Raw genomic sequence first — 144179 nt, 5'->3', positions numbered from 1 at the left:
TATTGTATAATAATAAAAGTAGAAAATGAAATTTCAAACTTACCAAAACTTCACAAAAATGGTATAAAATGCAGTAAATTGGCAAAAAAAATCAAAAACGGTTTTACGACGCTCTAATGAACGAAGTATCGAGCTGGAAAAAACAGAAATTAGTTTTATATTTATAAAAGTAGAAAATGAAGTTTCAAACTTACCAAAACTTCACAAAAATGGTATAAAATGCAGTAAATTGGCAAAAAAATCAAAAACTGTTTACGACGCTCTAATGAACGATGTATCGAGCTGAAAAAAAACAGAAATTAGTTTTATATTTATAAAAGTAGAAAATGAAATTTCAAACTTACCAAAACTTCACAAAAATGGTATAAAATCCCTGTAAATTGGTAACGAAATGAACAATGATTTACGACGCTTTAATGAACGATGTATCGAGCTGGAAAAAAACAGAAATTAGTTTTATATTTATAAAAATGTGGTAAAAGTCTAGTTGAGGGGTCGACAGCTAATACGCTACCAAAAACATCGAGAGAGGTGTCAAACGACGCGTCTTGACATTAGTATTAATAATCCGAAGGAGGAAAATAAAAATTTTAACTCGTTCAAAAGATATTAACGAAAAACCGAAAAAAGACCCGCGGGTACCTCCGGGTAATAGTCTAGTTGAGGGGTCGACTGCTGATACGCGTCCAAAAATATCGAGGGAGGTGTCAAACGACGCGTCTTGACTTCAGTATTAATTACCCGAAGGCGGATAATAAAAATTGCAACTCGTTCAAAAGATATTAACGAAAAACCGAAAAAATACCCGCGGGTACCTCCGGGTAATAGTCTAGTTGAGGGGTCGACTGCTAATACGCTACCAAAAATATCGAGTGAGGTGTCAAAAGACGCATCTTGACATCAATATTAATAATCCGAAGGCGGAAAATAAAAATTTTAACTCGTTCAAAAGATATTAACGAAAAACCGAAAAAAGACCCGCGGGTACCTCCGGGTAATAGTCTAGTTGAGGGGTCGACTGCTAATACGCTACCAAAAATTTCGAGTGAGGTGTCAAAAGACGCGTATTAATCTCAAGAACAATATCCCCAAGGCGGAAAAGAAAAATTTTATCTCTGTCCGGAGATATTTGCAGTTGAAATTGGCGATTTCCATGTGGTTGTTGTTGTGTTTGTACCCACAAAAAAAATTGTGCATCACCGTGGCGGTAGCCACGGTTATACCACACACCCGGCCTTGGTATGGCGTAGCCCAGGGTTATTTTTTATAAGCGCGGCCATAGGCCGCCAACGCAGAAAGGTGTTCTGCGCAAAAATAAAATGGATGCCACCCCCGGTTTCGGAGGTACCGGTCTCCGGTTTTTCGTTAATATCTTTTGAACGAGTTAAAATTTGGTAATAGTCTAGTTGGGGCGTCGACTGCTAATACGCTACCAAAAATATCGAGAGAGGTGTCAAACGACGCTTCTTGAAATCAGTATTAATAATCCGAAGGCGGAGAATAAAAATTTTAACTCGTTCAAAAGATATTAACGAAAAACCGGAAAAAGACCCGTGGGTACCTCCGAAACCGGGGGTGGGATCCATGGTATTTTTGCGCAGAACACCTTTCTGCGTTGGCGGCCTTCGGCCGCGCTTTTAAAAAATAACCCTGGGCTACGCAATGCCAAGTCCGGGTGTGTGGTATAACCGTGATGCACAATTTTTTTGGTGGGTACGAACACAACAACAACCACATGAAAATCGCCAACTTCAACTGCAAATATCTCCGGACATAGGTAAAATTTTTCTTTTCCGCCATCGGATTATTGTTCTCGAGATTAATACGCGTCTTTTGACACCTCTCTCTATATTTTTGGTAGCGTATTAGCAGTCGACCCCTCAACTAGACAATTACCAAAAATATTCTTAGAACTTACCATACAGACGTTGCGGTGATTTAATTCAAATTAATAATACAAAGCTGTTAAAAGGCAACTTGACACTCCAATTTGAATACAAGCTGTCAACGAATGATGACCAAAGCATAGACGAAAAAACTCACCACTAAATAGTTTTACCGTCGTAACGATAAACAGCTGATTACGTTAGGGATACGGATACAGCGATACGACATACGGCACCAATGACTCCGGCTTTAAGGTAAGCCCATTACGCTGCACGACATGTAGCAGTAGCGGCGCTTTACAGTACGACATATTTTGGTAATTCACATTAAAGGCTTGATTTCCTAGGAAAGCGGTACCGCATTCTTGTAAAGTCAGGTTAACGTAATTATTCTTTGTCAAATTATATCCGTCATTATTTTTGACTGTCCAATATTGTTTATGTTTATAAAATTCAACATATCTTAATGCACTTCACCGTGTTATATTTATGGAAAATTCGCGCCGGTGATCGCGGAAACCACTTCAAGAATTTTTATGAAATCTGGTCAAGTCCGTTTTACTTGGTCCAAAATAGGCTACTCTATAATTTGTATCTCAATCCCAGAATCAACTAGAGGCCGACCTATACGAAATAATCAATTTATTTGCACAGTCTATTCTTGGATTGGGTATTCCTATACATAGCTGATTTGACATTGTAGAGCCACTCATGCTTTCGCACAAAATCAATAAGTGCCTCGTCCTCTTCGTTTCTCCTTGTTTCCGTTTCCATTTTCTAATCTGTTAATTAAAGATTAATAAGTATTCACGTACTTAAATATATTCCCTGCATTCCAATGAAGAGTATCTCGATAAAAATTTAATATGCAAATGCAATAATAATCACATTGTTGTTGCATTTGTATGTTAAATTTCTATCGGGATCTGTATCACTGTTCATTAGAACGCGAGGATTACTTTAGGAAGCCTTACCTTTTATGGCAATAGTTCCAAAGTCCAGTAAATAAAAAAAAAAATTTATGTTTATTTTTCCAAAAGAAATTTTTATTTTTGAAAAGCAAAATGACTTGAGTTATCAATCACATTCAAAAATCATTAAACGGAACTTATCTGACAGTTGTCAAATCAACTTAAGCCTGCCAAGCATCATTGTAGATTAGACAAGTGTGATAACTTCTGCATAGACGTCAAAATTACAAATAGAACCGATCAACTGATTTTTAATTTACTATCACGGTCTCATTCTGCATCTCTTTCTATCACCCGCTGAAGATATGCGCCGCCATATTGAACTTGCTGTTAAAATCACTAAAAGGTAGCCATCTTGATCACCCTGTCAGGGAGTTTACGGATAGGATATCATACTTGTTTTATCCACAATGCCAAGCATGACAGTTCTCAAATCAACTAAGTCTGCCAAGTATGCTACGAGTACCCATATATATTTGGTAATAAAATACCAAGTGAAGTATTTCTATCCTTATGTGACAGTTGAGTAAGAGGCGCTGAGCTCTAGGTAATGATGAAATACCATCATAGGTATAAAACCCATTTTTCAGAATAAATAAAACAAACGTGTAATTTATGTAACTTATATAATTTAACGTGGTTTTATAGTCGTTGACAATAATTTATTGAAATTGAATTTTTTTTTTTTGAGAATGTTAAAAATAGATGTTTTCGGCATTACTTTTCGATCTTGCGTTGCCTTTTCAATATTTTTCGTGATCCTTTAGTAGTTTTACGTAAAATAACTAAAACCGGAATGACGATGGCGAGTGTAGACATGAGGTAAAATTCCGTGGTATATTTGTGGAACTTGTTTTTAAAGCGCATAGTGTAAGCGGGGTGTAATAAATGGAACTAAAAGTAGAATCCAGTGGCAAAGTTGGCAGTTTTTCATCGCAAATATTTTGGTGGAACATAAGTTTATTGTGCTATAAAACAAAGAAAATAATAAAAATAAAACTATTTTGGTTGAATTTTTTGATAAAAAAAAAGAGAAAACATGTTAATAAAATGATTAAAAGTGGTGAAGTGAGTGATCAGTGCGCAGTGAGTGTTTAAGTGGGGTTTAAAGATAGGGCATTTTGGGGGGGGGGGGGGGGGGGGGGGTTTCGCAAATATCTCGAGAAGTATCAGAGATAGAGGTTTTCCGCCACCGGATTCGAGATCCTGGGGCCGAAACGCGTCTCTGGGTACCACTCTCGAATTTTTACGTCGCGTATTAGCAGTCGACCCCTCATCTAGACTATTACCTGCGTTGCTAATATTTCGCATACTTCTTTATATGCTTTTGAGATTAGTGATTGTGGGCTGCACAGGCTATGTAATACGCCGTATGCTTCACTACAAATGAGTTTTAATAAGATAGCTTTTTTTGTGTTGTCTTCTTCACAGTTTATTTCAGTGAAGTATATGTCCAATATTTCTTTCCACAGTGTCCAATTATCCGAGCTTGGACAAAACTCTGAGATTGCTTGAGACTGGATTACACTCACTGGGGCTGTAGCCATTATTATTAATATTTATTTTTACAATTTTTATTTCAGCTGGAACAGTATCTACTGCCGTGTATATACACTGAAAAACGCCAAAAATTAACTTTTTATATATATGTATATATATTTTTTTAACTCGTCGCCATTATGATATATTACATCAAAAGTAAAACGCGTGCTTTCAGTTCAAGTGCTTTATTCCAATTCGTGTCTTTTTTCTTGTTTTTCTTACACACTAATTTACTAATGACAGCAGGTAGAAATCATAACTGTATGGCTGTATGGCTAATATTGACTGCTAGATATTATACAGTAGATATGTATGGGGTTCTACAGTCAATATTACTAATGAGCACATATGTTGATCAGTGTGACTAATGGACATATGTGTCGGTCAATGTGACGGGTTGATAAATGTAAACAGACTCATGCTGCGGTCAAGTGATTATTTGGGTCAGTAAAATATGACTACTTGTGCTGTCGGATCCCTATACAAAGGTATAATGTACTGGGCGTGGACCCACCACATAAAAGAACATTAAAATAATAAGAAAAGAAAAGCTACATGGCTTAGAGAGGGCGTGTAATATCCTATTAGAGAATCATATAAGCATATCTCACGCATATATTTGGACAGCCGTCGATAGATATAAGAGGGCGGTACTCGAAGCAGAAAATGTTGCACCTATTACACTTATTGGGTTACTCGGTCACAGGAACATTGACGGCAATGAAAAAGTGGATGGACTAGCAAAGACCGATGTTTGGTTAGACATTTCTGAGGCAGAAACGGTGCATGAAGTAAACTTGGCCCTTCAATGCGAGGTGTAGGAGCTGAGGAAAGTCACCAATTTCCTCTGCGAGAGTTCAGTTCTAGGAAAAAGTAATGGCCGAACTTTGGGCACTTTAGGCTACCTGATTAAAGGGCGGAATCAAAATCCCCCATAAAGAACATCAGCAGGTATATGGACCTAACCAAACAGTTTGAGTAAAATAGTATCAAAGTATATTAAGCATGGTTGCTTAAACCACCACAGATGCCCCGGCTACTGCCACTTTTGAATAAGAAGGAATGTGCTGGCATTTTGATTAGGTCGTGATTAGTTCGTGATTTATTGAGGCAACAGTACGGTGTTTAGTGCTTCCGCTACATACAAAGCTAGGAGTATCTATCGATTTGATTCAGCTGAACAGATACAGGTAGAAAACATTCGTTGATAACTTCCTCATAGCCAAGAAGGTTGATGAGCCATATGGGGACGTCTATCTTTACGAAACAAGGACATACATTTCCGCGAGAGCATATCGCAATGTTGATCTCAATGTTGTGTTTCTTATTTTGAAGATAACGTTGGCTGAAGTGGGGAGGGCAGCTAAGATTATCTTCATAAATTCTAGGAAGCTATCTCAGGGGACAAATACGGTTTGCCGATCACTTTAGAAAGCCCGAAGGAAGATAATGCATTTGTAGCCAGTAAACGCAAAACCTAAGATGAAACCTGCAAAATATATTTAAAACATTAGTGATCTCTTTATATTAATACTGCAACATCTTACCATCATTTAATGCAGAAAATATGCGAGTTTTAATAATTTTGTTCAAATAATCAAAATTATTAAATGAGAATTATCACACGTTTAAATCATATAAAAGTCAACACAAAACGGAACTTGAGAAAAAAGTGATGCCGTTGTATATTTTTTCAGAAAAAAGCGATTTGTATAGTTTTACATACATTTTTTCCTCTGCATAAAAAAGTAGTTTTATAAAGCGACAACATTCTTATTTCTAAGGGCGTTCAAGATGGCGGCGTTAGAGCGAGAAACTGCTTATATCCGCCACCTTCTATAATTCCATCATGCTAAAGGTAATGAATTTGTTTGTTTATGTGTTTTTTGATTTTATTTGTTTACGTTTGCTTCACATGTGTATTTATTATGCTGACTTTATTTTTTCATTTCAACATATTGTGTTGGCATTTGTTTTTTTTTTTTTTTGTGCTCGACGAGTGAAGTGGAATGCTTATAACGAGACTGTTGTTTTTATTATTTTTTTTGTTAAATTATTTTGGTTATTACCAGATGTTTTATATTGGTTTAAGCCTATTCTTATGGATTATTATTTCCTTACCTTAACTTGTCCTATCGCTGTTTCCTTTTCTATATGGTATTAATGAAAAGTTGTTATTTTTATCAATACTTTTTACTTTATAGGAATTTCAATTAAAAAAAATTTCTAATGCTGTTTTCGTATTCTACCAGGAACTAAAGTAAAAATATTTTTCCTATTAATATTTGATTTTAGCGACCTTTATACGTTTAAATGTAATGTTTTTATTTTGCCGGCTCTAGGTCAAAAGTAATAAAACGATTTGATTTTTTATTTTCCCAATATATTTCGATCATCTTCGGAGATTTTCATTAGGGGGCTACAACCATAATAAACGATTCAGCTTAGTTTGTAATAACTAACAACAATAACTAAATAAACCATTCTATGTATATAATCACATTCATATTTATATACATACATACATTTATATTTTTATTTTGCTAATCTGCGTCCGTTCGGTTCGCCATGTAGCTTTGAACTAATTTTCCACGATTCTAGCAGGTGTCTGTAAATATGTGAGCAGCCGTCGGTGTCTATTTTATACTTAAGTCTCTTGTTTATTGGTGTGTTTGTTATGTGGAGCATTTCTAAAGTGTAGCGTTTTTTGTAATTTTGCTCTGTTTGAAGTATGCTCACTGCTTCGAAATCTAGTTGATGGCCGCTCTCTGCACAGTGGGCCGCAAGTGCAGTTTTTTGCGTGTTACTAGCTGCTCTGCATTTTATATCAGATCGGTGGCCTGATATCCTCTTTTTCAATTTATTTTTAGTTGTACCTACATACACTTTGTTACATTCATCGTTTTCATTTCCAGCGCATGTAATTTTGTACACAATGTTGTTTTTGTCTAATAATGCTACTTTACTTTTCATGTTGTTGTAGAAAATATTCGTCGTATAGGCTAGTTTATAACAAACACACCAATAAACAAGAGACTTAACTATAAAATAGACACCGGCGGCTGCTCACATATCTACAGACACCTGCTAGAATCGTGCAAAATTAGTTCAAAGCTACATGGCGAACCGAACGGACGCAGATTAGCAAAATAAAAATATAAATGTATGTATGTATATAAATGTGAATGTGACTATATACATAGAATGGTTTATTTAGTTATTGTTGTTAGTTATTACAAACTAAGCTGAATTGTTTATTATTGCTGTAGCCCCCTGATGAAGATCTCCGAAGGTGATCGAAATATATTGGGAAAATAAAAAATCAAATCGTTTTATTACTTTTGGCCTAGACCCGCAAAATAAAAACTTTATATTTTTCCTATTGGTATTTCCTATTCTACCGGGTTTAAATGTAAACTAGTTATATAAAATTATTTTCCTATCGATTTTTGTCTAAGGGCCCACATGTCTATTATCTAACTTAGCTAGGTATAAAGGATCCTATTATCTAAAATTATGACCTCTCTAAAAGGGCGAGGTTTTCCTAACTGAAACCGACCAAACTTATATTTATTTCTTTAATGTGATATTTATAACAAACGATTTAAATTTCCTTACTCTAGCTATTTTTATTAAACAACGCTTTTTATTGTTATATCTTTCCATTTCGAAACTTAGATCATATAAAAGAAGTAATCTGTAACTAATTATACAGAAATTTAGGAGCTGTAACTAATGGAAGAGCAAGGTATTTTATAGTAGTGGGAGTAGTTCAACTAATGGGTAAAAAGAAAGGCACAGTGGATGCAAATTTTTATTTTTAAACATACTTTTTATACTTTCGTGTTTTCCAGCAATATATTTTTTCTCTTATCTGTGTCATGCGAATTCTACGGCGGCCACCAAGACAGAATCGTCATGGTTTTTATGAAGAATTACTTTAATGTTTACCGGGATTTGTCACGTTCACAACCTCTAGGGTTAGTGCAATAATTTGATCTTTGATATGTGCATTTCTTTGGCCGATTGCGGGGGAACAATAACCGACTCAATTAAATAATTTGTTTTCGAAAAAATGATTTAAATCCTTTTTAGGATTTTGATAATTTTAATTACTTTAACCTTTCAGATCTTTAGCATGATCTGGCAGGATCTTCCTTCAGTATGATCGTTTTTAGCAGCTTTGCTTATTTAGCGAATTGTCTGCTAACTTACCGATCAAACTGGCAAGATCGCCATGTAATAAATGATAAATAAGTCCGGAACAATGTGCTTTCAGAGTTCAAATAGAATTTCATGGTTATTCATGAAAACGCTTTCTTTTATACAAAGTATTTCTTAATTACTAATACATATTTGCGCTAATACTTACAACTAGATGTACATGAATTCATAATAAACAAATGCTAGTCACCGTATTCTAGTAACCCATTTATGTATATATTTATGAGGTTCTACAGTCAATATGACTAATGGGCACATATGTCTTTCAGTGTGACTAATCGACATATCTGTCGGTCAATGTGACGGGTTGACAAATGTAAACAAACTTATGCTGAGTACAAGTGATTATTTGGCTCAGTAAAATATGACTACTTGTGTGGTCTATAAAAGTGTATATATTTTGTATCGTTCAATGCATTCGAAGTGAGGTGCATTCCAAGTAACACTACACTACTGACGCATGACTTGCGAGGGCGGTGAGTGCGTGATTGCTACGCTAGTCGGAAATTAAACAAAGCAGAACCCAACTACCCGCCCACTGAGAAGGAGTGCCTCGCTATCGTCTGGGGAATTCGCAAAATGAGGCCTTATTTGGAAGGCTATCGATTCAACGTAAAAACCGAGCCGAATTTAAAATTTTTTTTTTTAGATTAGATTAGATTGATATTTATTATTAATATGTTTACATATTTTTTGATTTCACAATAAATTTAAAATATCACAAATTCATTTTCATTTCACAGACGTGTATGATATATATATATTAAGTAATAAAAAGTATATATATTATGTAATAAAAAAGTATTTTAGCCTCGAATAACATCAATGCATAGCCGTTTAAAATTCAAAATATTGTAACGTATTTAGTGCAATTCCTCTTATTTGCAACCTTCTGCCAACGTTCGAATCACTAAAATGGCCTTTATTAGACTGCTTTCAAAAATAACATTTCTATTGCACGCCAGATAGCGTCTTAAATCAAACTGATTGTCGTGCCTCTTCTGTTGCTGCCTTTTATACTCTGTGATTTCTCGTTTGCATACATCTAGGCTCTTCCAGAATTTACTTAGTTACTGCTATATAATTATAACTACAGATGCACGTGTATAGCTTCTCATATGCGCGTGTGTATTTGGGTGACACTTCCACAATTATAATTGCCTACTTTTGGGAGCATCTCAGATAATATATATACATGTGTTTGTGCGTCTTTTGTCCGCTGCGTGTACGTACATATGTGTAGACATAATGATTGATTCGTCTCTGTAGATACAAGTGACTGCCTGCTTTATTGTTGTTGTGGCTCCATTTACTTAGCATCAGACTAGTGATGTGAGTATTACTTACTTACTTACTTAATTGGCGCTTAACCGTCTAAACGGTTATGGCCGTCCAACAAGGTCCGCCAGTCGCTCCTTCGCTCCGCCAACCGGCGCCAATTGTTCACACCAAGGGACTTTAAATCGTTTTCCTCCTGGTCCTTCCAACGGAGTGGGGGCCGCCCTCTACCTCTGCTTCCATAGGCGGGTTCCGATAGAAACACTTTCTTGGCCGGAGCGTCATCTTTCATTCGCATAACATGGCCTAGCCAGCGCGACCGCTGCGTTTTAATTCGCTGGACTATGTTGATGTCTGCGTATGGCTCGTACAGCTCATCATTAAATCTTCTTCGGTACTCGCCATCGCCAACGCGTAGAGGTCCATAAATCTTTCGAAGAACTTTTCTCTCGAACACTCCCAAAGCCGCTTTATCTGCTGTTGTCATGGTACATGCTTCTGCCCTATATAGCAGGACGGGTACGATAATTGACTTGTAGAGTATGATTTTCGTTCGCCGAGAGAGGAATTTACTTTTCAATTGCCTACCTAGTCCAAAGTAGCATTTATGGGCAAGATTGATTCTTCGCTGGATTTCAGTGCTGATGCTGATGAGATGCCCCCGTATCTACAGTCAGTACACGCTCTTTACCATCCACATTCCCTCTGATGGTAAGACTGCTTGATTTCCTTCCAATTTGCGACACAGATATCACAGGACATTCTGGGCAAGTTTTCGTTTTTTACATCCGACACGCTCTTGCTCATTTCCTCCAGCTTTGCGTTTACGGCCACCCACATTGTTCGAACTATTAGGACCAAGATCGCAATGACGTGCAATGTGACCGGGCTTCCCGTACATGAAACATTTAATAACTCCGGCATTCTTCTGTTGAGATCCCTTCAGTGCTTCCAAAATTGCGTCTACCCACTCTGGCCTTTCTACTTCCACACGGCGTGCTTTGAAAACTGGCTTACACAGAAGCGACGCTGTTTCCTGAATCAGAGCATTTGATACCGTTTCTGCGAATGTTGGCTTTGGGTTTGCGTATGTAGCTCGCTTTGTTTCGACGTCCCGTATGCCATTTACAAAGCTCTGGATTTTTACCCTTTCAGTGTATTCCACGGGTGCGTCCGCATTCGCTAAATGTGCTAGCCTTTCAATATCTGACGCAAACTCTTGCAATGTTTCACCAGGCCTCTGGAAGCGGTTCAGCAACTCCATTTGGTATATCTGTCTCCTATGCTCAGTTCCGTATCGTCTCTCTAGAGCGCCCATCAATGCTTCATAACAGTTCCGTTCGCCCTCTGGAATGGTTTGTAAAATCTCAGCTGCAGGCCCTTTCAACACCATGAACAATGCAGCAACTTTATCTTCAGCATTCCAGTTGTTCACTGTTGCGGTCTTCTCAAATTGTAGCTTAAAGACCTGGAAAGGAACAGAACCGTCAAAGGATGGTGTTTTTACCTTTGGATTACTCGCTGAAACTGCTGGACGATTTAGTTGTAACTGCTCAATACGTCCTCTCAAAGCATCCACCTCGGCCTCGATTTTATCCTGTCAACCACTGAAGCCTTCATGAAACTGGGTTAGCTTTTCTTCCATATGCGCTTCCAGTTTAGATGATATACGGACTTCCTGCTCTTCTAGTTGTGTGGAGATCTGAGATGATATCTCTGCTGAAATTTTCGCCGACATTTCGGATATTCGTGCCTCTTGTGCTTCAATCTTCGCTGTTATACGGTTCTCCTGCAATTCCAGCTGAGTTTCCATCTTGGATGTAATCTGTGTCGACATTTCTGAAATACGCTTTTCTTGTGCTTCAATCTTCGATGTTATGCGTGTCTCCTGCGATTCCAATTGTGATGACATGTTGGTAGATATTTGTGATGACATTTCGGAAATTTGTGCCGATATTGCAGCCAATATCATGTTCAGGTCTGTGTTCGCCACTGTCTGTGGTGTTTCATTTTTCTCCTCCAATTTTGTTGTCTCATCGCCATCAAGATGAAAGGCATACTCTTCCACGTCAATTCCTTCTAATTCCATTGCCTCTCGTAGTCGTGCCTGAAGTTCGATTTTAATGCCGGTTGTATTCAATCCACGGCTCTCCAACTCCTTCTTCAGTTGCGGGATCTTCAATTCACTTAACTTTACCATGTCCAAGTTGTATTCTAAGTCTTCGGAATTTATTCAACAATTCCTCTTCTGACACCAATTGTAACGATTTTACTTGCAAATCCTCTTATTTGCAATCCTCTGCTAAGTTGGAATCACTGAACTGTTGAATAAATAACTCCAATTTGTAATAATGCAAAATGGCCTTTATTAAAGTACTTCACAATAACACTCAAACTGTGCAACGAATAGCTGGCTTAACCTTCGCCGCAGCAGTATATACATATGTAAATATTTGAATTTTCAAAATGCTGTAAATTTTACATTTTGTGTCGGATTATAAAGCCGCTTGGACTCAGTGGCCAACTTTTCGTCTTTTATCCAAAATTAAGACAAACAATATTTTTTTTTTATTTTTTTGCTTTTTATGGGTATTTTGTCGTTTTGTGTACATATCGCAGCGGTATATACATATGTAAATATGGGTCATTTTATGTAGGTTTTGAAGTAAGGTTATCTTCTTTCGCACAGAACTGAGTCAAAAAATATTTTCTAAGTTAAAAAAAGGCGTAGTTTTTTATTTGCAAATATTTTGTTGACAATTGTTACATTTTATTAGTGTTTTATTGTGTATCATGCAAACAGGCTTCTTGCACTGATGGCATAGTTTTCTTGTCGGTCTCTTCCTTTTAGATTCTTTGTGATAGCATATGGAGCATATTCCTTTAACTTTTGAATGCCCACGATCGTCCTTATCTTAAAAAGCTTCATCGAATTCAAGATCCTTTGCTGATAGGGCCTGAATACTTTTCCCAGTCACGCATTCTATAGCGCTACGCGTTGGAAAAAAACTAAAACTCTTGGCTTCATTGCCCGTTTCAGTATCAGAGGCATACATAACTTTTCTCCCAATTCTTGCAAAAACATGCGACGGCGACCTATAAAATAAACGGGGGTTTTATAGCCAAATAATATTTGTATAAAAAGCACAGACCTCTCTTTGATGTTATAGACGAGGGATTAATTTCCGTATATATGATATATGCAGCAAGAGCAGACACATCCAGCATATTATAAAAAAGTGCAAGCGGCCACCGGTTTGTTTTGCGTTTGCAGGTATATTGTCCCAGCATCTTGTCTGTTGTATCCACACCTCCTTTGGTCTTGTTATAAAAGAATATTATGTTCGGTTTTTTTTTTATATCTGATATTGTACTGTCGCTAGGCAATATTGACAGTAAAACTACCGCTTTGTTCTTCTTCGGAACATATGAGCAAATTGTTTTATTTTGTCCGAACCCAAATAATGTTGACAACTCTTCTCTTTGAGATGAGGCTTCGAACTCCAGAGGCAGACAGGCCTTGTTTTTCTTCATTGTGCCAACCAAAGATATTTTCCAGTGTATCTGCTAGGGCAATGGATGTGAAAAAGGTGTCACATGTAACATTTCGACCAGAATTTGTATAGTATGAAACTAGATCTTTGACAACTCTCTCCCCTTGATTTACCTCCCGCACGTTGTTAGACTTTCCAGTATATATCTGCGCTGTTAGAGGATAATATGTTTAGGACTCACATATCCACCATAATTTTATACCATATTTCGCTGGTTTTGACCGCATATACTGTGTAAACTTAGTGCGACCTCTGAAAGGAAAAAGTTGCTCATCAATTGTGACATTCTCCCGTGGTTGGTAGCTGTCTCGCAAATTGGTGTTCAGCATAGTGAAGATCTCAGAAATTGGGGCTGCTTTATCTGAACGCTTTCTATTTTCCCTCGTATTTTCTTGGTCAAAACGTATAAAATGTAAAATTTCCTGAAACCTTTTCAAAGACATTGTTGCTCTATATAGAGGGTTTGCATTTATTTTCCAGAGAATGTTGGTGTCCTCCATGTTTGAGTTATGACTTCCCATTACTAACAAAATACCAAAAAAAGCACACAACTCTTCTTCGTCTAGATCGTTCCAGACATATTTTCTAAAATTTTGTAAATATTGTCATAAATTATTTGTTCTACAACTTGAAAAAAATGCATACTTACTGAGTGCATTGACTAGTTGATGCTCTTTCACTCTCCAGCTTCTGATACACAGTCCTGCCTTTTCTGTTAGTATTACGACAGATAATAGATTGCATAGTCGGATGCATTAGCCGAAAGTAAGTATCCACTTCGCTTAAATTTTTCGTACCTGGGCTTGGACCAACGAAGCGAGCTTCACGAAAAACATTTTGTTTTCTCATTCGCTGCAACCCAGGGGGCGCTTTACTCCATTTTGTGCCATCTTCGCCAACGTAAAATGCTTCATTTTGCTCCTCGTTTTGCTGTTCATTGGCTTCATTATCTGCGTCATCAGCTTCTTCCTCCGAGCTCAGTTCGACATCCGAATCGCCGCCATGCCTAACTTCAACTGGATATACCTCTAACTCAACGTCAGAATCAAATTCGTCTTTCATACCGCCCTCTGGAAATGTGGCATTGTCTCCAGGTTCATCCAAGCTAAAGTCGGTTGCATCGTTCTCGTTATCAGAGTCCAAGGTTTGAAGGAGCGCTTCAAAGTATTTTTCTTCCATATCATGTGACAGGCTAGAAGTAAGTTACACAACTAATTAAAATATTTATGTAGAAAATCTAGGGGAAAATACTTACCGAGCCACTGCAGGGGATCTCAAAATGGTAAAACCTTTCACTATATTTTCCATATTATTTTAATAGCCACTAATCTTATTTTTGTTGTTTTAATATACGACGTGTTTCGCTTAAAAATCAAAAAAGACTAAAACTACAAAATACATATTTCAATATTTATATGATTTAATTCTCACTCTAATAAAACCGCATCAGCGAGTGACACAGAATTTGGTTCACCGATTCCACGAAAAAATTCAAGTTGATAATTTCTGAGAAAAATATTTCAATGCCTACTTGATTATTAAATTTGAAATTTTGAAACAAGTTCTCAACTTTCCAAGTGTAAAACTTACGCAAGCTGCAAAAACTTAAAGGATTTACATATGTAAATACCGCTGCGTTCTGTAGTTAAAGCTTGCTGCTGCGGTGAAGGTTAATAACCAAACAGATTGATAGCTCAAATGAAACTCTACTATTCAAAATAATACTGCTCTTGCGCTAGATAGCGTCTTAGTCGAAACTGCTTGACAACTCAAATCAAACTGAATTCCAGCGCCTCTACAATTGTCGCCTTTTATACTCTTTGATTTCAACCTTCGCATCTTCTAGGCGCTTCCAGAATCTAATAGCCCAGCAGCTCTCAAACTTCTCAGCTGTAACTACAATTGCACAATAGTTTTTCTCATTGCATACTTATAGGAGTATCTCAGATATATACATGTGTTTGTGCATTGACTCTCCGCTGCTCGTATACGTACATGGTACATATGTGTAGACGCAATTATTGTTTCGTTTATGTAGATACATAATGATTGATCTATTGATGTGAATTCGCGTCACTGCTTAGCATCGGCTTAGAGATAGGAGAACCCCTTAGTTTTGCTAATATTCGTAACAATAGGATAGGTTATATCTCAGTTTATAGTCGCAATATTATTTTATTGCAATTTTTTTTATTTGTTTATACGTAATAATAAAACATATACGCACCGGCACTCACATGTTCAGGTGGTGCGGATATATTTCCATGAAATTGGTTGGTGTTTAATTAAACAACGTACTTATCCATAAAAATATTATAGCAAATGATTTCAAGTATAGCACATCACCAGGCCCGCCGAGAAAGTGGGAAGGGGAAGGGGATTAGCTCCGGGCCCGGGGTTTCTGAGGGGCCCCCGATTTAGAGGTACTAGGACATTTTTTTAATTCAGGAGAGTCTTTAGTTGTTCCATGTGCAATTTTTAAGCCGAATTTCCAAAGCAACGAAAATCTGCATTTCGTTTTAATATTATAGTGAAGTGTGAAAAATAAAAATCTATATATATGAAAAGAAAGGCTAAAATGTGTGTTAGTTGGTCGCCGGTGTTTGAAGAGATGCCCCGGTCAATTTTGTTCAAACTTTCACAGAAGTTGCGTAAACCTCACGCGGTGGTTACTACATAGATTTGGTTGCCATCGACATACAGGGTCTCGAGATATAGGCCGAAACGTGCACCCGAGTACCCCTAGAATGTAATTATAGAATATGGATAGCAAATGAAAGCTGTTGATGAGTGCTTTAGTAGAGGGTAATTTTCATACCCCTGGGAAACTAGGGTATCGAGATATAGGCCAAAACGTGGGCCAGAGAATGCCTAGACAGTGTTTATACAATATGGATATCAAATGAAAGCTGTTGATGAGTGCTTTAGTTCAGAGTAATATATTATCCAGAGACGGACTGGTGTAGCATTCACTCATTAAGTTATTCACTCATTTGTACAAACATATATTTCGACCCGTTTTGGAATGTCTTAAAATACATTGACTATTACATACATATTAATACATTTGTACATACATATATTTTGGCTCGCTTTCGTACGGCCTGAGATTCAATTGACACATTCATTCAATTGTACAAACATATATTTTTTACACCGTGCACCGTGGTAACCTGAACCTTGGTATGCCACTGTAAACAATTATTAACATGTTTCATTTGCGCTTGCGTTGCAGATTCCACAGCTAATTTTATTTATGCTTAGAATGCAGTTCCCAGAGAACTGAATTGAATGTATATGTGTGTTATACTTAGTTTGTAAGTATTGGACTTCTCATACGGTAATACCATGCTATTAGTGTTCTTCGACCGTTTCAGCAAATGGGTAGAATTAATTCCTATGAGGCGAGCCAAGGCGGAGGGCCTCCGTCGCGCTTTCAGAGAACGAATCATCGCAAAATTCGGCGTACCCAAACTACTCTTCTCTGATAATAGCGTGCAATTCACCAGCACCATGTGGAAACGTTACCTCCAAAAGATCAGGGTACGACAGCAATTCACTGCTACACGCTCTAATCGGACGCTCTAGCGCAACTCACCAAATCGAGATAGATTCGAGGGCACGTCCTCCTGCCCGAAATCGAGCTTGCCATCAACACCAGCATTACAGCCTCAACAGAAAACAGTCCGGTCTTTCTTTACAGGAACGCGAGCCACGATTACTGCGAGAGCTCTACGACGAAATAAACGTCGGAACTGGTACGAATCCCACTGTGGCAGAGGAGTCCAACAGGATGCAGAAGGCATTTAAAATATGATGGTCCGTACCAAATCCTGAAGTACATGCCACCAGTTATCGCCCAGCTACGAAAAATCAACGGAGGAAAAGAGAAGAAAAACATCTACAAAAAAAAAACATCCAACACAAAATGAATTTTTTAAATATTCAATGAGTACTTAGCAGCCAGTACCACTTGTCATTCTATCACTGACTATCGAAGTGACAACACCAGTTATCCGTAAACCAAGGCTTAAAGAAAACCAAACCAATCAATTATGGAACAGAAACGCAAATGGTTTGACAGCGTGAATCGTATACGTGAACGTATGGGGGAAGAAAAGGTGAAACGGCCCAGCACCATGATGCTGGGACTGGTAGGCGAGACCACTTGGAACGGCAACTAAGCTCGCGAAGACGCCGCGCACGTAGCTAGGCGCCATGTGGAGTTAAAAAGCACCAACCAAACCGTACATAGGACCGCCGCGCGCGCCATAGCTTCAAGGCGTGCATCCACACCATGTGCTACCACAGGGGGCGACCGCGAACTTCGTTTGCGCATCCGCCAGGCGTGCAACCCTACCATACACTACTGTCAGTGGCGCCACCACCAGTAAGCACTACCCCATGCAGCGTACGCGAAAACAAAACCAATCAATAATGGAACAGCAACGTAAATGGTTTGACAGCGTGAAATGTGTACGCGAACGTATGGGGGAAGAAGAGGCGAATCGGCCAGCACCATGATGCTGGGACTGGTAGGCGAGACCACTTGGAACGCCAACACAGCTCGCGGAGACCCCTCGCACGTAGCTAGACGCCATGTGAAGTTGAACCACACCAACCAAACAGTACGTAGGATGCCGCGCGCGCGAGTTATGTGGAATGCCCCCTATAACGAAGAAAAAGGGAAAACAAGTATATTTTAAAATATACTTGTTCACCCAAAATAAGAACTTAGTTGTCTTAAGTAATGCTTGCTCAGCATTTCACATCAGGCCCCCCACACAATAAATAAAGTAAATAAGATACTGTTCAGGATATGCACAGTGTGGATACACCCTAAATTCATAGAGCTCACTCATTATATGTTTACCTAAATAACCATCATCCATTATATTTTTGTTATTGAGGGGCGCTCACCGGCTAATCATACATATGTACTCATATACAAGCATACGTTTATATTTACGTACATGGCATACCTATTTTTGTTTTTATAATAGTGCAGTTAAGTATATGACTGCATAAAATCATGCCATTCTAACTTGAATACATAAATATGTCCATTGCAGGGACAGTTATCCGCTATTTTCGTCTTAATAAAATCATTGTCTTTTGAGCAGTACACTAGATCAGAGTGTTTTTATTTCTATCCGTAACATTTTGGTGCCTCCTGTGAGGACTTAATGTAATTTTAGTTGGCAATGGCGGAATTAAGATTGCGCACGTCGGCAATTAATGCTATTAAGCGGATTCATGATCGAGTAAGTACATTTCAGCCGGGTTCGCATGACGAATTCCAACTGGAGCAAGAGCTAAGACCGCTTTCAACACATTTTGATCGATTTACGGCAAACCATGACCAGTTGGTGAGTGCGGCTGAAAACGACGAGCTACAGGCACATGATGAGTTATGGGAAGAGGTTGAAACCACATTCAACACCACCTGCACTATGCTGAACCGGGCACTTATGAGCATCAAATCGCATGCCATATCAGCACCGAAGTGGACCCGGGAAGGTGAAGTTAAGTTGGAGCGACTGGCCGTACCTACTTTCGACGGAACCTTTCAAAATTGGTTGGCGTTCAAGGACGCCTTTGAGGTACTTGTGCACAATACGGAGTATCCAGAAGCCTACAAACTAGGCAAGCTACGACAGGCAGTGAGTGCAAGTGCAGTACCCCTCGTTGGAAGCGTATACTCGGGGGGATATGCAGAGTTGTGGAAAGCGCTCATCGAGCGGTTTGATAATAAAAAATTGCTAGCCCAGACACATGTGTCACGATTTCTTAACATCAAGCCTGCAGTGGAGGATGCCTCAAAGGCATTATTAACAATTGTCGACTCGGTACACGAGTCACTTCGAGCTCTACGTGTAATGGGACTGCCAGTTTCCCAATGGGATGCAGTGGTTGTCCCGATAATAGTTTCGAAACTACCAACGATCACCCAGCGTGAGTGGAACATGGACGGCTCACCCACTGAAATTCCTAAGTTAGATGAGCTACTGGCTTTCTTGAGCCAGCGTGCTCACAGTCTCAGTACGGCACTAGTTCCATTGACCAACGGGGCAGAAGCAGTGCCTCGTAACCCAAATCGAAGTAGTGGTCAACGTGCTGTCAAAGCTAACGTCGCGACGTCAGGAGATACCAAGTGCGCATCATGTCAGGGATTGCATCGTATAACAAAGTGTCCACGATTTCTTGCGATGAACCGAGCAGAACGAACCGAAGCGTTGAAATCTGCCCGACTTTGCTTCAACTGTTTGAAGCCTGGCCATGCGGTGAAACAATGTCCTGCGGGTAACTGTCGTCACTGTGGCTACAAACACAATACACTGCTATGTCATGAAGCGCTATCAACTAACAGCGCAGCTTCGTCTACACCAACAGTGACGGCCCCACTTCCTCAACTGGAAGCTACATCTAGAGGTACCAAACCCCCGAATCTTTGACTAGCATCGTCTGCGGTCACCCACTTTGCCAATGCTAGCCCTACCGTTCTGTTAGCCACTGCCTGCGTTTATGCATATGGTGACCCAACAAATCAACAATTAGCCCGAGTTCTTTGTGATACGGGGTCACAGGTCAGTTTCATAACCAATAAATTAGCTAATTCTTTATCTCTTCGCAGAAGCAAATTAGACGTTCCCGTCCAGGGAATTGGTGCTCACTCTCTTACTCGTACGCGTGGCAGTGTGTCACTTACCTTGAAGTCAGTGCATTCCAGTTTCGAGATTCAGATCGTCGCACTTGTCATACAGTCAATCACTACGGCTATCCCATCAGTGCCTATTGACATGACGCAGTGGCCACATCTCTGTAACCTGGAACTGGCTGATGCTCGTTTTGGAATACCCAGTAACGTCGACATTCTGATCGGTGCTGATACCTGGGGTCAAGTCGTCGAAAGCGATCTAAAATTCGGTGATATCAATGAGCCACACGGCCAACGTACACGCTTTGGATGGGTTGTTTTTGGCCCAGCAACGGGAATGCACTCTGCAAATTTACCAACACTTGCATTCAGCGCACAACTTCGCGAAGAGGATGTGCGGTTAGAGGAACTCGTACGAAGTTTTTTCAAACAAGAGGATGTACCTTCGCAAAATTATAATGAAGATGATGAGTGTGCACGAATATTTTTGGCAACGCACTCGCGCACATCTGAGGGCCGATACGTCGTGTCTATACCGATCCGCTCAGATGCGCCAGCATTGGGAGACTCATATACAAATGCATTACGTCAATTCCGTCATCTAGAGCGGCGATTGGCAGGAAATAGCGAACTCAGAGAAAGGTACACGGCATTCATGCGCGAATATGCCGAGCTTGGGCACATGGAGCGTGTTCAACAGCGAAGTGATGAAAAATGCAACTACTATATTCCTCATCATGCAGTAGTGGGGAAATTCCGTGTCGTATTCAATGCATCGGCACGAACCACAACTGGTGTCTCATTTAACGATATTCAGATCGTGGGAGCTACAATTCAGGATCCACTACTCAACATCATATTCCGCTTCCGCCGATTTCAGATCGCGTTGTCGGCGGATATTGAAAGGATGTACCGGCAGGTGTTGATAACACCCGAACAGAGAGACTTCCAGCGCATTATTTGGAGGGAATCGCCAGCAGAAGACCATACCATATATCGGTTGACAACGGTGACATATGGCATGGCGAGCAGTCCCTACAATGCGGTTCGCGCATTACACCAATGCGCATACGATAATTTCAAGGTAGTTCCCGATAGTCACCAGGCAAATGCAGCACGCGATGCGATCTTGTCGTCATTCTATGTGGACGACTTCCTCACAAGCTGTGACAATGAAGATAAGGCAATTACTCTCGCTACTAATGTGGGCTCGATTCTGTCGGAGGGGCAATTTCGCTTACGAAAGTGGAATTCAAACAGTGGTGAGGTCCTAACACGTTTGACTGGTACTAACTATTTTCTTTCAGAACTAGCCATTGAGTCGCCAACAGCAACGGTGCTTGGGCTTCGGTGGGACCCAATAACTGATGAGCTTTTCTTCAAGGGGGACTTCAGCCACAGTAGCGGCAGCCTGACAAAACGGCGAGTACTGAGTGAGGTCGCAAAGCTATTTGATCCTACTGGCATATTAGCGCCAATTGTGATTGCTGGAAAGATATTCATACAGAAGCTGTGGGCTGCAGGTTTGTCTTGGGACACTCCACTTCCAGAATCGCTTCATAACACATGGGATGCGTTCTACCGTGATCTGTATAGTATAAATCAAATACGCATGCCCCGGTGGCTGGGAATGGCAGAGGGCGCGTCCACCACACTTCTGGGATTCTGTGACGCCAGTCCGCTTGCATACGCGGCAGTTATTTACACCAAAACCACATACGAAGATGGGCGGTCAACAGTATCACTTGTAACGGCGCGTACCAAGGTAGCGCCACTCAAAGGAGCAACGATCCCTCGGTTAGAGCTTTGTGCAGCACATTTATTAGCTGTGACACTTGAAAATGTTCGCGTCGCCTTGCGATTAACAGACACTTCATACTACTTGTGGTCTGACTCCCGGATAGTGCTGTGCTGGTTACGCAAACAACCGACCACGCTTAAGCCATACATTTCGAATCGCGTACGCCAAATACAAGAACTTACATCACCTGATCGTTGGTATTATGTGAGGTCAGCGCAAAATCCCGCTGATTGTGCAAGCAGAGGGATTCAAGCAGCTGAACTAATTAGTCACCCCCTCTGGTGGCATGGCCCAAGTTGGCTTCTTGAGAAACAACTGCCCAATTCATCTGAAGTCCGACTAAGCGACGAGGAACTTGGCATAGCACAAAGTGAAATTAGAGTTTCATCAATGGTTACAACAACAATATTGGTACCTGAACTTAACACACGGCTACTGGACGGAAGATCAATACCGCTAACTGAACGTTTCGGCTCCCTTTTAAAACTCCTACGAACCGTAGCAATATTACTCCGCTGGGTACCCGCACGCCGTCACCTGCGAGCTGCCATCGTTAGCCCCACAGAAATGGATGACGCTTTATTACTATTGATTCGAAAGGAACAAGAAGCACACTTCGCGACGGATATTGCGCAACTCCGAAAGGGATTTGGGGTATCCACTTCTAGCAAACTAAAATCATTAAATCCTTACATAGATGATGTTGGAATCTTGCGACTCGGAGGACGGATTATTCCAGTCCTGTCGCTATGGTATATATATACTATAGTTTTTAACGAAGACGTTCTTTGGCGTGCAGTAGTCAGTGCGCACCGGTATTGGGACTGAGGCGTTCGTGCCCAGTATTGTTGCGTGTCCACTAGATCCATTTGACCAGAGACCTGTTTCCCTTATGCGTAGAGCGGCGATGATCGCTATTTCCTTTGCCACCAGGTCAAGAGGTGGAAGGTATAGCATTGTGTTGAGTGCTTCAGATAGAGTGGAGCCGAGAGCCCCGGTGATGCAGAGCTCCGAACTCCGTTGCACCTTTTGAAGCGTTTTAAGATAGGTAGTTTTAGGTAGTGCAGGCCACCAGACCAAGGCACCATAAAGAAGAATCGGGCGCACAATGCCTGTATAAATCCAGTATGTCACCTCGGGGGAGAATCCACAGGAGGTGCCAATTGCCCTCTTGCAGGTGAACAGCGCTGCTGCTGCCTTCTTGCATCACTCCATAATAGCTTCCTATCTATCCAGAATTACTCCCAAATACTTGATCGCTAAACGCTAAAAACGTTCCCCCAATTCTTGGTGGTGTTAGATTTGGTACTTTGTATCTCCTCGTGAAGAGGACAAGCTCCGGGTTGACTTCCAAACCTGTGGCTGTGGCCCAGTGCGAAATTTTGGATAGTGCCCCTTCAATTAGGTTACAAAGAGTTTGCGGAAATTTCCCCACATGGTGACGCAGATGTCATCTGCATACGCGATCAATTGGTGACCTTCTGATTCCATGAGGCGTAGTATTTGGTTGACGGTAACCACCCAAAGTAGCGGAGAGAGAACGCCTTCCTGCGGAGTGCCTCTTTGGCTATATAAGATAACAATTCCAGGGGCCGTTTTCACCATCTTCGGTGAACGCTAACAAACACTTTGTTTGAAGGACATCGTTCAGTGATTCGTCAAATAAGGGCTCCTTTAAAATAACGGACGTTAAAAGTTCCCCTGTCACATGAAGATAGATAGAAAATTTATTGGGGATTGAACTGCGACCGTTGATCTATTGTGCCCTCATCAGATTGCGTCGCGTTCCAGGAGGATATGTTCCACCGTCTCTCCTGATCGATCACGAAATCGACATGAATACAAAATTATGTTTTTTATTTAGTTGAACGGCGACAGAAATTCTTACATTTTTCAAGAAATCCAGGAAACTTCAAGAAGAATACTAAGTTTTTAATTATTTGTGTTTTGCTTTGACGTTGGCGGTGCGTTGCTTATAGATTGAAGCAATTAAAGCGCGTGTGTTCAAAGTCAGATGTAGACGCAACGCAAATGCCAAAACGACTCAAAAGTCACCCTAAGCTTAGTTGCTTCACGTGTTATTTATCATTATTAATTGAAAATGTTGGATCTCGTAAGAAGCTAAACTTAGGCAAGATACACACGAGACATAGCTTCGTAGACGCGTACAAAATATGAAATGCGGCTACGCCTCAAGATTTCTTATGCTGTACCTAATACGCGTCTATGAAGATACGCCTCCTGTGCATCTTCTTTCAGATTATTTTCAAAGAAAAAATGCTTTGTTTTTTAAACTTGCGCTGTCGCTTCCATACTACTATTTCATTATTTAAAAAAAAATTAGTTCTGAAAAATGCAACCTTGTCACATGCGTTCTCAAACACGGTTGCCACACCATGTTTTCATTTAGGACCAAAATGCATCGAAAAAAAGACCAGATCTCGAGAAAAAGGACCAAATTTTAGGTTTTTTATTGGTATACAAACAATTGGGATGTTTCAATGGTTTAATATATAAAATTTTAATAAAGTAGAAACTTGGTTTTAATTCAAACTGCACAAACAAAAATAGAGTGCACCTTTAGGTATTATATATTCACACCAACCAAACGTTGTGAACCTAGTTTTGCTTGATTGCAATGGAAAAAAGTGCATAGTGCAGTTAGGTTTTATTAAAGAACGGTTAAAAAATTTGCGTTGTGGAAAACTGTGTAAATCGTAAATAAAACTAAGCAATGGTGTTAATGCTATTTTTATAGATGTTTACATTTTCCCTAACAGTTTAAACTTCATACCAGAGCCTAGATTCAGTAAGTGTGAGCTGGAACTCAGACTAAAAATCAAGCGTCTTAAAAGTTTCAACTGTGTAATAATTGAATACCGATCGAAATATCTAACCACTAAAACAAGTCTTTTTTCTGATAAACCCATTGTTTCATCAAAAATTAATGACAATGTGTTTGCCCGAACATTCAACACTTCCCTTTTTAATGCCTTGCCTAAATTATCTACCGGGTGAAATGTCATTGTTCTACTACATTTTATAGATAGAGCAATTTTCGTGGTAAGAATTCCATTGAAGTGTAAATTGGTTAGGTATTTCAATTATTTTATACGATGTTTAATGATTAAGTTGAAACACGACTTCTCTAGACTTTAGATTTACCGGAAGTGCAGGCCACCATATTTATTATCAAGGTTCCCTCTATTTTCATATCGATAGTTTCACAATATTTACAATAGGGTTGCTTAACTTGTAATAACTTAAGCTACATGTACATAATGGGTTTACAGAAGTAAATTGAAAATTATGTGTGGGTAATAGATTTGCCGAAAATTTTGTTAGCAGTATTTTGAATTTTTGTTTCAGTGAAAAAGAAATAAAAGTACCAAACCCGTGCCGAACAAGAACCAAAATTGAGAAAAAGGGACCAGCGGACCATATGGGGTTGAAAAGGGTAATTTTTTGTCCAAATGGACTGAGGTGGGAACCGTGTTCTCAAATGCAAGCTTCCACATCAAATACATACACATATAAGTACATCGAAATTACGAAATACATTGTCACGTTGTAAGCCAAAGTATTTTTATACTCAGTTGAGCAGAGCTCACAGAGTATATTAAGCTTGATTGGATAACGGTTGGTTGTACATATATAAAGGAATCGCGATAGATATAGACTTCCATATATCAAAATAATCTGGATCGAAAAAAAATTTGATTGAGCCATGTCCGTCCGTCCGTCCGTTAACACGATAACTTGAGTAAATTTTGAGGTATCTTGATGAAATTTGGTATGTAGGTTCCTGAGCACTCATCTCAGATCGCTATTTAAAATGAACGATATCGGACTATAACCACGCCCAGTTTTTCGATATCGAAAATTTCGAAAAACCGAAAAAGTGCGATAATTCATTACAGAAGACAGCTAAAGCGACGAAACTTGGTAGATGAGTTGAACTTATGACGCAGAATAGAAAATTAGTAAAATTTTGGACAATGGGCGTGGCACCGCCCACTTTTAAAAGAAGGTAATTTAAAATTTTGCAAGCTGTAATTTGGCAGTCGTTGAAGATATCATGATGAAATTTGGCAGGAACGTTACTCCTATTACTATATGTACGCTTAATAAAAATTAGCAAAATCGGAGAAGGACCACGCCCACTTTTAAAAAAAAAATTTTTTTAAGTAAAATTTTAACAAAAAATTTAATATCTTTACAGTATATAAGTAAATTATGTCAACATTCAACTCCAGTAATGATATGGTGATATGGCTCCGCCCTTTTTCATTTAATTTGTCTAGGATACTTTTAACGCCATAAGTCGGACAAAAATTAACCAATCCTTTTGAAATTTGGTAGGGGCATAGATTTTATGACGTTAACTGTTTTCTGTGAAAATGGGCGAAACCGGTTGATGCCACGCCCATTTTTTATACACAGTCGTCCGTCTGTCCTTGCGCATGGCCGTTAACACGATAACTTGAGCAAAAATCGACATATCTTTAATGAACTTAGTTCACGTGCTTACTTGGACTCACTTTATCTTGGTATGAAAAATTAACGAAATCCGACTATGACCACGCCCACTTTTTCGATATCGAAAATTACGAAAAATTAAAAAAATGCCATAATTCTATACCAAATACGAAAAAAGGGATGAAACATGGTAAGGTAATTGGATTGTTTTATTGACGCGAAATATAACTTTAGAAAAAAATTTATAAAATGGTTGTGACACCTACCATATTAAGTAGAAGAAAATGAAAAAGTTCTGCAGGGCGAAATAAAAAACCCTTAAAATCTTGGCAGGTATTACATATATAAATAAATTAGCGGTATCCAACAGATGATGTTCTGGGTCACCCTGGTCCACATTTTGGTCGATATCTGGAAAACGCCTTCACACCACTCCCTTTTAAAACTCTCATTAATACCTTTAATTTGATACCCATATCGTACAAACTCATTCTAGAGTCACCCCTGGTCAACCTTTATGGCGATATCTCGAAAAGGCGTCCACCTATAGAACTAAGCCCCACGCTATTTTAAAATACTCATTAACACCTTTCATTTGATACCCATATCGTACAAACAAAGTCTAGAGTCACCCCTGGTCCACCTTTATTGCGATACCTCGAAAAGGCGTCCACCTATAGAACTAAGGCCCACTCCCTTTTAAAATACTCATTAACTCCTTTCGTTTGATACCCATATTGCACAAACGAATTCTAGAGTCAACCCTGGCCCACCTTTATGGCGATATCTCGAAACGGCGTCCACCTATGGAACTAATGATTACTCCCTTTTAAAATACTCATTAACACCTTTCTTTTGATACCCATATTGTACAAACAAATTCTAGGGTCGCCCCTGCTCCACCTTTATGGCGATATCTCGAAACGGCGTCCACCTATGGAACTAAGGATTACTCCCTTTTAAAATACTCATTAACACCTTTCTTTTGATACCCATATTGTACAAACAAATTCTAGGGTCGCCCCTGGTCCACCTTTATGGTGATATCTCGAAAATGCGACCACCTATACAACAACCACCATTCCCTTTTAAAACCCTCATTAATACCTTTAATTTGATACCCATATCGTACAAACACATTCTAGAGTCACCCCTGGTCCACCTTTATGGCGATATTTCGAAACGGCATCCACCTATAGAACTAAGGCCCACTCCCTTTTAAAAAACTCATTAACACCATTCGTTTGATGCCCATATTGTACAAACAAATTCTAGGGTCACCCCTGGTCCACCTATAGAACTATGGCCCACTCCCTCATAAAATACTCTTTAATGCCTTTCATTTGATACACATGTCATACAAACACATTCCAGGGTTTCCCTCGGTTCATTTTCCTACATGGTTATTTTCCCTTATGTTGTCACCATAGCTCTCAACTGAGTATGTAATGTTCGGTTACACCCGAACTTAACCTTCCTTACTTGTTTACTAAGAGAGTTGATGAGGAAGTTGGTACTCTTAAAGCAAAATCGGTTGAAGCAGAGATGTGCGTAAACAATTTGGAAGCGTTGGTTGGTGTTTGCAAGAGTGAAATGAGTAACCTGCAAAATCAACTAAAGAGTTTGCAAACTGCGAAAGCGATGCTGGAATTTGCCTTTGATGCGGTAATCTTTGGTATGCCGCATATACAGGGAGAAAACTTGAAAAGTCTATACAACGAAATCTGCCTGTCGATTGACTTCTTTTCGCCGCAAATAAGAGATTTTTTCAGATTTGCGCGCTCATCAACAAATGCAGACAGTGCAATAATAATAAAATTTTATAGTCCGATGGATCGAAAGCGTACGCTGCGAGCATTTAGTGAACATCGGAAGCGAACAAAATCTATTATCTCTCTTGCTCCGCTTGGTATTGATGGCCAATTTAGAATATATGAGAGCGTATCACAAGAAAATAGAAAGCTGCTTCAAGAAGGTATCAAGCTGAGACGCGCAGGCAAATTTGTCTCTGTATTTACACTTCGTGGTGAGGTGTTTGGAAGAGTTACCAAAGAGTCCGTAGCAGTGAAAATATCAAGGAATGATGATTTAAAACAGGGCTATTCATTTCATAGCCCAATTGTGCCCTCTCAATTCACACGCATATGATTCGCTCTGTCGTCGTTAATTGAGTTAAGCCCCCATTACTGATACTTAGCATAGACTTGACTTGACTTGACTTGGCGTAAACTTGGCAACTTAGCCACGATTATACTCCACTTGGCGCATAAAATCTGGCATCATAATCAGCGTTGAAATTTATTTTTAAATAAATGTCAATTTGTATGACAAAATGTCAAAATGAAATGGAAACAAACAAATGGCATCTCAAAATGTAAACGTCACTTAGAACTTACATAGAAAATCAAAATTCAACAGACTTCTAAGTCAAGTTAAGTTTTGAGTAATCAGTAACATGCAATGTTAATTTAACAGAACTGTAAGTGACAGTTCGTAAGCCAAGTCAAGTCTATGCTAAGTATCAGTAATGGAGACTTAAGTCGTCGCTTGGCACTTGGCGTAGCAACATCAGTGGTGGATATCGGCTGATAGGTATCAAAATATGTATGAAAAATTTTGCGCCATACATATGCTTGTTGTTAGCTCGTTGCTTGCTAGTACGCGACTAAATGAAAAATCAATTCACCCGCACGATCATCGCGACGATTGCGCTCTCACTAATACAGGTGCACTTTCAGTTTTGAATAGCCCTGATTTAAAACTTTACTGCTGACTATCAGCCGTATGCACATGCAGTTTATTTTACTTAGTTTTAACTTTTGTATGTTTACATTATATTTGTTTATGCATATATATACCCCTTATTTTCCTACCTGTAAAAATGTTCCGTTTAAGTTTCTTTAATCTTAATTTTTGTTTTTTCCTTCCGCCTGTTTTCTCTTTCGTGACTTTGTTTGTTTGTATGGTTGCTTTTTTTTACATTACTCGTTATGACCCATAGCAGCAAGTTGTGTGGTGCGGGCGACAGCAGTCTTGCCATGATAAACATATTATTTCAGCAAAGCAATGGTTTTAATATAGTGCATTTTAATGCCAGAAGCTTAAATGCAGATAAAGTAGATTTTATAAGATATGTGTTTGAAAACTCATGTGTTGATGTCAGCTGCGTGTCGGAGACGTGGCTTCTTGAGGATCTTGATGATAGGCACTTTAATATTAATAACTACAAATTGTTTCGAAATGATAGGGTGGGTAGGAAATGAGGTGGCGTAGCAGTTTATTGTAGGAGTCACATTAACGTGAAACTCATTTGCAAGTCGGTGGATTCGAGCATTGAATATTTGTTTGTTGAGGTGCACGATTTGTCTACGAAAGTCCTTGTATCTTGCGTTTATAGTCCCCACAAAACCAACAGCCCTGATATGTTATTTGCTACGTTGTCTCGGTACCTTGTAGACTATGACAGCTTAATAGTTTGTGGAGACTTCAATGTTAATCTGCTTGTTCGTGACTCATATAGTAATAATATGTTAAATTATGTATCTGGTGCTGGTCTAAGTGTTGTCAATAACAATGTGCCAACCAGGTTTGGTGTTAATTGTTGTCCTAGTTTTCTGTATTATTTTATTTTTTTCTGACCACTCAATAGTTTTAAAATTTGACCAGGTGCCATTTTTATCAGACCATGACCTTATATTGTGTTCCTTAGATATACAATTCAACCGCTGTGATACTGGTAGTACCTCTAGTTTTAGGGATTGCCGCTTACTTCACTATAATGCTTTGTGTTCTGATTTGTACTGCGTTAATTGGAGTGATTGTTGGTTAACTTACATACATGTGCCTATTCGCTCAAGTAGACCTAGAAATGTTTCGTGTCCGTGGTTTAATGGCCAAGTTCAAGCGGCAATAAAAGCACGAAGTACGGCATACCAATCGTGGAGGAGGGGTAAAAGTAATGTTGCATGGCTTGCCTATAAAGTTGCCAGAAATATTGCTACTAAGATAATAAGCAACGAAAAAAGTAGATTTTTTACCTCAAGGCTAAACCCTTCGCTACCTCCAAAAACTCTTTGGCGTAATCTAAAAAGCTTGCGAGTATATGGAAGGCGGCCACCGTGGTGTGATGGTAGCGTGCTCCGCCTACCACACCGTATGCCCTGTGTTCACACCCCGGGCAAAGCAACATCAAAATTTTAGAAATAAGGTTTTTAAATTAAAAGAAAATTTTTCTAAGCAGGGTCGCCCCTCGGCAGTGTTTGACAAGCGCTCCGGGTGTATTTCTGCCATGAAAAGCTCTCAGTGAAAACTCATCTGCCTTGCAGATGCCGTTCGGAGTCGGCATAAAACATGTAGGTCCCGTCCGGCCAATTTGTAGGGAAAATCAAGAGGAACACGACGCAAATTGGAAGAGAAGCTCGGCCTTAGATCTCTTCGGAGGTTATTGCGCCTTACATTTATTTTTTTTTATTTATATGGAAGGGACAAACATGTATGCGAACTAAATGCTGACACCCTTAATGATATGGAAGGGACAAACATGTATGCGAACTAAATGCTGACACCCTTAATGATGCGTTTGTGATTAATCCTGCGGGCGCTCTAAGTTCTACTGCACTTTTTCCAAATGCTTATGGGCGCTACTATGGAGACAATTTTGTGTTCAGGGCGGTATCGGAATGCGACGTGGTAAGGTGCTTACTTAAAGTTAAATCCAATGCCATCGGGGTTGGTGGTATACCAATAAAATTTGTAAAAATTATTCTGCCATTTATACTGAGTACCTTCACACACATCATCAACCATTGCATCACAACTTCTCGGTTTCCTGAATCGTGAAAATGTGCTACGGTAAGATCCGTCCTGAAGAAACGGCTTGCAAACGCGGTCTGTGATTATCGACCCAATAGCATGTTTCCCGCGCTGTCTAAAGTTTTTGAAAGGCTGCTAGCAGAAAAAATAATTTTGCACATTTCTAGAAATAACCTCTTATCACCGCACCAATCGGGCTTTAGAGCCAAGCATAGTTCTTGATGACATACGCATACCTTTTGATTAAAACCAACTAACTCTGCTTTGTCTATTAGATTTTTCTAAAGCTTTTGATTCTGTTGACCATGCGTTACTTTCTTATAAACTTAAAACATATTTTGGATTTGCTAACAGTGCTTTGATGGCAATGGAGAGTTACTTAACAGGAAGATCACAACTTGTTAATACTGGTTGCGAATTATCGGGGATCAAACACCTACCCCGAGGTGTTCCGCAGGGTTCCATTCTTGTGCCTTTGTTATTCAGTATTTTCGTAAACGATATTTTTTCGGTTTGTCAGCACATGAAAATGCACGCATATGACATACAATTATATTTGTCTAGTAATTTCACGGACGTAGCCAACCTCTGTCTTAAAGTAAATAATGATTTATTGTCAGGTCAGAGCTGGGTCAATAGTAATGGTCTCTGCCTTAATGCAACTAAATCGTTCATCTTGCTCATTTCGAAGAATAGGTCCGTTGATGTCCTTGCCACACCAATATGCATTGGTAACACGGCTTTACAAATTGTTTTTAGAATTAAAAATTTGGGTATCGTTATCAACTCTAATCTAACTTGTGAAGACCATATCAATACAGTCGTGGGTAAAGTGTATACCACTTTGCGCAATCTTAGGCAATCTGCACCTTTCACACCTCCGCATATTAGAAGAAAACTGGCCCTACAGCTTCTTTTGCCAATAATAAACTATTGAGAGCTCGTTTATAACAAGTTGGACTCATGTGTTGCACACAAAGTTGAGGTCGCCTTTAATCATGTAACTCGTTACGTTTTCGGGTTACGAAAGTTCGATCATATTTCGGCTTGGAGGTCCAAACTAATAGGATGTAACATACTTGACTACCAAAAAGCTAGAAGTGTGATTTTTTTGTACTGCTTGATTGTCACAAAATCACCAGCATATCTTTTCGAGAAACTGACATTCACTAGGTCTCCCAGGACGAGTAATCTAGTTGTGCCTAACTTTAACTTCGTTGCCTCGACAAGGCTGTTTTTCGTCAACACCGTACGTATTTGGAACTCTATCCCAGCTGCAATTAGGAATAATGTAAACCAAAGCAACTACAAATATATTATTTTCAGTTATTTTTCTAGTCAACAAACTTAAACTGGGCATTTATTTTTTTTTATTTTATCTTAATCTAATTTAAACAAAATTTAAAATTTAAAAAATTAAAAATTTAAAGTATTTTAATTCATATATTTATTTATTTTTTCCATATCGGTAACATGTACTTAAATATTCTGACTTACTTTACGTTACATAGAGTTTTTGTAATATGATTCCTTTTAGTCGTTATGAATTATGTTTGTTGGACTACAAAAGACAATTTGTCTTACTGTACTAATGTATATTCTCTGAATAAATGAAATGAAAGTGAAATGAAATAAAACCTTTTTGGCCACCACAATACCACAGATTAAGTGTAAAATTTCACAAAAATAATAAATTTTTTCGAAAAATCACACCGAATAACTGCAGTCCTTGTTAACGAATTTAGAAACAATGAGAATGGCAAACACGAACGAATATAAAATATAATATCAAAACGTATATGCACATGGTTGTATTTTAATGCACGAAAATGCTTTAAAAAGGCATGAAATTCTTAAATTAAAGTTGAAAAAAAAATGTTAACAACTTTAATATAAATAAAAAGCTTCTTTTAATAACAACAAATACTTCTTATATATTCTATTTATACATCAATTGGTAAGGTTTATCTCACTTTAAAATTTAAGCTAAATAATCTAAATTTTTTTTTTTTTGAAATTGAGTCGAGAACTGTGCGTGTGAATGTGCGAATTTCACCGATCAGCTGTTAGTTGCGCTACTTGGTAAAATTTACAATGCAGTTGTTGCCCGGAACTTAAGTCGACCTGTCCATCTCGGTCGAGTAAAAATACTTCAATTTGGAGAACGTATAATAAATTTGTGTAACTAATTAAATAAATATATTTAATAAAGAATTGTTTTTGCAAGGATCGTTAAATCCTGTAGTTATGAAGTAAACCGATAACAAATGAATAAAGAATTGTTTTTGCAAGGATCGTCAAATCCTGCATTCATGAATAAAGAATTGATTTAATGTTGTAAAAATCCAATTGAAAGTCTTCTATCTTAAGTGCGGTTACCGAACGTAAGTAGTACCCTGCCCAACGTCTAACATAAAGAGGTAACTGGCGCTGTCGCGGCGAACCGAGAAAAAAAATCCAAGAATAAAAACATAAATAAAATAAAAGAGCGGCATAAACGAAGTCGAATAGTGGAGACTTGCAATCCGGCACTGCGGTATAAGGAAGTGGATTAAGAATCACAGGGACCGAAGGGAAGAAGGATACGGAAACCCATCACAGCTGTACCAACACCAGAGAACAAGATAAAGCAGGGTGAGAAAAAAAAATAACTTTTTTTTATGAATAAGTAGTGCGATTAAGTGATTGATAATTGTGAAACAAGGAAATATAAATTGAAAAAAAAGAAAGAGGAAAAGGATATTGCAATCCTTAATATTTTATAGAAAAAGGAAAAGGGGGGAAGGAAGAATATTGTAACCCCTAAAGTTTTGAGAAAAAAAAAGGATATATAGATATATTAATAATAATAAAGCGAAAAGTGTTTGTAAAGGAAAAGGAATATTTGTAAAGGAAAAGGAAAGTATTTTTTTTTAAAGGCAATCATTGGGAAAATATTTTTTGTTGTTGTTTGTGTGTGTTGGTTTGTTGAGGAAAAACAATAAAAAAAAATAAAATGGCTCAAAATGTAAAGGCTTGCCTTGTGGCTATCACAAGACTGTTGCAGGAAAATGCTGCACAGCGTAAAACGACAGTTAGACAGAAGTTAGAAAAGGACCAAGTATTTACAACGCTTTGAGGGTAATACAAAGAAATTGCCATAATTTATCCAAACGGTGGATAGAATTTTAGCAGACTATACAACGCAGCAGGAGGAAGCATTTAGGGTCGTTTACGATCTGAAGATAGGAGGATCGGCCAAAAATTTTTTATCTCTAAGTCCACCAGCTAAGTGGGACGAGTGTAAGGTTAAACTGAGGCAACATTTTCGGTCAACAAAAGACCAGATGTCGATTACAAATGACATAACAAATTTAAGAGTAGTCTCAATTGCCGAATTGAGTCGAAAAACAAAAGATATTTGTTACGATCTTCATTGACTGAGTGTGCAACAGGCACTTTCAAGGACGAAAGAGCTGCAGTGCTTGTGGCAAGGTACAACGACCACGGCGTGTGCACCAGCGTTTAGGCCCGGAGCTTCAGCTTCGTGGATTCGATAACGCGGTAACTGCACAGCACTGCTCTCCCCAGTCAATGGTCAAACACGATAATTATTTTTGCACACTGGGGATATTTACACAGAAGAAAAAAAGAAAACAAACATACGCAATTGCATGCCACACTTCACTAATACGACACCCTCAACTTGCCCTTATGCCTGGCAGCTCGTTGTTGCAACATTTGGTGGCTGCCTCTGTACCCACCCTACCTTTGGCCTCATTGATGTTGTTGAGGCCCCAATACATTACCATCAACTCCGGTGCCTCAAACCAAATCAAACAAATTAGTTACCCATAATGAATTATTATTATTTAAAACAAAATCAATCCATTATACATTTCGTTTCTTAGTTTAGTTAACCTAAACTTAATTAATGGGATTTACTTTGATTTTTAAACGAAAAAAATCACTAAAAACAAAACAGCTCAATGTGAAATTATGTAGTGGAACTTTAGTTAGTCTCCCTAGAACATTATTTGCATATGGCAATTCAAAAATCAAATAGTTATACACATGTATGTAAATATGTTTTTACGTTACTATATAAGCATGTATAAAATTTAAAAATTATGTATCAAAAAAAATTCAAGTAATAAGGAAAACTACCCTTGATATATATATCAGCTCATGTACGTATGTGCTTACATGTGTATGCACCTTAATATTAATGAATAATCAAAAAAAAAATATTTTTGATAAACGTTCGCTTAGTTTAGTTGGCCGACACTTAATTTGTGACACTTATTTTGATTCATAGTCCAAGAAAATCATTATAAAAAAAAAGGTATAAAAAATCCTAAATTTATATCTTAGAACTCAACAAAAATAATTTTGATATACGTATGTATGTAAATGTGTATATGTGCCTTTATGTACGCATATATAAAAAAAAGTATTATCAAAAAAAAAAAATTAAGTTGAAAGGACGACTAAATCCAATAAATGTACATATATGTATGGCACACATATGTAGTGCATACATATTAGAAGTTTACGCCGATCACTTTATCGGCGGCTGCGGCGTACGCTCTATTATATACCGGCGGCGGCGGCGTGAGCGGCGCGCCGACGTACGCCGGTGTTCCTACTTTTCTTGATTTTTCTATTTAAAAAAAAATACTTAGGAAAGGTTTTGTTTGTATGTATTTAAGGAAATTAACGTTTTGGCCATTTCGGAAAGATCCTAGGTTTTAGCCCCAAAATCTCGCAGATCGTTCAAAAATTTTCAGGAGTAGCTCTTTGCGGAGGGATTGTCCCTAGTTCACTTACTCCAGAGAGGCTTCGAAACTAACCCCGGTTGTTGTTGTTTTTGTAGCAATGCTTCGCCCCAAGGAAACTTGCCGTTTCAACAGGGGTGGACCATAAGGAAAGGGGTGTTAGAGGCGTTGGTTCCACATTACAATTAAAGAGATGGTTGGTGTCATGTGGGGACACAATGCAAGCGGGGCATACATTTTGTATATCGGGGTTGATTCTGTTTAGGTAAGAGTTTAACCTGTTACAGTGTCCAGAACGAAGTTGAGCAAGAGTGACACGCGTTTCCCTAGGGAGTATGCGTTCCTCTTCCGCGAGTTTTGGATACTTTTCTTTAAGTACTGGATGCACAGAGCAATTCCCGGCATAAAGGTCCGACGCCTATTTATGGAGTTCACCAAGGACCTGCTTGTGTTTTTTCGCTTCATACGGCTGGGTTCTCAGGTGCCGTATTTCCTCAAAATGCTTACGGAGATGACTCCTTAAGCCCCTAGGTGGTGCTGGTTCATCAATCAGATGTCTGTTGGGATGCTCAGGTTTCTGGGTATTTAACAGGAACTGTTTGGTCAGCATCTCATTTCTCTCCCTGATGGGGAGTATTCTCGCCTCATTATGCAGATGGTGTTCTGGGGACATAAGAAGACAGCCCGTGGCAATTCTGAGAGCAGTATTTTGGCAGGCCTGTAGCTTCTTCCAGTGGGTAATTTTTAGGCTTGGCGACCATATGGGTGACGCGTAGCACGTAATCGGCTGGCTAAATGCTTTGTATGTAGTCATGAGCGTTTCTTTATCTTTTCCCCAGGTACTGCCAGGGAGGGATTTGAGGATTTTGTTACGGCTCTGAACTCTCGGAACAATTGCGGCTGCGTGCTCACCAAAATGTAGATCCTGATCAAACGTCACACCCAAGATTTTGGGGTGTAGGACAGTCGGTAGCGTAGTGCCATCGACGTGGATGTTCAAAATGGTCGACATTTGGGACGTCGATGTTGTAAATAAAGTCGCGGAAGATTTAGTCGGTGATAATGCCAGGTTTCGCGAGGCGAAAAAACTGGAGGGGTCAGGGAGGTAGCCGTTTATTTTATTATATAGCTCATCGATCTTTGGGCCTGGGCCTGTGGCCATTATTGTGCAGTCATCGGCGTAGGAAACGATTGTGACTCCTTCCGGTGGTGAAGTTAGCTTAGATATGTAGAAATAAAACAAAAGTGGGGATAGGACACCACCCTGTGGCACCCCTTGTTTAATTCTCCTTGGTTTTGATGTTTCGTTTCTAAATTGCACCGATGCCTGCCGACCACGCAGATAATTTGCGGTCCACCTTTCAAGACATTGTGGAAGGGTAGACCCTTCCAGGTCTTGCAGTAACGAGCCATGGTTGACCGTATCAAAAGCTTTTGATAGGTCTAGCGCTGCGAGTACTGTTCTATGATAGGGTATTGATTTAAACCGCAATTTATCTGGGTGCTAATGGCATTTAGCGCGGTGGTAGTGCTATGGAGTTTTCTGAAGCCATGCTGATGAGAGCCTAGCTGCAAATTTGCTTGGAAATAAGAGACAAAATGGCTTCAAGCGTCTTTGCTACTGGCGATAGGAGAGATATCGGACGATACGACTCACCTATGTTAGCTGGTTTCCCAGGCTTTAGCAGCGCGACCACCTTGGCCATTTTCCATTTCTCGGGTATGACAAAGGTTGAAAGAGACAGGTTTAAGACATGCGCTAAATATTTGAAACCCTCTTTCCCTAGGCTTTTAAGCATCGGCATGGCTATGCCATCGGGGCCCACTGCTTTGGATGGTTTAGCGCGACTAATGGCGTCCCAACCTCTTTAGCGGTGATGGTGATTGGTGACGCGCTGAATTTGTGTTTATGTGCGTGTCTATTGGCTCTCCGTCTATCTTTGTCGACCGTAAGATGCATTATATATTGTCGGCAGAAGGCGCTCGTGCATTTTTTCGCATCCGACAGCACTTTGTCGCCAAAGGCGATGAAAACTTTGTCTTTGTGCTTAGTCGGATTCGATAGGGACTTTACGGTGGCCCAAAGTTTACCCACACCGGTAGAGAGGTTACAACCTCTTAGGTGCTCCTCCCATTTCGCCCGCTTGTGTTCGTCCACAAGTAATCTGATTCGTTGGTTTATATCCCTTATTTGGGAGTCGCCTGGATCAAGCTGTCAGGTCACGTTATCTCGCTAAGTTTGCGGCCTCCGCCGGGAAGTGGGCCGGATTCCGGGAATTCTCCCGGCGGGAATGAAACGTGCCGAGGCGGATTCAATGACCTTACGGAAGGCACGCTCCCCTTGGCGGGCATCAGTCGGGATAGGGAGGGCAGCAAAGCGGTTGTCTTTAAAAGATTTATATTCTTCCCACTTTCCTTTTTTGAAGTTTATGAAAGTGCGTTTTTCGGTGACGATGAAGTCAGCGGAACGCTGGAGCGAAATAAGTATGGGCAGATGGTCGGATGCCAATGTGACCATCGGCTCCCAGTTGACGCAGTTTACGAGTTCTGCGCTCACGAATGAGATATCCGGCGAACTGTGACAGCTTCCTACCATACGTGTGGGGCGTCTCCGTTTATTGTGCAGAACGTCGTTTCTTCTATTTGATCCGCCAACATCTCACCCCTCCTGTCCGCCCGCAAGTTTGAATGCCATAGATCGTGATGGGCATTGAAATCGCCTAAGATAATGCGATTGTTGCCAGTGAGTAAGGCTCTGATACTAGGGCGGTATTTTGCAGCCGTTTGTGTTCACAACATTAATTTCGATAGTCTTCGTTAAATATTATTTAAGAATGAAAGTCGACCGATTTTAAGTTGAAAGATGTTAACTGCTGTTTTCCGGCCGTATGATATAAAAGCTCATTATGGATGACTAGTTCGACTGTTCACTACGTTAGGGTAGTAGCACACACGGTCATTAGTTCGACTGTCTTGGGAAAGCTTTTGTTTCACCCCTTTCAGTGTTCTTGCGAAGAACAAAGCCTCACCTGGTAAATATATGTATGTGTCTACGTATTCACATTTGTAAAAGGAGCCGTAGCGTGTAGGTCATATTTAAACTTGGTTGATAGGCCATAATCAATGTGATTCACTCCAAGGGACTAGTTTTGGATAGGGATTTTGCCTCACTGATTTAGCTTATTCTTTCAGCCAATCGCAATATAAAATTCTTTCAAAAATCGGCACTTTTTTTGGGTAATTTGGTTTTTTTAACAACCTGAGAACAATTTGAACACATGTTCGCCTTACGTCATTTTATTTGAATTTATTATTCATTATTAATTTTTTGAAAAAAAAAAATATGCAAACTGAGCATATAAGTTTATTATATAAGTTTTCTTTTGGTGTTTTGTTTTAATAACTTGGTGAATTGGGTGATGCAAAGGCGGTGTTAAGCTAACATCGAAAGTGCCTGTTTTTTTTTTAAATAACTTTTGAGCAGTTAGAAAGAGTTAAATTTCGCAATTAGTTTCTTATAACTGGCAGTGATGCGCATCCCTTGACACGATTTTCGACCATATCCGACAAATTTTCGACATGAACAATAAATGGCCTAAACAGTCTTAAACGAGTAGAAAATATATAACGCGCCGGACGCCGCCGCCGCACCCGATATTTTTGACATTCGGCGCCGGCGTGCGAAAAACGACACAAATCGGCGGCGGCGGCGGTGTATATCCCTAATACATATGTATGTAAATGCACATCATTGTATAAATGTGTAATAAAGAAAAAAAATTGTTAACAAAATAATATGTAGGAAATAGGTGAATATATTTAGGTACAAATATATTTGAGTAACTAAATTCATTTTACAGGTATATAGCATTTCTACCTAGCTTCTAAGGCCTTCTTGCTTGGGGAAAGGGGTTATCATTCCTTAAACAAGAATTAAAATATTTTCTAAACCAACTAACACAATTAATGGTTTTTAATTTGCAAAAGAAAATCACTTAAAACATTACCAAACCGCAAATGTTGGCAACCATGTTTAAAAATGTAAAAAATATTTTTAAATCACTCTCAATAAAGGAGAATGCATATGTATAAATGTTCGCGTCGAAAATCATACAAATTCCCATAAATGGTTGCATCGAACAATATTTCTTTAGCTGGTATCATAAAGCTCTCTCAAACGCATCACACAGCTCTTTATAACATGTTCACTTCACTCACATGTATGCATGTGTGTGATCGTGCACAGGTTCAAGAGAATGCTGTGCAACAATAACAACAAAAATATGATATTTTGCGGTTTGGCTAGTTGAATTTTTGGTAAGGTGCTACATATTACCAACTATTCAAATTTGGCTAAATCAAACTACAGTGGGTATTCAAAATAAGGGGCCTAAAGTTCATTAGGGGTTTTCTTTTAACCTAACAAAATTTTTTTCAGTGCACGATATTACAACAACCACGTGAAAATTGCCGACTTCAACTGTATATATCTACGGACAGAGGACACATTTTTATTTTCCGCCTTCGGATTATTATTTTCGAAGTCAATACGCGTCTTTTGACACCTCCCTCTATATTTTTGGACGCATATTAGCAGTCGACCCCTGTTCTGGACTTTTACAAGAAATTTTGTTTGTCGTAAAAAATTTCAAGTTTTATATTATGAGAAAGAACAGGTTAACGTTACAAAGAGTGTAGCGTTAACAACTGCAACGAGGCTATGCCTAGGGAAGCTTGGGCGTAGCCCAAGCGGCCATAGTGGTATGAGCTTCAAGGCGCATGGTACCAAAATTGCAGCTGTAGTGCAAAGCCGCAACAAAATCCTCAAATCGATTGCCGGCAGTACTTGGAAAAAGAAAAGGAAACATACAAAATTCAACCGCAACTCGTAGCCAGTTTGACTAAGTACACACACTCCAAAAGCAAGCATGCCTGCCACAACACTACCCTCGGAATTTCCATGGAATTTTCCATCTTAAACATATTTATATACTATATATTGATATTGTCACGGATATTACCACCCCTAAGTTATCCCATCACTAAGGCGATGCTAAGGCCATGCCAAGCAGTATTTACGTTAATAATCAAATCAAGTATACACATATATAAGGCAGCCCAGAGAGATGTCACACACAGATGCATTTACTTATACGGCTATGTGCGCGCGAGAGACTGTTAACTACAAACATTCACATCAATAATTCAATCTTTATGTATCTACATAAACGAATAAATAATTGCGTCTACACATATGTACGTATACGAGCAGCGGAGCGGCAATGCACAAACACATGCATATATCTTATCTCAGTGGTCACAAGAGAGGGCAATAATTTGTGCACGTAGTTGTGGCTGGCGATTTTGTAGCCGAAACAACTAGTAACTTCTGGAAATCGAAGAGCCTAGAAGTATGCAGCGTAAACTATAAAAGCAGTGCAGGCGAGTAAGAAGTAATTCAGTTTGATTTGAGTTGATCAGCAATTACGACTAAGAAGATATCTAGCGAGCAATACCAGTATTATTTTGATTAGTGGAGTTTCATTTAAGCTATCAGTTTGGTTATTAAGCTATTCGTTGCACAGTTTGAGTGTTATTGTGAAGCATTTTAATAAAGGCCATTTTTCCATTATTCAATATTGGAGTTATTTATTCAACAGTTTAGCGATACGAACCTAGCAAAAGGGGCAAATAAGAGGATTTGCAGCAAATTCGTTACAATTGGTGTCAGAAGAGGAATTGTTGAATAAATTCCGGAGGACAACAAGGACATGGCAAAGTTAAGTGAATTGAAGATCCCGCAACTGAAGAAGGAGTTGGAGAGCCGTGGATTGAATACAAGCGGCGTTAAACTCGAACTTCAGGCACGGCTACGCGAAGCAATGGAAGCAGAAGGAATTGATGTGGAAGAGCATGTCTTTCATCTTGATGGCGAGGAGACAACAAAAATTGAAGAGAAGAACGAAACACCGCAGACGGTTACCAGTACAGATTTGAACATGATTTTAGCTGCAATATCTGCTCAAACATCGACAGTGTCATCTCAACTGGCAGAACAGAAGACATATATGGCATCACAACTAGAATCGCAGGAGAACCGTATAACATCCAAGATGGAAGAACAGAAGACATATATGGCATCACAACTAGAATCGCAGGAGACACTTTTAACATCCAAGATGGAAGCACAAGAGGCACGTATAACAGAAATATCATCACAAATATCCACAAATATGTCATCACAGCTGGAAGAACAAAAGACATATATGGCAACCCAACTGAAAGAACAAGAGGCACGTATAACAGTACAACTAGAAGCACAAGAGGCGCGTATATCATCAAAACTCGAAGCGCGCATGGACGAAAAAATAATGCAGTTTGAAGAAAAATTCGAGGCAGAGGTGGATGCGTTGAGAGGTCGTATACAGGAATTGCAACTTAATCGGCCGGCTGCTTCAGCGAGTAATACAAAGGTAAAAACTCCATCTTTTGACGGTTCTGTTCCTTTTCAGGTCTTTAAGCTACAGTTTGAGAAGACCGCAGCAGTGAACCAATGGAATGCTGAAGATAAAGTTGCTGCACTGTTCGTGGCATTGAAGGGGCCAGCAGCCGAAATCCTACAGACGATTCCCGAAGGAGAGCGGAACAACTATGAAGCATTGATGACCGCTGTCGAGAGACGTTACGGAAGCGAGCATAGGAAACAGATATTCCAAATTGAGTTGCAAAACCGTCACCAAAGAGCGAATGAGACTTTGCAGGAGTTTGCCTCGGATGTTGAAAGGTTGGCTCATCTCGCAAATGCGGACGCACCCGTGGAATACACCGAGAGGGTAAAAATCCAGAGTTTTATAAATGGCATACGGGACGTGGAAACGAAGCGAGCTACATACGCAAACCCAAAGCTCACATTTGCTGAAACGGTATCACATGCATTGACTCAGGAAACTGCCTCCCTATTAAGTAAACCAGCATATAAGGCTCATCGTGTAGAAGTAGAAAGGCCAGAATGGGTAGACACAATTTTGGAAGCACTGAAGGGATCACAACAGAAAAATGCCGGAGTTATTAAGTGTTTCAAGTGCGGCAACCCAGGTCATATTGCACGACATTGCAGCACCGGTCCGAATAGCTCCAACAATGTGGGTGGCCGTAAACGCAGAGCTGAAGGAGATGAGCAAATCTCCAAGTCCACTCAATCGTTAAACTAAAGCGAGTCAGCCGCAAGGGGCGACAGCTGGCTCCCTCAATTGAATGCCCCATAATCTCTATCTCACAAATTGGAAGAAGGTCAAACAATCTTACTGTCGGAGGACATGTGGATGGAAAGGAACGTTTACTGACTGTAGATACGGGTGCATCTCATTCCATCATTCGAGCGGATTTAGTCAACAAGAAGATAACACCATTGCATGGAGCAAGATTGCGTACAGCCACTGGAGAAGACAGCACGGTTCTAGGAGAAGTATCATGTGAAGTCGCAATTGGGAACGTCACGGTAGTACACAATTTTATAGTGGCAGAGATTGTTGATGAAATCATAATTGGAGTGGACTTCTTAATCGACCAGGGCATCAAGATCGACATGCAAAGCAAGACGATGCGATATAAGAACATGGATGTACCACTTAATTTCGGCTACGAGAGAGGCTACAGCAGTAAACGAGTGCTGGTGGAAGAGAGTCAGCGAATACCACCAAAATCCGAAGCAGTCATCTGGGCAAAGGTTGATGGAGATTGTGGGACAAACAAATTGTGGGTTGTCGAAGCAGCAAACAGATCAACACTGAACATACTTGTAGGAAAAACCCTGGCTATGACAAAACAAGATGGACGTGTTCCGGTAAGAGTACTCAATGAGTTCAATTCACCACTCAAACTGACTAAAGGAGCTATTTTGGGAAAATGCCAAGAGGCTGAAGTAATTATTAACTGTGAACAGCTCCAGGAACACGTTTCAGCCAGTAATACTAATCTTTCAAATGACATCACGGCATGGACGCAGGGGCTAGAGGAAGCATATCAGAGTAAGGCAAAACAACTGCTCCTAAAGTACGCGAACATATTTGACCAGGATGGTTCTAAACCAGGCCGCACCAACGTTGTGAAACATCAAATTGACACTGGAGATGCGAGGCCGATCCGTCAAGCTCCACGTAGTGTTCCACTGGCGAAGCGGCAAGTTGTGAGTCAAATTATACAAGAAATGAGCGACAGCGGCGTCATCGAACCATCAGCTAGTCCCTGGAGCTCACCGGTAGTACTTGTAAAGAAGAAGGATGGAAAAATGAGGTTTTGCGTGGACTACCGGAAGTTGAATGACGTTACGAAAAAGGATAGCTACCCATTGCCAAGAATTGACGACACTCTGGACTCGCTCTCTGGTACGAAATGGTTTTCCACACTGGACTTGAAAAGCGGCTACTGGCAAGTGGAGGTAAAGGAGGAAGACAAAGAGAAAACAGCCTTCAGCGTCGGAGATGGTCTTTGGCAATTTACAGTAATGCCCTTTGGACTATGTAATGCACCAGCTACTTTTGAGAGACTCATGGACCCGGTACTGAAAGGACTACATTGGAAAACATGCTTGGTGTACCTGGACGACATCATCGTATTGGGCAAGAACTTTGATGAACATCTTAAGAACTTGGAGGAAGTTTTCCAGAGAATAGCTGGCGCTGGTCTGAAGTTAAGTCCCAAAAAGTGTGCGCTGTTTAAAAAGGAAGTCAATTATTTGGGTCACAAGGTAACGACAGAGGGCATCTGCACTGCGAACGAAAAAATAGAGGCTGTAAAGGATTGGCCAAGACCACAGAACCTACATGAATTGAGAAGTTTTCTTGGGCTGTGCACATATTACCGCCGATTTGTACCAAATTTTTCCAGCGTAGCCCATAGCCTCCATGAGCTTACAAGAAAAAACAAAGCTTTTGAATGGAAGAAGGAGCAAGAAGTGGCTTTCCAAACATTGAAGGAGCGTTTGTGCACTGCCCCAATGTTAGCATATCCGATTCCAGGAGCAACATTTATTCTAGATACAGATGCGAGTGGATATGCTATAGGAGGCGTTTTATCACAACTGGCCGATGGACAGGAGAAGGTAGTTGCATATTACAGCCGTTCGATTGGAAAACCAGAGAGGAACTACTGCGTTACGCGGAGAGAGCTGTTGGCATTGGTAGAGTGCGTCAAACATTTTCACAAATACCTCTACGGCAAGCGATTCCGTGTCAGGACAGATCACGCAGCGTTGAAATGGCTTCTGCAGTTCCGTAATCCGGAAGGACAATTGGCACGGTGGATCGAGCGACTACAAAGCTACGACTTTTCCATTGAGCATCGAAAAGGTAGTACCCATGGAAATGCTGATGCAATGTCACGAAGACCATGTAGTTTGGAATGCAAGCACTGTTCAAAAGCCGAGGCTAAAGAAGACATTATAGATGTCCGGCTAATGAATATAACATGTACAGATGAATGGGACAAGGAACAGCTAAGAAAGTGCCAGCTAGAAGATGCAGATCTGTCACGTGTTATGCAAGGGCTCGAACGAAATGAAAGACCAAACAGAGAAGAGATGTCAGCAGAGAGTCCCATTGCGAAGTCATATTGGGCACAGTGGAACAGTCTAGAATTGATATCCGGTTGCCTTCATCGAGTATGGGAGAGTGAGGATGGTAAATACAAGAATAAACTGATAGTTGTTCCCAGAAAGAGGATTCCTGACGTGCTCAGCGAGCTGCATAATGGTCCAAGCGGAGGTCATCTTGGAATCACGAAGACGCTCGAGAAGATTAAACAGAGATTCTATTGGGTTGGTTGCCGTCAGTCGGTCACTGAGTGGATTGCGAACTGCGAGGTTTGCAGCAGAGCGAAAGGGCCCAGAACACGAAGTCATGGCCAGATGAAGCAATATAACTCAGGTGCGCCATTTGAAAGGATCGCCATGGATGTCGCAGGTCCATTTCCTACTAGTAACCGCGGAAACAAATACGTACTGGTGGTTATGGATTATTTCAGTAAATGGCCAGAGGTATACCCAATCCCAAACCAAGAAGCAGAAACAGTAGCAGAAGTGGTTAAAAACGAATGGGTTGCAAGGTATGGTGTACCAATGGAGTTACATTCTGACCAAGGCAGGAATTTCGAATCAGCTGTGTTCCAGGAAATGTGTAAGTCATTGGGCATTCGAAAAACACGGACAACTGCATTGCATCCTCAATCCGATGGTATGGTAGAACGATTCAATAGAACATTGGAGGAGCACTTAAGGAAAGTAGTAGACAAGTACCATAAAGAATGGGATACCCGCATACCATTATTCTTGATGGCTTATCGATCAGCAGTGCATGAGACAACGGGCCAAACCCCTGCAAAAGTAATTTTTGGCAATGACCTTAGACTGCCAGCTGATTTGAAGTTTGGGATAGATGCCAATGCGGAGAGAAATGTCAGGAAATCCACTAGTGATTTGGAAGAAGAGCTAAGAGAAATACATGATCTGATAAGGCAACGAACAAAGATTATGAGTGACAAGATGAAAGCCAGATACGATAAAGCAATTAATTCCGAAGGTTTTCAGGAAGGAGATTTGGTGCTGTTATACAACCCACAACGTAAAAAAGGTTTGTCCCCGAAATTGCAGTGTAATTGGGAAGGCCCATACAAAGTTGTAAAACGGATCAACGATGTAGTGTACCGCATACAAACCATCGGTAAACCACGAACCAAAATGAAAGTGGTCCATTTAGAAAGGCTGGCAACGTTTAGATCGAGAGATTTGTCTGATCGGGACGATCAGACTTAGGTGGAGGGCAGTGTCACGGATATTACCACCCCTAAGTTATCCCATCACTAAGGCGATGCTAAGGCCATGCCAAGCAGTATTTACGTTAATAATCAAATCAAGTATACACATATATAAGGCAGCCCAGAGAGATGTCACACACAGATGCATTTACTTATACGGCTATGTGCGCGCGAGAGACTGTTAACTACAAACATTCACATCAATAATTCAATCTTTATGTATCTACATAAACGAATAAATAATTGCGTCTACACATATGTACGTATACGAGCAGCGGAGCGGCAATGCACAAACACATGCATATATCTTATCTCAGTGGTCACAAGAGAGGGCAATAATTTGTGCACGTAGTTGTGGCTGGCGATTTTGTAGCCGAAACAACTAGTAACTTCTGGAAATCGAAGAGCCTAGAAGTATGCAGCGTAAACTATAAAAGCAGTGCAGGCGAGTAAGAAGTAATTCAGTTTGATTTGAGTTGATCAGCAATTACGACTAAGAAGATATCTAGCGAGCAATACCAGTATTATTTTGATTAGTGGAGTTTCATTTAAGCTATCAGTTTGGTTATTAAGCTATTCGTTGCACAGTTTGAGTGTTATTGTGAAGCATTTTAATAAAGGCCATTTTTCCATTATTCAATATTGGAGTTATTTATTCAACAGTTTAGCGATACGAACCTAGCAAAAGGGGCAAATAAGAGGATTTGCAGCAAATTCGTTACAATATACTATACAGCTCAATATAAAAGAGCATATCGGAAAATAAACAAGCAACTGATTTTAAAATAACATTCAAATAATATTGTAATGTTTTCTTTTTTTTACCATTGTCAGCAGTGTTTACAATGATTGTCAGGTGTTTCGCTGCAATATTGCCAGCTCGTTGAAACGATATTATTCCGAAAAAATTGCACTACAAAGTTTTCCGAAATAACAAAAGTAATAAGTGGCTATACTGGCTACGTATTTGGTTTGACAGTCTCAGTGAATACGTAGTGACTACGTAAGAGAACGAACGCGAATACGTAAGAAGTTATACGTCGTTATTATGTATAACGCAAAGCGACGCGAGGAGTCACTTTCACCCAAGTGAAACCAAATTCGTATCATATAAGACCATTCATTCACTTCAGTGACTCCCGGTGACTATCGGTGACTGCAGGTGATTATCTTACGTTTTTTCGTATTATATAGCGACGCAAAGTGTCACGAACACTCATTTTTGCTGTCAAAATATTCACTTGCTTCTGGGTCGCATTTGCTTCATTCACCTCGCTTTTTTATTATCGTTTTTTTTATCATTTTTGAGTAAAAATTGAAGAATCTTGACATTTCGTGAAAAAAAAAGATTGAAATTTTCCATAGATAGCCGATAAAGGCTATATTTAGAACTTCATTCAATGTGGATGAATATTTCATAAAATTTTACAGAATACAAAAAAAAAAAGCGAAACCTATAAAAATTATAGCCAGGGACCCAAACTGTTATTCCTTTTGTAAAAAAAGTACTTCAGAAAAAATTATTGGTGGTTCAATGTGGTCATATTAAATCGGTCCCGAGATGGTCGAACTTGTACCTTAATGGTGCTTGTTACCGGAATATACCGGATATATATCCGGTAAAGGACCATCAACATCGATAACGCTCCCCGAAACCTTCGGGGAGTTTCGTTATCGCTACAACAACAACAGAAATTGGTTATGGTTTTTCGATAACAAGTTTCTAGTGTTAGTAGGAAAAATTGTAGTGTCCCTACAGGTTTCAAATCCAGCTATTTACGAGAATGGATTGGTAAAAAAATCGTTTCATGTGGACGAACCGTATCTTAGTTATGGGGTCACTCTTTTATTCTGTTCTTAAAAAATATAAGTCCGTATTTAACTTTTATTTTCGGCCTTATAAAATAAATGTCCGCATTTTATTTTTTTTGTGTGGATTTTTTTTTTTAATTTTCTTATAAATCAGTGATTCTGCTGATTCCCGAACAACGTAGTAAATTAAGCCTCAAAGGTGTATCGCAAATTATCTGTCTCATCAGAATTAAACAAAGGGTACCACAGGGTGGTGTCCTACACTCACTTCTGTTTAACTTCTACATATCGAAGCTCCTTTCGACACCAGATAGAGTTACCATTCTATCCTACGCCAATGACGGCATGATAATGGCTACAGGTCCCGGGCCACCCGTCGATGGGCTAGGTAATAAAATAAATAACCATCTTATTTACAACATGAACGAGCCAAATGTCGACCATATTGAACATCCACGTCGATAGCATCACGCTACCGACTGTCTTACACCCAAAAATCTTAGGTGAGACGTTCTCTTGCCGGCAGCACTTGGGGTAAAGACACACTCATTGCCACTTACAAAGCAATTGACCGGTCGAGTGCATGCTACGCGTCCCCGATGCGGGCTGTATTCTTATGTCCCCAGAACACCATCTACATAATGAGGCGAGAGTACTCCCCATTAGGAAGAGAAATGAAATGCTAACCAAACAGTTGCTGTTGAATACACAGAAACCTGGGCATCCCAACAGACATCTGATTGATGAGTCTATACCGCCCAGGGGCTTAAAGGATAATCTCCGTAAGCATTATGAGGAAATACGGCTCCTGAGGACACACCCGTATGAAGCAAAAACGCACAAACAGGTCTTCAGTGATATCCACAAACAGGCATCGGACCACTATGCCAGGAATTGCCCGGCAAATCCAGTACTCAAAGAAAAATTCCCAGAACTATCAGAGGAGGAACTCACTCTTCCTAGGGAAATACGCGTCTCTCTAGCTAAACTTCGATCTGGGTACTGTAACAGGTTAAACTCTAAGTATCCAGAATCAACCCCGACATACAACTTGAAAGAACATTGAGGGAATTTTATAATAATATAATAATAGCAAAACTCTAGAATGGAGGTTTACTGCTAATACGCGTCCAAAAATATCGTGAGAGGTGTCAAACGAAAATAAAAATATTAGCTCGTTCAAAAGTTATTACGAAAAATCGAAACATAGCCCCGGGCCCCTCCGGAACCGGGGGTGGCATCCGTAGTATTTTTGCGCAGAACACCTTTCTGCGTTGGTGGTCTTCGGACGCGCTTATAAAAAATTACTCTAGCCGGTCCACCAATGGGGTGGGATCAAAATTAAATGCGTGCAAAATCCCGTTGTACACAAAAATTTTTTCAGTACACAACATTATTACAACTACATAAACATTTTACAACATACGCGTCTTTTGACACCTCTCTATATGTTTTTGGACGCGTATTAGCAGTCGACCCCTGTTCTGGACGTTTACCAGAAATTTTGTTTGTCGTAAAAAATGCCAGCTTTTATATTATGAGAAAGAACAGGTTAACGTTATAAACAGTTTAGCGTTAACAACTGCAACGAGGCTGTGTCTAGGGAAGCTTGAGCGCAGCCCATACGGCCATAGTGGTATGAGCTTCAAGGCGCATGGTACCAAAATTGCAGCTGTAGTGCAAGGCCGCAATAAAATCAACAAATCGGTTGCCGGCAGTTCTTGGGAAGAAGATAAAGAAACACATAATTCCACCGCTTATTTGCTACTCGTATCCAGTTTAAGTACACACACTCGAAACGCCTCGAATTTTCATATTTAAAACTATATATAAACTATAGTTATGAAAACAGCTAAATATAAAAGAGCATATTGAAAAATAAACAAGCAATTGTTTTTAATAACATTTAGTCAAACAATCAATATTGCAATTTACACTGTTTCCTTTATTTCACAATTGTCAGGTGTTTCCCTGCATTATTGCCAGCTCGTTGAAGCGATGTTATTCCGAAAAAATTGCACTGCAAAGTTTTCCGAAATAACAAAAGTAATAAGTAGCTATACTGGATACGTATTGGGTTTGACATTCTCAGTGAATACTTAGTGACTACGTAAGACGACAAACGCGAATACGTAAGAAGTTATAAAATACGAATTCTGGGTGAATGTGAATGTGAGTGAATGCGACGCAAACATTCACGGTGACATACATAATGAGGGCCATAATATACGAATTCTGGGTGAATGTGAATGTGAGTGAATGCGGCGCAAACATTCACGATGACATACATAATAAGGGCCTAAATCCTTAATTTTATTCATTTGATTTTAAATTTAATAATCCGAAATTTTCAAATTGGGGTTGCCGTAAATATTAACATTTCGATAATCATGAACAAAGGGTGCAAAAAGTTCAATGCTTATTGGCCATCAATGGTAATAGTTCACGCCTTTCAACAGTGCGCTTACAATTTAAGTATATACGTACCTAGTATATAAAGAATAAATTTTATGATAAAAAAAATTAAATGAAGTTCATATAATTTTATATATTTTCCTTTCTACGATTTTGCATATACATACATTTATACATATTTTAAAGGGTGTTATCTCAAAAATTTATCATAAGTCCATTAAATTGAAAAAAAAATGTTTGAACTGTTTATAGCAATGAGCACGAAAATAGCATCGCAAATTAATAGCAAATGTTTTTATGTTATTATCTCCCTTCACTTATTTTCGTTGAAAGTTCGAAAGTGTTCAAAAAAAAAAAAGCTCCATTAAAAGTTCAGAAAAAAAACTTTCGAAACCACTGCCGAAAAATCTAATGTTGAAAAATAATGTTTACGAAAATCTCGCATTTTACTTAGAAAAGTCATGAAGTTTGAGTTTTGCTAAATTAGATTATCGATGTATTAAAAAATTCGCACTGATCTTTTACAGCCAAACTTTAAGAACATTGAAAGTTTTAACAAATCGCTAGAGTTCGAAACTTTCCTGTTCGAAAGATGTTTATGGCAATCTCGCAGTTTTGCTTGGAAATGTCATGAAGTTTTTGAGTTTTGCAAAATTAGCTTATCCATAGCCGTATTTTTTTTTTATACGTAAACGCCTATTTGCTTAAACTTTATATGGACTGCTAAGCGTCAAACTTTAAATACACCTCTGAAATTGCTGCGCATAAAATGTGTACTACTAAATTTCAATACGCATTATACTCAGATGTAACTGAAATATGTGTTTTCGTTTCACCCTCTACACTAATTCTATGTATTCTATGTGTGTCTACAATTCATCGCAACTGCGAACTCACCGCTTAGGCTGTAGTTATTGTTGTGTTGTTGCTGCTATTGGCGTTGCAAGGCCGGACTAGTTGTTGCGGCTGCTGTTGTGATAGCTGGTGATGTTGCAGCAGGCCTATGTTCGGCGACCCTGCTGTTGTTGTTGTAGCTGGTGCTGTTGCAGCAGGCCTATGTTCGGCGGTCCTGCTGTTGTTGTTACTAAGGCTGGTGGTAGTGGTAAGCCTGGTGGTGTTGCAGCAGGCCTATGTTCGGCGGCCCTGCTGTTGTTGTTACTATGGCTGCTGGTGGTGTTGCGCTCGTGGTTGCGCGGACGAAGTGGTGGACTTGGCGCTCGTTGTTGGCGCTATTGGTGAGGGTAGCACGCGGTATTGCACTGATGATGGTGGGTGCGGTAGCGCGCGGTTTTGGCGCGCGATGTTGGCGCTGTTGGTTTTATTAGCGCTGGTGGTTGTGGCACGCGGTTGTGGCGTGCGACGTTGTTGTCGTAACCGCATGTTTTTGTGGTTTCGCGCGATTAATGGTGTTAGCGCGCGGTGTTGGCGCTATTGGTGTTGGTGGCGCGCGGTCTTGGCACCCGGTATTACACTGTCGACGATGGTGGCAACGCGTGGTGTTGTTACGCTGTTGTGGCGCTGATGATGGTATTACCGCGTGGAGTTGGCGCTGTGGATGGTGGTGGCCCGCGGTCTTGGCGCCCGGTGTTGCACTGTCGACAATGGTGGCAACGCGTGGTGTTGTTGCGCTGTTGTGGCTCTGATGATAGTATCAGCGCGTGGAGTTGGCGCTGTGGATGGCGGTAGCCCGCGGTGGTTATTGTGGCCGCCTGCGATCGCCTGCGTCTTGTGGCCAATCGTCGGGGCGTTGGTGGTGGTGTGGGGTACAATATTGGTGGTGTTGCCTGCTGTAATGGTCTCAGGCCAATTTAAGTATGTATGTGCATGTGATGAATGGGCGATTTTCGAAGTTATACGGTGGATAATCTCACTCGCATGTATGTATGTGTTCATATCTTATACAGTATTACATGGTTAATTTATGCTTAATAATTTGTTAATATTGCTGCACATGTTAAGCATAAATCAAAGGTTTTGAGGAGTTCAATAAATTTTCCACGTGAAACAAAACATTTCGCCATCGCCTGCTTCTTCTTGCGCCCCTTTTTTTACACAGCACCATGAAAAACTGTTGATCTTTCTTCTTCTAATTAACTCCCAACCAACACAATTCTATTTATTGCTGTTTTACACTTTTCTTTAACACTTTGCAATTATTTTAAGTTGTGTGTCATGTAATTGCGCAAGGTTTATCAAGCACTTCTTGTGCTGCACAATTTCTCCACAAATGCCAATTCCTCCCCCACTTTCCACACTTCAATTTTCTTCCTTTTTATTTATAGCTCGCAAGTAGGTCCGGCCGCCGCGCGGTCTCAATTGCTTCTCTCGATGTGTACATGAGGGAAAGTAATTGAGTAATGGTTTGTTCCCTCGATAACCCAAAGGAGCGCAATATTCAAAATGTTTTTGCATTGCTTTTCCGTATTTACGCGTAAACTTTTGTTGAAAACGGCGACGTCAATTATTCAGAATGGTTTTCACTACTTTAGATAAAATTTTTTCCCAATTGTTGCATTTAAATAATTAGTTTTTAATAGGACCACCAAGGCTTATTCGCGCACTCCATAAAACGAGGCACCCACCACCGATGAGCTTAATCGCACTTTTCTTCCTTTCTTTTCCGGGGGCAATAATTCTTTTGCGGCCGGCCACACTCCACGCACTTTCCTTTTACTTTTCACCAGTTTTTATACACCTGGCACTTAGCTTGTATTTTAACCACCTTCATCAATAACTTCTGCAATAGATTTTTAAAATGTGATTCGTTCTATACGTCAGTTACTAGCGCTCACTTTCGATTATCAAGATCACTCGCGACTACCACCGGTCAACACGCTTGCCATTTTTGATCTTCTGCCTAAAATGGCCACACACGCCATAGCATTCTAGAAAAACAATTCATTCCATTTTGCGACTGCGCAGTGGAACGGCGCCGTTAAATCGCATGATTTAACTCCCAGCAAAAATGTACCCGTAAATTGGTTACTAACAAATGACTAAAATCTGTGTCGATGGAACACGTAAATCGTTAAGTACCCTTCAAAAAACGCGAGTACTCCATAAATAATGTAAGGAATACTCCTTTGGGAGTATAGGAGTGTTCCAAAGCTAATCTGTATTCATACAAAAAATGTGCTCCAATTAACATTGCGATGTCCTAGCAGAGGAGTAGGTCATCCCACTCTCGCTTTGTTTGTGAGTATTCCATAGAGTATATACGTGAGAATACCCCTGCAAAAATTGTTGGATTACGTGTTCCATTTTCTTCATGTTGGAGTACTCTAACAATATTCCTTTGCAATGCGTTTGCGGACCACCATCAGCCGATCATTGCTCGTTTTTTAACGACAGTTATCACGACACGATGACGATCGAACGGAGCTGCCAAAGTAAAATATTGCATGCAAATAAGTAAGAATAAAATTTTACTTTGGCAACTCTGATAAAATGCAACAGCGCACTCGTTTTATGTATACATACTAAAGTATGTATAGAGAAATATTAGTTTCTTTATTCACGCAAATGCTAAATAACATAAGAATATTCTTAGTATAAAATATAAAAGTTGTATTGCCCCTCTTCTTTTAATTTCATTTTAAATTAAATTCACTTCGATAATTCTTTCCGACACAATTCCTCTTTAGTACTTTGGCATATGATCCTCTGTGGGTGCTCCATGGAGTACTACAGTGAAAGTACTTTGAAAAGTACTCTCACGTTTGTACTCTATGGAATACTCACAAACAAAGCGAGAGTGGGATCACCTACTCCTCTCTTAGGACATCGCAATGTTAATTGGATCACATTTTTTATATGAATACATATCCCTGCAAAAATCGTGTGACCAAAAGCGCACACAGCCACACCAAAGAGGATAAATACAATAAAAGCCGTCACTCGTTATTTTGTGGCGAGTATCTCGCTGGAAATTGAAAAAATTGATGCCGAATGTTTTCTGAGAGGGATATTTTTAATTGTCTCGCATTTATCCATGCCGTGTAGGTCCCTTGGGCAACTGTGATTTTTGGAAAGAGAATTAAATAAATTAATTAAATACAGTCGAAAAATAAACACAAATACCCCACGAAAATGTATAGAAGACATTTATAAACATCAAAAAAAAAGTAGCGACTACCTCTCAGTATACATCGAGTAAATGCCAAAAAATAACGAGTGACGGCTCTTATTGTATTTATCCTCTTTGGCCACACGAATTTTTGACAGGGGTGACGATTTGGAATGAAAAATTCTCCAAATGAAATAGCATGTTGACAAATTTAGCTTTGCCACAATGTATCGTGCTCTCTCGCACCTACTATATTCATAGGTATTGTGAAATATGTCATTTTTGTGTGGAATAAAGATTTCAGCGAGTCCGCCATTTTCCGCGAATTGGTTCAACTATATACAGGTTGGCTCGTCTGTGAAGCAACAAAATATGTCTGTTCAAATTGTCAAAATCTGTGTATTGGTGTTGGTGCAAATGGTATGGAATGGAAACATAAAACTGAGCAGTTTTTGTATGTGTAAGTAAAATGTTGCCAATGTATTGATTTCATTTTGAGTTTGCCATCTCCTTTTGACAATCCCTTCGACCATGCAATGACATAAGTAACATCAGCTGATGAGATGAGCCAACCTGTACATAATTGAACCATGGTACAAGGACAAGTGTGTTGACTTCTTTCTGACATGCACTCGCTTAAGTGAGCATAACGGGAAAATCTGGGTTGCCATTGTTGTTTCGGTTGAAACGGTCAATTAGGGTTCTGTGCAGAGACGCCCTGCAAAAACGCTCCACGTCATTTGGCTAGTCATTTTACGGTCATTGTGACTTTCTGCAGCGGTTATATTAATAGTCACGTTTGCATGGGCGTGATGAACTTTTGTGACCACATTTTCCGTTTCGTTCCTATTAATGTGATCGTGCATTCCGCTCCCACTTATAGGATGTGAGCATAGCACTATTCCGCTCACACACGGCACAATGTTCGTCAAATGGCGGTCATTTCTTCAGTCATTTCACTCTACATTTTCGAGTCTTTTGACAATAAAGTTTACTGCGGTTTTACCATTTATATAACCGCCATATAACTTGAATTTTACCTGCCGATTTACTTTATCTGGAGCAGCCACATGAATAAAATATCAACCAAAAAATTTAATTTTCAATATTTATTTTTAATTATAGTATAAGCATTTATCTGGTTTTGCATCTTGGAGCCTTATATGTACATGAAATTGCATCTTAAATTAATACATTTAATATAAAAAAGAAGTGTAAGTACTTTAATAATAACATAAAAAATATATTAATTGCTTTGAGCTATATTGCTGCAGCAGCTAACTTTATATTTGGACATTTCAGAAGTGTGTTATATTCATTTAAATTTGAGTTGTTTCCATGGTTTCGAATAAAAAATTTTATTATTTGAATCAATTTAAGTCTACAACTTAAAGCTAAGTAGCAATTTAGATTAGATTTACTCTTTTTTCAGATCAAGAATATTAAAAGGTGTCGTGGAATCCGATTGCTGTCGTAATTGAATTTCAAAGTAATAAAGTAAAGTATGAACTTTAAATGTAGGACTAGTGATTGAGTCAGACTTATTATTGTTCTATATCTAATCATTCAAGCAATAATTCTGCAACCCTTAGCAGGAGTATTGATTGGTTTCAAGTCTAATTCCGACAGCAATCGGATCACGACATACCTTATTCTATATTTACATGAAATTGTAACTTAAATTAATAGAGTTGATATAAATAAAAGTAAGTACATTAATAATAAATAAACTCTCTTAATTGGTTTTTGTTTTCCAATTGAAATATTTTCCTGCGCAAGCACATCGGTAACCTGTGTTGGTAAAAGATATGATTATACCAAAGAGGATAAATACAATAAGAGCCGTCACTCGTTATTTTTTTTGGTATTAACTCGATGTATACTGAGAGGTAGTCGCTACTTTTTTTTTGGGCGAGATTTTTATAAATGTCTTCTATACATTTTCTTGGGGTATTTGTGTTTATTTTTCGACTGTATTTAATTAATTTATTTAATTCTCTTTCCAAAAATCACAGTTGCCCAAGGGACCTACACGGCATGGATAAATGCGAGACAATTAAAAATGTCCCTCTCAGAAAACATTCGGCATCATTTTTTTCAATTTCCAGCGAGATACTCGCCACAAAATAACGAGTGACGGCTCTTATTGTATTTATCCTCTTTGATTATACTGTCTTCGATAGATAGTCGGACGAGCCGCTACTCGGTGAAGTAGAGATGACCGTTGTGTCGGTGGCAGCAGTTACAACAGCAGTTGCTAACTTTGCACCATCCGTACAGTGTGATGAATGCTTCACTGCCTTTTCCAATTGCTTGGCGCCAGCAATTCTTATTTTTGCTGTTTGTAAAGCTATAGCTGTAATGCAAATATATATATGGGTTAAAGTGGTTTTCGTATGTTATTCAACAACTCACCCTATACCATCATCACAGCCTTCTCATCGATTTTGAATATGTGTACTGTTTCAGTATTCAGACCCAGGTCGTTGATGGATATGTATACTATCCGTTAGGCAGACAATTGGGTGCGTTCGATTCATTCATATACTGTGGGTATTTGAGCCGTAGACGCAGATATTTTGATTCTTTTTGAAGTGTAACATTTGTAAACAGTTGGGTTTCTCTGCTGTCACCATCACCACTAGAGAGCTATAGAAGAAACGCTCGACCAATATAATATGTTGCGATTTACGCGCATAGATTTCTTCCACCTTGTCATAGTTATTGATGTAGAAAATGCGAAAGCCATATTTACCATCCAATACGGAAATGGAACTGTAGAGGAAGAAACATTTTATAAAATTTAATAAAATCAAAAAATGATAGTTGTGTTAAAATAGGGTAAAGTATTGTATGTTAAAGTATAGCGAAGTTTGAATAGGTCTCATTCTTCATTCTTAGAAACATGTACGAAGATACCTCGTAAGATATTAAAAATCCTCAACGCTTTTTGTGCAATAACTTAAAAAAAAAACTCATATTCATAAAATTTCTGTTTAACTTCTACATATCAATAGCTACCTTTACCACCAGAAGGAATCACTATTGCTTCTACACCTATGCAATTTTTTCCTACATCGATGAGCTTTGTAACAAAACAAACAGTTATCTCCCCAATCACTACCTCACTAGGGTAGGTACCACGTCGTTGGTGTGAGGGCTTAGCCGATCTCCATAGCGCCCGACTATGAGGCGGAGCTGTTTAGGACTGGCATCTACGCCGTTTTGCCTCATAGGAGGGCGGCGGGATGTCGGTGGCCAAGAACTGCCAACCCCCTAATCCAGGGTGTTATGCGGACCGTGCCTATTGGACAATTTGCAGCCAGGGGATAAATTCGGCTGTATTCGAACGGAGCCTTCCCGATACCGGACCACCTCGGGAAGTATTGATGGCCTTACCACAGTAAGGGGCGCTGCTGTGACTGACGGTTCTTTCACCGTATATAATACTGGACCGCTGAGTCCGCCTTGTCGGGCTGGTAGTCGTACGACCAAGATGAACGACTCTTTACCAAATTGTAATAAGGGGGATGATAAGAGAACTGAGTCGCAAGCCAAGGGCGACGAATACGCACTAAGCGATGCGTCGGACTCGGCGAGCGAGAGAGTAGTGCTGATTCAAAGAACTCCGTGTTGGAAAAGCACACAAATGAGTAGAAGAGTGGAGAAGGTTACGGAGCAGGGGAAGTAAAAGAGCTCTCTCGCAGTACCGTGCAGCACTAAGAATTGTCCAACGCCTGGGAGCAGTGGTCGACCCAACAGAAGTGGAGAGCGAGCGCTTGGAATGGGCCCATGAGACGGTAGAAGTAGGTCGAAGGCAGTTCAAAAGGTTTGCTGCTAGAAACCCTCGGTTCTGCAATCGGTACGAGGAAGAAGCGTCGAATCGTAGAATGAAGAGGCAACGTTCGGCGGAAAGCGACAAGCCTGTTTTCAAGAGGCAGAAAGGTCCCAGTCCCAGAGCCGCGAGGCAGGGCAGTCGCATAGAAATAGCGAGGTAGCAACTACCTCGAAGGCTGCGAGTCAGAGGGAAGTTCCAACTACGGAAGTAGGAGATAAGCCAAAGGGAGATAACGCTAAGACTCCGACTTTCTCAGAGGTGCACACCGGCTTTACCCGAGAAGATGAGTGATTCGATGGGTGCATAAGACAGAATCATGTACCGCACTCTTGGAGAACTGCTCGTATAGCTTTCCTACTAAAGGCGGGAAAGATCGGTCACGTGTATCCCAAAGATTATAGACCCAATAGCTTAGCATCATTTCTGCTCAAAACCTTTGAGAGGCTGATAGATGTGTACATAAAGTCCAACGTGGATTAAAAGCTGCTCTCCACAACACAACAGGCGTACACCAAAGGCAAGTCAGTAGACACCGCATTGCATAGGGTGGTAATAAGCATAGAAAAAGCCCTGGAATATAAGGAATATGCTCTAGAAGTCTTCCTAAACATTACCGGGGCTTTCAACAGTGTTTCTAAATGGGCGATTATGGATGGTCTTAATTACGTTAAAGTACATCCAGCCTTACCCAGACGGATCGACTGCATGTTAAACTGCAGTAAGATTACATCGCAATGGGGATTGTACGCGGCCACGAAGTTAGAGGACAGGGGCACTCGGCAGGGAGGGGTGCTATCACCTCTGCTGTGGACGCTGGTCATTAACCAACTGCTCAGGGGATTCTACGACGGACCAGCAAAACTTACGGTTTACGCAGATGACGTTGCATATGGTCTTGTTTACAAAGAGGTACAAAGTCCATAAGTTAGGAGGGGCGAAACCGTGCACAAAATATCTAAGAATTATCCTAGATAGTAAGCTGTCATGGAAGCTCAACGTGGAGGAGATGGTGAGGAAGGCTTCAACGGCACTTTATGCATGTAAAAGAATGCAAGAGAACTGGCATATACGATCAGAAGGCACTCGAAGACGATGCCTCAAAACTAACAACCAAAAGAAATAATTATCATTTCACTGACACAAATTTTATAGTTTTTTTTCGGGAGTTGGACACAATATTTGCATTATATTACTTAACAATTTAAAGGCTTCATTCTGTACCCTGTACCCGAGTCTCTTCCAAACGATTTGTAGCAATGGTATTATATATCATTTTTGTTCGGTCTTTACGTTTCTAACTAACAGGAAGGCAAAAGTAATTGTCAAGTGATAAGTGATAAGTTGCCATCGTTTAACATAGTGCAAATACACTAGCGATTCGTCTCTGATCCGCAACGAAAGTTCGTTTCGTAATAGAGAATGAGCCCTAAGATTAGACATTTTTTTCAATTTGTATTTTGACTTACCAGCAACAACAGAATCATGTTTAATTGTACGCCGCACAATCATTATAGCATCATGTAACGAAGCTCAGTTTCTTCCAAAAATTGTTCGGCACCGCCACGTAAAATCAATGTACATGGTCTAGCATTAACGCAACCTTTAAATAATTATAAACTATGAAAATAAAATCAATGTCAAACCCTCTATCAAACCTTGGAAAACGTTGAAACGTTCACCACCAACTTGACGTTCTTCAAAGTAATCACATTGACCCAAAATACTTGAATTAATATCATTAGCTGCAGTCATAACAGCACCACCACAAGCTTTCATTGTACGTTTCAAATCTTCTTCTGGTACACGAACAGCACAGAACATATCACAATCTGCAAAATAGTGTGTACCAACATCACCAATTGGTAGTTTAGATAACACAACATTGACGCCTTACTTAGCTAGTTCATTGTACAGAATACGCCATTCAGCATCAAAAATTTTCTGATACTCTTGAACATTATCAACACGTACTTTTTAGAATTATCACGCTCAGCCTTGAATTCCAAAACTATATTTAATAATGCGATTTTCATCTTTTGTATGACGTTGGGTCCATCAAAGGAAAGTACAGCGTCCACAACAATTTTAGAAAAAAAATCTTTTTGTTGATGAATAAGTTTGGAGGACATTGCTGTGGCAGCGTGTTTTCCAATAAAGCACGTCGTTGTTCCTTTGATTGGCGCTTCGACATGTACAGCCATGTCATATTTTGGCCATGCATAATTATAATGCTTTACGTATAGCTTAAATGATGATACGTACATGCACGCCTACCTCAACATATGGTTTAACTTGTTTTAAGATTTCACCTGCTTAAAGTACTACTGAAGTGGTGCCATCGCCGAACTGATAAGAGAAACATTTTTATTCTACACATTCTAATATAACAAAAAACTTACCTCAGCATCTTGAGATTTGGCGATGTCGATTAGAGTTTTACGGCTGGATGCACAATATCCAATAGTTTCATAATGGTTGCACCATCATTTGAAATTGTGGCCTTACCACTGGAGTCAACAATATGCTTGTCCATACTGCGTGGACCCAATGTAGTGCGTACAGCGTCCACAATTGATTGCAAGGCATTGATGTTGGATATGAGTTGAGGTTTACCTTGAGAGCTATCGGTACCCACACATTCTTTACACAAAAACTAATATGTACCCAATACAAGTTCAGGACGTTCATATTTATCGACACGCCGTCCAGTGTGGCCCAAATGTTGCAAATATACAGTTACCACTGTTGAAAAAAAATATGGATTAATGAAAACAAGTAAAAGTGAAAGATTTTTTTACCATCTGTTGTTACTTTACACATAAGACATTGGTAACGACGACCAGCATCTACAAATTTCATATGAGATTTGCAACGATTACATCTAATTGGACCCAATTCACCAAAATTATCAATAGGTGGCTCACATTCACCCTCATTCGTTCGTGCCATTGGTTAGACGGTGAGTGTAATGGACAAAGCTGTTGTTTTTAATAAATCAGCTGTTGCAGGTATGCAATACAAAGAGGACCTGCAAAGAAGAAAGATCAATGCAATTGCCAAACAAAACATTAATTTCGAATAGTGATACCTAACGTAACGTGGCGAGGAGTTGCCCTGATCTTCTACAACATATTTTGTGGTCACCAATGGTGGTAATAAACCCTGTTCATTAGTAATAAAAGCACCACCAGCGCTATTGTATTATCGGATTTGGCATCTGATCGGGATCTGAACGGCCTTGGGCTTGATCGTACTGTTGCGGCTGTTGATATTTACCAGTAACAGGTGCAGGTGGTTGCTAAAGAAAATAACACAAAAATAATCTTCACCAAATTTTTAAATATATTAGTTGTATTAGCATACATTATAACCAGGACGACCGGACGTGTCCGGGTATTGGGGGTTAACCCGGCTTGGGTGGTTGACTAGGCATCGGCGCCTGTTCAGGTTGTGTTGAATGACATCATTTGACCCATGTAACCACGTGGTGCACCTAGTTGTTGTAGAGGATAACCTGGCTGTTTAGGTTTTCCATTTGTGCTCGATTTCCAGGCAACGAAGCGTCGATTCCATTTGTTCGAGACGTGCACGAAGTGCAACAACTGTTTTCTGGAAAAATATTAGAATTTGTAATATTGTAACATAAATACATATTAAATTCACTTTCCAAACACTTGCATCCAACATCGCTAAGTTATTTTAATTTGATTTAATTTAATGCTCCAAAATTAGCACAGGCCTGCAGCTCAATTCGCGGAAAATGGCGGAATCGCTGAAAATTTTTTTCCACACAAAAATGACATATTTCACAATACCTATGAATATAGTAGGTGCGAGAGAGCACGACACTTTGTGGCAAAGCTAAATTTGTCAACATGCTATTTCATTTGGAGAATTTTTCATTCCAAATCATCACCCCTGTCAAAAATTCGTGTGGCTGTGTGCGTTTTTGGTCACACGATTTTTGCAGGGCGTAAAAGATTGAAACAGGGTTTACGTAGTCACAAAAGTGTTGCTCCTGTTCCACAACATTTTAATTTTATATCATAGCGAAAATTCTTCAGTTCAGAGTTATTGATTTTCTTTAAAAATTTAATTTAATACATGAGGTTACTCCTAAGAGTAAAAAGCATAGAAATCGTAGAGTTTTTCAAATTATTGTGAAACACTTTTTAAACTCAACAACAAAGTATATCGGAAAAATATTTTCTAGGATTTCTGTATGCAAGTTCATTATGTTTTTGTAACACAAGAACTTGTAAAAAGCAGAGAAAACGTAGAGTTTTTCAAATTATTTTGAAAAACTTTTTAATTTGAATTTCTGTACCCAAGTTCACTATATTTGTGTAACACAAGAATCTGGAGGTCAATTCCTTAACTATGAAAAACTGAAAAATGTACACTTATTGAAAACTCATTTGCACACACAATTTACACTTTGAATTTAGTTGTGTTTTTATGCACACAATTTTGAAACTAAAAACAAATTTTTCATTTGTTAGAAAAAATAAAGAGAAAACGGCCTAATGTCAAAAAACCCTATCGAAATACAAACTGGCTTGTTTGTTTTTAATGAACTACGTTGTATTTTTCTTGTATTTTGTTAGCTTTTTCTAATATAATGTTCACACACTTACACCAGTACTGAAGCCTTATTGGCTCCCACGACAAAAATATAAGAGAAAATATTTCCGCGAAAATATATGCTACTATTTCATCTGTAAATACTACAAAGTTTTATTAAACTATCAAATGCAACTCAGCTTGAAGTACTCTTACGTACAAAAATGCAAGTCTAGACCTGAGATTTGCATCAGGTGAGCGAGGCTGTTTGTAGTTTTGACGTTTATCGCTTAGTTGACACACTTGCATAGGTACACTATGATTAAAATAACTTAGCGATGTTTGATGTAAGTGTTTGGAAAGTGAATTTAATATGTAATTATGTTTGTAGTTGTACAATATTACATATTCAAATATTTTTCCAGAAAACAATTGTTGCACTTCGCGCACGTCTCCAACAAATGAAATCAACAACACAATACGCTTCGTTGCCTGGAAATCGAGCACAAATGGAAAACCTCAACAGCCAGGTTATCCTCTACAACAACCAGGTGCACAACGTGGTTAAATGATGCCAACACAACCTGAACAGGCGCCGATGCCCAGTCAACCACCCAAGCTTGCTAACCCCCAATACCCGGACACGTCCGGACGTCCTGGTTATAATGTATGCTAATACAACTAATATATTTAAAAATTTGCTGATGATTATTTTTGTGTTATTTTCTTTAGCAACCACCTGCACCTGTTACTGGTAAATATCAACAGCCGCAACAGTTTGATCAAGCCCAAGGCCGTTTAGATCCCGATCAGATGCCAAATCCGATAATAAAATAGCGCTGGTGGTGCTTTTATTACTAATGAACAGGGTTTATTACCACCATTGGTGACCACAAAATATGTTGTAGAAGATGAGGGTAACTCCTCGCCACGTTACGTTAGGTATCGCTATTCGAAATTAATGTTTTGTTTGGCAATTACATTGAACTTTCTTCTTTGCAGATCCACTTTATATTGCATACCTGCAACAGCTGATTTATTAAAAACAACAGCTTTGTCCATTAAACTTACCGTCTCACCAATGGCACTCACGGTTGAGGGTGAATATGAGCCACACATTGTAAATTTTGGTGAATTGCGTGCAATTCGATGTAATCGTTGCAAGGCTCATATGCAACTTGTAGATGCTCTTTCACTTTTACTTGTGTTCATTGATCAATATTTTTTCTCAACAGTGCCAACTGCATATTTCCAACATTTGGGCCACACCGGACAGCGTGTCGATAAATATGAACGTCCTGAACTTGTATTGGGTACATGAGTATTTGTGTAAACAATTTTTGGGTACCGATAGCTCTCAAGGTAAACCTCAACTCATATCCAACATCAATGCCTCGCATTCAGTTGTGGACGCTGTACGCACTACATTGGGTTCACGTAGTGTGGACAAGCATATTGTTGAATCCAGTGGAAAGGCCACAATTTCAAATGATGGGGCAACCATTATGGAACTATTGGATATTGTGAATCCAGCCGTAAAACTCTAGTAGACATCGCCAAATCTCAAAATGCTGAGGTAAGTTTTTTGATATATTAGAATGTGTAGAATAAAAATGTTTCTCTTATCAGGTCGGCGATGGCGCCACTTCAGTAGTACTTAAGCAGGTGAAATCTTAAAACAAGTTAAACCATATGTTGAGGAAGGCGTACATGCACGTATCATCATTAAAGCTATACGTAAAGCATTACAATTATGCATGATAAAATATGACATGGCTGTACATGTCGAAGCGTCAATCAAAGGAACAACAAAGTGCTTTATTGCAAAAATGCTCTGCCACAGCAATGTCCTCCAATGTCCAAGAGTATCAGAAAATTTTTGATGCTGAATGGCGTATTCTGTACAATAAACTAGCTAAGTAAGGCGCCAATGTTGTGTTTTCTAAACTACCAATTGGTGATGTTGCTACACAGTATTTTGCAGATCGTGATATGTTCTGTGCTGTTCATGTACCAGAAGAAGATTGGAAACGTAGAATGAAACCTTGTGGTGATACTGTTATGACTCAATGTGATTACTATGGGTCAATGTGATTACTTTGAAGAACGTCAGGTTGGTGGTGAACGTTTCAACATTTTCCAAGGTTTGATAGTGGGTTTGACATTAATTTTATTTTTATAGTTTATAATTATTTAAAGGTTGCGTTAATGCTAGAACATGTACATTGATTTTACGTGGCAGTGTTGAACAATTTTTGGAAGAAACTGAGCTTCGTTAGTTACATGATGCTATAATGCTTGTGCGGCGTACAATTAAACATGATTCTTTTGTTGCTGGTAAGTCAAAATACAAATTGAAAAAAAAAATTCTTATCTTAGAGCCTCATTCTCTATTACGAAACGAACTTTCGTTGCGGATCAGAGACGAATCGCTAGTGTATTTGCACTATGTTAAGCAATGGCAACTTATCACTTGACCATTACTTTTGCCTTCCTGTTAGTTAGAAACGTAAAGACCGAACGATAGAGAATACCATTGATAGAGAATACCATTGCTAGACGAAATCGTTTGGATGCGAATGGTTCGTCTGAGCTCTCGTTCGCAATACAGAATGAAGCCTTTAAATTGTTAAGTAATATAATGAAAAGATTGTGTCCAAACACCCCCCAGTGGGTTAGGGGGTCAGAATTTACCCGCGGTAGGTATGCCTGTCGTAAGAGGCGACTAAAATACCAGATTAAAGATGATGTGTAGCGCAACCCTTCAGGTTGCCAGCGCAATATATAGCTTCTCCAAACCCAATTGCCAACCTCACCTATCCGCGGCGAATCCTGTTTCACTAACAGACGAGGATCTGGCGACCCCAAGCTCCTCGCTGAACTTGGGGCTGGGGAGGGAGGGATGGCCTGAAGGTTTTATGTGGCCACATAAATCGTTCCCGAGATGATCGGGCTAGCACTTTAATGGTGCTGTGTTACCGGAGCGTACCGGATCTGTATCAGGCAAAGGACCATCACATCGATAACACTCCCCAAAGCCTTCGGGGAGCAACCTTATCGCTACAACAACAAGAGCAACATTGTGTCCAAATCCCGAAGAAAAAAACTATAAAATTTGTGTCAGTGAAATGATAATTATTGCTTTTGGTTGTTAGTTTTGAGGCATCGTCTTCGAGGCGATCAATACTTCCCGAGGTGGTTCGGTATCGGGAAGGCTCCGTTCGAATACAGCCGAATTTATCCCCTGGCTGCAAATCGTCCAATAGGCACGGTCCGCATAACACCCTGGATTAGGGGGTTGGCAGTTCTTGGTCACCGACATCCCGCCGCCCTCCTATGAGGCGAAACGGCATAGATGCCAGTCCTAAACAGCTCCGTCTCATAGTCGGGCGCTATGGAGATCGGCTAAGCCCTCACACCAACGACGATTTTCGTTACAATTGCTAGTGCCTGCTCTCCAAAATGTAGATCCTGCTCGAAAGTCACACCCAAAATTTTAGGGTGTAAGACAGTCGGTAGGGTAATGTCGTATGGTCGACATTTGGCGCGGCCATGTTTTAAATAAGGTCACCGATGATTTGGTTGGTGACAATATCAGGTTTCGCGAGGTAACAAAACTGGAGAGATTGGGGAGAAAGCTGTTTATTTTATTACAAAGCTCATCGATGTAGGAAACAATAGCATAGGCGTAGAAGTAATAGTGACTCCTGGGGCCCTATTCAGTAACTGTGAGTTTTAAAATGTACACTTTTTCTTCATATAATTTGTATGAAAAAAAAATGTACATTTCAAAACTCATAGTTACTGAATAGGGCCCCTGGTGGTAAAAGGAGCTATTGATATGAAGAAGTTAAGCAGAAGTTTGAATATGAGTTTTTTTTAAGTTATTTCAAAAAAAACCGTTGAGGATTTTTAATATCTTACCAGGTACCTTCGTACATGTTTCTAAGAATGAAGAATTAAACCTATTCAAACTCAATTTTCACCAGGACAAAGCCGCTGAGACTTCGCTATACTTTAACATACAATACTTTACCCCATTTTAGCACAACTATCATTTTTTATTTTATTAAATTTTATAAAATGTTTCTTTCTCTACAGTTCCATTTCGGTATTGGATGGTAAATATGGTTTTCGCATTTTCTCCATCAATAACTGTGACAAGGCGGAAGAAATCTATGCGCGTAAATTGCAACATATTATCTTGGTCGAGCGTTTCTTCAATAGCTCTCTAGTGGTGATGGTGACAGCAGAGAAACCCAACTGTTTACAAATGTTACACTTCAAAAAGAATCAAAATATCTGCCATTGCGTCTACGGCTCAAATATCCACAGTATATGAATGAATCGAACGCACCTAATTGTGCCTAACGGATAGTATACATATTCATCAAATCGAAAATATTGCACCAAACGAACTGGGTCTGAATACTGAAACAGTAAACATATTCAAAATCGATGAGAAGGCTGTGATGATGGTATAGGGTGAGTTGTTGAATAACATACGAAAACCACTTTAACCCATCTATATATTTGCATTACAGCTAAAGCTTTACAAACAGCAAAAATTGCTGGTGCCAAGCAATTGGAAAAGGCAGTGAAGCATTCAACACACTGTACGAATGGTGCAAAGTTAGAAACTGCTGTTGTAACTGCTGCCACCGACACAACGGTCATCTCTACTTCGCCGAGTAGCGGCTCGTCCGACTATCTATCGAAGACAGTATAATCATATTTTTTGCCAACACACGTTAGCGATGTGCTTGCACAGGAAAATATTTCAATTGGAAAACAAAAACCAATTAAGCGAGTTTATTTATTATTAAAGTACTTACTTTTCTTTATATCAACTGTATTAATTTAAGTTGCAATTTCATGGGCATATATAATAAGGGATGCCGTGATACGATTGATGTCGGAATTAGATTTGAAACCAATCAATACTCCTGCTAAGGGTTGCAGAATTATTGCTTCAATGATTAGATTTAGAACAATAATAAGTCTGACTCAATTACTAGTCGTACATTTTTAAATTCACCAATTACGACAGCAATCGGATTCCGGGACACCTTTGAATATTCTTGATCTGAAAAAAGAGTAAACCTAATCTGAATTTCTACTAAGCTTTAAGTTGTAGATTATTCAAATAATTGGAGTTTTTTCTAAAACTTAAAATTATTTTCTGCTCGCTTAGAAAAGATTTTAATTGGAAAACAAAAACCAATTAAGCGAGTTTATTTATTATTAAAATACTTAATTTTCTTTATATCAACTGTATCAATTTAAGTTGCAATTTCATGTACATATATAATAAGGTATGACGTGATCCTATTGCTGTCGGAATTAGACTTAAAACCAACCAACACTCCTGCTAAGAGTTGCAGAATTATTGCTTGAATGATTAGTTCATATTTTACTTTACTTTATTACTTTCAAATTCAATTACGACAGCAATCGGATTCCACGACACCTTTTAATGTTCTTGATCTAAAGAAAGAGTAAATCTAATCAAAATTTCTACTTAGCTTTAAGTTGTAGACTTAAATTGATTCAAATAATCAAATTTTTTATTCGAAACCGTGGAAAGAACTCAAATTTTACATGAATATAACACACTTCTGAATTGTCCAAATATAAAGTTAGCTGCTGCAGCTCAAAGCAATTAATATATTTTTTATGTTATTGTTAAAGTATTTACTTATTTTTTATATTAAATGTATTAATTTAAGTTGCAATTTCATGTATAGGTATATGAGACTCCAAGATGCAAAACCAAATGAATCCATGATATGTAAAACTTAGAAAGCACAAAAATTTTTTTAATTTGTTATGAATGAAAATTGTTATGAATTTTCAACACGGGTTTTTAGAATGTTGCTAGGCGATGCAATATTGTCGCAATTTAAATATTATTTTAAAATATCTGGTTTTGCATCTAGGCGCCTCATATATAATATTCTTTATTTGGAACAAAATTACTAAACCTAGTGATATGTTTAAAAAAAATATTTATATTATATGTTATGTTTGGTTATTATAATTAAAAATAAATATTGAAAATTAAATTTTTTTGGTTGATATTTTATTCATGCGGCTGCTCCAGGTAACGTTAATCGAGAGGTAAAATTCAAGTTAAATGGCGGTTATATAAATGGTAAAACCGCAGTAAAATTGATTGTCAAATGACTCGAAAATGTAGAGTGAAATGACGGAAAATATGACCGCCATTTGACGAGCATTGTGACGTGTGAGCAGCACAGTAATATGCCCACATCCCATAAGTGGGAGCGGAATGCACAATCACATAAATAGGTACGAAATGGGAAAAAAGTGCAAAAAATCTACTCTCGCTAATGCAAACGTGACTAAAATTTAACAAGGGGCGTGACCGCACAATGACGGTAAAATGACTAGTCCGATGACGTGGAGCGTTTTTGCAGGGATTAGATTTGGTGCAGTCCTATACTCCCAAAGGAGTATTCCTTACATTATTTATAGAGTGCTCGCGTTTTTTGAAGGGACTTTCCAAACTACTTTCACTGTAGTACTCCATGGAGCACCCACAGAGGATCATATGCCAAAGTACTAAAGAGGAATTGTGTCGGAAAGAATTATCGGAGTGAATTTAATTTAAAATGAAAGTAAATGAAGAGGGGCAATATAACTTTTATATTTTTTACTGCGAACATTCTTATGCTATTTAGCATTTGCGTGAATAAAGAAACTAATATTTCTCTATACTATAGTATGTATACATAAAACCAGTGCGCGGTTGCATTTTATCAGAGTTGCCATAGTAAAATTTTATTATCAGTTATTTGTATGCAATATTTTATTTTTGGCAACTCTGTTCAATCGTCATCGTGTCGTGATCACGGTCGTTAAAAACGAGCAATGATCGGCTGATGGTGTTCCGCAAACGTATTGCAAAGGAGTATTGTTAGAGTACTCCAACATGAAGGAAATGGAACACGTAATCCAAAAATTTTTGCAGGGTAGCATTTGTACACGGCGGCGTTAAGTTTTGTGACCAGTCCATTCCGTCGTACCATTTATGTGATTGTCCATACTGCTCACACATATACGGCATTAGGTTACCGAAATGTAAACAAACTATAGTGCTGTGCTGTTCTTACATTCACGTTAACTGTTGTTGTTGTTCTTGTTGTAGCAATGCTCGCCCCACCTAATAGCCGCGACCGATCACAAATTGTCATCAATATCCTCTAACGGGAGTCCAAGGAAACTTGCCGTTTCAACAGGGGTGGACCATAAGGAAAGGGGTGTTAGAGGCGTTGGTTCCACATTAAAATTAAAGAGATGGTTGGTGTCATGTGGGGACACATTGCAAGCAGGGCATACATTTTGTATGTCGGGGTTGATTCTGGATAGGTAAGAGTTTAACCTGTTACAGTATCCAGAACGAAGTTGAGCAAGAGTGACACGCGTTTCCCTGGGGAGTATGCGTTCCTCTTCTGCGAGTTCTGGATATTTTTCTTCAAGTACTGGATTCACCGGGCAATTCCCGACATAAAGGTCCGACGCCTGTCTATGGAGTTCACCAAGGACCTGCTTGTGTTTTTCCGCTTCATACGGCTGGGTTCTCAGGTGCCGTATTTCCTCAAAATGCTCACGGAGATGACTCCTTAGGCCCCTAGGCGGTGCTGGTTCGTCAATCAGATGTCTGTTGGGATGCCCAGGTTTCTGGGTATTCAACAGAAACTGTTTGGTCAGCATCTCATTTCTCTCCCTGATGGGGAGTATTCTCGCCTCATTATGCAGATGGTGTTCTGGGGACATAAGAAGACAGCCCGTGGCGATTCTGAGAGCAGTATTTTGGTAGGCCTGTAGTTTCTTCCAGTGGGTGGTTTTTAGGCTTGGCGACCATATGGGTGACGCGTTGCACGTAATCGGCTGGCTAATTGCTTTGTATGTGGTCAAGAGCGTTTCTTTGTCTTTTCCCCAGGTACTTCCAGCAAGGGATTTGAGGATTTTATTACGGCTCTGAATTCTTGGAACAATTGCGGTTGCGTGCGCACCAAAATGTAGATCCTGATCAAACGTCACACCCAAGATTTTGGGGTGTAGGACAGTCGGTAGCGTAGTGCCATCGACGTGGATGTTCAATATGGTCGACATTTGGGGCGTCCATGTTGTAAATAAGGTCGCGGAAGATTTAGTCGGTGACAATGCCAGGTTTCGCGAGGCGAAAAAACTGGAGAGATCAGGGAGATAGCCGTTTATTTTATTGCATAGCTCATCGACCTCTGGGCCTGGGCCTGTGGCCATTATTGTGCAGTCATCGGCGTAGGAAACGATTGTGACTCCTTCCGGTGGTGAAGGTAGCTTATATATGTAGAAATTAAACAAAAGCGGGGATAGGACACCACCCTGTGGCACCCCTTGTTTAATTCTCCTTTGTTTTGATGTTTCGTTTCTGAATTGCACCGATGCCTGCCGACCACCCAGATAATTTGCGGTCCACCTTTTAAGACATGGGGGAAGGGTAGACCCTTCCAGGTCTTGCAGTAACGAGCCATGGTTGACCGTATCAAAAGCGTTTGATAGGTCTAACGCTACGAGTACTGTTCTATGGTGGGGATATTGATTCAAACCGCAATTTATCTGGGTGCTAATGACATTTAGCGCGGAGGTAGTGCTATGGAGTTTTCTGAAGCCATGCTGATGAGGGGCTAGCTGCAAATGTGCTTGGAAATAAGGGAGCAAAATGGCTACAATCGTCTTTGCCACTGGCGATAGGAGAGATATCGGACGATATGACTCACCTACGTAAGCTGGTTTCCCAGGCTTTAGTAGCGGGACCACCTTGGCCATTTTCCATTTCTCGAGTATGACAAAGGTGGAAAGAGACAGGTTGAAGACATGCGCTAAATATTTGAAACCCTCTTTCCCTAGGTTTTTAAGCATCGGCATGGCTATGCCGTCTGGGCCCACTGCTTTGGATGGTTTAGCGCGACCAATGGCGTCCTCAACCTCTCTAGCGGTGATGGTAATTGGTGACGCGCTGAGTTTGTGTTTATGTGCGTGTCTATTGGCTCTCCGTCTATCTTTGTCGACCGAAGGATGCATTATATATTGTCGGCAGAAAGCGCTCTCGCATTTTTTCGCATCCGACAGCACCTTATCGCCAAAGGCGATGGAAACTTTTCTTGGTGCTTAGTCGGATTCGATAGGGACTTTACGGTAGACCCAAGTTTACCTACACCGGTAGAGAGGTTACAACCTCTTAGGTGCTCTTCCCATTTCGCCCGCTTATGTTCGTCCACAAGCAATCTGATGCGTTGGTTTATATCCCTTATTTGGGGGTCGCCTGGATCAAGCTGTCTTATAAGGTCGCGTTCCCTCGCTAAGCTCGCGGCCTCCGCCGGGAAGTGGGGCCGGATTTCGGGAATTCTCCCGGCGGGAATGAAATGTGCCGAAGCGGATTCAATGACCTTACGGAAGGCACTCTCCCCTTGGCGGGCATCAGTCGGGATAGGGAGGGCAGCAAAGCTGCTGTCTGTTGCAGATTTATATTCTTCCCACTTTCCTTTTTTGAAGTTTATGAAAGTGCGTTTTTCGGTGACGATGAAGTCGGCGGTACGCTCGAACGAAATAAGTATGGGCAGGTGGTCGGATGCCAATGTTACCATCGGCTGCCAGTTGACGCAGTTTACGAGTTCTGCGCTCACGATTGAGATATCTGGCGAGTTATGACAGCTTCCTACCATACGTGTGGGGGCGTCTCCGTTTGTTGTGCAGAACGTCGTTTCGTTTATTTGATCCGCCAACATCTCACCCCTACTGTCCGCCCGCAAGTTTGAATGCCATAGGTCGTGATGGGCATTGAAATCGCCTAAGATAATGCGATTGTTGCCAGTGAGTAAGGCCTCGATATTAGGGCGGTATCCACTGGGGCAACAGGTGACAGGAGGGATGTAGATGTTGATGATTTCTAGATTTGCATCGCCTGACCGGACAGATAGGCCTTGACGTTCTAAGACATTGTCCCTGCGGTCGATGCCAGGATCAAATATATGATATTGCACAGAGTGGTGTATAATAAACGCGAGGCCGCCTCCATTTCCGCTCTCGCGGTCTTTCCTGTGGACATTATAACCAGAGAAGGTCTGCAATGCAGATCTTGCTGTGAGTTTAGTCTCTTGAATCGCAGCAATGCGGATGTTGTGCCGCTTCATGAAATCGACTATCTCCGTAATCTTCCCAGTTAGTCCATTACAGTTGAACTGCAGAATTCTGAAGTGCATGAGGGGTGACGCCGCCACTCTAGGGGTAAGTGACGGGTGACTACGCCTAGGTTGTGGAAGGCCAGGACGCAATTGCTGTTGTGGCCTTGGGACTGGGCGCCCTTGGGCAAGCATTGGGGTACCCGGATGATTTGGGTTTGCGACCTGGCAACATGGCGCGATGAAACCCGTCGAGGGGTTGCCGTCGCGGAGACCAGAACATCTAGGAAAGTGGCACCACCCAAGGCAGGAGCTGCATTGAGCGGATGTCGCAAACCTATATATTCTGTGCTGGCAGACGGTGCAAACGGAGGCAGGGACTAAGAGTCTGTTTCCCTGACCTGCACGATTGCTGCCAGAAAAGAGGGGGGGGGGGGGGGGAAGAAGACGGGGGCAGGGGCTGATGCTCAGCATTGCTACCAGCTCTACTACGAAGGTAGTAGTTATGAGCTGTTTGAGTTGTTGGCACCGTGGGGCGCGAGCAGCAGCGGGTACTTGTTGTGGCTTGCTGAGCAGCGAAGCTGCTGGAAGGTAGTGGGGATACGCTTAGGCGTAGACTACGGGACGCCCTTGGGCGTGAGCAGCAAGGAGCCACAAAAGATTTATAAAAGTTACGTGGACGTCGGGTTTTGGGATCAAGCCCAGAACAACCTGTCCGATGCAACCATCCCTTGCACGAGACACACTGAACAGAGTATGACCGTCCTAAAAAGATTCTTTTCTGGCAAATGCAGCAAAACCATTTCTCAGGACCGGGGTCAGGAGACGGACCCGGATTGGGTTCGATACCTTCCCGGAATAAGAGAATATGTAGCAGTCCTGCTGCAAGGAGCTGCTGGGAGGATGACAATTTGTGGGAGGGACGAAACAAATTAAATGGGGTCACACTGAAATGACAGTCCTTGGTCGGGAAAAATCCCGAGTCGCTCCGGTACATAGAACCGACTGCCTTGGGAAACGAAACTGTCAAATGGCAGTCATTTTTTAATTTATATACCTGTAACTGTACGAGTATTTTTACATTAATATGACCGCATTTTGACTAGTATTACGACCGTTTTTATACTTGGGTTATATATGAAATTGCTATATAAATAAAACAATTCTTTAATTCAAATCCATTAACAATTCTTTTATTCAACATTTTTAAAATATATTAATTATAATATATTAATAATATTATTAAAACTTCTAATTCGCCAATTTTAATGCTATACCTTTTTTATTTTAGTTCAGAAAGCTGCCATTGAGGTTCGAAAGTTACAATTGAAGTTCAAAAAATTCAATTCAAGTTCAGAAATTTAAATTCAAGCTCAGAATTTCTATTCGTATTTCAGAAAATTAAAATTGAAGTTCAGAATTTCTGTTTGTAATTCAGAAAATTATAATTGAACTTAAATTGTAATTTTCTGAACTTTAATTGTAATTTTTTGAACTTCAATTGAAATTCCCGAGCTTTCAGAACTTCAATTGCAATTTTCAAAATTTTTTTACATAAAATGAACAATTTAACATTTTTTCTGACAGTTAAAGTGGCGAATTGCCTACCAGTGGTTTGAAACCACTTGCATTCGTGTTGGCGCTTCTCTATATCATTAATATAACAATATCTTGTTAATAATTTAATTAATAGACAAATATAAATTTTTTTCCTTTAGATTTTAGAACTGTGTACAAAAATATGTAATTTTACATACGCAACCTAAACCAAAAAGTATTGCAACTCATAATCAGAGTAGCTTTGTGTTGAATGTTGATTTATACCACAAAAATAACAAAATTCTCTACAAAACCTAGCTAAACGATAACGTTAACTACCAAAAAAACATAAGTTATTTTACGATGTTTCATGGATGTGTAAATCGACAGATTTAAATTTTTTTTTAAGTTTTGACATTTTTTAGTTTAGAATGCGATATTTACATTCAGTGGAATAATTTTACATTGAGGGTACTGTTTGCTATTTTTTTTTGTAATTTTGCAATAATAAACGTAGGTACTCATAGTAATATTTTGTTTTAAATTATGTGATTACAATATTTATAAGGACCATTTAGTTGATGGTATTGGTACTGTCAGTTAAATTCATCAGCAAATATTTATATTCAAAATATTTTTTGTTATACATCTAGTTTATAAAGTTTGGTTAATAATTATTGACAAATTCATTGCAATTGAATTGCTTTAAAAATCTTTGCAAACTTCATTCGATTGATGAATATTTCTTTTTAATTAGAGCATGAAAAGCTTCGAATAGGAACGTAGGAAAAAGCTTAGAATTATTAGATTCTCAGATACTTTTTAACCAAGATTATTTCAGTGTGTGTTGTTCGTTTGTTGTACAAATCCGTTGCATATTAATTTTCAGATCAAGAATACTCAAAGGTGTCGTGGCATCGTCTTGTTGGTCAATCGTGCGCCGCAATATCTATTGATGGGAATTGACATTCATTATAAAGTAGCGAAGGCAAGGTCCTGCGCAAACACATTGCCAACCTGTGTTGGCAAAAGATATGCTGAACTGTAGAGGATGAAACATTTTTAAAATTTAATAAAATTAAAATTATAGTTCTGCTAAAAAGGGGTAAAGTATTGTATGCTAAAGTATAGCAAAGTTTCAGCGGTCTTGTCCTGGTGAAAATTGAGTTTGAATAGGTCTCATTCTTCATTCTCAGAAACATGTACGAGGGTACATAAGGTAAGATATTAAAAATCCTCAACGCTTTTCTGCAATAACTAAAAAAAAAACTCACTTTCAAACCGGTGTCCTATCCCCACTTCTGTTTAAATTGTACATATCAATAGCTATCTTCACCACCAGAAGGAGTCACTATTGTTTCCTACACCATATGGTCGCAAAGCATAAGGATTACCCACTGGAAGAAGCTACAGGCCTGCCAAAATATTGCCCTCAGAACCGCCACGGGTTGTCTCCTTATTCCTCCAGAACACCATCTACATAATGAGGCGAGAATACTCCCAATAAATGAATGAAATGAAATGCTAACCAAACAGTTTCTGTTGAATACCCAGGAACCTGGGCATCCCAACAGACATCTGATTGATGAGCCAACACCGCCCAGGGTCTTAAGGAGTCACCCCCGTAAGCACTATGAGGAAATACGGCACCTGAGAACACAGCCGTATGAAGCCAAAAAACAAAAGCAGGTCCTTGGTGAACTGCATAAACAGGCGTCGGACCTCTATGTCAGGAATTGTCCGGTGAATTCAGTACTCAAAGAACAATACCCTAAACTTGCAGAACAGGAACGGACGCTCCCTAGGGAAACGCGAGTCACTCTAGCCCAACTTCGATCTGGATACTGTAACAGGTTAAACTCTTACCTATCCAGAATCAACCCCGACATATAAAATGTCCCTTCTTGCAATGTGTCCCCACATGACACCAACCATCTCTTCAATTGTAACGTGGAACCAACTCCTCTAATACCCCTCTCTTTATGGTCCACCCCTGTTGAAACAGCAAGTTTACTCGGACTCCCGTTAGAGGACATTGATGACAATTTGTGATTGATCAAACCTATTGGATGGGGCGAAGCACTGCTACAACATCATCAGAAGGCACTCGAAGACGATGCCTCAAAACTAACAACCAAAAGCAATAATTATCATTTCACTGACACAAATTTTATAGTTTTTTCTTCCGTAGCTGGACACAATCTTTTCATAATATTCCTTAACAATTTAAGATTAGACATTTTTTCAAGTTATATTTTCACTTACCAGCAGCAAAAGAATCATGTTTAATTGTACGCCGCATAAGCATTATAGCATCATGTAACGAAGCTCGGTTTCTTCCAAAAATTTTTCGGCACTGCCCCGTAAAATCAATGAACATGTTCTAGCATTAACGCAATCTTTCAATAATTATAAACTATAAAAATGAAATTAATGTCAAACCTACTATCAAACCTTGGAAAATGTTGATGCGTTCACCACCAATTTGACGTTCTTCAAAGTAATCACATTGACCCAAAACACTTGAATTAATATCATTAGCTGTAGTCATAACAGCACCACCACAAGCTTTCATTGTACGTTTCCAATCTTCTACATGAACAGCAAAGAACGTATCACGATCTGAAAAATACTGTGTAGCAACATCACCAATTGGTAGTTTAGATAACACAACATTGGCGCCTTACTTAGCTAGTTTATTGTACAGAATACGCCATTCAGCATCAACAACTTTCTGATACTCTTGAACATTGGAGGACATTGCTGTGGCAGCGCTTTTTTCCAATAAAGCACGTTGATGTTCCTTTGATTGGCGCTTCGACATGTACAGCCATGAATTTTGGACATGCATAATTGCAATGCTTTACGTATAGCTGTAATGATGATACGAGCATGCACGCCTTCCTCAACATATGGCTTAACTTGTTTCAAGATTTCACATGCTTAAAGTACTACTGAAATGGTGCCATCGCCGACCTGATAAGAGACACATTTTTATTCTACACGTTCTAATATAACAAAAAACTCACCTCAGCATTTTGAGATTGGGCGATATCGACTAGAGTTTTACGGCTGGATGCACAATATCCAATAGTTTCATAATGGTTGCCCCATCATTCGAAATTGTGGCCCTAACACATAGTGTACCGATACAAGTGTGTCAACTAAGCGATAAACGTCAAAACTACAAACAGCCTCGGTCACCTGATGCAAATCTCAGGTCTAGAGTTTCATTTTTCGTACGTAAGAGTACTTCAACATGAGTTGCATTTAATAGTTTAATAAAACTCTGTAGTATTTACAGATAAAATAGTTGCATATATTTCCGCATAAGAATACTAGAAGATTTGTAGCCTGCAACAATGCGGAAACATACGGAAAGCAAAATTTATTTAAATTAAAGTCAAAATATAAAGCGCCACACGTGTAACATCCCTGCAAAAATCGTGTGACGAAAAACGCACACAAACACACGAATTTTTGACATGGGTGACGATTTGGAATGAAAAATTCTTCAAATGAAATAGCATGTTGACAAATTTAGCTTTCCCACAATGTATCGTGCTCTCTCGCACCTATTATTTTTATAGGGATAGCAAAATACGTAATTTTTGCGTGCAAAAAAATTCGCCATTTCTAATTCAGCAGAGACAGCAAAACATTTGGTGGTCGAAAATTTTTTCAATTTTGAGAGTTTTAAATGGAATATCTCCGGAAATATTTAAAATTAACAGGGAGTTCTCCAGATCACATATATATATATTTTAAAGCTCGCAAACTTATAATTTAAAAGTAATTTGGTGTTAAAGTTTGCAAATTTCTATACAAATTTTATATGTGTATACGTATATATATGTGGCAGCACAGCTTTGTAATGTCATCAATAAAATATATGTATATATATATATATATATGTGCATGTTGCTACAAAAGAGCGATTGATTTAATAAAAACATTTATAATAAGTGAAAAAAATGCAAAAATGAAATGTGAAATATACTAAAATGCAATTTAAGTTTATCGTTGCCAATTTATATAGATATGTATGTGGATTAAGGTTTTGAAAGATGTGTAAATTGTAATTCAAAGTTCTATAGAAATTTGTTAAATTTGCAAACTTTAACAACAAATAACTTTTAAATTATAAGTTTGCGCACTTTAAAATATATATATTTGTGATCGGGAGAACTCCCTCTTTCATTGGATACCAAGTTTTACCCCGAACTCGGGGGTGCTATTCTAAAATTTTCCCAAAGTCTTTAATATACAATGATTTTTGCTGTTTATTTCGACAAACATTTTTGATTTGATTTTTGTGCTCATCGAAAGAATTCACAATTATATAGCACCATGCCGCGAATAATGATAAAAGGTGGTGTGTGGAGAAACACTGAGGTAAGCATTTGACGCGACTGGTTACTCTTGGCCGTTTATTAACTAAATTGATAACTTTCAGGATGAAATCCTCAAAGTAGCTGTAATGAAATATGGCAAAAACCAGTGGTCACGTATTGTATCACTGCTGCATCGCAAATCTGCCAAGCAATGTAAGGCACGCTGGTACGAATGGCTTGATCCTAGCTTAAAGAAGACAGAATGTTCACGCGAGGAGGATGAAAAGTTTTTGCATTTTGCCTAATTAATGCCAACACAATGGCGTACAATTGCGCCGATTATTTCAGAGGGTTAACTGGCACCAATTTTTCACACCAAATTGTTAGGTACAGGATTCGCCACGGGTAGGTGAGGTTGGCAATCACAACCGCTTGAATCATTTTGGTCGGCAGGTATGCCGCGGATATATTCTTGGCACTTGTTATTGATGGCTTTTATGATGCCACCAACACAACCTGGACAGACGCCAGTGCGCAGACTTATAGTTTACGAGTTATTTGATGTTAAAGTTTGCAAATTTAGCAAATTTCTATAGCACTCTCACTTACAATTTACACATCTTTCAAAACCTTTATGCTCATAAATATCTATATAAATTGGCAACGATACACTTAAATTTCATTTTAGTATATTTCACATATAATTCTTGTATTGTTTTTACTTAATTTAAATGTTTTTATTAAATAAATCGCGCTTTTGTAGCAACATTCACATTTATGTATGTATATATTTTATCGATGACATTACAAAGCTGTGCTGCCACATCAACAAAGAAAAAACAAATATAAATATTAACGTGCCACCTTTCAGTTAATAAAGAAAAAGGAAAATATATATTTTTACTACTATGCGGAAGGACATCACCGTGGCGGTAGCCACGGTTATACCACACACCCGGACTTGGCATGGCGTAGCCCAGGGTTATTTTAAATAAGCGCGGCCGAAGGCCGCCTACGCGTAAAGGTGTTCTACGCAGAATTACTGTGCATGGCGCAGCCGGTGTTGGATCGGCTAACATAACAATAAACATAAGACTTATAAGGTAATATCAGCTCGTTCACGAATGCAAAAAAGAGCATTTTCAAATTTTTGGTAAATAAAGACTAGAAAAGTTAAAGATATATATACATCAGATGAAAGATATTTTTATAATTTTTCGATTCTGCACTTGTTCCGTTTTTTAGATGTGGCAGCACAGCTTTGTAATGTCATCAATAAAATATATATATACATAAATGTGAATGTTGCTACAAAAGCGCGATTGATTTAATAAAAACTTTTATATTAAGTAAAAACAATGCAAGAATTATATGTGAAATATACTAAAATGAAATTTAAGTGTATCGTTGCCAATTTATATAGATATTTATGTGCATAAAGGTTTTGAAAGATGTGTAAATTTTAAGTGAAAGTGCTATAGAAATTTGCTAAATTTGCAAACGGGGGGTGCTATTCTAAAATTTTCCCCAATGCGGAAACATACGGAAAGCAAAATTTATTTAAATTAAAGTCAAAATATAAAGCGCCACACGTGTAACATGGAATATTTTCGCTTCTAATACTGTTTTCACACAGAAACTTAATGATCTCATTTCACCTGCTAATGAAATCGTAAATTTTTTGCTTTCACACAGAAGTAACTGCTCGATTAGTATGAAGAATGAGACAGACAATCATGGCGGAACGATACAAGGTGGGAGCATGGTGACATACCTACAAACAAACAAAATTCCATGTACTTGTAAATTCGATGGACAAATGTCAAAATCGTACAGCGCCGGTAGTTGATGTATCAAATCAAATAAAAAAGGTTATAATCAGCTGTTCGATGCGGCCACCTTGTATCGTTCCGCCATGCAGACAATGACATTTGCTTTGACAAATGACATTTTTAAGGACTGAACACACGAAAAACTAAGAAGCGGAAACGGAAGTGGAACGCTGCCAACAGAGTTGCATTGTGCTTTTGACTTCATTAGGCATTCGATTTGCTACTAATGAAATAATAATAGATTCGAATTTTGTAGGGAAGATTGAGCTCAATAAGCGTCTTAATGTAGAAAATTGCCTTTATTATTCAATAAGCCGTCTGTGTGAAAATAGTATAAGGCTGTTTACATAAATGCATAAGGGCAAAATTATATAAACGCTTTGGTCGCTTCCAAGCAATGATAACGTACGGCGTTAAATTGTTTTTCGTACGGCGTTGTCAAAGCGTAGGCACGCAACCAAAGCATTTATGTAAATTTGTCGATATTTCGCCCGACAGATGAATTAATGAATGCAACATAGCCAAAGCGTCTATGTAAATCCACCTTAATTTTTGTAGCTGTGAAAGTCTCCTGCAAATAAAATGGTGCTGTAAGTGCAAACAAATCAATATGACACTACTTTATCTCCAGCTCACCGGGAAGCTACTATAAAATCGATTGCAAGATTCCCCTCGTTTTGCAAGGATTTGTAGTTATCTCACTTAGCGCGCTATCTAGCGGAATTTTGTTTTCTGTAGATTGTATTGTCACCAAGCCTCGAACTGTGTGCCAAGTTTCAAGTCTCTCGGTCACCGGGAAGTTAGTTAAAAATGGATTGAAAGATTCCCAAATCAAAACTAATTTTCTTAATATCTCGATCCATGTGCATTCTAGAGAAATTTTTTTGATCAAATATTGCATTGTCACCGGGTTCTGACTCACACCCAAGTTCCTAGTCTCTAGCTCACCGGGAAGTTACCTAAAAATCGATCGCAAAATTCCCTGCGTTTCTTCAGGGATTTTCGTTTATCTCGATTCGTCTGCCACCTGGCAGCATTCTGTTTTCCACGAATTGTAGTGCCATCGACTCGCAAACTATGTGCTAAGTTTCAAGTCTCTGGATCACCGAAAAGTTAGTTAAAATTCGATCGTAAAATTTCCAATTCAAAATAGATTTTCTGTATATCTCGACCCGTGCGCCACCTATCGGATTTTTTTTCACTTGAATTGTAATTTCTCCCTCTTCTCCGTGTATATGGAAATGCTGCTGTCATAAACAAGGCACCTATCCGACTTCGTCCAGTCATCCCTGCTGAGGATGTTTACCTTAAAGTTGGTTTCCGCAACTGTTATGGTCGCACAGAGATCCGTGCTAGGAGGGAGAAAAACGGTATTTGTTTAGTATACTTCAGAGTCCGGTGGTCTTGTTGTTCCAACACGACAACACTCTTAGACGCAGGGCTGACCTTGCCGCCGCTCGATAACCAGCTAGATCCAAGGATGTCAAGAATGACCTGAAGAGCTTCGCTAGGCCTTGTTCTTAGAACCCGCTTATGCTTATCATGCTGGATCTGTGGACTTAACCCAACAAGTTTAGGTTTGACGGCTTGCTCACGACTGGCCACCATACGACTATCCCATACAGCAGTATGGGTCGGACAATCGCGGTATAAATCCATCTACATATGTTGGGGGTGAGTCCCCATTTTTTGCCAATGGCCCTTTTACACGTATATAATGCAATGTAAGCTTTCTTTTGTCGCTGAATGACGTTGTCCTTCCAGCTCACCTTTTTGTCTAAAACTACTCCTAGAAATTTGGCCTTATTTGCCAGGCTTAGGCGCACTCCATTTACTTCTGGTAGGTTTAACGACGGTGTTTTATATAGTTTGGTATATAAGACAAGCTCCACTTTAACCGAATTGACGCTGTGTCCACATCGGGAGGTCCATAGGGAAACCTCTCGCAATGCTACCTGAATCAAGTCGCATAAAGTTTGAGGGAACTTGCCTCTGTAGGCAATCGCTAGGTCATCAGCATGTGACACAACCTTCCTGCTCCCCCAACTGGTACTATGCTCTAAGTATCAAGTGTCTAGCTCAACGGGAGGTTACCGAAAAATACTTTTCCGGGGGTCAAAAATTCGTATGGAAATGAGGGGACAAACATGAAAGCGACTCAATATAAAGGTATAATATAAAAACCCACGAAATACAAGAAAAATACAAAGTAGTTCATTAAAAACAAACAAGCCAGTTTGTATTTCGATAGGGTTTTTTGACATTAGGCCCTTTTTTCTTTATTTTTTCTGACAAATGAAAATTTTGTTTATAGTTTCAAAATTTTGTGCATAAAAACACAACTACATTCAAAGTGTAAATTGTGTGTGCAAATGAGTTTTCAATAATTGTACATTTTTCAGTTTTTCATAGTTAAGGAATTGGCCTCCAGATTCTTGTGTTACACAAATATAGTAAACTTGGGTACAGAAATTCAAATTAAAAAGTTTTTCACGATAATTAGAAAAACTCTACGTTTTCTCTGCTTTTTACACTTAAAGGAATAACCCTCCGTAATAAATTAATCTTTTAATGAAAATGAATAACTCTGAACTGAACACTTTTCGCCATGATCTAAAATTAAAACCCTGTTTCAATCTTTTACGTCTCTGCACAGAACCCTAATTGACCGTTTTCAACCGAAACGTCAGCTGAAACGACCTATCTTATGAGTGTGCAATGTAAACGAAAACTCACCGACGTGCAACGCCCGTACGTACGTAGCCCGGAACGTAGAAATCAAAACAATTTTGATTTTTTCCTTAAGAACGTGTCAGCTGATCGCCCTCTCACTAGACAGAGTTGCCTAGTAAACTTTTTTGCGCTAATTTTTGACCGTTTGCAGTTTTATGCAAAAACACCTAATTAAAGTTTGAAAAATTGTGAAAATAATTCGAAATAATTATGTAAACGTGCAGATTATAAATATGTAATCTATTTATATTTATTTTATATTAATTCCAGCCTTTTACAACATCAAAAATTTAATTGGAAAAAGTTGATGTTTCCATAAGCATGCATGCAAACTGGTTGTTGTTGTTGTTGTTGTAGCGATTAGGTTACTCCCCGAAGGCTTTGGGGAGTGTTATCGATGTGATGGTCGTTTGTCGGATACAGATCCGATACGCTCCGGTAACACAGCACCATTAAGGTGCTGGCCCGACCATCTCGGGGATTTATATGGCCACATTAAACCTTCAGGCCATCCCTCCATCCCCACCCCCAAGTTCCGTGAGGAGCTTGGGGTCGTCAGAGCCTCGTCTGTTAGTGAAACGGGATTCGCCGCTCGAAGGTGAGGTTGACAATTGGGTTGGAGAAGCTATATATTGCGCTACACAACCCCTTAAATCAATGGAAACAGTGCTTATCTGTAAACTATACACACACAAATATGTTATGTACATGTACACAAACGCATACATTGATTCCTACGGGCTTGAGGGTTCGGTCAAACGTGTTTCGTACGACAAACGTCCGTACGTACGGCACACGTCGGTGGGTAATTGCCGCTTTAGCCTTGCAAACGATTACATCTAATTGCACCCAATTCACCAAAATTTACAATGGGTGGCTCATATTCACCCTCAACCGTGCGTGCCATTGGTGAGATGGGAAGTGTAAAGGACAAAGCTCTTGTTTTTAATAAATCAGCTGTAGCAGGTATGCAATACAAAAAGGCCTGCAAACGAGAAAGATCAATGTAATTGCCAAATAAAAAGTTAATTTCGAATATTAATACCTAACGTAACGTGGCGAGGAGTTACCCTGATCTTGTAGCACATATTTTGTGGTCACCAATGGTGGCAATAAACCTTGTTGATTAGTAATAAAAGCACCACAAGCGCTGATTTTCAATGATAACACTTATCGGATTTGGCATCTGATCGGGATCTAACCGGCGTTGGGCTTACTCATATTGTTGCGCCTGTTGATATATACCAGTACCAGGTGCAGGTGGTTGCTAAAGAAAATAATACAAAAATAATCATCAATATTTGAAATATATTAGTTGTATTAGCATACATTATAACCAGGACCTGCGGGTATTGGGGGTTTATCCGGCATTGGCGCCTGTCCAGGTTATGTTGGTGGCATCTTTTGACCCATGTAACTACCTGGTGCACCTGGTTGTTGTAGAGGATAACCTGGCTGTTGAGGTTATGGAGGACAACCAGGTGGACCAGGTTGTGGTGGATAGCCCAACTGTTTTGGCATTGGCAGATAGATTGTTGCTGTTGCTGTCGTGGCATTGCACAACCCGGTTGCTGTTGTGGTATATACCTTGGCATAACTGGATGTGGTGTCAGTACCCCACCTGATCCAGTAGATGCGGGCGGCATACCTGGAGGACCATCCCAGCAAAAATCTAGTGACCGAAAATTGCGACCAACAACAACAGCTTGGATAAGCTATATATTTTGCGCTGGCAGCCCCTTGAATCAATTTGGTAACCCATGGGAGGTGTACTTCACGTATCTCGGCCGGCGGTGGAGAGTCAGAACGAAATCCTCCAAATAAACAAGTAGGCGGAAGAACAGTATTTATTTGGGTAATAGTCTAGTTGAGGGGTCGACTGCTAATACGCGTCCAAAAATATCGAGAGCGGTGTCAAACGTCGCGTCTTGCTATTAGTATTAATAATCCGAAGGCGGAAAATAAAAATTTTAACTCGTTCAAAAGATATTAACGAAAAACCGAAAATGAGCCGTGGGTACCTCCGTCACAAAGGGTGGAATCCATAGTATTTTTGGGCAAAACACCTTTCTGCGCTGGCGGCTTTCGTTCGCGCTCATAATAAATTACCCTGGGTGGGTCCAACACCGGTTTGGAGACCAAAACTAAATCCGCGCAAAACACTAATGCTCACAATTTCTTTTGTGGGTACTACAACATTACAACAACCACATTAAAATGGTCAACTTCAACTGCAAATATCTCCGGACCGAGAAACAATTTTTCTTTTCCTCCTTCGGATTATTGCGTATGACGTATTAGCAGTCGACCCCTCAAATAGGCTTTTACCGTTGACGTTGATGGTAATTTTTACAAGCTCGACCATGCCGGGAACGATTTAATATGACCACATTGAACCTTCTGTGCCATACTGCCCCCGCCCCTAGTTCCTTGAAGCTTGGATTCGCCAGAGCCTCGCCTGCCAAATAAACATTTACATCATAAATAGTTTCGATAAAATTGGCAAAGTTTATTTTACCATGGATACCTAACGAAAGTTTTTTTTTTAGTAAGTTGGAGTAAGTTCTTCTTAATAAGCACAAAACGAAGGAGCTGCTTGTATTTTAAATTAATATGTCACTTTAGCCATTATATCGCGCATTTAAAACAGTATCCAACGTTATTGACTTGTAGGTTTTTTCAAATCTTTTTAGAAAATCTAAAATTATTGCAATACGTTGAAAGTCTGCATAGAAAAATTTATGAATTTGAAGCAATTGCTCAAGACTTTCATCCACACTATATTTCCCAGAAAATGGCTTTTCCTATATCGCTACACATCCATTCATTCATTTTTTTGTTTAGTTTTCCACGCACTTACCAAGCTATTAAGATCCTGATTTTGCAAGTATTATTAACACTTCCTTGGTATTTCTTGTTCAGTTTTATAATTGTACTTAATTTAATAATTATAATAAATTAGGTCCACGCTTGTCTGCTCAAAATTTACTTCTCAATAGCAATGGCGGCTTCGCCATTCTTTAAGAAAAATGTACACTTTTAATTTTTATACAGACCTAAAACACTTTTTCTTCTATTTATTTGGAAATTTGTAACTTTTTCAATGCGGTACGTCTGCAGCGTTTCAAGCTGAAAACAAAAGGCAGATTCGCAGAAAATTTTTTGACGTATTTCATGGTACATAGCATAAAGCAACAAAATATTGTTACGGTCCGCTGCTACGGTCTACGGCTACGACCCACTTGGGAGCGTGTTCACGCGAACACACCTAGCGATGTGGCGAATGTTGCGATAAAAAGATATCAAAAAGGAAGGGAACACACTGCCTGCCATCACGAGCACAAGAAAATGGATGGAGTTTTTTTGCCAGCAGATAGGCACGAGGAAAAAGAAAAAGGAAGAAAAATTTGGTCTTTTAGCACGAGGTTCCGGCCATGAAAGTTCAGCTAGATTGGAGCGAAAAGAAAAAAGAAAAGACTCCCAAAATTGGACAACAATAAGCGATTGTTTTCCCGCTATTTGTATTGCACATAATACACTACGATTATTATAAAAAAATTTTGTAGAACAGCGACAAGAAAGTCGCTTATCAATTAAGTTCATACGCTGATGGCCGAAAATGAAATTTTAACGAAAAGCACAAACAAAAAAATGCTGCTAATTTATGTGTGACCGAATCTAACAACACTCAATTGTGTGGAGAAAATTTAAAAAGGTTACAGCACTTTTCTTTGACTGGGGTAATACATCGATTCCCACACGCTCGGGTGAATTGTTGAAAGCAGTGGAAAAGATCAGTCTCCGGTAACAATATCATATTATCGCCACCAAGCATAAAACACCCATATATGAAGCAAATAACATAAGGACAATTGAGAGACGGCGGCAGCACGCGGCAGCGTAACCCAACGAACGTCAAAATTAGCACCAAGTCATCAAGTTCGTGAAGGTCATCACGAAGTCTATTGCCACCAGGTTCACTCGATCACCTCGGGCCAGAGCGCAACAACCACCAACAGTACCAACACCAACTACAACAACAACGTTTGAAACTGGGTGAGTCCGTTCCAACTCGGTGAAATTATATTATGTATTTATAGGAAGTGATAAAATTCGTCACTTACAGATTATCGTTTCAAATTTTTGTAATTCATTCCAAGCACGCTTAATGAACCTAAAGACCCCTTTCTGTAACTCGATTCGAACATACGGTATATGAATTCGGACACTTTGGTGCTCTTAACTCTGTTGACCCGTCGGATAAGTGCAATGTAAAACCCGTTCTGTAATCTTGCGAGTAAGAAACATTGTTCTGTAAAGCTTGTGTAAGGTCAACACAGCCAAGAAATAGAAAACCTAAATTATAAAAGTTTGAGTTCTGCAAATAATTTTATTCCAGTCAAGTTACAGAATAGTGTCACTAGTACATATAGTACCTTACATTTTTGAATGTGTCACTCGGAACCCTATTTTTTTTATATACCTACATGCGTGTTTAAGCCGCCTCCAATAAGATCCAGACGGCGGCGAAATTCTAATGCGCAGCCGTGCGCGGCGAGTGGAAAGGCGCAAATTCACAAGAACTGCCATCGTCAGCAACGATCCTTTTTCCAACGAATTAGTCAAGCATTATTAGCCGGCAATCGCGGACGCGCTCCATTCTACATTCATATTGCATAAATTTTGTACATTTTAAATATCCAAATTAATGTCGGTTTTCAAATTAATATTGTGTTAACGTTTGCATTCTCATTAATAATAAATGAACAGTGAATTTTATAACGTTTTCGAAAAACCTCAAAAATCTACTTATTGTGTATAAGAGTGTAGCGAAGAAAGACCTAAGTTTTATTCATGGTCCTTCGCAGCCATCCTTGGCCCACCCTTAAATTAATGTAAAACAAACAATTTTTTATTAAATCGAATATTCGTTCGTACAAAAAATAAAAAAAAAAATAAAAAAAATAAAAAAAAATTATAAATACACAAATGTGCAAACAGTGGGTGTTCAAAAATATACAAAGAAACATATAAATTTAAAACAAAGGAAAACCTAGTGGAAAAAAAATTTTTTGCAACAAACATAAGAAATAAAAAATATACAAACGAATGGTTTGAAGGTTTTCAAGTGACAATACAAATACAAAAATACAAAAGAAAAGGAGAAAATCATGTATGTATATATACAATCTGAGTGCTTCAAAAAACTTAAATAATCAAAAACAAAGTTTGAAATAATTTAAAGAAAACAAAGTTTGTGAAAATTGTAGGCGCACTCATCATAAGTGCCGTTTTGAGACAAACATATATTAATACAAACACTTATATGCACGCAAAAATTGTTTTTGAAAAGAGAAGAAGAAATTTTTGAAAATCAAAAAATAAAAAGTTTAAAATCATCTTTACCCAGCAACAGCCAGCTAAGCAGCAACATCAACCAGGTTATCATCAATAACAAGCGACCAGGCAACAGCAGCAATATAAAGAGCAACAGAATACAGGCATTGGTGAGTAGGCAGCTTTTATTTTTCATAAAAATATAGAAAATAATAAAACTTTTTTCCACAAAAGTTATATTATTTTGTGTAAACTGCAAAAACATATATATATATCCACATATATACTTGAATATTGCGGAAATTTTCTTACCGTTGGTTTTACTGCAACTTTTTTGCAACCAAAAATTGGTAGAAAATATTCCGCTATACCGATAGGCAAAATCCGCCAATTATATATATATATATATGTATACATATTTCTAGTGGTATTTAACCAACAAAAAATTGCAGGTTACTTGCCTACTCAAATCCACTGTGCAAGAACAACATCGGCAAAATCTTCTTCTACAGCTGAGTTTACCCCGTTGTTCACACAGAGCGTTGAACTTGTCGATACAGTTCAACTTCTTCCAAGTGATTTTTTCTTGCTTGCCAGCATATACAAAAATCGTAATATTCATACGTACATACTTACATACATGTACAAATAATTTCAAGTTGCTTTTCCAGCATTCATACTTTGAGAACATCATACGTGTTTACTCACACGTTCAAGTCACTCTTCCAGCGACATTCTCCGAGCACATATAGCTACATTAGCAACGAGAGCTGTGTACTGCTGATCAAATTTCTCAACCTCTCTCATATTTGCATTTTTTTTCATCTTTCTTTGCTGCACTCTCCCAACAGTGCAATCAAGCGCAATCAGCTTCACAAAGAAACGCGACATTAAAGCGACGAAGAAGCGAATCAAAACAAACTCTTCTGTTTGTAAACATAAACAGAGAAGCTCATCTGATTCACGTGCATACGTTCGCACAAACAAATATATATACATACGTTTGTATATTGCGCGTGTACATTTGTACTTATTCTGGCGTACAAAACTAAGTTTGAGATATTTTCGTCCCTATAGGAACTTTCAAAAAATATCTATACAAACTTCAAGTACATATTATTATTTTCTAATATATACATACCTATATATACCAGTAATTTACAAATACACGTTTATTTCCACACGTATATTTACACGTATATATAAGTGAAAAGTGTTTGTGATTTTTTTTTAAATTTTATACCTTTTGTTTTTACAAAACAATATACATCCTATTAAATTCCGAATTTCGCGGATTTAAATCATTTAAGGAACGTCCCGTTGTCCGTGCTTGACTCTATTGTTCAAAAAAAAAAAACACAAACACCGCCACCAATTAAAATTCCCCTTTTTAAATTTCTGTGGCACGAAGAGTTTTCCATCTTCAAATTTTGCGAACGTTCTCTGAGCGGACACATACTTTATTCGGTTTTTTTGGTGAAAACCCAAAAGCTTACATAAAATGCCTCGCAGTCCCCCAAAAACGTCCGAAACCGGGACAAAACCAAAAGGTGGCCCAAAGGAAGAAACGGCCAAGGAGAGGTCAACATCCCCCCGGAAATCCAAATCAGTTGACCCATCCGCGCAAAAGTTCATCGCGGAAAGTGACAATCTGATGAGATACTGTGCAAAATTCAACGAAGCACCGATTCAGGATCACACTGAATCGTATCTCATGATAAAGGACAAATCACTAGATGATTATTGGGCGCGACTTCAATCGGTTTACGATCTGGTTTTTTCGAAACCAGACGAAAGTTTCCCTGAAGACTTCAAGAGTTCAGTGCAAGGCAAACAATGCGCCTGCCTTGATACGTATGAAGTGACTAAAGCAAAAATTGCCGATCAACTTTCATTGATCAAAATGATGGCAACGCCGAGTCCACCACCCCGCGTGGAACAACCCCCGGCTGAGGCAAATATTTACCTCAAGGTCCCAGCCTGCGACACGGAGACCTTTTATGGTGGCTATGAAGAATGGCCCGCTTTTCGTGACATGTTCACAGCGGTGTACATTAACCACCCAAGGCTCTCCCGTGCTCAGAAATTGTACCATCTCCGGTACAAAACGCAAGGCAAAGCCGGCTCCATCGTCAAACAATATGCGTTGAGCGATGATAACTTTGACCTTGCCTGGGAAGCTTTACGGTCACGATACGAAAACAAGCGTATCTTGGTTGACAACCAGATAAAATCCTTACTGACTCTTGCCACTATTCCATCCGAAAATAGTGAGCAACTTCAGAAATTGCAAAATACAATAAACAACTGCCTATCCGTCCTTCACTCCCAAGGAGTTACGACAGACAGTTGGGATCCGATTCTGGTGTACATTTGTTCATCAAAGCTCCCAGAAACAACCCTGTCACTTTGGGAACAGTCTCTCTCTTCTCGAAGAGATCTACCCTCATGGTCACAAATGAACGACTTTCTCACCTCGAGATATGAAGTCGTTGAAAGGGTCAATAGGCTTCAACCAAGCAAATAAAAACCAGTCGCTCATCAAAATTCTACGCAAAACAGGTCCTTCAACAGGACGCAAACCCTTGTGGCAGAATCTAAAAAGGAAACTTGCCAATGTTGCAACTCCCCGCACCTTATTAGATTCTGTCCACGATTCAAACGAATGTCTGTGCAAAACCGGACACAATTCATAAAACAAGCTAAGCTGTGTACAAACTGCCTTAGCAGCACTCATATCATCAATGAGTGCACGAGCAAGTGGTCATGTTCGACATGTCATCAACGGCATCACACGTTGTTGCATGCGCGCCCACAAGCTCCACGTTCCACCCCGCGAATGAATGCACCAAACGTGCAGCACACAACTGCTGAGTCAACATCTCCCGTTCGACAAACGCAGAATAGCTCCGATTCTGGCGAGCTACCGTGTTGTTCAAAACACGCACCGGTTCAATCATTGCATGCAGCCAATGATAACCAAATTCTCCTTCCTACTGCTATGGTCGCAGTCGAACACGAAGGGGAATTATTTCAACTGAGAGCCCTTATTGATCAAGGCTCGGAAAGAACTTTCATTTCCTCGAAAGTGCAAAAACGGTTGGAACTTCCATTCCAACATTCAAAGTTCGAAATCTCGGGCATGGGTGGACAAGTCGTACAAAATTCCTCCAAGCTTTGTCCTTTGACACTGGTTGCATCCAAGGCCATGAAAAGGATAAAGGCTCATGCCATTGTGTTGCCGCAACTGACAAAAAATCTACCAACATCCACCATTAGTCGCAAAATCTGGCAGCAGTTGAAACTCCTTGAGCTCGCTGATCCCAGTTGCCACATACCGGGTCAGACTGACATGGTCATTGGCAGCGACTTACTTCCACAAATTCTGCTGGAAGGTATAAAAAAGGTGTGCGGTAGCATACTTGCGCAACAAACCATTTTTGGTTGGATTCTCAGTGGTCCAATAACTGAAAATGTTGTGTCATTCTCGACACAAGTCCGAGCGTCAAACGAGACACTCAGTTCTCAACTGAGAAAATTTTGGGAAGAGGAGGAAATTCCACAACCTCCACAGATATCCCCCGAGGATCAAGCGTGTGAGCAGATATATGCAACAACCACGACACGTGCACCAAACGGTCGATACATTGTGCGACTTCCATTCAAGGAAGAGTTTCCTGAAAAACTCTCCCTCGGCAAATCCCGCCCGGCTGCTCTGCAGCAGTTTTTCAGCATGGAGCGATCGCTTCAGAAAAAGGGGGAGTTAGGTACAATGTACAACAATGTGTTGCAAGAATATCTCGACCTTGATCACATGGAATCTGCCGACCCATGCGAAATAACTTCGAATGGCAAGGTATTCTCATTTTACTTGCCACATCATGCGGTAATCAAACCAGATAAGGTCACCACCAAAGTTCGTGTGGTTTTCAACGCCTCTAAAAAATCTGGGTCAGGAAAATCCCTGAATGACGTGCTATACACTGGTCCAACTCTCCAACCAGATCTCATGCTACTAATTCTACAGTGGCGCATGCATAAGTATGTGTTCAATGGAGATATTGAAAAAATGTACCGTCAGATCCTTATACACGAGGACGACAAAGATTTTCAGCGAATCCTATTTCGCAAATCGGCCAACTCCAATGTTAGCGATTTCAATCTAAAAACGGTTACATTCGGCGTCAATTGTGCACCATATCTCGCTATTCGTACCTTGCATCAACTATCCGATGACACGAAAGCGACATTCCCGTTGGCTGCAACAATTCTCAAGACGCAAACTTATGTCGACGACATCCTATCCGGAAGTCATACCATCGATAACGCCACTGAATCACTCGTTCAAGTGATAAACGCCCTAAAATCAGCTGGTTTCATACTAAAGAAACTAACGGCTAATCACCCGGCCATATTAGAACAGTTTCCGAAGGAGGATCTTCTAGACTCCAACTTCTTAAAATTTGAGAGCACTTCCAATACCAAAACTCTTGGCATTCGATGGAACGCGCTCACGGACAAATTTTCATACACCATTCTGCCGGAACACACCCAAAATGCGGTCACAAAGCGACAAATTTTATCTTCTGTTGCAAAACTGTTTGACCCGGCAGGATGGCTGTCGCCAGTTATGATCCAGGCCAAGATGCTTCTCCAAGAAATCTGGCTGGATGGAAGCGATTGGGATGAAAGCGCCAAACCCGCGACATTATCAAAATGGCAACATTTCGCAGAAAATCTGCCAGATATTTTCCACATCGAAATCCCTCGATGGGTTAATGTCGTTCCAGGGCAAGACACTCAAATCCACGGGTTCTGTGATGCCTCGGAAAAAGCATATTGCGCAGCGATTTACATCCGCACACATGTGGGCAACCAAATAAAATCTTCTCTTTTGGTTGCGAAAGGCAAAGTTGCCCCCATAAAAACTGTAAGCTTACCCCGCTTAGAGCTATGTGGTGCAGTCCTACTCGCAAAACTGGCTTCAACTGTTCGAAAACAGCTCGACTTACAAGCATGCAACACATTCTTATGGTCAGATTCTGAGATTGTACTAGCCTGGCTAGAAAAATCTCCATCGACCTGGAAGACTTATGTGGCCAACCGTACCTCTCAAATTCGAGAATATCTTCCCAGCGGCACCTGGCGCCATGTATCTAGCCAAGACAACCCTGCTGATCTTGGCACACGTGGTTGCAAGCCGCATGATTTTATAGGTTCATCACTTTGGTGGCACGGACCACAATGGCTTTCTTGCCACATTTCGACATGGCCAAAGCCGAAAGCAGGTAACGCTTCTCCACCCGAGAAACGCAAGGTGGAAGAATATCACGCACTCGAGGAAGAGGACGACATTCTTCAACGTTTCTCCTCATACTCTCGAGCTCTCCGTGTGATTGCATACGTGTTCCGCTTTGCGAACAATGCCTGCAGCAAATCCAAATCGGTGGCAACACATAATCCCCATCTGACGTACAAAGAGTTGCAACATGTGAAAACGCGGCTTGTGGCAATGGCACAATCTCGCCATTTCGGGGCGGAAAAGAGCGCCTTACAAAACAATATGCCAATAAGCAAAAAGAGTTCCCTTCTGGCTCTTGACCCATTTCTGGATGGATACGGGCTCCTACGTATCGGTGGAAGATTGGAACATTCTAAAATGCAGTACAACGAGAAGCATCCAGTAATCCTTCCTCCGGATTCAAGGCTCTGCCAGTTGTATCTGGAGTTTTTACACCGCCTGCTTCTTCATGCAGAAATGCGGTTAATGCTCCAAATGGTGAGGCAAGAGTACTACGTACCAAAACTAAAGCCTCTTATAAAGAAATGCATTTTTCAGTGCAAATCTTGCACGCTTTTCAAACAGAAAACGCGCACGCAAATAATGGCAGCTCTACCACCTGAGCGCTGCAATTTCTCACTCCCCTTTTCCACAACAGGAGTAGACTTTGCAGGTCCATTCCAAATAAAAGCATCGGTTCTGAGGTCGACCACTATCATAAAAGGGTACGTGGCTGTATTCGTCTGTTTTTCCACAAAGGCAGTACACCTCGAGCTATGCTCGGACCTTACTACTGAAGCCTTTCGAGCAGCATTCGCCCGATTCGTTGGCAGACGAGGTTATCCCTCAAAAATGATGAGCGACAATGGTAAAACGTTCATTGGCGCTCAGCGCGCACTCGAACGCGACTTCGTTAAATTTCTTAACGAATGCTCTGCGGACATTGTACAGAAATATGCCCCTCAGGGAATAAACTGGCAGTATATTCCACCCAGCGCCCCTCATATGGGCGGCTTGTGGGAATCCGCAGTAAAAAGTTTTAAAACCCACCTCAAAAAAACCGCTGCATCCCACAAGTTTACCTTCGAAGAATTCACGACGCTGTTGGTGCGTATTGAAGCAGTTCTCAATTCAAGGCCTCTAACCTCACTATCCCAGGACCCAGCTGACTTCACAGCGCTCACTCCGGGTCACTTCCTTCGAGGTGCACCGCTATTAGCCATTCCTGAGCCAAACGCGGAAGACCTCTCCTGGATAAATCGATGGGAAAAACTCAAATCGCTTCATCACCAATTCAGTCGACGCTGGAAAGAGGATTATCTGAAGGACCTTCAGAAGCGCTATAAATGGCAAACGCCACAGCGAAATCCTCAACCAGGCGACCTTGTCGTAATTAAAGAAGATTCGCTCCCACCCACCGAGTGGCGTCTGGGACGAATCGAGAACGTTCGCCTCGGACCTGACAACCATGTTCGGGTTGTAGAGGTTCGCACCCAAAATGGGCTTGTCATGCGCCCCTTAGTTAAACTGTGCTTCCTTCCAATGGAGCACTCTTCGAGCACAGCGCTCTAACTGATATACGTTTCCCCTGTATAATTAAATTTCCGTTTATCATCCGCTGTATCCAACTACTTCTCGTTTCTCTGTCTGCTCTTATACTTCCAGGACGACATCCATCTGGCTCTCACGGCAGAGACCGACAACTGCCTTCAGTGTCGGCTCTGCCTCCACTACCGCGCGCAGAGGACCGATCGAAGAAACCAGCGGCAACTCCCAAACCGGAACATATGGCCAAGCGCACGATCACGCGCACCCCACGAGGCCTGCCAACGACATAATATAGCCAGTCGCGCCTCAACTATCACCATCCGCGCCTTGCAGGAACTGCAGAAGGTCCTTACAAGCACCTCCCTGCAGGGCGGGCAGGATGTTTAAGCCGCCTCCAATAAGATCCAGACGGCGGCGAAATTCTAATGCGCAGCCGTGCGCGGCGAGTGGAAAGGCGCAAATTCACAAGAACTGCCATCGTCAGCAACGATCCTTTTTCCAACGAATTAGTCAAGCATTATTAGCCGGCAATCGCGGACGCGCTCCATTCTACATTCATATTGCATAAATTTTGTACATTTTAAATATCCAAATTAATGTCGGTTTTCAAATTAATATTGTGTTAACGTTTGCATTCTCATTAATAATAAATGAACAGTGAATTTTATAACGTTTTCGAAAAACCTCAAAAATCTATTTATTGTGTATAAGAGTGTAGCGAAGAAAGACCTAATGGGTATAGGATGGGTAATGCATTACACATTAGCGACATATGCCTTTCCGCGAGAAATTAGAATCTAGTCGCAACAAGAAATAGAGGATCTACGTCTTGGTGATCAGGAACAAATAAACTCTTTCTATAATTTTTTTTTTGAAATATTTTTTTTTTACTGCTCCACTATACTGTTGCGACTGAAACGTCACCTGAAAGTTCATAAATATTTTTTCTCTATATGATCACACGGCACAAGTTAGTATGTGTCAACGAAGACTAAAGCTATAAAAGCTTATTAAATTGTTACGAGAGTTTTGCCGACCATATCCATTGGTGTGGCAATCAGATTTCCATAGACTCGAGATAAGACAAATGAAATGAATTTAATACAATTGAACTTGCTGATATGAGAAAAGTATAATTAACGTAATTGGATACAATCGAATGCAATTATCATAAATTGGAACTTAGAAAAAAAATATAAAAATTTTTACTAAATACAATCCAAAAGTAAATTTGAAGTTTGGAAAACTATAATTTAAAATAGATGTGGAATAAGAAAATCTAATTAAATCCTAACAAAAGGAACATTCTAAGTTAGAAATAAGAAAATGTAAATGTTAAGAAGTCTGCAAACTCTGTAAGGCGGTCTACGATTTACTATAGGAATTTTGAGCCAAATAACTACATTTTTCTTAAGGTATTTTTTTTACTCCAGTGTGCTTCGCTTGGTTTCCACGTTATTTGCTATGTACAAGCATACCTATGAAATTAAAATCTATTCAGCAGTATGGAAATAGATTCGAAAGAGCATTTAGATGAATTCCACATTATTTTCAGCAAATGACCTGTAAACCAGAGCAACAACCGCAACAATGTTATCAAACTTAGTTATAATAAGAAGGAATACAACTTCCTGTATAATTTTTTTTTACAACAAAAAAAATGTTATATGTACATACAGCTGCGAACAAAAGAATAGCAGTCGAAGATATTACACACCTTTTATTAGTAAAAGAAGGATCATTTATTTGATAAGCTGCAATAAACTTGCAACCAAACTTATTTTAGAACCATCTAAAAACGTTTAAAGCCCCTAAAAGGAATTATTGCTTTGGCTTTACAAAGTAATATTTACTATTCATGTTTCTTAATACCGGGATCGTAATGAATTATGTCAATTAGATACTTATGTACAATTTCTTTGTTCGAAATTATTTCTTTTACTTCTTAAACAAGCATTTTATTCACCGTTTCCTCTGTAACTTAATGCGTACAACTTATTTTGAAGAAAGCAAATTTAGATAAAACTCAGGATTGATTAGTATATACATCTACATATTAATTTTTTTTAAATGATGGATTATAAATAAAAATTGTAATTAAAAATGGGAATGTCGGCATCTTCATTCTTTTAGAAGGCACGTAGGGTATACAGGTAAGGGGCCACCGAAATTTAGGTGCGTCGGTGGCCATGGTTATTTGAGGGTGGGACTAAGCACCGGGCGTCGCAACAACACCCGCGGCGCCCTTCTGTGTATTCGGCGTTTTATTTTCCTTTCAGTTTTGTTATTTTACTTTTCAGCTTTATTGATATTTGATTTCAGAGTAGTAACCGGTCATGTCCGGTTCGGTAATTTTTTCTTGCGTCAGTTTTTTTTATTTTTTTTTGAATTTGAATTTAAATTTTGGAATGTTAACGGTCTGTCCGTGACATCCGGTTCGGCCGGATGTTGTTTTATTTTGTATTGATAAGCGTTTTGAGTCGGTCTCTGCGCTTCTGCCAGGTTTTTTGAATTTGACAGCTGCTCGTTTTGATAGGCATGATAGGAACATTTTTCTGCTTATGGCGCAGGAACAGTAAGGTTGGCAAGGACCCGCCCCAGCCGACAATGACTAGCCACTGTGCACCACTACATCATGCCGACCGCCTTCCTTACTGCTTCCCTAGTAAATGCGATTCCATAACAATATGTCTGTTCAAATTGTCAAAATCTGTGTATTGGTGTTGGTGCGAATGGTATGGAATGGAAACATAAAACTTAGCAGTCTTCGTATGTGTAAGTAAAATGTTGCCAATGTGTTGGTTTCATTTTGAGTTTGCCATCTCCTTTTGATCTGATCCCTTCGACCATGCAATGACATAAATAAAATCAGCTGATGAGATGAACCAACCTGTATAATTGAACCATGCAATTGTGGAACGATGTGGGATATTTTGTTGTTGGTCGCCATTTTCGGTCACTACATTTTTGCTGGGCTGTGGTTGCCATGGTGGAACCATATAAGGTGGTAGTCGCGGGGACATACCTGCAGCCATCATTAAAAGTTCCCCCTCAAAAATCGTGTGACCAAAAACGCACACAGCCACACGAATTTTTGACAGGGGTGACGATTTGGAATGAAAAATTCTCCAAATGAAATAGCATGTTGACAAATTTAGCTTTGCCACAATGTTTCGTGCTCTCTCGCACCTACTATATTCTAGGTATTGTGAAATATGTAATTTTTGTGTGGAAAAAAATTTTCAGCGAGTCCGCCATTTTCTGCGAATTGAGCTGCAGGCCTGTGCTAATTTTGGAGTATTAAATTAAAACAACAAGCAACAACAACAACCGAACAATAACTTTATAGCTGGTCAATATGGTGAAACAGCTAAGCCGCCGCCTCAAGCCAATGCGCCAACTTCCATGGATTCGCCATCACCTCCAGCAACGACACCGCCAGGGAAAGCTGTACCTGGTGGTCCCAATCAGATAACTATAAATAGGGCAAATATACCTGGCTTGCCTCATACTTTATGTTTAATAAATTTTGTTATTTTTCTAGACTGGTCAACCACCAGTTTCAGCTGCACCACCAACATCAAGTGCAGGCGGCGTTGCAGCTCCATACCAGCACAGAGGTGAATAGCAAATGCTACCGCAATCATGTCCAATGCCACGACAGTCTGGTCTAATGTAGTCACAATCCGGTCAAATAGCACCTCAACACCATATGCACCATCCATTTGGTGGCCATGAGAAACATGGTCCTCCAGGTATGCCGCCCGCATCAACTGGACCAGGTGGGGCAATGACACCACATCCAGTTATACCAAGGTATATACCACAACAGCAACCGGGTTATGCAATGCCACGATAGCAGCAGCAACAACCTCCCCAAGCTGGCTATCTACCAATGCCACAAAATCCGGGCTATCCACCACAACCTCAACATCCAGGTTATCCTCTACCACAACCAGGTGCACCACGTGGTTACATGGGTCAAATGATGCCACCAACACAACCTGGACAGACGCCAATGCTCAGTCAACCACCCAAGCCGGGTCAACCCCCAATACCCGGACACGTCCGGACGTCCTGGTTATAATGTATGCTAATACAACTAAGATTTTACAAATTTGCTGATGATTATTTTTGTGTTATTTTCTTTAGCATACAACTGCATCTGTTACTGGTAAATATCAACAGCCGCAACAGTATGATCAAGCCCAACGCCGTTTAGATCCCATTCAGATGCCAAATCCGATAAGCGTTATCATTGAAAATCAAAATAGCGCTGGTGGTGCTTTTATTACTAATGAACCACCATTGGTGACCACAAAATATGTGTTAGAAGATCAGGGTAACTCCTCCCCACGTTACGTTAGGTATCGATAATCGAAATTAATGTTTTGTTTGTCAATTACATTGATCTTACATTGATCTTTCTTCTTTGCAGGTCGTCTTTGTATTGCATACCTGCAACAGCTGATTTATTAAAAACAACAGCTTTGTCCATTATACTTACCGTCTCACCAATGGCACGCACGGTTGAGGGTGAATATGAGCCACACATTGTAAATTTTGACGAATTGGGTGCAATTAGATGTAATCGTTGCAAGGCTCATATGCAACTTGTAGATGCTGGTCGTCGTTTCCAATGTCTAATGTGTAAAGTAACAAGAGATGGTAAAAAAAATATTTCACTTTTACTTGTGTTCATTGATCCATATTATTTCTCAACAGTGCCAACTGCATATTTCCAACATTTGGGCCACACCGGACAGCGTGTCGATAAATATGAACGTCCTGAACTTGTATTGTGTAGAAGAGTATTTGTGTAAAAAATGTTTGGGTACCGATAGCTCTAAAGGTAAACCTCAACTCATATCCAACATCAATGCCTCGCATTCAATTGTGGACGCTGTACGCACTACATTGGGTTCACGTAGTATGGACAAGCATATTGTTGATTCCAGTGGTAAGGCCACAATTTCAAATGATGGGGCAACCATTATGAAACTATTGGATATTGTGAATCCAGCCGTAAAACTCTAGTAGACATCGCCAAATCTCAAAATGCTGAGGTAAGTTTTTTCTCATATTAGTATGTGTAGAATAAAAATGTTTCTCTTATCAGGTCGGCGATGGCACCACTTCAGTAGTACTTTAAGCAGGTGAAATCTTAAAACAAGTTAAACCATACGTTGAGGTAGGCGTGCATGTACGTATCATCATTAAAGCTATACGTAAAGCATTACAATTATGCATTATAAAATATGACATGGCTGTACATGTCGAAGCTCCAATCAAAGGAACAACAATGTGATTTATTGGAAAAATGCTCTGCCACAGCAATGGACCTCCAATGTCCAAGAGTATCAGAAAATTGTTGATGCTGAATGTCGCCTCCTGTACAATAAACTAGCTAAGTAAGGTGCCAATGTTGTGTTTTCTAAACTACCAATTGGTGATGTTGCTACACAGCATTTTGCAGATCGTGATATGTTCTGTGCTGTTCATGTACCAGAAGAAGATTGGAAACGTAGAATGAAAGCTTTTGGTGGTGCTGTTATGACTACAGATAATGACATTAACTCAAGTGTTTTGGGTCAATGTGATTACTTTGAAGAACGTCAGGTTGGTGGTGAACGTTTCAACATTTTCCAAGGTTTGATAGTGGGTTTGACATTAATTTAATTTTATAGTTTATAATTATTTAAAGGTTGCGTTAATGCTAGAACATGTACATTGATTTTACGTGGCGGTGCCGAACAATTTTTGGAAGAAACTGAGCTTCGTTACATGCTGCTATAATGATTGTGCGGCGTACAATTAAACATGATTCTGTTGTTGCTGGTAAGTCAAAATACAAATTGAAAAAAATTTCTAATCTTAAATTGTTAAGTAATATTATGAAAAGATTGTGTCCAACTCCGGAAGAAAAAACTATAAAATTAGTGTCAGTGAAATCGTTTCTTTTGCCAACTACCTGTAAGGCGTTAAACTGATCAGTAACGTCGCCGTTGACTCGTTCAGTGTAATGTGTAATGGCGACCCCAAGTTCCTCGTGGAAATAGGGGGTGGGCGGGATGGCTTAGAAGGTTTAAAGTGATGATATTAATCGTTCCCGAGATGGTTGTTGTTGTAGCAGTGCTTCGCCCCACGTAATAGGTGCGACCGATCAAAAATTGTCATCAATATCCTCTAACGGGAGTCCAAGGAAATTTGCTGTTTCAACAGGGTTGGAGCATAATGAAAGGGGTGTTGGAGGCGTTGGTTCCACATTACAATTAAAAAGATGGTTGGTGTCATGTGGGGACACATTGCAAGCGGGGCCTACATTTTGTATGTCGGGTTGATTCTGGATAGGTTAGAGTTTAACCTGTTACAGTATCCAGAACGAAGTTGAGCTAGAGTTACTCGCTTTTCCCTGGGGAGTATGCGGTCCTCTTCCGCAAGTTTTGGGTACTGTTCTTTGAGTACTGGATTTACCGGGCAATTCCTAGCATAACGGTCCGACGCTTGTTTGCGGAGTTCACTGAGGACCTGCTTTTGTTTTTTTGCTTCATACGGCTGAGTTCTCAGGTGCCTTACTTCCTCATAATACTTACGAAAATAACTCTTTAAGCCCCTAAGCGGTGTTGGATCAACAATCAGATGTCTGTTGGGATGCCCAGGTTTTTGGGTATTCTACAGAAACTGTTTGGTTAGCATTTCATTTCTTTCCCTTATTGGGAGTTTTCCTGCTTCATTGTGCAGGTGGTGTTCCGAGGACATAAGAAGGCAGCCATTAGCGGTTTTGGGGGCAGCATTTTGGCAGGCCTGTACTTTCTTCCAGTGAGTAACCTTTAGGCCTGGCGACCATATCGGAGACGCGTACCATGCAAACGTCTATTTATATTTACCCCAAGTACTGTCGATTTATCGAATTATATTAAATATTTGTTACAGCTCTGGATTTTCGTTACAATTGCTAGTGCATGCTCTCCAAAATGTAGATCCTGATCGAAAGTCACACCCAAGATTTTAGGGTGTTAGACAGTCGGTAGGGTAATGTCATGTGGTCGACATTTAGCGCGGCCATGTTTTAAATAAGGTCACCGATGATTTGGTTGGTGACAATATCAGGTTTCGCGAGGCGACAAAACTGGAGAGATTGGGGAGATAGCTGTTTATTTTATTACAAAGCTCATCGGTGTAGGAAACAGTAGCATAGTGTTATGGAAACGCATTTCCTATGGGAGCAACAAGGAAGGCAGTCGGCATGATATTGTGGTGCACAGTGGCTAGTCATGTCGGCTGGGTTGGGTTCTTGCCAACCTTGCTGTCCTGCGCCATAACAAAAAAAAAGTTCCTATTATGCCTTTAAAAAAACTGACAAAAAGCGCAGAACGAATTCAAAACGCTTACAAATTCAAATTAAGACAACATCCGGCCGAACCGGATGTCACGGACAGACCGTTACAACATTCAACAATTTAAAATTCAAAAAAAAGAAACTTCAAAAAACTAAACGCAAAAAAAAATTACCGAACCGGAAACGACCGGTTACCAAACTCTGAAAATCAAAAGAACAAAAAAAAAAGCTGAAAAGTAAAGAAAAGGGGAAAAGGGCCGAATATATAGAGGGGCGCCCCGGGTGTTGTTGCGACGCCCGGTGCTTAGCCCACCCTCAAAATACATGGCCACCGACGCACCTGTATTTCGGTGGCCCCTTACCTGTATTACCTAGTGCCTTCTAAATCAAAAGGACTGCCAGCATTCCCATTTTAGAATACAAATTTTATCCAACACTCATTATCAAAACATTTCAGTAAAAACTTATTCCGTATATACATGGCATTACATGCTATATAACTAAAGCTATACTAAGGCTTATGAAAAATTATTATAAGGGAAATCCTAAGCAAAAGAAAACTCAAGGGTAAGTGCATTTTAAGATGTGAGAGTATCTGACTTAATTAGATATTCTTTTCCACGGTGAGTACAACCCAAAGGCTGATCCTAAGAATATTGCTACTCTAAGTTTTTCTATTTCTTTCTTACGCTAGATTAGTAGGTGCACCATCGTGACGCGTACCTGTACTCCCTCTTTAAAAGTTTCCTCAACTTCCTACCTATTCTACCTTTATTGTGTTTTATTTTATTTTATTTTATGTTATTTTATTTTATTGTAGTTTATACTTTCTTGAATATTTAGGTTAAGTTTACTGTGATTGCTTTTCTTTTATTGTTATTATTATTATTTGTAATCTTTGTCGTTTTATTAAAGTTTATTTTATTTCTGGTGCATTTAATTTAATTTTGTCGTATTTTATCTTATATTATTCTATCTTGGTTCCGTTTAATTTAATTTTATTTTATTCCAGTTCAATTCTACTTAGTTTTTTTTTATTATTCTATTTTATTTTATTTTATTTTACCTTACGTTCCTTCTTTTTCTATTTTTTTCTTGTATAATTCTGGTAAGTAGTGTTGTTCAGGGTTTAATAAGGTTTCAAAATACGATAGATACATAAATAATATAGCAAATTAAGACTAACTACACACTATATTTACAGAGGCACGTCTTTTAAAAATTCAAATTTGTGCTAAATAAACAAGACTGTCATATATTTCTTTTTATCATTTACGTAAGTTAGCAATTGATTGTTAAGACCTCGTCAAATCAGAGTTTGGTTAACATTATGTTAAAAAGTTTTTACTTACAAGCTCAAGTAAAGCTACTATAAACTCTGATTATATATTTAACTGATGCTGTGGTTCGTATGAGCTGTTTTATAAGCTAGGGAGGGAGAAAACTTGTAACCCTAGCGATATTCTTTCATAATCGCCATGCAAAAAAAACACCAGGTAGAGTATTGGAAAGCATAGGACTTGGGCAACATTAAGCCGTTTGGAAGCAACTCGTTCGCTAAAGTTACAAGGACTCTTTCGATTCTCACATACGTCTGTTGAAGATGTGAAGAGTCAACGATTTTCAACAGTAATGATTTCGAAATTTCATCAGTTCTTTCTTTTATTTTAGTTAGTAAAAGAAAGATTCTTTAATACCGAAATCTTTATAAACAAATTCTAATATTTTAGAAAAGTTAGAGGATTCACAAAAGGAATCTTTTATTGAGAATTTCCGGAAAAAAAATTTTGAAGTTCAAGAAGCTTTCTTAGTATGAAACCCGTTTTCGAACGTGCTTTCGAAAAGTTCCAAAGATTACCTAAAATTTTAGATAATTTCAAACCGTTTCCAAGCATTTACTTGGAATTTCAAGAATCTTTTAGTGTGCAGGGTTGCAGTCCAATTAATGTTAGTTAGTTAATCAAAAATATATTTTTCTTTAACCATCCCTTTTCAAGAGTATTCCAAGTTTTCTCCCCAAAAAAACTTAATTTTACATACATTATATTGAAGAAAATCCACAGATGCCTTCGGAAAAAAAAATTGTCAAAATTAAGTGTTATACCCGTCTGGGCCGAAATGAACTAGACGATACAAACCCAGGGTAAAAGTAAAGTTTTGAAGCTTAGATAAAAATTTATAGATTTAATAGTAAAAAAAAAATTCATCAGAATTTTTCATTCTCTTGTTTTGAAAATATTTTCCGTATCCGGAACGAACTCACCGCTTTAGATGTTGTTGTTGGTAGTTGGTACTATGACGTCATTGCCGGTAAGTTGTCACAGCTGGGTGGTTGCAGCAGGCCTATATGCGGCGGCCCTGCTATTGTTGTTACTAAAATTGGTGGTGGTGGTACGTCTGGTGGTTGTTGTGCAGTTGGGTAGGCGCTGCCGGGGTCGCGCGCGGTGTCGCACGCAGTAATGGTGGCAGCGCGCGGTTTCGTTGCGATATTGGAGGTCGTTGCGCGTTTGGTTGGCTGGCGCTATCACTGGTGGTTGCGCGCGGTGTTGCTCGCAATGTGGCGTTAACGCGCGGTTGTTCGCGCGGTTGGTGGTGGTAGCAGTAGCGCGCGGCTTTGGCTTGGTTAGTGACAGCGCGCGATGTTGGCGCGGTTGGTGGTAGCTGTGGAAGCGTTGGCAATGGTCGTTACGAAACGAATTATTGCGTCCACTCATATAAATGCTGTTGATAGCAAAATTGATCTCCAGCAATTTAGTTGGTTAATGATTACCAAAAACTTGTACCATGTTAGGATTGTGAAACTTTGCAAAATCAACGCCAACAATGCATTGAAAACCTTTCGACTTAATTCATCACCACATATATAAACTCATGGGATTGTAGACTCCCGTAACTTGCAATACTTTTAAAACACTTATTCCATTCCGCTTTAGCAGCATATACATATATGTATGTGCATGGGTACACATGTATCCTTTACTTTTGGACAATGACCGCATTCGTTGATGAGCTTCTCTTGATTTCTGTGTTTAATATATATAAAGCAAAACTCTTTAGTCTTCGCTCACTTTTACTGCGATGGCTTTTTATTACCCATTTTTATTTTATATATGCAAGCAGTTTCTGTCTGCCGACGCTATGCTCTGGCACAACGTTTTGTGCCCGTCATCAATAGTTAACACATAATTGAGAACATGCAAACCATAAAATCAAATTCTTTATTATTCTTCACGCTCACCTCTTTTTTAATAAATTTTGTTTTTCATTCAATACATCTTTTAGATTATTAAATTTGTGCACAAATTCCAATAGTTTTCTCTTTTACCAACCACCGATAAGGGCCAAGATGACCAAACGGCAAACCTCGCTTTTTTTTCTTTCTTTTAAAAGTTGGGGAATCAGGGATATTGCGTGGCAATCGTTTGGAATATTCCAACACCCCGTGCTCCTCGCACGCGCGGAGGAGACACGTGATGTCTCTCAAATACTATTGCTTAATATTAATATACACGAAGTTTGGCAATTTAGCACGTCCTGCAAGTAGGTTAAACAATTGCCAATTGCACTCATTCATTTCGGGGGCAATTTTAAAATGTAAACTTACGCTCTTCAGCCTTTCAGGATTTTATTATGTAGCACGAGTTGACAGTTTCTGGAAGTCCGGCGCAAAAAGACAGGAGACTGTTTTAGTGTTGCTGTAAACCGCCCGATTTGTAATGGTACACTATCTGCATTTGTGGGCGGCGCTCATCATTTCCTCCAGCTATATGTACACCTGGGTGTATTAATGATGTTTGGTGGTTTCACTGTTTCTTATTTTTTTCAATACTTATTTTAAATTAAACCGGAATTTTCGTCCACAATTTGCCACGACACTATTTTAGTCCTTCACCACTTTTCTTGATCAGAGATCTTTGCTACAATGGCGCACGACGCCGTCCGGCTGCTAAGCAAAATTTTTCTTTCCTTTTTCTTTTTCCATTCAGCGATGGAAAAACGCAGTTATCTAACTGTGGCGGCGATTATCGATTGGTTCATTGTTATCGTTGGCTCATCCCTACAGCACTATACCGGTCGCGTTCCGGTTATCAAACCCTTGTATTGATCATAGGTGGATGGAACGTAGAGAAAGCGTAAAACTTTGCAACTTTTGTGTCCTGCGGGAACGTTGAGCGCCGAATTAGGTAAAACTTTACCACCACGCAGGGCGTAATTGCTAATGCATCGTTTGCATTTTGCGTTTGCCATCTCCTTTTGACAATCTCTATGCCAGTACAATGAAACGAATAAAATCAGCTAATAAGATGAGCCACCTACACCATTGCGCCAGGTGTTATTGAAAATTCGTCAATGTCATGGGAATTTTTGGCGATGCCACCCGCACGAAACTAACAAAATTTTGTTTTAACCACCCCAGGCAGACATGAGTGAGGGTGAATCCTACCTTTTCCCTAACACTAGCCAACTGGTACGTTCCAAGGTTGAATCTCCCAAGTGGACCATAACAAACCTGCTTCGCTTTGAAGACCTGACGATGAAGCGAACAGGAACCCGGTTCACTTATGGGAAGCCACTTCCAGTACCATTCGATGCCAAGCAACGTGGGGCACGACTCACACCTAAGATAAGAGTCTCAAAGTTCTACCGCGAAGCTAGCCGGGCAACAGGGTCCATCAAAAAAAGTCAAGTCAATTTGTGAATTAATTTTGTTTCTTAGTTTAAGGCTTTGCGGCAGTTAGACATTTGTTATGGAGAACTCGTCAAAACTCCGTATAGTTCTAGTGGTTATCGCCCCCACAGAAAGGAAAAAAAATATGGTGGATAAGGAGAACTCGTCCAAACTCCGAAAGGCTAGTCCAACCCAAGCGTGGACTGTCAGGCTGTTCACGGTTCTCGGTGAGTACGCGTGTGAACATCCTATGAGATCATTGCTCGGGGAGAATACTGGGCGAGATGTCCCCGACCGCCAAAACGCCCAGACAGGTAAAAAAAATTTTATTTTGTATTAAAAAAAAGCAGTTGTGAATTTAGCAAAACGTTCTTGTTGGTTTATTGCGGACGAATATCCGAAGCATGGAAGCGACCTATTAATTTCCTGTTTAGGTCCTCGAGATCATACAATGCATTGCCTATTTTTCGGAGCACGCGACACTTAAGGTATTTTGCCAAGAATTTGGCATTAATGCCCTGTTTGAAGTTACCTAAGGCAAAGTTTTTCCGGAAAACTTCTTGGCCTTCCCTGTAGTTGACTTGCCTAGAGCGCTTATTATAGGTGTTTATCCTATCCTTGGCTTGATCTAAATTTCTATGGATCTGTTCGCGAATATTAGTCAACTTGTCCGTTCTGCTCACTATCGGAACCTGGTCTTCCCGAAGGCTGCCGAGTTTCTCTAAAATATTTTACGCTGAGGCATGTTGGACCATATTTTGGCCATATAATGCAAAATAAGGAGAGCACTGAATCGCTGTATGAAAATCACTTCTCAAAACTGATAAAATCTCGGGTATATGCTTATCCCAATCGGTATGGTCTGGTTTATCCTTCAGGAAAATTCTAATCTTTGAAACGATTTCTCTATTAACGCGCTCGGATGCGTTCGCTTGAGGAGAATATAACCCCGGCCTCACGTGCGTCACCCCGTAATTTACTAAAAATTGGTTAATTTTCTTGGAGATAAACTGTTTACCATTGTCACTATGAATAAATTCAGGGACCCCTACAGCTGGAAAAATTTCTGTAGCGAAGTAATTTATAACGTTAACAGCGGTGGCTCTCTGCATGGGCTTTAGCCAAACGTATTTTGAAAGATGGTCTAGTACTATAAAAATAAATTGATTTCGCCGCTTAGATCTCGGATACGGCCCTAGGAAATCGCAATATAATCGCTGAAATGGCCTCTCGGATGCAAAGGTGTTCCCTATAGGTGGTCTCGACTGTTGATTAGTGGGGTTTACTGCCTTGCAAGTGTCACAACGCTGGACGTAGTCCCTGACGTCCTTAGCCTGCTGTGGCCAGAAGTACTTCTGCCTAACACGTTCTAAGGTTTTCTGCCACCCGCCATGGTAACTCCGCTTAGCGTCATGTGCTAATCTTACTTATTCCTCAGTCAACCCTTTTGGCAACCACAAACGCCACAGCGAGTCTTCTTCCCCTTCCATCCCCTTACGAAATTTAACTCTTTTGAAAATTACACCATCCACCACTCGTAAGTCCGGAAGGGACTCCTCGTTTTCGGTGACGGTCCTAATCAAATCTAGATATTCGTGGCTGCTAAACTCGGGAGAGACTAAATCTATTTCCCCGGGTGTGGTAGTGAAAGCCAACTCATCGGCATCAAACCGCGAAAGCGCATCGGGTACTACATTCAGGGTGCCTTTACGATGTTCCATTTTAAAATCGTATCTTTGCAGCAGAAGTGACCACCTCGCCAACCTCCCGCTCAAGTCCTTTTGCGTCATCAGCCACTTGAGGCTGGAGTGGTCCGTGATAATCCGAAACGGTAATCCTTCAACATAGGGTCGGAAATGCTTCACGCTGATTATGGCGGCGAGACATTCCAGCTCGGTTACTGTATAATTGCGTTGAGCATTATTCAGCTTTTTCGACACGAACGCGATTGGATGCTCAGTGCTCTCATCATCGACCTGGAACACACTCCGCCAACACCTATTTTGGAAGCGTCGCATTGTATTACAAATTCTTTGGAAAAGTCTGGTTGGCAAAGACAGGAGCGGAACTCAAGGCTACTTTTAGTTTTTCGAAGGCCTCTATAGCTTCAGAGGTAAGCTTGTGTAGAGTTATCTACTTATAACAAATATACTTGTTATATTTTAAATTTATTCTTATTATATTAGTTATTTTTTTATTATCAAAAAAAAAAATGAAAATATTTTTAGTAATCTTTTGCATAGCTTCTATTTTCCCTGGATCCACTTTCAAGCACCCGCTGCCTATCAGGTACCCTAAGTAACGAATTTCTTTCTGGCAAAATTTGCTCTTCTTTACGTTTATTGTCAGACCTGCGTCGGTCAAACATTTTGCCACTTCCGCCAGCAACTTCTGGTGGTCTTCAAAGTTCGTAATGCATACCATAAGGTCGTCCAGGTAGACAAAGACATTCTCCCGTAGACGCGAAGGGATTGCCTTGTCCATCAGTCTACTCATAGTTTGCGGTTCATTGCACAGACCAAATGGCATTACCTTGAAGTGGTACAGAGGCCTCCCCGGAACTGCGAATGCTGTTTTTTCCTTGGAGGACTCTGTCAATTCGATCTGGAAGAACGCGTCCTTCAGATCAATGCCACTAATAAAATGTATATCTTTCAGTCTGCTCAATAAGCCGTTGATATGAGGCAGAGGGTATGAGTCCTTCTTAGTCACCGCGTTGACCTTCCTGGAATCTATGCACAGCCTAACTTTACCTGGTTTCCCGACCAGTACCACAGGGCTACACCACGGAGAGTTTGATTCTTCTATAACTCCCAATTCGAGTACCCTGTCTAATTCGCTAAAAGCTTCCACTTTCCTCGGTGGCGAAAGAGGGAAATGTTTGCTTTTTATAGGAACGGCATCACCGGTGTCAATGTGATGTTCCACTAATTTAGTTTGCCCCAGGCCTAACTTCTCGTACGAAGGAAACGTCTCTATGACCTTTTGCAATTCAATTTTTCGGGCTGATGACAATTGATGGAGATTCGGTTCTTCGACCTCTATGCATTCTACGCTTGGGAATATTTCGGGAGCTAACGCAAATGCTCTCCAAAAATCTACCCCGAAGTAAGCTTCTTGAAGAAGTGAAGGAACTAGGTAGAAACGAACACCCTTTGTGGTATTCTTGAGTGTGACCGGTAGAGATACTAAGCCTAAGATTTTTTGCTTGTTGCCACCCACGGTATATATGAATGCATGTAAGGGCTGGTAATCGTAGCCGTTATCTTTTAGGAATTCTACACCATTTTTCCCCAAGATGGAAACGTTGGCTCCCGACTCCAACAACCCTACAATAAAACTATCCTTAATTTTTGCCTTTACGAGAGGCCTTTCATCCTCTGTAACGTGATGGCTTGCAACAGTCTACGCTCCTGTACTCTCCTGTGGTATCTTTCCCTGTACTTCAAAATATTTTCTGATACCGGGTATTGTTCAAAATGCCATTTCTTATTTGTTTGTACCTATGTTCCCTTTCTTCTAGACTTGGTGAAAAATGCGTCTGGCAGGCGACATCCCTATGCTGACGTCGCAGAATTTGGATCGGCTCGCCCATCGCGGATGAGGACGTTTGACTCTCGGATTCAGAACTATTGGTATTATCCGTACAGTTCGGGAAGGTTACGATTACATTTGGGTATTCTTTCGCCAGGGTACTAGTGCACCTCGGAAGCTCATCACCTCCATGCAACTCGAAATCTGCGAGAGATCCACCCTCTGGTTCAGTGCACGGGACGACGCCTCGAGCACTGGCTGGTGTGGGAGCTATGATGCCGAACGAGGTTCCCCCGCCTTCTCGCTCGGGTACTGGTTTCCCTGCCTGTGATGGTCCCTAGGGCATTTAGGAGTAAGTACTCCCTTATACCCACATTTAAAACAAAAAGGATTCCTAATGGGTTCCTCACAGTATATATATGAGTGGCCCATTGCCTGACAATTCCAGCATTGGATTCCTGAATAGTCCGGTCTCCTGCTGCGTCGATATTCCAGCGCCTCTATCTGCGGATCCACTTCGCAGTCCTCGCTTTCCATCCTCAAGTCTGGGGTTGTCACACGGGCTTCGTTTGCATGCCGTACTGGGTAAGTGGCTCCCAACAGCTTGCTTTCTTTCAGCACTTGTGGATCATGAAGGGTTCTTACATCCGCGTTGAAAAGCATCAGCTTAAGGCTACTGTTATGATATCAATCAGCAATACCTCTGACATGGGTTCTCTTAAGCGCGCGTTCAAGGAGATTTTGTCCGTGTGGAATACGTCATAGCACTCACTTGCTTTTTGCTTCCGCATGGAGATCTCCATCATGATCTCGTGGTCAGTTTTTAAAGTACCGAACTCTCTTTTTAGGGAATAGCACAAAAAGGCATAGGTCGCATTTGGGTTTTGTTTCGTGAACAGCCAGTACCACTCTTCGGCCCGCCCAGAAAGGAATAAGTGGAAACTAGCCATTATTTGTTCGTCCGTGCATTGTGTGCGCTCACACAGGGTGTTTAGCTTAAAAATAAAATCTGCCACGCTTCCAGTACCGTCGAACGATATCTTCCACTCTTGAGGTTTCACTACTATGCTGCTCGGAGCAGGGTACACCGGTGGTACTACTGTTGGAAGTGGGTTACGTTCCATTCTATTCGCGTTCGTATTCAAATTTATGGACTGCTGCGCAAATTTGAGCGCGGCGTTAAGCTGGTCCATATTGTTTCGGATTGACCCCATCTCCCTCCGCATCTCTTCTTGCGAGGTCCTGAACAGCTGCCGTAACACTTCCACCCACGAGTCCCCACGAGGAGCTTCGTTATGGATCCCTGGAGTATTCGTCCGGTCACTTGCAGCTTCTCTAATATTTCCCATTCCATAATTTGGTGGTAAAGCACCAGCTCCATCTGGTGCATAGGTCGACACATTGGTCATTAGCCCCGAGATATCATGCGCGTTTAGTAGGGGCGCGTTCAAATGACTGGTGCTTCCCGGTCTATCCAATTTTTCGCGGTGGTCGTTCAGGTCCGAGCCTGTATGAGTCCCCGCGGGATTTCCGTATTGCCCCCTACTGGGGTGTGCACCACCAAGGGACGCTTGGTCTTGGAAAAAGCCCCCCTATTATTAACACCCCAGTTGTGGTGCCCTCGAAAATTTCCCGCACACCCGAACGGAGTATGCCGGCCCGGTTGCCCAAAGGACTGGTCACGCGACATTATAATTCGGTAAAAAAAATTTATTTGTTAGGTCGTAGTTTGGTATTTTATATACTTCTGCTTAAATAAGATGTAAAGCAGTTAGGTTCACCCTATATCCTAAACGATGGTTGGTTTAAAAAAAAAATGTATATATATATAAAAAAAATATTACGCGAGGGAATAAGGAAAATTCGCGAGAATAAATATTAACACTGTTTATTCGATAATCGTATCGAAAATTATTCAAAGCTGAAAAAAGTGATTAGTTAAATATATATCTTATACAATCAATGGGAATGCTGACATCCCATCCTCAGAAGGCAATAGGCTACAGGAAAAAAAATTAACACAAATCCATCCATACTGGTCCCTAGTGCACCCAACCGCAATGCGAGGGGTCTGAAGGCCCCCCTCCGAGACTGGTTGGGGCCACTAGGGTCAGTTCCAGACACACACGGGTTGGTCTCAACACGCCCAGCCGCAACGCAAGGGCAGTCTCCAGGGGTTCGCCCCTGGGATTGGTTGGGGGTGTTGAGGCCTCCCGTTAATTCTCACTGGACACCCCTCCTGCCTTCGCCGCTATGGATGGAGCGGCTTCAATGCCCGCTCCCCAGACTGGTGGGACAGAAAAGGGTGCCGCTTTGAATCCCAGCTCAACCGTCACAATCCAGGTGGTGTTCTGAGTTACCACCTGAGACGTGGGATGAGCTGGGGTTATTGCAATTCACCCCACACCATTCATACTAACAACACAAATTCGGCTAAAGAAAGCTAAAAAAAATATTTTATATTACAAAAAAAAACCAATTAGCGGACACATATTTTAAACCAGGGCCGACTAACGGACAACTTCCGGGAAAACAAAAACCCCCAAATCTACAAAAAAACTAAGTGCGTTCAGCACTGCCTCACCGGGTGAATACAAAAATCCGGAGGACTCACGTGTAGTCGCGTGGCTCCTTCGGCCACTGCCCCCGATGACCACTCCGGACAATTTGATCCGTCAACCATCCCACCGCAACGCAGGTGGCTGCTCCTGTGGTTGCCCACCTCGGACTGGTGGAATGGTCAACTTCCCAAGCTGACCCGGAATGACCCTCGCGAACAGCGCCTCAGGCGCCACGTTGGGCGCCATCTGTTATGGAAACGCATTTCCTATGGGAGGAGCAAGGAAGGCAGTCGGCATGATATTGTGGTGCACAGTGGCTAGTCATGTCAGCTGGGCTGGGTTCTTGCCAACCTTGCTGTCCTGCGCCATAACAAAAAAAAAGTTCCTATTATGCCTTAAAAAAAAACTGAAAAAAGCGCAGAAAGAATTCAAAACGCTTACAAATTCAAATTAAAACAACATCCGGCCGAAGCGGATGTCACGGACAGACCGTTACAACATTCAACAATTTAAAATTCAAAAAAAAGAAACTTCAAAAAACTAAACGCAAAAAAAAATTTACCGAACCGGAAACGACCGGTTACCAAACTCTGAAAATCAAAAGAACAAAAAAAAAGCTGAAAAGTAAAGAAAAGCGAAAAGGGCCGAATATATAGAGGGGCGGCGCGGGTGTTGTTGCGACGCCCGGTGCTTAGCCCACCCTCAAAATTCATGGCCACCAACGCACCTGTATTTCGGTGGCCCCTTACCTGTATTACCTAGTGCCTTATAAATCAAAAGAACTGCCAGCATTCCCATTTTAGAATACAAATTTTATTCAACACTCATTATCAAAACATTTCAGTAAAAACTTATTCCGTATATACATGGCATTGCAGGCTATATAACTAAAGCTATACTAAGGCTTATGAAAAATTATTATAAGGGAAACCCTAAGCAAAAGAAAACTCAAGGGTAAGTGTATTTTAAGATGTGAGAGTATCTGACTTAATTGGATATTCTTTCCACGGTGAGTACAACCCAAAGGCTCCTAATAAAATTGCTACTCTAAGTTTTTATATTTCTTTCTTACGCTAGATTAGTAGGGGTACCATCCTGACGCGTCCTGTACTCCCTCCTTAAAAGTTTCCTCAACTTCCTACCTATTCTACCTTTATTGTGTTTTATTTTATTTTATTTGATGTTATTTTATTTTATTGTAGTTTAAGCTTTCTTGACTATTTAGGTTAAGTTTACTGTGATTGCTTTTCTTTTATTGTTATTATTATTATTTATAATCTTTATCGTTTTATTAAAGTTTATTTTATTCTGATTTATTTTATTTCTGGTGCATTTTATTTAATTTTGTCGTATTTTATCTTATATTATTCTATCTTGGTTCCGTTTAATTTAATTTTATTTTATTCCAGTTCAATTCTACTTAGTTTTGTTTTATTATTCTATTCTATTTTACCTTACGTTCCTTCTTTTTCTATTTTTTTCTTGTATAATTCTGGTAAGTAGTGTTCGGGTTTTAATAAAGTTTCAAAATACTATAGATACATAAATAATATAGCAAATTAAGACTAACTACACAATATATTTACAGAGGCCCGTCTTTTAAAAATTCAAATTTGTGCTAAATAAACAAGACTGTCATATATTTCTTTTTATCATTTACGTAAGTTAACAATTGATTGTTAAGACCTCGTCAAATCAGAGTTTGGTTAACATTATGTTAAAAAGTTTTTACTTACAAGTTCAAGTAAAGCTACTATAAACTATGATTATATATTTAACTGATGCTGTGGTTCGTATGAGCTGTTTTATAAGCTATGGAGGGACAAAACTTGTAACACTTGCGATATTCTTTCGTAATCGCGCTGCAAAGGAAAACACCCGGTACAGTATTGGAAAGCATAGGACTTGGGCAACATTAAGCCGTTTGAAAGCAACTCGTTCTGCTCAAGTTACAAGGACTCTTTCGATTCTCACATTCTCACATACGTCTGTTGAAGATGTGAAGAGTCAACGATTTTCAACAGTACTGATTTCGAAATTTCATCAGTTCTTTCTTTTATTTTAGTTAGTAAAAGAAAGATTCTTTAATACCGAAATCTTTATAAACAAATTCTAATATTTTAGAAAAGTTAGAAGATTCACAAAAGGAATCTTTTATTGAGAATTTCCAAAAAAAAAGTTTTGAAGTTCAAGAAGCTTTCTTAGTATGAAACCCGTTTTCGAACGTACTTTCGAAAAGTTCCAAAGATTATCTAAAATTTTAGATAATTTCAAACCTTTTCCAAGCATTTACTTGGAATTTCAAGAATCTTTTAGTGTGCAGGGTTCCAGTTCAATTAATGTTAGTTAGTTAATTAAGAGAAGCTCTCTTCGGAGGTTATCGCGCCTTACATTTATTTTTTTTTTTTTTAGTTAATCAAAAATATATTTTTCTTTAACCATCCCTTGTCAAGAGTATTCCAAATTTTCTCCCAAAAAAAAAATTTATTTTACATACATTATATTGAAGAAAATCCACAGATGCCTTCGGAAAAAAAAATTGTCAAAATTAAGTGTTATACCGGTCTGGGCCCAAATGAATTAGACGATACAAACCCAGGGTAAAAGTAAAGTTTTGAAGCATAGATAAAAATTTATAGATTTAATAGTAAAAAAAAAATTCATCAGAATTTCCCATTCTCTTGTTTTGTAAATATTTTCCGTATCCGGAACGAACTCGCCGTTTTAGATGTTGTTGCTGGTAGTCGGTACCATGAGGTTATTGCCGGTAAGTTGTCACAGCTGGGTGGTTGCAGCAGGCCTATATGCGGCGGCCCTGCTATTGTTGTTACTAAAATTGCTGGTGGTGGTACGTCCGGTGGTTGTTGTGCAGTTGGGTAGGCGCTGCCGGGGTCGCGCGCGGTATCGCACGCAGTAATGGTGGCAGCGCGCGGTTTCGTTGCGCTATTGGTGGTGGTAGCGCGTTTGGTTGGCTGGCGCTATCGCTGGTGGTTGCGCGCGGTGTTGCACGCAAGTGTGGTGGCAGCGCGTGGTTTCGTTGGCGCTATAGCTGGTGGTAGCGCGTTTGGTTGGCTAGCGCTATCGCTGGGGGTTGCGCGCGGCGTTGCACGCAATGTGGCGTTAACGCGCGGTTGTTCGCACGGTTGGTGGTAGTAGCAGTAGCGCGCGGCTTTGGCTTGGTTAGTGACAGCGCGCGATGTTGGCGCGGTTGCTGGTAGCTGTGGAAGCGTTGGCAATGGTTGTTACGAAACGAATTATTGCGTCCACTTATATAAATGCTGTTGATAGCAAAATTGATCTCCAGCAATTTAGTTGGTTAATGATTACCAAAAACTCGTACCATGTTAGGATTGTGAAACTTTGCAAAATCAACGCCAACAATGCATTGAAAACCTTTCGACTTAATTCATCACCACATATATAAACTCATGGGATTGTAGACCCCCGTAACTTGCAATACTTTTAAAACACTTATTCCATTCCGCTTTAGCAGCATATACATATATGTATGTGCATGGGTACACATGTATCCTTTACTTTTGGACAATGACCGCATTCGTTGATGAGCTTCTCTTGATTTCTGTGTTTAATATATATAAAGCAAAACTCTTTAGTCTTTGCTCACTTCTACTGCGATGGCTTTTTATTACCCATTTTTATTTTATATATGCAAGCAGTTTCTGTCTGCCGACGCTATGCTCTGGCACAACGTTTTGTGCCCGTCATCAATAGTTAACACATAATTGAGAACATGCAAACCATAAAATCAAATTCTTTATTATTCTTCACGCTCACCTCTTTTTTTATAAATTTTGTTTTTCATTCAATACATCTTTTAGATTATTAAATTTGTGCACAAATTCCAATAGTTTTCTCTTTTACCAACCACCGATAAGGGCCAAGATGACCAAACGGCAAACCTCGCTTTTTTTTCTTTTTTTTTAAAGTTGGGGAATCAGGGATATTGCGTGGCAATCGTTTGGAATATTCCAACACCCCGTGCTCCTCGCACGCGCGGAGGAGACACGTGATGTCTCTCAAATACTATTGCTTAATATTAATATACACGATGTTTGGCAATTTAGCACGTCCTGCAAGTAGGTTAAACAATTGCCAATTGCACTCATTCATTTCGGGGGCAATTTTAAAATGTAAACTTACGCTCTTCAGCCTTTCAGGATGTTATTATGTAGCACGAGTTGACAGTTTCTGGTAGTCCGGCGCAAAAAGACAGCAGACTGTTTTAGTGTTGCTGTAATCTGCCCGATTTGTAATGGTACACTATCTGCATTTGAGGGCGGCGCTCATCATTTCCTCCAGCTATATGTACATTTGGGTGTATTAATGATGTTTGGTGGTTTTACTGTTTCTTATTTTTTTCGATACTTATTTTAAATTAAACCGGACTTTTCGTCCACAATTTGCCACGACACTATTTTAGTTCTTCACCACTTTTCTTGATCAGAGATCTCTTCTACAATGGCACACGACGACGTCCGGCTGCTAAGCAAAATTTTTCTTTCCTTTTTCTTTTTCCATTCAGCGATGGAAAAACGCAGTTATCTAACTGTGGCGGCGATTATCGATTGGTTCATTGTTGTCGTTGGCTCATCCCTACAGCACTATACCGGTCGCGTTCCGGTTGTCAAACCCTTGTATTGATCATAGGTGGATGGAACGTAGAGAAAGCGTAAAACTTTGAAACTTTTGTGTCCTGCGGGAACATTGTGCGCCGAATTAGGTAAAACTTTACCACCACGCAGGGCATAATTGCTAATGCATCGTTTGCATTTTGCGTTTGGCATCTCCTTTTGACAATCTCTATGCCAGTACAATGAAACGAATAAAATCAGCTGATAAGATGAGCCACCTACACAATTGCGCCAGGTTTTATTAGGGGGACTCATATAACCGTATAAATGCCTTATAAAGTGTGTAAACGTATAAATTTATCTACTGCTTAAACGAGCTGTCAAATTTTGTATGAAAAATCATTTACACAATTTGTATAAATTTACGCGCATATTTCATTGTGTAAACGCAATAAACTCAAAGGAATGCAACCTTGCAGACATTACAGCAGGCATTTTCATCAGAAATCTCCAACATCAGCAAGTAAAGGTGTTTTAGTTTTGATTTTTCACTTAATCTTGGCATTTTTTAATTTGTATAACAATCAAAAAAATTTTGTTTGACAATAATACAGCTGATAAACAATCAAGTTTATCAAGAGTATTACTAGGTGCGTTCATATAACAGCGTTTGTAAATGGATATAATTTTACACCTTATAAGTTTATATGCTTTCATGAGTCCCCCTATTGTAAATTCGTCAATAGCCGTGTTTTTTAACACGGGTATATACGTTTACGTGTACGGGTAAAAAAAAAAACGGCCATCGACAGTTGCGCATAGCCATATAAAAGATTTGGCAGCACTGCCCCGCAAATGTCAAAATGCCACAAAAACTTGGCAGAACTGTATTCGTATACATATTTTTTTTTGTTTATTTGTGACAGTTCAGTAATTGTTCCGGAAAACATTAAAACGCAGAAAAAAATATAATTGCTGAAATGTTAATAAAATTCTTACAAGCTCTCGCTTAACCTGGTGTGTAATAAGGAAGGTAATAGTCTAGTTGAGGGGTCGACTGCTAATACGCTACCAAAAATATCGAGACAGGTGTCAAACGACGCGTCTTGACATCAGTATTAATAATCCGAAGGCGGAAAATAAAAATTTTAACACGTTCAAAAGATATTAACGAAAAACCGAAAAAAGACCCGCGGGTACCTCCGAAACCGGGGGTCGGATACATAGTATTTTTGCGCAGAACACCTTTCTGCGTTGGCGGCCTTCGGCCGCGATTATAAAAAATAACCCTGGGCTACGCCATGCCAAGTCCGGGTGTGTGGTATAACCGTGGCTACCGCCACGGTGATGCACAATTTTTTTTGGGAGTAAAACACAACAACAACCACATGGAAATCGCCAACTTCAAATGCAAATATCTCCGGACAGAGATAAAATTTTTCTTTTCTGCCATCGGATTATTGTTCTCGAGATTAATACGCGTCGTTTGACACCTCTCTCGATATTTTTGGTAGCGTATTAACAGTCGACCCCTCAACTAGACTATTACCAAAAGGAAAAATTCTTGTGCTTTGTTTAGGCACTTCTAAATGACAGAACACCTTTCTGCGTTGGCGGCTTTCGCCCAAATAATATTAAGTTATATAGAATCAACGGGATGGCCTAGAAGGTTTCATGTGGTCATACTAAATCGCTCCCGAGATGGTCGGGCTAGTACTTTAATGGTGCTTGTTCCCGGAACGTACCCGATCTGCATCCGGCAAAGAACCAACAAAGTCCATAACGGAGAGTGTCATCGGTACAACAACAACATTGTTATTTTCTGCTATTCATTCATACGTATGTGAATTTTTAAATAATAAAAAAAGTGTTATATTAATTTAATAGATAACATCTCTGCCGGGGTGCGATTCAGCTCTGAATATGCCAAAATAAGAGGAAACCTACAATTAAGTGCAGATTCAAGTTTTATTTGCCAAGGATTTACCTTTAAACAAGGTACTTTCTACAACCAACATGCTTTGGATTACGGTATCAAACTGGTTGGATGTATTTCCCCAAAAAAGAGTGGAACTACGCATCTTGGTTTGCCAGTATTTGCTTCGGTAATTTATATTTGTATTGATTAAAAATTGAATTGTAGATAATGTAATGTGAATTAAAATTGAATAGGTAGCCGAAACAAACCAGGCAACTGATCCGCATGCAACTGTTATTTATGTGCCGCCACCGGGAGCTGCTGCTGCTATCCTAGAAGCATTAGAAGCAGAAATTTCTTTGATTGTTTGCCTCACCAAAGGTGTGCCCTAACATGATATGGTTCGCGTTAAACACGCTGTCTTAAGGCAAAATAAATCGCGTCTAGTCAGACCCGATTGTCCAGGAATAATCACACCAGAAAGGGCAAGTAAATTGCCTACTATTTTAATAATATAAACAACATGTATGAATTTATTAGTGATAATTTGTCATGCTTTGGTTTATAATCAACTGAAGAAATCAAATACCAAAGAGTTCGAAGTTCATGTAAATACCAATTGATTTCTTTAATTAGCATTGGAGAGTAAAATACATATGTATGTATGCATAGAAAGGGCGGAATTAATTAATTATGATCAGTAGATTTACAAGATTTTTGTCATTTTCCCTGCACTGCCATTGTCATTACATTGCGCTAAGAGAGGACATCATCACCTTATTACCCACAGCCAGTTAAAATTTTAGTAAATTTTGCTTTTTTCATTAATGATTCACAACGTGGAAAGTTATATATCGAGCATTCCATGGAGAATGGTAAATTTTAGCAGACTTTCGCATTGCGGTCATTATTAATTATCAAACCCTAGAAGGTTTAATGTAGTCATATCAAAGTTCCCGAGATGATCGGGCTAGTACCTCATCCTAGTCGACTTCCTTGATGAACCCTAGCAGTGTCCTTGGCTTGGGTGATTAAATGTGGAAATGCTCTGGCCATGGTGAGCCCACGTCTTGGGATTGCGTCGCATTCTGGGAGCATATCGCCGTTTGCTGATCGATCAGAAAATCGGCATGTGTAATTCGATAGTATGCCCAGGTTCTGCATACGGCTGTTCAGTCTATAATGCCCTGTAAGAACCGCTCTTGGGATTCTTAGGTTATCTTGCGACAGGTCTATTATTGCCCTGTAGCGACTTGTGCTATAACCTCCAAACAGTATTTTAGATTTTCTGAAACCTGGCGTATTGCTCCAGTGTTCTCTCTTCTCCCTCCCTTCTACTAATAAATGCCCCTGTAAGCCAACTGGCAGGATCGGCTCGGGATCGATGGGTGATGCAGTTGCTGCCTCTGTTGTTGTTATTGTAGCAGTGCTTCGCCCCATCCAATAGATGTGACCGATCACAAATTGTCATCAATATCCTCTAACGGAAGTCCAAGGAAACTTGCTGTTTCAACAGGGGTGGACCATAATGCAAGGGGTGTTAGAGGCGTTGGTTCCACATTACAATTAAAGAGATGGTTGGTGTCATGCGGGGACACATTGCAAGCGGGGCATACATTTTGTATGTCGGGGTTGATTCTGGATAGGTGAGAGTTTAGCCTGTTACAGTATCCAGAACGAAGTTCAGCCGGAGTGACTCGCGTTTCCCTGGGGAGTATGCGTTCCTCTTCCGCAAGTTTTGGGTGCTGTTCTTTGAGTACTGGATTCACCGGGCAATTCCTGGCATAAAGGTCCGACGCCTGTTTGTGGAGTTCACCAAGGACCTGCTTGTGTTTTTTTGTTTCATACGGCTGAGTTCTCAGGTGCCGTATTTCCTCAAAGTGCTTACGGAGATTACTCCTTAAGTCCCTAGGCGGTGTTGGCTAATTAATCAGATATCTGTTGGGATGCCCAGGTTTCGCGAGGCGAAAAACTGGAGAGATCTAGGAGGTAGCCGTTTATTGTGTTGCAAAGCTCATCGATATGTGGCCCTGGGCCTGTGGCCATTATTGTGCAGTCATCGGCGTAGGAAACGATAGTAACTCCTTCTGGTGGCGAAGGTAGCTTAGATATGTAGAAATTAAACAAAAGTATGGATAGGATACCACCCTGAGGCACCCCCTGTTTAATTCTTCTTGGTTTAGATGTTTCATTTTTAAATTGCACCGATGCCTGCCGACTACCCAGATAATTTACGGTCCACCTTTTAAGTCATAGGGGAAGAGTAGACCCTTCCAGATCTTGCAGTAACGTGCCATGGTTGACCGTATCAAAAGCTTTTGATAGGTCTAGCGCAACGAGTACTGTTCTACGGTGGGGGTTTTAATTTAAACCGCAATTTATCTGGGTGCCGATGACATTTAGCGCGGTGGTGGTGCTATGGAGTTTTATGAAGCCATGCTGATGACAGGCTAGCTGCAAATTTGCTTTGAAGTAGGGGAGCAAAATGGCTTCAAACGTCTCGGCTACTGGCGATAGGAGAGATATCAGGCGATTTGACCTTCCTATGTTAGCTGGTTTCCCAGGATTTAGTAGCGGGACCACCTGGGTCATTTTCCATTTTTCGGGTATGACAAAAGTGGAAACAGACAGGCTGAAGACATGTGCTAAATATTTGAAACCCTCTTTCCCCTAGGCTTTTAAGCACCGGCATGGCTATGCCGCCCTGCAGACTGCTTTGGATGGTTTAACCTGACCGATGGCATCCTCAACCTCTTTGGCGGTGATGGTAATTGGTGACGCGCTGAAATTATGTTTATGTGCGAGTCTGTTGGCCCTCCGTCTATCTTTTTCGACCGCGGAATGCATTATATATTGTCGGCAGAAAGCGCTCGCGTATTTTTTCGCACCCGACAGCACTTTATCGCCAAAGGCGATGGAAACTTTGTCATTGTGCCTAGACGGTTTCGATAGGGACTTAAGGTGAACCAAAGTTAACCTACACTGGCAGAGAGGTTACAACCGCTTAGGTGCTCCTCCCATTTCGCCCGCTTGTGTTTATCCACAAACAATCCCTTATTTGCGTTTACCAACAGCAGCCAACGAACAGCGCTCAGATAATGGCCTTTGAATTCCGGAGCCTAAATTCAGGCTGCGAGAATTTGAGATTATTGGCTCACGACCCAAAATCTCATTAATTTCTTCCATAAATGGAGCTTTGCAATATTACGCACCGGTCTGCCTGTTGTCCTTGGCGCTTTTATGCGCTATCAAAGGTGTGCGCATCTCTGCCTCCAACGCCTTTATTGTTACAGTGGTATCCTACAAAATCAATATAAAACATAATCAACCTTTTGAATACAAAATTTTGTAAAAGAAACATACCAAAAAGCCTAATCCAAACATATCTTCCAACACGTTCACGTAAGCATACTTCTTTTTCCTGCTATACTTAAACTCGTCCTTTCGCGCACTGTAGCACTGCAACAAAAGAAGCGCCTCCTCCCTCGTCCAACGTTTCCTTGATTCTTTTCTGAAAAAATTGAGTAAATATGCGTTATTTAAAATTCTTTATAATATTTACACAAAAGTACTTACATTTCTCCTGCTGACATTTTGTTATTTAATTAGGGATGGTAAAACAGACTAAAAAAGTCGATAAAAACTACTTATTGAAATTTGGAAGTACTGATTTTATATTCTACTATTTCACAAGCGACAAAAAAACTTGGCTCTTAGCAGTCTTAAGCTGGAGTCATTGGTGCCGTATGTCGTATCGCTGTATCCGTATCCCTAACGTAATCAGCTGTTTATCGTTACGACGGTAAACCAAAACCCAATTGGTTGGCTACGATACGGTTACGACTTTAGCGGCACCAATAATCGATTGCATTGATTCTCATAAGCTTGGTCGAATCAGCTGTTAAAAGGTTACCGATACGGTTACCGATAAAGCACCAATGTCTCCAGCTTTAAGCGTAAACGGATATACGCGTGTTAAAAAACACGGCTAATGTCATGGGAATTTTTGGCTATGCCACCCGCACGAAACTAACAAAATTTTGTTTTAACCACCCCAGGCAGACATGAGTGAGGGTGAATCCTACCTTTTCCCTAACACAAGCCAACTGGTACGTTCCAAGGTTGAATCTCCCAAATGGACCATAACAATAGGCGTAGAAGCAATACCCTGCAAAAATTGTTGGATTACGTGTTCCATTTTCTTCATGTTGGAGTACTCTAACAATACTCCTTTGCAATGCGTTTGCGGACCACCATCAGCCGATCATTGCTCGTTTTTTAACGATAGTGATCACGACACGATGACGATCGAACAGAGTTGCCAAAAGTTAAATATTGCATGCAAATAACTAATAATAAAATGTTACTTTGGCAACTCTGTAAAATGCAACAGCGCACTGGTTTTATGTATACATATTATATTAGTTTCTTTATTCACGTATGCGTATGCGTATTATATTAGTTTCTTTATTCACGCAAATGCTAAATAACATAAGAATATTCGTAGTATAAAATATAAAAGTTGTATTGCCCCTCTTCATTTACTTAAATTTTAAATTAAATTCACTTCGATAATTCTTTCCGACACAATTCCTCTTTAGTACTTTGGCATATGATTCTCTGTGGGTGCTCCATGGAGTACTACAGTGAAAGTACTTTGGAAAGTACTCTAACGTATGTACTCTATGGAATACTCACAAACAAAGCGAGAGTGGGATCACCTACTCCTCTCCTAGGACATCGCAATGTTAATTGGAGCACATTTTTTGTATGAATACAGATTAGATTTGGAGCAGTCCTAAACTCCCAAAGGAGTATCCCTTACATTATTTATAGAGTACTCGCGTCTTTTGAAGGGTAGTGACTCCTGGTGGTAAAGGTAGCTATTGATATGTAGAAGTTAAACAGATGTTTGAATATGAGTTTTTTTTTAAGTTATTGCAAAAAAGTGTTGAGGATTTTTAATATCTTACGAGGTACCTTCGTACATGTTTCTAAGAATGAAGAATGATACTTATTCAAACTCAATTTTCACCACGACAAAGCCGCTGAGACTGCTATACTTTAACATACAATACTTTTCCCCTTTTTAGCACTACTATCATTTTTGATTTTATTAAATTTTATAAAATGTTTCTTCTTCTACAGTTCAATTTACGTATTAGATGGTAAAGATGGCTTTCGCATTTTCTCCATCAATAACTGTGACAAGGTGGAAGAAATCTATGCGCGTAAGTCGCAACATATTATCTTGGTCGAGCGTTTCTTCAATAGCTCTCTAGTGGTGATGGTGACAGCAGAGAAACCCAACTGTTTACAAATGTTACACTTCAAAAAGAATCAAAATATCTGCGTCTACGGCTCAAATACCCACAGTATATGAATGAATCGAACGCACCCAATTGTCTGCCTAACGGATAGTATACATATCCATCGACGGACTGGGTCTGAATACTGAAACAGTACACATATTCAAAACCGATGAGAAGGCTGTGATGGTGGTATAGGGTGAGTTGTTGAATAACATAAGAAAACCACTTTAACCCATCTATATACATATTTGCATTACAGCTAAAGCTTTACAAACAGCAAAAATTGCTGGCGCCAAGCAATTGGAAAAGGCAGTGAAGCATTCATCACACTGTACGGATGGTGCAAAGTTAGAAACTGCTGTTGCAACTGCTGCCAGCGACACAACGGTCATCTCTACTTCGCCGAGTAGCGGCTCGTCCGACTATCTATCGAGGACAGTATAATCATACCTTTTGCCAACACAGGTTAGCGATGTGCTTGCACAGGAAAATATTTCAATTGGAAAACAAAAACCAATTAAGAGAGTTTATTATTAAAGGACTTACTTTTCTTTATATCAACTGTATTAATTTAAGTTGCAATTTCATGTGCATATATTATAAGGGATGTCGTGATACGATTGCTGTCGGAATTAGATTTGAAACCAATCAATACTCCTGCTAAGGGTTGCAGAATTATTGCTTGAATAATTAGATTTAGAACAATAATAAGTCTGACTTAATTATAAGTCGTACATTTTTAAGTTCATCAATTACGACAGCAATCGGATTCCACGACACCTTTGAATATTCTTGATCTGAAAAAAGAGTAAACCTAATCTGTATTTCTACTAAGCTTTAAGTTGTAGATTATTCAAATAATTGGAGTTTTTTCTAAAGCTTAAAATTATTTTCTGCTCGCTTAGAAAAGATTTCAATTGGAAAATAAAAACCAATTAAGAGAGTTTATGTTATTATTAAAGTACTTACTTTTCTTTATATCAATTGTATTAATTTAAGTTGCAATATCACGTACGTATATAATAAGGGATGTGATACGATTGCTATCGGAATTAGATTTGAAACCAATCAATACTCCTGCTAAGGGTTGCACAATTATTGCTTGAATGATTAGATTTAGAACAATAGTAATACTAAGTACAAACACACACCAAATTGGCAATTTATACCATTTGGGCAATTTCTTGCGCAATTTATCATATACTAAATTGTAATAATAAATTGTCAATTTAAAAAAAATTGCGTAATAAATTGTTTCAAACTGCAAATGCGGCCACCGTGGTGTGATGGCAGCGTGCTCCGCCTATCACACCGTATGCCCTGGGTTCAACTCCCGGGCAAAGCAATATCAAAATTTTAGAAATAAGATTTTTCAATTAGAAGAAAATTTTTCTAAGCGGGGTCGCCCCTCGGCAGTGTCTGGCAAGCGCTCCGATTGTATTTCTGCCATGAAAAGCTCTCAGTGAAAACTCATCTGCCTTGCAGACGCCGTTCGGAGTCGGCATAAAACATGTAGGTCCCGTCCGGCCAATTTGTAGGGAAAAATCAAGAGGAGCACGACGCAAATTGGAAGAGAAGCTCGGCCTTAGATCTCTTCGGAGGTTATCGCGCCTTACATTTATTTTTAAGCTAGACTGAGTTGTATGAACACCACTCAATTTAAATCGATATTGCCTCAATTTATTTTTCTATTTGAACATAGTATAAGTCTGACTCAATTACTAGTCGCACATTTTTAAGTTCATCAATTACGACAGCAATAGGATTCCACGACAGCTTTGAATATTTTTGATCTGAAAAAAGATTAAACCTAATCTGAATTTCTACTAATAATTTAAGTTGTAGATTATTCAAATAATTGGAGTTTTTTCTAAAGCTTAAAATTAATTTCTGTTCGCTTGGAAAAGATTTCAATTGGAAAACGAAAACCAATTAAGCGAGTTTATTTATTATTAAAATACTTACTTTTCTTTATATCAACTGTATCAATTTAAGTTGCAAATTCATGTACATATATAATAAGATATGACGTGATCCTATTGCTGTCGGAATTAGACTTGAAACCAATCAATACTCCTGCTAAGAGTTGCCAAATTATTGCTTGAATTGAATATTCTTGATCTGAAAAAAGAGTAAACCTAATCTGAATTTCTAATTATCTTTAAGTTGTAGATTATTCAAATAATTGGAGTTTTTTCTAAAGCTTAAAATTATTTTCTGTTCGCTTGGAAAAGATCTCAATTGGAAAACGAAAACCAATTAAGCGAGTTTATTTATTATTAAAATACTTACTTTTCTTTATATCAACTGTATCAATTTAAGTTGCAAATTCATGTACATATATAATAAGATATGACGTGATCCTATTGCTGTCGGAATTAGACTTGAAACCAATCAATACTCCTGCTAAGATGTGCAAAATTATTGCTTGAATTGAATATTCTTGATCTGAAAAAAGAGTAAACCTAATCTGAATTTCTAATTATCTTTAAGTTGTAGATTATTCAAATAATTGGAGTTTTTTCTAAAGTTTAAAATTATTTTCTGTTCGCTTGGAAAAGATTTCAATTGGAAAACGAAAACCAACTAAGCGAGTTTATTTATTATTAAAATACTTACTTTTCTTTATATGAACTGTATTAATTTAAGTTACAATTTCATGTACATATATAATAAAGTATGTCGTGGTACGATTGCTGTGGGAATTTGATTTGAAACCAATCAATAATTCTGCTAATGGTTGCAGAATTATTGCTGGAATGATTAGATTTAGAACAATAATAAGTCTGACTCAATTACTAGTCCTACATTTTTAAATTCATATTTTACTTTACTTTATTACTTTCAAATTCAATTACGACAGCAATCGGATTCCACGACACCTTTGAATATTCTTGATCTGAAAAAAAAGAGTAAATCTAATCTGAATTTCTAAATAGCTTTAAGTTGTAGATTTAAATTGATTCAAATAATTGGAGTTTTTTCTAAAGCTTAAAATTATTTTCTGTTCGCTTGTAAAAGATTTCAATTGGAAAACGAAAACCAATTAAGCGAGTTTATGTTGTTATTAAAGTACTTCTTTTTTATATGAACTGTATTAATATAAGTTCCAATTTCATGTACATATATAATAATATTGAAAATAATAAATATTGAAAATTCAATTCTTTTGGTTCATATTTTATTCATATGGCTGCTCCAGGTAAAGTAAATTGGCAGGTGTAATTCAAGTTATATGGCCAAAGAGGATAAATACAATAAGAGCCGTCACTCGTTATTTTGTGGCGAGTATCTCGCTGGAAATTGAAAAAATTGATGCCGAATGTTTTCTGAGAGGGACATTTTTAATTGTCTCGCATTTATCCATGCCGTGTAGGTCCCTTGGGCAACTGTGATTTTTGGAAAGAGAATTAAATAAATTAATTAAATACAGTCGAAAAATAAACACAAATACCCCAAGAAAATGTATAGAAGACATTTATAAACATCTCGCCCAAAAAAAAAGTAGCGACTACCTCTCAGTATACATCGAGTAAATGCCAAAAAAATAACGAGTGACGGCTCTTATTGTATTTATCCTCTTTGATATGGCCAAAGAGGATAAATACAATAAGAGCCGTCACTCGTTATTTTGTGGCGAGTATCTCGCTGGAAATTGAAAAAATTGATGCCGAATGTTTTCTGAGAGGGACATTTTTAATTGTCTCGCATTTATCCATGCCGTGTAGGTCCCTTGGGCAACTGTGATTTTTGGAAAGAGAATTAAATAAATTAATTAAATACAGTCGAAAAATAAACACAAATACCCCAAGAAAATGTATAGAAGACATTTATAAACATCTCGCCCAAAAAAAAGTAGCGACTACCTCTCAGTATACATCGAGTAAATGCCAAAAAAATAACGAGTGACGGCTCTTATTGTATTTATCCTCTTTGATATGGCGGTTATATAAATGGTAAAACCGTAGTAAAACTTATTGTCAAAAGACTGGAAAATGTAGAGCGTAATTACCGAAGAAATGACCGGCATTTGACGAGCATTGTGACGGGTGTGAGCAGAACAGTGCTATGCTCATATCCTATAAGTGGGAGCGGAATGCACGATCACATTAATAGGAACGAAACGGAAAATTTCGTCACAAAAGTGTATCGCCCCATGCAAAAATGACTATGAATATAACCGCTGCAGAAAGTCCCAATGACCGTACAATGACTAGTCAAATGACGTGGAGCGTTTTGCAGGGCCATATACTTTGTTTTTGTGAACCGATGGACTAATGTCAAAATCGGACTACGCTGAAAATTGATATGTCAAAACGTATAAAACCTACAAGTCAGCTGTTACCTTGTATAGTTACGCCATGGTGGTTGCCGTTATTGGGAATTTTCCCACACCATATGAATCTTTAGCGATACCACCTGCGCGAAATTAACAACCCTACAAGAATACTGACTATCATATGACTATCATCTGATTGTCAGCAATATCAACCTAACGATCAGCGCCTCATACAAACTTTCTATCACAAACTTAAGGGGACTTGCGCAAATGTGATGTAAACAACTGTGTACGTGTGAGTTTTTGTCTCCTTCTTATACACCAACATGGCCTACTGATATAGCCGTACTGCTCACTCTCATTCCTTTTCCTGGATCAGTGCTGACCCTCTAACTATCAAGAAGTGTCATAAATGATAGTTTACTGTAGATATCAGGTTTGACTGTTATACTATCATAAATGACCATTGTTATATTCCGCCAAAAATGAAACAATGCTTTTTGCTTTTTATTTACTTTATTTCATTACGTTTTTAATTTTGTACGTGATAAAAGCATACGTGTTTCTTATTTGTTTAAAATAAATAGTTTTATAAGAATTCGAGTTCAGAATGTTCAATTTAAATTCAGAAAATAACAAAACAACAGAAGAGCGCTTTCTTCATGCGGAAACATATTTAAAAATGAATCACCACTAACCACTATTATTTTTCGCGTATCAATTTTTTGAGTGTGCCCCATACATTCCGACAGCTTTTGGTATGTTTTAATATTATTTTCCATTTTTTTTTCTTTTAGCATGGAGCTTTGAAATGCTCTCTTTTTCATTTTTTAAACTTATTTTTTATATGGTTTTCGTCGGTTGAAAATGGCGGAATTTAAAAAATAACAAAACAACCGTGATAATCATTTGATTGTCATATGACAGTCAGTAGTGACAACATGATTAAATCGGATAAACTGTTCTCGCATACATAAAATTCCGTTGAGAATTATGTATCTGTCTCACATGCATAATAGTATCTGCTGTATGTTCTTTTGTTCTGTACCAGGTGTCCGAAGCTTCCCCAGTTTGAGTCCTTTTTCATGATTATAGGCTGTTGTCGGAACATGCGGACATGCGTGAGCGAACAAAGGAACATACATAAATTTGAGTATCAGTGTTTACGTCATCGCAGGATCAGCATTGTCAATTACAAGTGTGAGTGTATTAGTAAAACTCTCAGCGTTTCTTGTAGGGTAACATTTGTTTTAACCCCACCCATTGTACAGGTCTACAAGTAGGATATGTAGCAGCACGCACATACACAGCCACGCTCACCTGATAAAATGCTTGTTCTTGTTCGTTTTTTGTGTGGATGCTATTTGGCAGTGTTGTACTTCTTAGGTCCAAGAAAATTTAGTAGCTGCTAACGAAAACTGTGTAAAATTTTTATTGCAAAATTACAAAGATATATCCTTATTTACTTTCAAATGAGTACTTAATTACATCTCTTTTTAATATGCATATGTTTTGGACAATTTTAATTAACAAATTGTGATAATTTATTACTAGGGACGATTGCTAAAACATGGCCAAAACCGATGAGGGAAGTATTAATAGACGCGTTTTTGCCTCGGTTCCAATAATTCGAATACTTTTCCGCCTTTGGACTATTGATAACAGGACAAAACGCGTCTATTCATTTTTCTTTCCGCTTTTTTGGACGGGTTATTGGAGTCGACCTCGGTTTCAAACGGTTTTTCGCGGAGAACTTTTGAACGGGTAGAAAAACTTAACTCCCGTGTTTATATTCTTAATACTGAAATAACTACGCGTCCTCAGATACCCCAATTGAAGACTTTTCTTAAGGACCCACATGGGTGCACTTAAAATTTCCTACTAAATTCGTTAAAAAAATTTACCATCACAGCAACCCATATCTGATATTCCGATCCCTTTTTTGCTTCCCTGTGTCGCTTCCGACGAAGCAACCCCGGTAATTTTGACACTTCGTTCAGTGTCAAAACTCATGTTCCACGCAGGTTCCACTGGGTTCCACGCTAGTTTGACACTGACCGAAGTGTCAAACGGCCGTGTGTTAGAAAGGGAAAGAAATTGTTTTCCTCTCATACATATCATACTTGTAAACCTGTACAATGACCCCACCAGGCAGACAAGAGTGAGGGTGAATCCTAACCTTTTCCATTCACTAGCCAACTGGTACGTTCCAAGGGTGAATCTCCATGGACCATAACAACACTTTAACACTGACAATTGGGGAATCCAAACCCTGGGCAAACGATCGATATAAGCAATTTCTTTGCAGACGCGACGTTAAAGCCACAATGCCGAGAAAGAAAAATGTAAATGGGCCTTAAAAATACGTTCGAAGAAATCTCCCGGATGTTGATAATGGTTCCATTTTGGAATTATTTGGTCGATTGGTCGGTAGTACTATAAATGGTGCCAACAGGGCGGCATACACACAAACATACATACACGTGCACGTATTTTGTTTTTGTAACTCAATGGTTTTATGTCAAAAGTGTACTGTGCTCGAAGTTGAAATGTCAAGTAGGAGGAAATGGACCAAGCAGCTGATTTCCAGCCGTCACCTGCATGCCTCCGCCATGGCCGATTCTTTGTTTCGAAACGTGTGAAGCGTAAATATTGCCTGTCTATTCTGGAGATCTAAATATTTTTTTAAGACTTTGCGATATAAGTGCAAAGTAATGTTATTGCTTTAATTTACTTCAAAAGCAATGTTTTTGAAATATTAACTATTCAATTACTTTTGCAGATGCCCCGAGAAATTAAGGAGGTAAAAGATTTTCTTAACAAGGCTCGTCGTGCCGATGCGCGTGCTGTGAAAATTAAGAAAAATGCAACCAACACCAAGTTCAAGATTCGCTGTTCACGTTTCTTGTATACTTTAGTGGTGCAGGACAAAGAGAAGGCCGAGAAAATAAAGCAATCACTACCACCTGGCTTACAAGTAAAGGAAGTCAAGTGATTTTTTTGGGTTTCTAAAGTTGTGAAATTTTATTTCGTCACCTGGAAATGAAAAGATAAATGGTTGGAAGAAGTTAATTTTCATTCAATAAAATATTTATATCTGTATAGAGATATTGGTTGTTGTGCACAGAAAAATAATTTGTGTACAAGGGGATTTGGAACGGATTTAATTTTGAGCCCACCCCATTGGTGGGTCAGCAAAGGTAATTTTTTATGGTAATAGTATAGTTGAGGGGTCGACTCCTAATACGCTACCAAAAATATCGAGAGAGGTGTCAAACGACGCGTCTTGACATCAGTATTAGGTAATAGTCTAGTTGAGGGGTCGACTGCTAATACGCGTCAGAAAATATCGAGAGAAGTGTCAAAAGACGCGTATTAATCTCGAGAACAATTATCCGAAGGTGGAAAATCTCTGTCCGGAGATATTTGCAGTTGAAGTTGGTGATTTCCATGTGGTTGTTAGTACCCCCAAAAAAATTTGTGCATCACCGTGGCGGTAGCCACGGCTGTACCACACACTAGGACTTGGCATGGCGTAGCCCAGGGTTATTTTTTATAAGCGCGGCCGAAGGCCGCCAACGCAGAAAGGTGTTCTGCGCAAAAATACTATGGATCCGACCCCCGGTTTCGAAGGTACCCGCGGTTCTTTTTTCGGTTTTTCGTTAATATCTTTTGAACGCGTTAAAATTTTTATTTTCCGCCTTCGGATTATTAATACTAGGTAATAGTCTAGTTGAGGGGTCGATTGCTAATACGCTACCAAAAATATCGAGAGAGGTGTCAAACGACGCGTCCTGACATCAGTATTAATAATCCGAAAGCGGAGAATAAAAATTTAAACTCGGTCAAAAGATGTTAACGAAAACCGGAAAAAGACCCGCGGGTACCTCCGAAACCTGGGGTGCGATCCATATTATTTTTGCGCAGAATACCTTTCTGCGTTGGCGGCCATCGGCCGCGATTATAAAAAATAACCCTGGGCTACGCCATGCCAAGTCCGGCTGTGTGGTATAACCGTGGCTACCGCCACGGTGATACACAATTTGTTGTGTGGGTACACCAACAACAAGCACATGTAAATCGCCAACTTCAACTGCAAATATCTCCGGACAGAGATAAAATTTATCTTTTCCGCCATCGGATTATTGTTCTCGAGATTAATACGCGTTTTTTGACACCTCTCTCGATATTTTTGGTAGCGTATTAGCAGTCGACCCCTCAACTAGACTATTACCCAAATTGCCTTCAATGTCCTCTAACGGGAGTCCAAGGAAACTTGTGGTTTCAGCAGGGGTGGACCATAATGAGAGGGGTCGCTTTTCCCGACCAAGGACTTTCATTTCAGTATGACCCCATTTAATTTGTTTCGTCCCTCCCACAAATTGTCATCCTCCCAGCAGCTCCTTGCAGCAGGACTGCTCCATACTCTCTTACTCCGGGAAGGCATCGAATCCAATCCGGGTCCGCCTTCTGACCCCGGTCCTGAGAAATGGTTTTGCTGCATCTGCCGAAAAAGAATCTTTTTAGGACGGTCATACTCTGTTCGGTGTGTCTCGTGCAAGGGATGGTTGCATCGGACAGGTTGTTCTGGGCTTGATCCCAAAACCAGACGTCAACGTAACTTTTATAAATCTTTTGTGGCTACTTGCTGTTCACGCCCAAGGGCGTCCCGTAGTCTGCGCTTAAGTGCCCTCCCCCCCCCCCCCCCCCCCCCCTACCTTCCAGCAGCCTCGCTGCTCAGCAAGCCACAACAAGTACCCGCTGCTGCTCGCGCCCCACGGCGCCAACAACTCAAACAGCTGATACCACTCATAACTACTACCTTCCCATGCAGTCGGTTCTATATACCGGAGCGACTCGGGATTTTTCCCGACCAAGGACTGTCATCTCAGTGTAACTCCATTTAATTTGTTGCGTCCCTCCCACAAATTGTCATCCTCCCAGCAGCTCCTTGCAGCAGGACTGCTCCATATTCTCTTGCTGCGGGAAGGTATCGAATCCAATCCGGGTCCGTCTCCTGACCCCGGTCCTGAGAAATGGTTTTGCTGCATCTGCCGGAAAAGAATCTTTTTAGGACGGTCATACTCTGTTCGGTGTGTCTCGTGCAAGGGATGGTTGCATCGGACAGGTTGTTCTGGGCTTGATCCCAAAACCCGACGTCCACGTAACTTTTATAAATCTTTTGTGGCTCCTTGCTGTTCACGCCCAAGGGCGTCCCGTAGTCTACGCCTAAGCGCCCCCCCCCCCACTACCTTCCAGCAGCCCCTCTGCTCAGCAAGCCACAACAAGTACCCCTGCTGCTCGCGCCCCACGGCGCCAACAACTCAAACAGCTGCTACCACTCATAACTACAATCTCCGTAGTAGAGTCGGAAGCAATGCTGAGCAACAGCCCCTGTCCCCGTCTTCTTCCCCCCCCCCCCCCCCCCTCTTTTCCGTGTAGGTCAGGGAAACAGACTTAGTCCCTACCTCCGTTTGCACCGTTTGCCAGCACAGAATATATATGTTTGCGAAATCCGCCCAATGCAGCTCCTGCCTTGGGTGGTGCCACTTTCCTAGATGTTCTGGTCTCCGCGCCATGTTGCCAGGTCGCAAACCCAAATCATCGGGGGACCCCAATGCTTGCCCAAGGACGCCCTGTCTCAGGGCCACAACAGCAATTGCGTCCTGGTCTTCCTCAACCCAGGCGTAGTCAACCGTCACTTACCCACAGAGTGGCGACGTCTCCCCCCATGCACTTCAGAATTCTGCAGTTAAACTGTAATGGACTAACTGGGAAGAATACGGAGATAGTCGATTTCATGAAGCGGCACAACATCCGCATTGCTGCGATTCAAGAGACTAAACTCACAGCACGATCTGCATTGCAGAATTGCTCTGGGTATAATGTCCACAGAAAAGATCGCGAGAGCAGAAATAGAGGCGGCCTCGCGTTTATAATACACCACTCTGCAATATATTTGATGGGATTCAAGGGGTTGTGTAGCGCAATATATAGCTTCTCCAACCCAAATGTCAACCTCACCTTCGAGCGGCTCCTCATGGAACTTGGGGGTGGGGAGGGAGGGATGGCCTGAAGGTTCAATGTGGCCATATAAATCGTTCCCGAGATGGTCGGGCCAGCACCTTAATGGTGCTGTGTTACCGGAGCGTATCGGATCTGTATCCGACAAAGGACCATCACATCGATAACTCTCCCCAAAGCCTTCGGGGAGTAACCTAATCGCTACAACAACAACAACAACATTATATATTTGATCCTGGCATCGACCGCAGGGACAAAGTCTTAGAACGTCAAGGCCTATCTGTCCGGTCAGGCGATGCAAACCTAGAAATCATCTACATCCCCCCAGCCACATGTTGCCCCAGTGGATACCGCCCTAATATCAGAGCCTTACTCACTGGCAACAATCGCATTATCTTAGGCGATTTCAACGCCCATCACGATCTATGGCATTCAAACTTGCGGTCGGACAGTAGGGGTGAGATGTTGGCGGATCAAATAGAAGAAACGACGTTCTGCACAATAAACGGTGACGCCCCCCCCCCCCCCCCCCACGTATGGTAGGAAGCTGTCACAGTTCGCCAGATATCTCAATCGTGAGCGCAGAACTCGTAAACTGCGTCAACTGGCAGCCGATGGTAACATTGGCATCCGACCACCTGCCTATACTTATTTCGTTCGAGCGTACCGCCGACTTCATCGTTACAGAAAAACGCACTTTCATAAACTTAAAAAAAGGAAAGTGGGAGGAATACAAATCTTTTACAGACAACCTCTTTGATGCCCTCCCTACCCCAAGGTCATTGAATCCGCCTCGGCACGTTTCATTCCCGCCGGGAAAATTCCCGAAATTCGGCCCCACTTCCCGGCGGAGGTCGCAAATTTAGCGAGAGAACGTGACTTTATAACACAGCTCGATCCAGGCGACCGCCAAATAAGGGATATAAACCAACGCATCAGAGTGCTTGTGGATGAACACAAGCGGGCGAAATGGGAGGAGCACCTAAGCGGTTGTAACCTCTCTGCCGGTGTGGTAAAGTCCCTATCGAATCCGTCTAAGCACAATGACGAAGTTTCCATCGCCTTCGGCGATAAAGTGCTGTCGGATTCGAAAAAATGCACGAGCGCTTTCTGCCGTCAATATGTAATGCATTCTACGGTCGACAAAGATAGACGAAGGGCCAACAGACACGCACATAAACATAAATTCAGCGCGTCACCAATTACCATCACCACGAGAGAGGTTGAAGATGCCATTGGTCACGCTAAACCACCCAAAGCAGTGGGCCCAGACGGCATAGCCATGCCGATGCTTAAAAGCTTAGGGAAAGAGGGTTTCAAATACTAATCACATGTCTTCAACCTGTCTCTTTCCACCTTTGTCATACTCGAAAAATGGAAAATGGCTACTAAAGCCTGGGAAACCAACTAACATAGGAGAGTCGTATCGTCCGATATCTCTCCTATCGCCAGTAGCAAAGACGCTTGAAACCATTTTGCTCCCCTACTTCTAAGCAAATATGCAGCTAGCCTCTCATCAGCATGGCTTCATAAAACTCCATAGCACCACCACCGCGATAAATGCCCTCAGCACCCAAATAAATTGCGGTTTAAATCAAAACCCCAACCATAGAACAATACTCGTAGCGCTAGACCAATCAAAAGCTTTTGATACGGTCAACCATAGCACGTTACTGCAAGACCTGGAAGGGTCTACCATTCCCCCATGTCTTAAAAGGTGGACCGCAAATTATCTGGGTGGTCGGCAGGCATCAGTGCAATTTAGAAATGAAACATCAAAAACAAGAAGAATTAAACAAGGGTGCCACAGGGTGGTGTCCTATCCCCACTTTTGTTTAATTTCTACATATCTAAGCTACCTTCACCACCAGAAGGAGTCACTATCGTTTCATACGCCGATGACTGCACAATAATGGCCACAGGCCCAGGCCCACAGATCCTTGAGCTCTGCAACAGAATACACGGCTACCTCCCTGATCTCTCCAGTTTTTTCGCCTCGCGAATCCTGGCATTATCACCGACTAAATCTTCCGCGACCTTATTTACAACATGAAGGTCCCAAATGTCGACCATTTTGAACATCCACATCGATGGCACTACGCTACCGACTTCCTACACCCCAAAATCTTGGGTGTGACGTTTGATCAGGATCTACATTTTGGTGAGCACGCAGCTGGAATTGTTCCGAAAATCCAGAGCCGTAATAAAATCGTCAAATCCCTTGCTGGCAGTACCTGGGGAAAAGATAAAGAAACCCAAATTACTACATACAAAGCAATTGGCCAGCCGTTTACGTGCTACGCGTCACCCATATGGTCGCCAAGCCTAAAAACTACCCACTGGAAGAAGCTACAGGCCTGCCAAAATACTGCTCTCAGAATCGCAACGTGCTGCCTTCTTATGATCCCAGAACACCATGTACATAATGAGGCGAGAATACTCCCCATCAGGGAGAGAAATGAGATGCTAACCAAACAGTTCCTGTTGAATACTCAGAAACCTGAGCATCCAAACAGACATCTGAATGATGAGCCAACACCGCCTAGGGGCTTAAGGCCCAGCCGTATGAAGCAAAAAAAAAAAACGACAAGCGGGTCCTTGGTGAACTCCACAAACAGGCGTCGGACCTTTATGTCAGGAATTGCCCGGTGAATTCAGTACTCAAAGAAAAGTACCCAAAACTTGTGGAAGAGGAACGCATGCTCCCCAGGGAAACGTGTGTCACTCTTGCTCAACTTCGTTCTGGATACTGTAACAGGTTAAACTCTTACCTATCCAGAATCAACCCCGACATACAAAATGTATGCACCGCTTGCAATGTATCCCCACATGACACCAACCATCTCTTTAATTGTAATGTGGAACCAACGCCTCTAACACCCCTTTAATTATGGTCCAACTCTGTTTTGAGGAAATATGGCACCTGAGAATTCAGCCGTGTGAAGCAAAAAAAAACACAAGCAGGTCCTTGGTGAACTCCACAAACAGGCGTTGGACCTTTATGCCGGGAATTGCCCGGTGAATCCAGTACTCGGGGAACAGTACCCAAAACTTGCGGAAGAGGAACGCATACTCCCCAGGGAAACGCGAGTCACTCTGGCTCAACTTCGTTCTGGATACTGTAACAGGTTAAACTCTTACATATCCAGAATCAACCCCTGAACACAATTGGCGGGAATGAAACCAATTGTGTTTTGCGGAAAAGAAATAAAAACAAGATTATTAGTATTTATACATAAAAATATGTATAATAATCAAAGTATGTCTTTATTTCGTCAATATTAATTATCACAATTAGAGGATTTTAGGAACTTACATTTTGATTGTAATTTGAGTATCCAATGATGAAAAAAACTCGCAAACGCAGGAACAGCTGGTGACTTGTTGACTTGCAAACTCAATCAGAGCCGACGGCAACTTCCAAATCGCCACCGAACCCTAACTTTCTCACTTAACGAAAGAAAATGCTGGATCAAGAGGACGATTGGAAGCAGGCATGCTTAACCAACGAAACGATATCATTTCGTTACGATAATCAACGTTAATAAACGAAACGAAGTCATTTCGTTTCGTTTATTAACGTTAAGATCGTCAAATTAACGAAATGATTTCGTTTCGTTTTCTGCCATATCAAAACGAAATCAAATCGTTTATGTTGATTATTAATTTCAAACTATGCTGGCAAAGCTGATTGATGGCGGAGTCATTAAAGGTGAAAGCATTAGCCAAGCTGATTGCAACTTTTCTCATGAATTTTGACAGTACAAACATTTCTCAGAGTATTTTTGACATTACCACCAACGAATTACACAAACAAATTACATAGAGTTTGTGTGTGTATGTGCGCTCGTTGTTGCCACCTTACGGCTTCACCATGGCTATAGCATTGCCAGCACAATTCAAACATAAAGTATCACGTTTTTGTTAACGTTTTTAACGTTAACGAAAGCTTTTCGTTTCGGTTAAAAACGAGATACAATTTATCTTGATAATTTCTTTATCGATAATATTTCGAAGTGTTTCAACGGAAATGGTGGAAATTTTTTGATAAACGATTAGCTTAACGTTAAGGTGCATCCCTGATTGGAAGTTAGCCGTTGCTTGCTGTCAACGAAAAAATAGTTAAGTCGAGGGCGGCTACCCGGTAGGAATTTAATTAGGCCACTGGCCTAAACATGCCGTCCCCCTTGCCATGGGCAATATTCGAAATGCCAACACCAGCCGGTTCAACGTTTGACTTGAAATTATGAAATGAACACTTGAAATTATGAAATGAACATTAAATTGATAAAATTTAAATATACCACAAGAAATATTTAAGAGCATTTACGTACATATGTAAATTAAAATTTAACAATTTGAAAACTTGAATACAGCAAACTTGACTTACGAAACTAGTCAACTAAAGTTTGTACATATTTACATAAGTATTCGAAATTTAAATGACAAATTTAAAATGAATAAAAAATGAAAGATGTTGCTGCTGCTAGCCTGCCGTGGAGCCGGAAACGACCAAACCGAATATGGTCGGTTGCAATAGCAGGCTTCCTATCGATGAAGTTGGTGTACCGCTCACCATGATTTTGGCGTACACGTCTGCGCCGATTACGAGCCGAACAGGCGACGAAACATAAAATTTTGGATCTGCTAATCGCATGAATTGCAATGGCGTAGCAATCTTTGGGTCCAGATTTGTTCGTGGACTTATTTTCGCATACCCCTCAACTACCGTCGCCAGTGTCGGGATCCGCTCGGCTACGCCATGTTTTCCACGAAAGGTTATGTGACGACTTTTACTGTGGCCACCCCCTGCACGATCCAGTTGAATTACTCGTGCTAGCTCTTTGTCGATAGTCGTATTCGGACAACACGGGTCAATGAGTGCCCCCACAAGGTGAAGTCGGCCACCGGTCTCAATTTTGACTATGGAGGTAGGTACTATCGGCTTGAGGGTGGTCAAAATTGGTGGAGATGCAATTGAGGCTACTCTCCCTGCTCGAAATCCTTTCGGTGTTGCGCGTTGGAGGGTGAGCGAATTGGTCTCGTTGGCTCGATTAGGCTCTTTCCGCGTATACGGTTTGCTTGCGTTAGGAGCTCTGTGATCATTGCGACGTTTGGACGGTCGGAAAGTATTTGATGCCCAGCCGCCCTGTCGCCAATTTTTCTGCGGAGCAGGACGAGATGCTGAGTTTCCCAAACGTTGATGAACTGGTGTACGAAAGTCCCTACCTGTAAGGCTTCGTGGTATCGGCGATTGGCAAGTATTTAATGTCAAGTCGCGCGACCGCCTTTCGTGTTGGAGCAGCGGGCGGAAAGTATTTAATGCCGCGCCACTGCCTTCTATTAGAAGAACGCCAACTCCTCTTCCTCAACCTGTTGAGCCCACGATTTTGTCTCCTCAGTGACGTGAATTGACAAAGTGTCGTCAGAATCGTCGTCTACGTTGCGGCAGCGAGACTGCAGCGTTGTCGTCGGTCGATCGTTTGCCACGACCTCGATATGTAGGGTGGTGTGGTGTTTCTCACCACAATAATGACAAAGTGCCGTGCTCGAGCACGTTTCCATGCGATGGAATGGCGACAAACAGTTGGGGCAGTACTTGTGGATGAGTACCATCCTCAACCTCCCTCTGGTGACTTAGCACGATATTGCGGGCATAGCCGTATACCATGGTGGCTGTTGCATAGGCGGCATGGAATCGGGAAGGTATGCGAACCTTGCTCCGACCTGTTGCGTGTTGCGACAAAACGAGACAATCTGTAATGAAAAGAAGTCGTTTTAATCGAGAAAATAATGAATTAGAAAGTAGGCGACGGGTGGGTGATGAGCATGGAGGCGAGGTCAATTAATTTCCGGATTCGTTCGTTGGTAATCGGACCAGTTTCACGATTGGTCGAGTGACTAGTCTTTTCTCGGTCCGAACCTTCACTACTCGGACGCGATTGTCCGCACCGCGATGTATATCGACGACTCGGCCAAGTCGCCATTCGTTTGGAGGCACGTTATCTTCACGGATCACGATCTTGTCCAACCTTGTCGATGATGTTGGTAACTCTGTGGGACACGAAGGTTGACCAAGAGCATGGTGGCTTTCTAAGCCACGCTAGAACTATAGTGTAGTCAGTCCACAGATACACCTGTAGTGATCGAATATCCAGGTTCATGACTATAGCGTCCATCATTTCAGCTAGCAATACTGCTCCACACAATTCGAGACGAGGAAGGGAGATCGTCTTCACCTGGGCTACTCTTGTTTTTGCTAACAGAAGATTTACATGGGCGGCACTGCCTTCTTCTACGCGCATATAAATGGCTGCCGCGATTGCCTTTTCGGAGGCGTCGCAAAATCCGTGGAGTTCCATTTTGCACTGTGGAGAAAACCTAACCCATCGTGGAACCCGAATGTTATTAATAGCTGGATACTCCACCGACAATTTTTGCCACCGGTCTAATGTGCTTGAAGACACTTCTTCATCCCAACCTGTTCCCTCTAACCAAACATTTTGCATCATAATTTTCGCTACTATGACTATTGGAGCAAGCCACCCGAAAGGATCAAAAAGTTTCGCGATTGCTGACAAAATCTTACGTTTAGTTACTTCTTGACCTTGATCGAATTCTTTCGCAGTGAAGTAGAAATGATCCGAACATGCATTCCATCGAATGCCGAGGGCTTCTTGCGTCCTCGAAGTCTAAGAAGTCTTGGCTAAGCAGATGAGCTGCAGGAATATCGCTCAAGACTTGCCTACAGTTGGCGGCCCACTTTCTAAGAGGAAAGCCTGCTGAATATAAGGCGCCAGAATTTCATCACGCGCTTGGATTGTGGATTCCAAATCGTGCCCACCTGCAAGTACGTCGTCGACGTACATATGTCGCGTTAAAATAGTGGCGGCGACTGGATGTGATTCTTGAACGTAGTCTGCCAATTGAAGCAATGTTCTTATTGCTAGGTACGGAGCACAGTTTACCCCTAAAGTTACCGTATTCAATTGAAATTGACGGATGGGTTCGTCTGTAGACTCACGGAAGAGAACTCGTTGAAATTTCCTCTGATGAGGATGGACAAATATTTGGCGATACATCTTCTCGATGTCACTACTAAAAACGAATTTGAACAGCCTCCATCCAAGAATTAAGATCGCTTTGTAGGATGGGACCAGGAAGCAGAGCATCGTTTAAACTCACGCCGTTATCTGATGCACTCTCACCTTCGTAGAAGTGCTTTCTGGCAAGTAGTAGGATTCGGACGGATTTTCGGACAGGTTTGGTCGGATTTCAGACATATGACCTAACTGATCATATTCTTTGAGGACTCTTGTATACTCCTCTCGTAAAGGGGATGTAATCGTTGGTCCTTAATTTGGCAAATTTAACGCGTACAATAAAAAACTCCGTTTCATTGGATATGCGTTGTGTACGCTGTGCGTTTATTTTGCTGTGTTTTCTCTGGTTGCTGACCAACGATTAATTCGAATTAGTCATGTACAAACAGAGCAAGCTCGCAGCGTCAAAAATTGTATATTATATTTTCTCATGAATTCAAAATAACGGGAAAGTACATATATGTATGTTTTTCTGACTTCAATTTTACATTGTGGAAACAAATAGAATATAATAGAATAAGCGAATTATGTATTTACATAAACGGATATATGAATGTATGAGTAAACTTCAAATGAATTATAAATGCATACG

General features: G+C 40.0%; 3 protein-coding genes, 2 long non-coding RNA genes and 1 pseudogene across 22 annotated transcripts; 3 read left to right on the top strand and 3 right to left on the bottom strand.

The window, feature by feature from the left end:
- Positions 1-3466: 3466 nt before the first annotated feature.
- Positions 3467-4663, bottom strand: LOC137244439 (uncharacterized). The gene is made up of 2 exons (XR_010951002.1): positions 4147-4663; positions 3467-3825 (listed from the first exon to the last, which is right to left on the bottom strand). It is a non-coding gene; the product is annotated as an uncharacterized lncRNA (long non-coding RNA).
- Positions 4664-56841: 52178 nt separating this feature from the next.
- On the bottom strand, positions 56842-61851 carry LOC137246033 (T-complex protein 1 subunit eta-like; annotated as a pseudogene).
- A 523-nt stretch (positions 61852-62374) lies between these two features.
- On the top strand, positions 62375-69507 carry LOC137244440 (uncharacterized). 4 transcript variants are annotated; one of them, XR_010951004.1, is made up of 8 exons: positions 62375-64132; positions 64198-64407; positions 64468-64645; positions 64701-65041; positions 65095-65609; positions 65665-65802; positions 67567-67950; positions 68010-69507. It is a non-coding gene; the product is annotated as an uncharacterized lncRNA (long non-coding RNA). The 4 variants fall into 4 exon arrangements; XR_010951005.1 differs by having other exon boundaries at positions 64468-65041; positions 65095-65384; positions 65450-65609; XR_010951006.1 differs by having other exon boundaries at positions 64468-65041; positions 65095-65384; positions 65440-65609.
- Positions 69508-74916: 5409 nt separating this feature from the next.
- Positions 74917-107551, bottom strand: LOC137244436 (T-complex protein 1 subunit eta-like). 8 transcript variants are annotated; one of them, XM_067773425.1, is made up of 7 exons: positions 107200-107551; positions 105859-107129; positions 78221-78545; positions 77879-78167; positions 77638-77823; positions 77457-77574; positions 74917-76233 (listed from the first exon to the last, which is right to left on the bottom strand). In XM_067773425.1, exons 5-7 carry the CDS (start codon positions 77764-77766, stop codon positions 76121-76123), a joined length of 360 nt encoding a protein of 119 aa, XP_067629526.1. In that variant the 5' UTR covers positions 77767-77823; positions 77879-78167; positions 78221-78545; positions 105859-107129; positions 107200-107551; the 3' UTR covers positions 74917-76120. The 8 variants fall into 8 exon arrangements, 6 of the variants coding, with proteins under 6 accessions (XP_067629526.1, XP_067629528.1, XP_067629529.1 ...); XM_067773427.1 differs by having other exon boundaries at positions 77638-77813; XR_010951000.1 differs by lacking the exons at positions 105859-107129; positions 107200-107551 and having other exon boundaries at positions 77457-77590; positions 77646-77823; positions 78221-78322; positions 78396-80529.
- Positions 78687-129214, top strand: LOC137244434 (succinate--CoA ligase [ADP/GDP-forming] subunit alpha, mitochondrial-like). 8 transcript variants are annotated; one of them, XM_067773423.1, is made up of 9 exons: positions 78687-78859; positions 99801-100344; positions 100409-100623; positions 100695-100924; positions 100982-101322; positions 101376-101906; positions 101961-102094; positions 126018-126377; positions 126441-129214. In XM_067773423.1, exons 3-5 carry the CDS (start codon positions 100490-100492, stop codon positions 101077-101079), a joined length of 462 nt encoding a protein of 153 aa, XP_067629524.1. In that variant the 5' UTR covers positions 78687-78859; positions 99801-100344; positions 100409-100489; the 3' UTR covers positions 101080-101322; positions 101376-101906; positions 101961-102094; positions 126018-126377; positions 126441-129214. The 8 variants fall into 8 exon arrangements, 4 of the variants coding, with proteins under 4 accessions (XP_067629524.1, XP_067629523.1, XP_067629522.1 ...); XM_067773422.1 differs by lacking the exons at positions 126018-126377; positions 126441-129214 and adding exons at positions 120839-121056; positions 121124-121540 and having other exon boundaries at positions 101376-101875; positions 101944-102094; XM_067773421.1 differs by lacking the exons at positions 126018-126377; positions 126441-129214 and adding exons at positions 120839-121056; positions 121124-121540.
- Positions 129215-133049: 3835 nt separating this feature from the next.
- On the top strand, positions 133050-133562 carry RpL38 (ribosomal protein L38). Its single transcript, XM_067773432.1, has 2 exons — positions 133050-133171; positions 133243-133562. The coding sequence occupies exon 2, from the start codon at positions 133243-133245 to the stop codon at positions 133453-133455; it is 213 nt and encodes a 70-aa protein (XP_067629533.1). The 5' UTR covers positions 133050-133171; the 3' UTR covers positions 133456-133562.
- Positions 133563-144179: the final 10617 nt, after the last annotated feature.

The sequence above is a fragment of the Eurosta solidaginis genome, chromosome 3 (assembly GCF_040869045.1).
Source record: "Eurosta solidaginis isolate ZX-2024a chromosome 3, ASM4086904v1, whole genome shotgun sequence".
Classification (NCBI taxonomy): Eukaryota; Metazoa; Arthropoda; class Insecta; order Diptera; family Tephritidae; genus Eurosta; species Eurosta solidaginis.
Note: the sequence above shows the minus strand (reverse complement) of the source record. Positions and strands in the feature narration are given on the sequence as shown.

Coding starts and splice junctions, on each gene's coding strand:
- LOC137244436 (XM_067773425.1), bottom strand. CDS start 77,766: ATGAAAGCTTGTGGTGGTGCTGTTATGACTACAGCTAATGATATTAAT. Junction 77,575..77,637: donor ACATTTTCCAAGGTTTGATA/GTAGGTTTGACA, acceptor CGTTAATGCTAG/AACATGTTCATTGATTTTAC. Junction 76,234..77,456: donor ACATGATTCTTTTGCTGCTG/GTAAGTGAAAAT, acceptor CATCCTCTACAG/TTCAGCATATCTTTTGCCAA.
- LOC137244434 (XM_067773423.1), top strand. CDS start 100,490: ATGCCAAATCCGATAAGCGTTATCATTGAAAATCAAAATAGCGCTGGT. Junction 100,624..100,694: donor TCCTCCCCACGTTACGTTAG/GTATCGATAATC, acceptor TCTTCTTTGCAG/GTCGTCTTTGTATTGCATAC. Junction 100,925..100,981: donor GTGTAAAGTAACAAGAGATG/GTAAAAAAAATA, acceptor ATTTCTCAACAG/TGCCAACTGCATATTTCCAA.
- RpL38 (XM_067773432.1), top strand. CDS start 133,243: ATGCCCCGAGAAATTAAGGAGGTAAAAGATTTTCTTAACAAGGCTCGT.